General features: G+C 31.9%; 9 protein-coding genes across 14 annotated transcripts; 4 read left to right on the forward strand and 5 right to left on the reverse strand.

The window, feature by feature from the left end:
• Positions 1–13,033: 13,033 nt before the first annotated feature.
• On the reverse strand, positions 13,034–15,772 carry LOC148614789 (toll-like receptor 1). Of its 2 annotated transcripts, none has more exons than XM_088589160.1 (2): positions 15,696–15,772; positions 13,034–15,428 (listed from the first exon to the last, which is right to left on the reverse strand). In XM_088589160.1, the coding sequence occupies exon 2, from the start codon at positions 15,426–15,428 to the stop codon at positions 13,305–13,307; it is 2,124 nt and encodes a 707-aa protein (XP_088445286.1). In that variant the 5' UTR covers positions 15,696–15,772; the 3' UTR covers positions 13,034–13,304. The 2 variants fall into 2 exon arrangements, with proteins under 2 accessions (XP_088445286.1, XP_088445285.1); XM_088589159.1 differs by having other exon boundaries at positions 15,593–15,736.
• Positions 15,773–26,583: 10,811 nt separating this feature from the next.
• On the forward strand, positions 26,584–34,991 carry LOC148614790 (protein DGCR6-like). 2 transcript variants are annotated; one of them, XM_088589163.1, is made up of 5 exons: positions 26,584–26,625; positions 27,523–27,634; positions 27,817–27,977; positions 33,096–33,202; positions 33,854–34,991. In XM_088589163.1, exons 2-5 carry the CDS (start codon positions 27,540–27,542, stop codon positions 34,061–34,063), a joined length of 573 nt encoding a protein of 190 aa, XP_088445289.1. In that variant the 5' UTR covers positions 26,584–26,625; positions 27,523–27,539; the 3' UTR covers positions 34,064–34,991. The 2 variants fall into 2 exon arrangements, with proteins under 2 accessions (XP_088445289.1, XP_088445290.1); XM_088589164.1 differs by lacking the exon at positions 26,584–26,625 and adding an exon at positions 26,756–26,967.
• A 6,008-nt stretch (positions 34,992–40,999) lies between these two features.
• On the reverse strand, positions 41,000–48,139 carry LOC148614791 (uncharacterized protein C6orf118-like). Of its 2 annotated transcripts, none has more exons than XM_088589162.1 (8): positions 48,034–48,139; positions 45,245–45,994; positions 44,783–44,908; positions 44,195–44,382; positions 43,545–43,600; positions 42,712–42,902; positions 42,334–42,449; positions 41,000–41,672 (listed from the first exon to the last, which is right to left on the reverse strand). In XM_088589162.1, the coding sequence occupies exons 2-8, from the start codon at positions 45,983–45,985 to the stop codon at positions 41,567–41,569; spliced, it is 1,524 nt and encodes a 507-aa protein (XP_088445288.1). In that variant the 5' UTR covers positions 45,986–45,994; positions 48,034–48,139; the 3' UTR covers positions 41,000–41,566. The 2 variants fall into 2 exon arrangements, with proteins under 2 accessions (XP_088445288.1, XP_088445287.1); XM_088589161.1 differs by having other exon boundaries at positions 47,973–48,132.
• A 5,361-nt stretch (positions 48,140–53,500) lies between these two features.
• LOC148614792 (putative mitochondrial pyruvate carrier 1) lies at positions 53,501–65,530 on the reverse strand. Of its 3 annotated transcripts, XM_088589168.1 has the most exons (5): positions 63,973–65,369; positions 63,418–63,433; positions 62,043–62,123; positions 60,327–60,459; positions 53,501–57,468 (listed from the first exon to the last, which is right to left on the reverse strand). In XM_088589168.1, exons 3-5 carry the CDS (start codon positions 62,065–62,067, stop codon positions 57,264–57,266), a joined length of 363 nt encoding a protein of 120 aa, XP_088445294.1. In that variant the 5' UTR covers positions 62,068–62,123; positions 63,418–63,433; positions 63,973–65,369; the 3' UTR covers positions 53,501–57,263. The 3 variants fall into 3 exon arrangements, with proteins under 3 accessions (XP_088445294.1, XP_088445296.1, XP_088445295.1); XM_088589170.1 differs by lacking the exons at positions 63,418–63,433; positions 63,973–65,369 and adding an exon at positions 65,393–65,530; XM_088589169.1 differs by lacking the exons at positions 63,418–63,433; positions 63,973–65,369 and adding an exon at positions 62,760–62,923.
• A 166-nt stretch (positions 65,531–65,696) lies between these two features.
• Positions 65,697–78,182, forward strand: LOC148614793 (uncharacterized). Its single transcript, XM_088589166.1, has 11 exons — positions 65,697–65,824; positions 68,373–68,451; positions 69,311–69,515; positions 71,927–72,034; positions 72,560–72,679; positions 74,960–75,049; positions 75,587–75,632; positions 76,465–76,734; positions 77,271–77,440; positions 77,591–77,653; positions 78,005–78,182. Exons 1-11 carry the CDS (start codon positions 65,734–65,736, stop codon positions 78,113–78,115), a joined length of 1,353 nt encoding a protein of 450 aa, XP_088445292.1. The 5' UTR covers positions 65,697–65,733; the 3' UTR covers positions 78,116–78,182.
• Positions 78,183–81,113: 2,931 nt separating this feature from the next.
• On the reverse strand, positions 81,114–92,632 carry LOC148614794 (AFG1-like ATPase). The gene is made up of 13 exons (XM_088589165.1): positions 92,474–92,632; positions 89,940–90,154; positions 89,608–89,671; positions 88,155–88,256; positions 87,583–87,713; positions 87,096–87,195; positions 86,655–86,713; positions 85,728–85,810; positions 84,394–84,464; positions 83,735–83,835; positions 82,733–82,873; positions 82,134–82,250; positions 81,114–81,385 (listed from the first exon to the last, which is right to left on the reverse strand). Exons 1-13 carry the CDS (start codon positions 92,577–92,579, stop codon positions 81,251–81,253), a joined length of 1,425 nt encoding a protein of 474 aa, XP_088445291.1. The 5' UTR covers positions 92,580–92,632; the 3' UTR covers positions 81,114–81,250.
• A 261-nt stretch (positions 92,633–92,893) lies between these two features.
• Positions 92,894–103,234, forward strand: LOC148614795 (sorting nexin-12-like). The gene is made up of 4 exons (XM_088589167.1): positions 92,894–93,079; positions 97,432–97,527; positions 99,659–99,783; positions 101,863–103,234. Exons 1-4 carry the CDS (start codon positions 92,918–92,920, stop codon positions 101,966–101,968), a joined length of 489 nt encoding a protein of 162 aa, XP_088445293.1. The 5' UTR covers positions 92,894–92,917; the 3' UTR covers positions 101,969–103,234.
• A 3,163-nt stretch (positions 103,235–106,397) lies between these two features.
• On the forward strand, positions 106,398–112,869 carry LOC148614796 (tRNA-splicing ligase complex subunit ASW-like). The gene is made up of 4 exons (XM_088589171.1): positions 106,398–106,547; positions 108,499–108,698; positions 109,329–109,806; positions 110,689–112,869. Exons 1-4 carry the CDS (start codon positions 106,449–106,451, stop codon positions 110,752–110,754), a joined length of 843 nt encoding a protein of 280 aa, XP_088445297.1. The 5' UTR covers positions 106,398–106,448; the 3' UTR covers positions 110,755–112,869.
• Positions 112,870–113,568: 699 nt separating this feature from the next.
• Positions 113,569–131,574, reverse strand: LOC148614797 (WD repeat and coiled-coil-containing protein-like). The gene is made up of 16 exons (XM_088589172.1): positions 131,415–131,574; positions 130,136–130,253; positions 127,056–127,219; positions 126,432–126,546; positions 125,717–125,789; positions 125,044–125,111; positions 124,350–124,462; positions 123,172–123,266; positions 121,875–121,994; positions 120,741–120,848; positions 119,420–119,594; positions 117,727–118,301; positions 117,177–117,223; positions 116,624–116,676; positions 115,976–116,107; positions 113,569–114,139 (listed from the first exon to the last, which is right to left on the reverse strand). Exons 1-16 carry the CDS (start codon positions 131,467–131,469, stop codon positions 114,030–114,032), a joined length of 2,121 nt encoding a protein of 706 aa, XP_088445298.1. The 5' UTR covers positions 131,470–131,574; the 3' UTR covers positions 113,569–114,029.
• Positions 131,575–135,019: the final 3,445 nt, after the last annotated feature.

Raw genomic sequence — 135,019 nt, forward strand, 5'->3', positions numbered from 1 at the left:
GTAACAGAGTTCTGTAATTTGATTATCTGATGCATCCACTGGTTAAAAAGCAAGACATTTCATCCTAAAAGAGCATTATCAATTCTTTAGGGAAAGGAGATGGGTGGTTTAGCTTTTGTGAGGTCTGACATGCAAGGGATATATCAAAGTGATAACGAGCCTGTAATATAATTTTGCCAAATTTCCAATCAAATAAAACCACAATTTTTCGCTTGGATTTCTATATTGCTTTTCTTGAGTTTAATAATTCAAATTCAAAATCTTTTGTCCAATTGTTTGCCCTAAATTTCAAAACAGTTGAGGCTATAACCCCAAAAATCATTACCAACCTGTTTTGGTTTGAAACCTTGTATGATTTTATAAAGATCTAACAGCTAATATCCAAGTGAAAAACAAGGGTTTATGAAAGATGACGAAAACAGCGCTATACCATTATACGAACGCATTTCTTATGCAGTCATGTTGAATGTTGTTTGATCTAAATGGTCCACTTTGTAACTATAGCCACGTTCATTCACAGGTCAAAATAACCCACATATGTTCTTCCCACAAACCTTAATAAACTTAAATACAAAGTTTCAAAGTAGAATATTTTTATTTCATAAAAATCACATTAATGGCAAGAATAAAATCGAAAATGCAACACGTCCAACTTAAAGCAACATATTTTCACCATTATGATTACAGCATTCTGAAAAATTTTTCCCATTCAGAATCTGTCTTAATCGAACGGTTTTTGGGATAAATGGGAAAAACTCTGTTTGACCATTTGGTCTATTTAAGACTGTTGTGTGTACAAAACCTCAGGAACATATTAAAACAGAGTCGGTAGGACCTTTCTAATAGTTATAAAGGATACTACTTTAAGAAATAATTACTTGAGATAAGTACGAAAACCTCATCAAAATGGAAATACCTCCAACATGGACCAACAGAATTTCACACAAGTATTGATGGATTTTTTCAATCGGTTATGTTTTTTTTAAATAAAGGCGCAAACTAGTGTCAGACCTCTATGGTCTATTGCAGTTGCAACGGCCATATTTTAAGAGAAACCTTTGTGCATGATACCCAAGGGAAAGATCCTACTGAGCTTTCTTGTATTCTATCATATGTCATAGGGAAAAATTTAACGTCAACGACGACGAGTTCAAACGCCAAGTAATGTCAGTAGCTCACATGACCCTTTGGTTAAAGGTCACGACATTGTAATGCATGAAATGAATATCCCTAAATGTTTATAAAATGTTTACTTTGAATCATGCTTAAGTAACTTAATCATATTAGCTAATAATTTATCTTCATTTGTTCTGTATGTCTTAATTTGTTTTACTTGTATGAAATGAATGTGTACGTTGAAGTGTTATCTAGATAATTTGCCAATAAACCGCTTCTGATAAATAAGATTTCGCTTTGTAATTTGAATGCAGAGAGAGTGATAAAAATCAATGTATAAACTCCTATTTTGCAAAACTGAACAATACAGTTTGTCCACGCACATTGCCGTACAAATAGATTGGCTCCATGAAAATACAAATTTTGCATTATTTCGTAAAAAACAAATCTTTTTTAAAAACATCTGCTTTGAATAAAAGTGAGACAATGTCTGTAATTATTTCATATTTTGTCAATGTCACTGAAGTAGGCTTAAATTACATTAGCCTTCTCCCAGTATTTTCATAGAGCCCCTTCTATTGTGTGCTACACATTTAATAGGTGTAATGACTAAACATCTGTTTAAAGGCATTGGATGGCTAACTTTCGAGAAATAAATAAATTCCAAGTCAGTGAAGATCTCTGACAAGAATTATCGTTAAAGCTTTTTTTTCTTTTTTTTTTTTTTTTTGTTTTGTTTTGTTTTGTTTTGTTTTTGTTTGTTTTTGGGGTTTTTTTGTATTTTTGGGGGTTTTTTTGGGGGGAGGGGTTTCAAAATACCCCTAAACTCCTCGAAAGTGCAAGAGGAAGGATAAGAGGATTAAACTAGAAATCACAAAGTAATTGAACTGATAATTTATCACAATTATTCTGTTTAAAGACAGCATTTAAAATATTGTTTTGAAAATATATTGAGAAAAGAAATGGTCATTATTGAAAGAAAAACAATTGTAAATTTATTTTGATTCATTCGTGCGACATGATTTTGTTTGAATCGAAACTAACATATACTTGATAGACCTTTCCATTATTTCTGTCGGTTTTCCTCATACAGTTAATGAATTGAACTTTCTCTTCTGAATTAATAGCAGAAAGGTTTCCTCCAAGTTTTGCCCTTAAATAAATTACAAGTGCTGTTTGAAAGACGGATGGTGTTTTACCATAAGACTACGAATTACTTGTGTTTAAAATGGTTAAAACTTCTTCGTCTTCTCAGGGTCATTTGAATATTTTAAAACTAAGGAGGTCAGGACAGAGTTCAAGGGTTCTTTTGGATATTTTTGATATAATTGTGCATTATACATGGTAATTTAAAATATACTCCAAATGTTTATAAAGATACATAAATAAGTCGGTCTTAGTCTTTATGTCGACCATAAAGTTGATGTGCCCTAAATCGTTATGGTGAATGTTTAATAATAGTAAATAATAGTTTCTGGTAACACAAACATGTTTTGAATTATTATTTCATAACAGTACAAAAGTAAGTGTGCAAAACGTAAAAGAATTATTGAATGAATAAAAAAATTCATTATTTCTTTTTTTCAAAAATGCTAGTAACGTAACGTTACTAAATTATTGTTATTGAGGGAATGTTCAAAATTGTTCTTTTACTTTCAATATATGTAACATGTTTACATCCTGTTGATGACCTTCAACTCGTTACTTTAACAAACGATGCATTTTTAACGATTTGAGCGCACAATAAAAATAATAGTTTCGAGTTTTATATTTTTTAACAAGATGTCTTCTTCTAAGTTCGAATTTTTACACTGTATTGTTAAAACATATTATATTTTGAAATGGTAAAGATTTAAATGTACTCACTGGATCGTTTCTGATTTATTCAAAATAGTTTTTAAAAATGTATCTAGAACCACCAAACGTCACATTCACACCGTAGAACTTTGATACCTATTCAGACACATACAAAAATATTAAGTTAACATAATTTATTTTGTTTTATACGACGATTTCTGTTGTTTTTCTTTACAAATTATGTTTCGTAATTTTTTTTTCTGCTTCTTAGTGAATATGTCTATTTATAAAATCTTCTTTAAATTACTTTTTATTGTTTTACTTAAAAGAAAGTCAACATTTTTAACAAAATATTCTCTGATCAATTTCAGGCGCAATATTACAATTAGAAAAACATATTAAAATCATTTAAAAACGTTATTCACATAAAAATACGTTTGAGTACTCATGAATTATCTTAAATAAGGCAAATTTATTTTTGGTTCAAATGAATGCATATCGAATAATGTAAATTTATACAGATTTTTTGTTTTTGTTTTGTTTTGTTTTGTTTTTGCTTTTGTTTTTGTTGTTTTTCTTTTCTTTTTTTTTCTTTTTTTTTTGGCAACAATATTTTTAAACTTAGCAGTGTTGTAATTTCTTAGAAGATTTTTATCGTGTAATTAATGTAACTTAAATTCAATTTATGTTTATATAACAATTATAAAAGAAAATTTACTAAATGTAATGTGCATTTGTTTGTTTGTATTTTTGTATTTTTGTATTTGTTTTTGTTTTGTTTTTGTTTTGTTGTGTTTTTGTGTTTTTGTTGTTGTTTTTTTGTTGTTTGTTTTGTTTTGTTTCTTTTTTTGGTTTGATTAGCTTTGATGATTTGTAAAATTACTCGGTATAGTCTCTTATACTTTTAAAGGAACTCAAAACAGACCATACCTTGATAATTTCACTTGGCACAACTGTTACGTAAACTTACAAACAGGGTGTGCTTTATTCCACTGTCCATTATCCGTATTTGAATCACATAGACTAAAGCCCTTATTACACAAGAAATTGGCTATATTAGCAACCAATACGCCTTCATGATTAACAAGACCATTTGATAAACTACCAAGTATTGGGCAATCAGCTAGTTGATAAAATGAAATATCATCATAAAATTAACCTATTTTTCCATTGTAACAAATTTCAACTTCATTCAACTCCGTTAGAATTCATTGACCAACAAGAAATAAGGGTAACAACAAAATTAACAGACACCAATCCGATCCATAATCAAGTCAAGTCCAAAATAAATCCAGCAAAATTGATATAACACCACCGGAGCAGCTGGTACCGCAATGGTCCTGACTTGGTACGGGTATTTCAAACGAAATGGTGGGCCAATTCTAGGTTTTACAGCGCGCTAAATCTTCCTCTTCCACTTCGGCGTGAATATACCAATGGTGCTTAAATAGCATTTTCGTGCTATTGCGGCGCCATAATAGGTAAATCAGCATTTACAAAGAACAATTTACAAAAAAAAACAATCATTTTTCATTATTTTAGAAAAAAAATATAAAAATGATTTGGTAAGGACCATTTTAGGCGCATTTTCTCATACCCCTGATTCAGGAGTCTGTTACGCAGATATTTATGGCGTTCAAGGAAATCACAGTAATTAGTACTTGCTTTAGCATAGTGAATCACATGTGAAATACATATACCGTATGCAGGAGATGAGCGTATATTGCTGAACAAGTAAGGAAAATTTATAATATAAAAATAAAAGTCGTCTCATTTATCATAAATCTTATAACAGAGATGACCACTGTTGTCAAATTCGAGATGTAGGTCCAAAAAGATGCAGAACAAGCTTTTCCTTTAGACTTTTTTATCTTTAGCTCAGGTGGGATATATTGAAGGTTACTATTACCAATAGAAGGGTTGTTAATGGACAGTACATCATCAATATATCTGTATGTAAAGTTAAAGGATTTAGTATCTTTTATATTTTTATTGTTTACGAGATTCTGAAGAAATTCAGTCTCATATGAATATAAAAACAAATCGGCACTGAAATCAAAGCAGTGTTTTAGGGATAGTTTCTGTTGCACTGTTGCTAGACAGTTTTCAAGTCAAAATCAAGTCCAAGGTAATCAAAAAAGGAAAGGAAAACTATGACACGTTTTACAAAATAGTTAAAAAATAGACAATCCCAGCCTGTTTATTTTTTAATTTAGATTTAAAGAGAATTTAGAATTTAGATGTAGAGAACGAAACTCCCAAATGCCTTACATATATAAATAGTCTAAACAAAATTGAAACACATTTCGCACTTAAGTTCACAATTTGTATTCACTTGATCTCGAATGGGTCTTTTGAGTGTATGGATTTAATAACAGAAAAAATCGTATGTACACGTTGTTTATATTTTAAAAAAATTAGGTGATTCATTCATTTCAAAAATCCACTAAATTCACAGAAACAGAAAGGGATTACAAAGCTAATCTTATTAGAAGTTCATTCGGCTGTTGCACTTATGTGATAAAAATTATATAGAAATTGGCACTTTGCAAGACTTGTTATTCCTGATTTGGTTTGATTTGGTTTATTTCAGTAGCAGAAGGATGAATGTTTTTTTTTAATACAGATCTATTAACAGAATAGACAATATAGCACATGTAGACTGAAAAAAAACAACGTTTTTTATGGGTTTTTCTATACGCCATGAATCACTTCTGTCGCATCCTGTGTCTGAATCTTATATGGACTGGTAGAAACAAAAATATTGATCATTGAAAATGAGTGATGAGTCGAAATTTCATCCATGCTACAATGATATCGTAGTATTTATTGTCTTGTATCCGACAATCCAGTATTGACGGCATGAAAGGAAAATGTTCTAAAAAATAATAAATCAAGGTTTGCAAAAAATTTAAGTACCTGAATGTTTCCTTGTTTAAGTTTCTCTGATCCTTTCCCTTAAAAATAACAATGTAAGACAAAGGCACAAACTTTTTTTATTTACAAGTTTAACACAAGCAACTGAGAAGTAAAAAACTCATAAAATTTATTATATATATATACAGCTTTCTTTCAGAGTTAAGGGATTTCCAAACTTGAAGGAAAGAATATCTACAAAAAGTGTATTCCATGTAATTCTTAATTATCACCCTCACGGACTCTGTTAAATCTCAAGGTTCTTGACTAGAAACAACGCATGTGTAAATGTTCATTCTTTGACATAACAATATAGTAAAACACATTCATGCAAGCAAGCCTTCAAAATGAACAAAAGTAAAAATATCTTTTTAACTACCATTATACTGACTGCAAAACAGTTCCGATCGGTGAATGGTATGATGTTGTCGTCCGTATACACATGGTTTCAATAATTAAAAAAATCAGTGGCCATGGGTCGAAGGCCTATTGAAGCTAAAAATGACCCAGTAAACTTTTAGGATTTTGCAGTATTAAAATGCTAAAAGTTGGTCCATTAAAGAGTTATCAATGGTACCGAAATTCGAGCGGTAATCCAGAGAACACATTTCAGGGATAAGGAAGAATGGGCACACATAACCAGGAACTTTAATTAACCAAAACAACGCGTACAACGATTCAGAAGTAAATGCGCAACCCAGACTTAACTAAAAAGCTGGGATCTTGGACAAGGTGCACCGGAAGGATAATATATGGAATTCCTGTAAAAATGCTGAAGATGGCCGATTTGAAAACATATTCACGACCTCTTGGTTTTTGTATACTAACTAAAGTAATGATTCTACAAGGTTCCAACTTGGTGTTCATTATATTTATGGCCCCGTCCGTTTTTTTTTTTTTTTTTTTTTTTTGTCTAGAGGGGGCAAAACAAGTTGGCTAAAATGGTCAGCCCGTGGTAAAACAATGATAAAATGAAGTTTCCGTGATTTATTTCGATTCTAATAGGACAACAACGGTACCTTTTTTACATTTTCGCGACCTATTTTCGCTTTTTACCCTTTGACCTTACCGACGCTCTTCTAAAGTAACGCAAGTCACCTGATCGCAATTCTGTTTCCCGATTGGCAAAATACTGCTAACTTAGTGGTGTTCGGAAAAACTGTATCTAAAATTTGAAATTGCGTGCAATATGTAATTTTCTTGAAAGAAATGCAGAAACTTAGAAGTAAAAAAACAAAATTTTACTGCGTCGGCTATCTTTTTTTAAAGATAGTACTTGTTACAATTAAGGGAAGGGCGAATTAAGTGGATCAATGTTAAATCTGGCAATTGTCGTCTACCTTATAAGGTCGCAATGTTCACACATGGTCATGTACAATGTTCCATTCATGGTGATTGTTATTGTTTGGTTTCATACATAATGGCGCACGTGGCGCGTTGCGAATGCTATGCGGCACATGGCGTATGCTACGCGGCACGTGGCGAATACTACCGAGTATGTGTGTAAGTGATTTTTACGGAATATAACATATTTTTTCTGAAACATAACGTTTTATATTTTTATCAAGGAGGTAGACCTAGGGTAAAGGAAATAATTCTTGAAATTAGTGATATGTTTGTATTATTTTCAGTTTCACCAAAGCCTACCAAGCTTTCATTTGAAACAGAATGAAATCAGTCCAAGTTACTTTGATATTTACATATGATTGGTGTAAAATGCTTAATAACAACGTTCCAATTATTTGTAAGAGTTGTGTCCCTTACTTTAGGTCTGCCTCCTTAAATATGACTTTGGTGTTTATTCACACTACTGAAATGAATGAAAACAGCTGATACACATCAGAATGTTACGTGTTTACATGATTAAGGTGGGAAGTAATTTGCAGACACACACAAGCCACACCATATTCCATGCCCAATAAATCGCGTGCTGCTCATAGGGCAATCGAAAATCGACCACAGTTGTGGTCTCAAAGCCTTTTAAGGGCGTCATATTAGAATTAACAGTAGTACACCAAGCGTCATGAATTGTTGATAAATTTATTGCTACTTGCTGGAAGTGGAAGATGCTATTTAAAATGGGGTCACTGGCCTCTGTCGGTCTAAAAAGTGGGTAAAATGGATGTTTATTCAAATTGACATAGAAGACGAATTACTTACTCATTTACAATTATAATGATTTCATGCTGTCATTGTCCGGTGTAGGTAGATAACTTGGTTTTCAGACAACTTGAGTAGAGGTGGATTGATCTTTTTGAAACTATACCACATGGTGCCATACCACGAAAAGAAGCTGTGATTGATTTGAAAGTGATTGTCATTTGAACAGTTCAAAATTAGGGGCCAGAAACAACCAATTTGTTTTTGCATAAAATTAAGACTTTAACTTGACTATAAGTGAATGGTACTCTTTGAAACAATACCAGTCTGGGTCCACACTTGCCCCTCGGGCAACAACTGTTCGTGTCCACACTTGTATAGTAGTTAAAAAGTTACATCAGACATTTAAGAAACCACATGCTTTGTGAATTAATATTGAATGAGAAATTTGATTCAATATATCATACAAATAATGCATATTGCTAGTAGGGTACCAACAAGGACCTGAAAAGTGTTAAAAAAAACTCGAGTTTTCTCTTTAGTTGCAAGCTTCCAAACGTTCCCACAAAATCTTTTTGTGAGTTGCATCCCATAAGTCTATAAAATGTCATCTTGATTAAAAATACTGAAAATAAAATGTAATGTTTTTTTTTTCCTATATAAATGCCAGGTGTTACCTTATACTCCAGAGTCAAACCGCTAAAGGGGTATATTCGTTTTGACCAATATCCGGCCTTGTTATTAAAAGAAAATTTTGGCTTACTCACTTATTAATGTTCTTTTGAGTAATTTCTATTTTTAAAAATATTACTTAAAAGTTATACAAAACCTTTGACAAGCTGTTATGTCAATAACATGTCAAAATGACGTCACCAGTTACCGTTTCTATGCAGTTTACTATGATTTCACGTTAAACATTGACTCATCGACCAAGTTAATCACATAATTAATTCTGATTGATTATTGGGGTTTAAAGCCCGAGCAGCAATATTTCAGCTATGTTCAGGCGATGAACATGGAATGGATGATAGAATGAACATGAAATGATGATGATGATGATGATGATGATGATGAAAAGAACAAAAGGGATGGGACACAAGGATAATAGGGTCGACAAATTTTGATTGCCACTAGAAAAACGGAGGGATGGGTAGGGTCGGGCAATTTAGCCTCCTGTGGCGGAGCGCAAAGGTTCCTACTATAGAATACCACAGCAGGGTACGTGCGAGGAACGTGACATCCTTCCCAACACGGTGCACCACTATGGTTTACGGTCAAGTTTTCCGTATTATAGCGTGATAACCACAGCATGTTACACGCCAGGGGTACCCCATTCCACCACCTGGGGCACACAACCCAGTTGCTCTGTGGGCAGAGCGCCCTAGCCCCCGGCTAGGGTTATGAGCACTATCTAGTTGCCTTTTACGACAAGCTTAGCGCTGCTGCGAGCCAATTCTTTTGACATCCGGACCCGCACTGGACTCATTAATTCTGAAATTTGTGATTAAGTTTGTCGCTCATATATAAAAATACAGTTTTTATCATTTCAGTTCCATCAGGAAATCAAAGTACTGAAGGACTGAGTCAATGAAGGCCTTTATAGTTTGCTCTGTTCACATTTTAAATAATAAAAAAATGTATTGTACAATATTTAAATAGGGTATTCCCGTAGGTATGCCATTTAATGGTATTCATTTTCGAATAAATCGACAACTTCCTGTTTATCGAGGACCTTGTTTATTTTTTACTTTTAAATTATATTTGAAAGTTGAAATTTTCGTCGTACTTTTCTAAGCATCTACTCATCACAGCGGTTTGAAATTTTAATATATTCTTCCTGTAGTTATGCCATATAGTAAGGTCTATTTTTGAAAGTTTCTGTCTATCGAGGACTTTCTTTATTTTAACATTATATTTTGCGAGTTGAAATTTTCGCCCAATTACTCATCACAGTGGCTTGAAATTGTAACATGTTTTCCCCGCATTTATGCTTTATACTGGAATTCATTTTGGAAAAATTCGACAACAACTTCCTGTTTACCGAGAAGTTTTTATTTCTTTTGACTATATGGTAGGATCCTTTTTTGAACAAATAAAAAACTTCCTGTTTACCGAGGACTTTGTTTATTTTCCTTATATCGTGGTTGAAAGCGGGGGTAACACTAGTGAGCCATCGCTCACAGATTTCTTGTTGATATTTTTTTATTCTGTTAGATACAAAGCTTTTTTTTTCAAAAGATGGTTTATGAGCCAAGCAGTCAAGACACCTAGACAAAACAAATAGAAGAAAAATTACCCACAACTTTTTTTTACTCTTTTTTACAGACACATAGATTTGATGATGCACATTTATAAATATACATGTTAAAACAATCTCCCATTTTTTTTCTGTTTCACCAATTTCACTACAAAGCATTTGCTTCTGCTTATCATAGGATTGAACCATTTTTTTACATGTATTTCTAAAAGGCTTTAAAATTGGAGTTCTCACAAAGTCATATAAGTGCATTGTAGGCTTTCATAGCTAAACAACTGTTGAATCCTGTCAAAGCATGTGACTTTGCCTTTTTGTCTAATTACCATCAATATGAATTAATACAAAGAGACAAGAGCATCAACACCCAGCCAGTAGTAGGACATATTCTATCCGATTACCCACCGGTGGGTTATGTCAGTACTACAGTTACTGACAGAATCCCAATCAGGAGCAGCCCTAAGAGACTCAAAAGGGTATTCAAACAACTTATATCTTTCAGTACTTTTGGATTCCATACCCTCGATGGTTAAATCAGAAAAATTAGCCAGTCCCATTCTAATTAACTGCATTGGTGTGAACTATTCCAAATGAACATAAACTGAAGACTTTTGGTGAATAAATCTTGACCAACAAACTATGACAAGAACTAATATGTTACACATTTTTCATCGGGTTTTTGTTAATTGTTTTGTAGTTGCGTGCTATGATAAAAATAACAATAGGAATATAATTATGGAAACTGAGCTTGTTACAATGATTTTGAAACTGTTTACAAGTAACAATATGTAATAAAGAGCTGTGTGCAGCATGTTCGTTGGTACATATGTAGACATTTTTTTACAGAAGTTGACAATTATTTAGATGGTATATTATCAAACAAAACCTGTTATATTCATATATTCTGCATCATATTTCAATGATTTAACATTACATTTTCGCAGAAATAATGTTACGTTCCCGCATAAGAACGCGAAGGTACTAATTAATGTAGAAAAAAAACTTAAGATGAATTTTTTTTTCGCAACTCATGCAGGATTTATGAAGAAAGAATGGTGCCTACATTAGGGGATGCTTTTGTGTAGTTACCCACCTTTAAAAAATAATAGCAACTCTCTCCTTAACCTGACAACCCGGTAATATTCTTGTTCCACAGGTTTCTCTCAAATATATATATTTGGCGATCCTAGGGTCGCTTATGGTATTGACCTGCAGGGAACCAGTGATATTATTTTTCTCCTAAGATTACGTGAGAAATTACTACGCATGGGATTGTTGGCGACTGCTCGACTGTCACCACGTGATCAAACAGTCCGATGCAGGCCCGAGACCGCAATTAATTTTCATGTGCATTTCAATATACACATTTGAGCAGATTAAAAAAATTACACCGGCGCAAACCGAATAAAACTTCTCTGGCCTAAAGATATGTACAAACAGGATTTTATATATAAATTGTAGAAAATTTTACCATCATTTTCTGAAATTAATACATATAATTCGGAGATGGGGTTAACATGACAAATGAACTGAGTTAAAAGTCCTAAATTTTAACCTTCTTCCACTGAACCAAATCACAACTTTTAGTCAGAATTGATTAATGAAAAAAAATCCCATGTAATTTTAACCTATTTTCTACCAATTAGAGGCAAACTTCAGCAAATAAGTTTCCAGTAAAAATATGAAAAAATGTGGAAGGTACCTAGTACCATAGTTGGAACTATAGGGGAATTAATTGTGTTCTCGTACCTGCAACAAGTCGTAAAATACTGCGAACGTATTATACGGACTTCTAAATGAAACGAAAGACGCGGAATTTTTCTTGCATGCTGGTTTTGATAAACTATGGTTATTTTTAATCCTTTCCATTTCACGTTTCTATCTTTTCCATTGACTATTGTATGTGCCTAGGAACTTGACCGCGGATACTTGTGAGTGCTACTGAAAAAAATGATATCCGCTTAACGATGCAAGATTTCGCGTGATGCCAAGGTCAATTTCAGCCACTGTGGGCGGATTCAGGCGTGCCCCCCCCCCCCCCATTTTGCAAAAATTTGCAAAGCATGGGTTGTCAGAGGTAGATTTAGGTGGTTTTAGGATGAAATTTCAATGTCTCGCTAATTTTACCACAAAAGACATTTACATTGCACCCACTCTAGAGGAACATTTCAAAAGTTTAACATATAAAAAAACTTATGCGCCCCTCTCCTAATCTAAAATCCTGGATCCGCCCCTGGACATTTTTATTGATTTACATGTAATATTGTTAGAAAAATAAAGACAAAAACATACAGATAAGAAGCTCATATTGATGCTCAAAAGTGTTCGATGTTTGATATAGACAGAGATACAGACACATTTTCAAATATTATTTTTTTTCAAAACCTAGCAAGTCTGTTAAATCATCTTTTTTTTTCTTATTTTATTTTCAGCGCGGTTTGCAAAGAGAGATTTTCTAGCGTCTCGGTATTAAACTCTCGGAAGGTCTGCCTTGCGAGGACAACACTTGTCCTAAACAATAATGCAGCATACTTATTGTTCACTATTCTTCATGACAGTTATCTCTGGATTTACAACTAATTCCCCTAATTCGACTTTTGAAAGTTGAAGAGGATGAAAAATTTCATACAGACAAAACTTCTTTTTTCAAGCATTTACTACGATACTGCAACCAACTCCTATTATAAGCTACCTTTCGTTTTGTATCTAAGATAATACCCATATATGATATATATGTTCATCTTGTTCCTTAGATAATCGTGACAAATTTGAAATTAGCATAATGAAAAAGGTTGCAACACATGAAATTATGTTGAGAGAAAAGAAATACTAAAAAGATAAAGCTGTGACTATTGTCCTTTATAATAATTTATAAAAATGTAAATAAAATTTAATAAAAAGTTCTATCACTCAAAGACATTCAGATGACGACAGAGATTCTTCGTGTTCTCAAGCAATCCAGTTATCGACGTAATTAGAAAACTAACACTATTTCTTTTCTTCATTTTACACGATCTTATCAAACCTATCAAAATCTATCAAATCTATGATTTCAATGGTAGAACACACAAAAGACATGGTATTTTATTACCAAAAATATAAATTACCACGGACAGACATTCTAAACAGCTATCGGTGGATTGCTGAGTGGTCTTTTAATACTCTCAGCGACTGTTCTCCAGAAAAGATTTTCACCTACGCCTTTCACATAGCTCAAGTATGGTGTAGTTTTGATCATAGTTGTTATAGGCGAGGTCATGTGTTTAGAGTCAATCGTTTTTAACATAATGAGGATCAATGCATCCTTCCCTTGCTGTCGTCGTCTTTCTTGTACAAAATCAGTTTCCCACTGACTCCATTCATTCTCAGCAAAATCATTGCTCATTATAATGACGACTTTCCAACATTTTCCAAAGAACGTATCAATGTAGTCAGTTATCGCTTTCCCTGGTTCAAAATCTCGAAAACGTATACAGAAACGAATATCTTTGTTTTCTAGTTTTTGTAAGAACTCGGTGTGAACCCATGTACTGTCTGCGTCACAATACACAACAAAGGCGTCATACTCGAATTCTTCCCTGCTGTCAAGTCTAAGATATCCTTTGCGCTTTAGTTTTCTCAATCGCAACAAATATAACCAATTTCGTACATTAGCGTTGCATCTGTAGGCGCTGATTATAGCCAGGAAAACGATAACTATAAAAGAACCCAGTGTTATCGCCATCGTAATCAATGGATTCCAAGGTCTACAATTTTTTGTTGTAGGATTGTAATTGACCAAAAGTGTTCCCTGCATGTTGTCTGGGTATGTACATTTGTACCGAAAAGGGAAATTTTTCATAATTGGCCTGCTTTTATTTTTATCACGCAACCAGTCTCGAAACCACTTCATTTCACATGTGCAGGAAAATGGATTATTAGATAGGTCTAAAGTTTCCAAGTTCGTGAGAATTTGTAAAGGGATTGCTCCTTTCTGTAGCACTTTTATAGTGTTTCCTTCAATGTTCAGATGTTTCAACTTCGTCATATTCTCAAAAGTCCCATTCTCCAAGAAAGTGATGGCATTCCCTTGTAAAATTAGTGTTTCCAATGAAGTAAACATCTGTACAAATTCCACAGGGAGCTCATGCAGATTAGATGAAAGTAAATTCAAACTTTTTAAATTGCGTATAGGTATAAACATTTTCATCAGTAACATTGAAGATTTTGGGAGAAAACTATCGGTCAAATCTAAATGTTTTAATTTTGGCACGTGTTGAAAAATGTTTCCAATGTTAAATCGTTTGGTTTCAAACTTGAACCCATTCTCTCCCAAATTTAATTTTTGCAGAGATGGACTTCGAAATGCATTCTTCTTTATTCCATTTGGTTGGAGTATGTGTTTTATTTGGAGTTCTGTAACGCTTGGTAGTCCCACCAAAAAGTTTGAAGGTATGTAATGAAATCTGTTTTTATTCAGAATGAGACTTTTTAGAGACGGCAAGCACATAAAAGTTCTTTGTGAGATGTCAGACAGAGCATTTTCTCCCAAGTTCAATGTTCGTAATTTCGGAAAATAACTTGTGTGTGTTTCGTCACTTGAACTCTTGCAAAAGCTTGAAAGTCGGACAACATCGTTTTGTTCAATATTCAAATTATGTAGCTGGACTGTCCGGTTTATTTTAATTTCTATGAGTTTGTTGGCGCTAAGATTCAAATGAGTTAATTGGTGTAAACCAATAAGAGATTCGAATGAAAAATCGAGTAGTCGATTTCGAGACAGATCAACTATGCTCACATTCTGAGTTGCAGGAGTAAAAAACATGTTGTCTGGAACCGATTCCCATCCATTATCTAGGAAATAAACAGCATTCAAAGAAGACGTCATGGCACTCACGGCCTTTCGAATAACACCACTTGTCAAATTTTGTTCGTTTGAGATACCAAATGTTTTTAAGAATTTGAGATCGGTAAAGGAGTCTTCTTCAATATGGAGGATTTGATTTGAAGAGAACATAAGGGAACGCAAAGGAATTGCAGTCAAATTCGAAATAAAGTTTCTGGAAAGGATATGAAATGTATTGCGAGTAAAAACCACGTCTGTAATGTTTTTTGAAAACGCCGGAATATATCTAAGACCGGAACATTTTGCTGTACTTCCTTTACACTTACATTTATTACTAGTATTTAGATATGTTTTTCTTTTTGCATCTCCAAATTCAGTGGTCAGAAATACGACTACAATGACTATGGCGAAGCATCGCATCTGTAAAAGAAAACAATGAGACCGAATTATATTGTCTGAGTTAATTGCATCTGAAAATGTCTGTTAAGTCAACTATGACGTATACAAATTAGGGCTCCTAGAATTTGAAGTAAATTTGGAAATTCATATTAGTAATGAAATTCTATAATATAAAATTAACTTACTGTGATTTGGACTTTTGTTTGTGAGGCAGGCTAGGAAATGTGTAGCTTAAAATATATGCAGTTATATGTGCGTCTCGCTAAAAACCCTTTGATCTTAACTTACATTGGTAGATTGCGCGTGTGTTCTTTCGTTCAGAGACTTGAAATATTACATGAATTGGTAAAGCTGCATGACTATACGGAAATATGTTTAAAATCATTCTTCCGCATTTTTAAGTGGATATTGTATGATAGACTTCAGACAAGGACTTTGTACTGTATTTGATACTTTGATTTTATCACTTAATACTGGGCGCCGAATGGCATCTTTTTGTAATCAAAATCAATTTTGTGAAAACAAAATTGAATTCCGTCATAACAAAATCATTTTTGTCGTACAAAACTATGTTATACAGACTTGTTTTATAATCACTTCATTTTTGTAATGACACAATTCATTTTTGTGACGCCTCGTGCAGGTGCGGGTGTCAAAAGAATTGACCTGCAGCAGCGCTAAGCTTGTCATAAAAGGCGACTAAATAGTGCTCAGAACCTTAGCCGGGGGCTAGGGCGCTCTGCCCAAAGAGCAACTGGGATGTGTGCCCCAGGTGGTGGAATGGGGTATCCCTGGCGTGTTACATGCTGGGTTTGTCAGGCTATAATACAGAAAATCTGACCGCAAACCATCGTGGTGCACCGTGTTGGGAAAGATGCCACGTTCCTCGCACGTTAAAGAACCCTACTGTGGTATTCTCCCGGAGTAAGAACCATAGGGCCCTGCCACAGGAGGCTAAATTGCCCGACCCTACCCACCTCTCCCTATTTCCAGTGGCAATCAAAATTTGTCGACCCCATTGTCCTTTTGTCCCATCCCTTTTTCATTTCATCATCATTTCATGTTCATTTTATCATCAATTTCATGTTCATCGTTTGAATATAGCTGAAATATTGCTGCTCGGACGTTAAACCCCAACAAACAAACAAACAAACATTTTTGTAACGACAAAAATTCAATTTTGTCAAATAGGTATGCAAATATCAACTTATTTGCATAGAAAATTGACTTTTGTTACCTGATATGGAAATTGAATGACAAAATTGAAATTGTATGCAAAATAATAATAAATTTAATTAGCGTCATGTGATTTTGTAATTAAAATTAGTTTTTGTGGAAACAGAAGTGAAAATTTAACACAAAAATCAATTAGTTTACAGAATCCTTTGGGTATGCAAATGAATTCTCTCATCACGATTTTGTAAGGAGGCCTCTAATTGGATATGTAGTAAGCGCGGGTCTCGCAGGTGCTCGAAGTAATCGGAAACCTGCGTCTGTGAATCTTCGTAAGATCAGCACGATCTCATTATATTCTCAACACGATATTTCTACGTCCAACATGAACTCACTAAACGCTAAACACAATTAATCTTACTGCGCTCGACAAGATTTCACTACTTTCACCTCGATCTTACTACTTTCAACAAGATCTTACTATGCACAACACATTCTCACTACGCACAACGCGTTCTCACTACGCACAACACAATCTTGCTACGCACAACACAATCTTGCTACGCTCAACATGATCTCCCCACGCTCAATACGATCTCACTATGCTCAACACAATCTTACTACGCTCAACACAATCTTACTATGTTAAACAAATCTCGGGTTTAACGCCCGAGCAGCAATATTTCAGGCGATGAGAAGCCCATATTGATGCTCAAAAGTGTTCGATGTTTGATATAGACAGAGATACAGACACATTTTCAGATATTACTTTTTTCAAAACCTAGTAAGTCTAAATCATCTTTTTTTTTCTTATTTTATTCATCAGCCCGGTTTGCAAAGAGAGATTTTCTAGCGTCTCGGTATAAAGGGCATTCAAGTAAATAATGAATATCGTCTTCGAAGTATGACTACAATTAATATTAGTGAACTCTCGAAAAGTCTGCCTTGCGAGAGCAACATTTGTCCTAAACAATAATGCAGCATACTTATTGTTCACTATCCTTCATAACAGTTATCTCTGGATTTACAACTAATTCCCCTAATTCGACTTTTGAAAGCTGAAGAGGACAAAAAATTTCGTAGACAAATCTACGTTTTTCAAGCATTTACTACGATACTGCAACCAACTCCTATTACAAGCTACCTTTCGTTTTGTATCTAAGATAATACTCATATATAATATATATGTTCATCTTGTTCCTTAGATAATCGTGACAAATTTGAAATTAGCATAATGAAATAGGTTGCAACACATAAAAGTATGTTGAGAGAAAAGAAATACTAAAAAGATAAAGCTGTGGCTATTGTCCTTCATAGTATTTTATAAAAGATATATAACAAAAATTCAATTATGTCAAATAGGTATGCAAATATTAACTTATTTGTATAGAAAATTGACTTTTGTTACCTGATATGGAAATTAAATAATAGAATTCAATTTTATGAGACAAAATTGAAATTGTATGCAAAATAATGATTAGATTAGTTAGCATCCTGCGATTTTGTAATTAAAATTAGTTTTTGTGGAAACAGAAGTGAAAAGTTAACACAAAAGTTAATTTTGTATGCAAATTAGTTTACAGAATCCTTTAGACATGCAAATGAATTCTCTCATCACGATTTTGTAATGAGGCCTCTAATTAGATATATAGAAATAGCGGATCTCGCAGGTGCTTGAAGTAACCGGAAACCTGCGTCTGCGATATCCCCGGTTACTATATCCAATGAGAGACCTTCTTAGAAAATCCTTTTTTTTTATTTTGATTATTCTACGTCAACTTTTACATATTTACCACGACTTCACTACGCTCAACACGATCTCACTATGCACAACGAACCTTACTTTGCTCAATACAATCTAACAATTCTCAACACGATCACACAACGCTTAAATGGATCTCACTACGCACAACACGATCTTACTATGCCAAACACGTTTTAATACGCTCAAAGCAATCTCACTCTGCTCAACACGATCTCACTACAAAAAAAAAACACAATCTTAGGTACAACACGTCCACACTACAAGAACATACTCCGCTCACGCACAGCACGATCTCTTCACGGTCAATACGATCTCACTACGCACAGCACGATCTCACCATAGTCTACACGATCTCACTTCGCTCAACATTATCTCGATACAGTCAACACGATTCCACAAAGCTCAGTACGATGTAACTAGTTTGAAACCGATCTTAATTCGCTCAACACGATATTACTGTACTAAACACGACCTCGCTATACTCAACACAATGTTACTTGGCTGAACACGATTTTACAACGCTCAAAAGGATGTTACTGCGCTCAACACGATCTCACTATGGTTATTATGATCTCACTACGCTCAACACCATCTTACTGCGCTAAACTCGTTCTCACTACGCGTACGGTAAACATGGTCTCACTACGCTCAACACGATATTACTAGGCTGAACACGATCTCACAACGCTCCACGCGATCTTACTGCACTCAACATGATCTCGCTACGCTCAACACGTTCTCAATACGCTTAACACGATCAAGCTACGCTCAGTATGATCTTGCTACGCATAACAAGATATCACTAGGCCCAACAAGATCTTCTTGGGCTTAACACAATCATACTACGCTAAAAATAATTATTGCACACAACAATTTTACTATGATCAACACAATCTCATTGCACTCAACACAATCTTACTATCCTCAACACAATCTCACTACGGTCAACGCGATCTTGTTACGCTCAACACAATCTTACCACGGTCAACAGGATCTTACAAAGTTCAACACAATTTTTATACGTTTAACACGATTTTATCACGCACAACAAGATCTTACTATGTTCAACATGATTTCACTATGCTCAACACAATCTTACTATGTACAATAAATAAATTCTTTCTGCGTATGCAAAACACGATCTTTCAACGCTGAACACAATCTTACTACGATCAACACGATCTCACTCTCAACCCGATATAACTACATTAAATTTAATATGATTTAACTTTGCTCAGCACGATCTTACAACGCTCAACACGAAATTTCTACTCTCAAAATGATCTCACTGCGCCCAACACGATCTCATTATATTCTCAACACGACATTTCTACGTCCAACATGAACTCAATAAACGCTCAACACAATCTTACAAGATTTCACTACTTTCACCCCGATCTAACTATCAACAAGATCTTACTACGCACAACACATTCTCACTACGCACAACACGTTCTCTCTACGCACAACATATTTTCACTACACTCAACATGATCTCACCACGCTCAACACGATCTAACTACGCTCAAAACGATCTTTGCACAACAATGTATCACTTAGCTTAAATAGCACCATTAAAGCAGTGTAAGCATGTGCTTACAAATTATTGTTTTTAAAATTTTTGTTTTTGTTTTTGTTTTTGTTTTTGGCTTTTCACAACCTTGGCTAAATTTACTGTTTGTTTGTTTGTTTTTGTTTTTGTTTTTTGTTCTTGGTTTTTCACAACCTTGGCTAAATTTACATTTACATTAATATGCTTGTAACAATCACATCTGGAATTCATATTGATGACTATTAAAAATTCGATCATTTAAATGTAACTGTGATGTTTAAGTTCGAATTCTATAGATTCAAGATCGAGTTTTATTAGAGATCAGTTCAAATAAACAAGCGTCCGTGTGTTGATCTTGAACTCCATAAAACCTAAAAGGACGCCGCTAACGTTGACGTGACAAATATACGTCTGGGATACACACGCTTTAATCGATGATTTGTAATTAAAACATTATCGTCTTCAAGTTATTGTTGCATGTAAATTAAAATGAAGAGAAGTCATCCCTCTTCATCAGAACATACTTTGAGCAAAGAACAAGGTAAATTATCATAATGCTTTTCAAAACAACAAAACACTGCTTCCACAGATACAAAAAAGGGTTTATAGAACCTCAAGTTTTGTCGGAGCCAGATATGTCTGCTCGTCTTGCTCAATGTAGCGCTGAATGTGTAGACAATAGGCTAGGGTCGAAATCATTACAGCCAAAAAACTTTGATATTGCATCATACAAGGGGAAGGTTGACGACAAACAAAAGTTCTTTCTACTGAAAAATAAATGGGTTGTTTCCGATTCGTTTATGATTTCTCTTACAGAAATTCGGGGAGTGAAAAGGGATTTTAATCAAACATGGCTCGATAAACATTCTTGGTTGAGATATTCCGAGTCAGAAAATGCAGTGATTTGTTTGTATTGCGTTTTATTCTATAGTTCTGATAATGCTTTTGTAAGAACCCCTGTAATTGATTGGGCAAAGTTGACAACTTTGTTAAAGCGAACGACATTTGAGTCAAACTGGTCATGACAAGTGTATTGTAATGAGTGAAAAATTTATGAAAATTGTTGAAGGTAAAAGGAATGATGTTGTCTCAATGTTGAGTTGTTCATTTCAAAATAAAATATTAAGAAACAGGGCTATCTTGAAAAGTATTTTGAAGACTATTTGTGTGGAAAGCAGAACATTCCACTACGTGGTCATACCGAGATAAAAGTGATTTCATTGCTCTTATCAAATTTAGGGCAGAAAATGATAGGATTTTGTCTGACCATTTACAAAGCAGTCTCCCAAATGCTAGATATCTATCAAAGCAAATACAGAATGAGTTAATTCATATTTGTGGCCAACAGTTACGACGGCATATCGTCGATATAGTGTACTGTAATTCTCCAAACTGTTTTAGCATAATTTCAGATGAAACTACTGATGTTTCTACCGTCAACAAGGTTTCTTTATGCTTGCGTTATGTCGGTTCAATCAAAAAGTGTTGACAAGCAAAAACAAAACAAAAAATCAGAAAAAAAAAAGAAAAAAAAACGAGAAAAAAAGAAGAAAAATCATAGCTGGCTGTGATTCTTTTAACTTATACACCTGCCTCTAAACATTTAACAAGATTTAAAATGGATTGTCAAAGCTGTTACTTTAATGAAAAAATATTATTCGAATTTGAAAATTATGGTCAGCTTCTTGGGGTATATATCCTAAATTTTCGGCTACCCCGCTGCAACACGATCTCAATCGGAACATTCCATTCATTTGGCTTTGTTTGACAGGACAAGTGTCTTGAAATCCTCAGGTTTAAAGTACTAATGCTTGGTATTACTTGCGATCAGTTGGACATCACACACACACATAGAGTTGAATACTTGTCAAGTACCTTATACTGATTGCAAATTTTCAGGTCGGGCTTCTAACAGGAGATCCGTCTTCTGAATTTGTGAACCAACAAATAAAGGACTCATAAGATGTATATTCCAGCTATTTTTAAATATATGTATCCGTACTTTTCAGGAAAGAACCATAAAGATTATGGTAGAACTCAACAATAAAAGATAGTTGTAATATCAACCGGCAAACTTTAAATCATATCAATTCACTTGCGGAGCACTTTTTATAATTATAATGATTCCATGGAGGGCTCAAATTTATTAAAATTGGGTACGGGGGTACAGCTGGAGCGAGCTGGAAAACACACTCCTCTCCATATTTATAAATTTGTCCAGTAGGAAAATCCGTAAGAAAGGATATAAATAACAGTTTGTCTTAGCAATAAATTATACATTTAAATATTGGAATGCATTGTATGGCCAATGGATATAATACAGCTCAGAAATGACAACCCATTCACATAGGAAAATAGAAAATTTATTATCCAATTACACTCCTTGAGACGTTTAGGTTTCCCGCATGCAAGATACCTAAACGCGCGCTAAACGAACGTTTCTATCGTGCGTTGGAAAGAACGATCCTATCGTGCGTTTTTAAAAACGCACGATAAACGAACGCTCCCAGCATGCATTTAAACGCACCGACTTAGCGTACGTTGTTAGTGTCACATTCGATTGAACCGGGGCTGGTTACGAAAACCGAAATATTGATATTAGAATGTGAAGTTATCAAAGGCAATGTAGATATTAACATGTTCGAAAATGGTTGTTGTTTTAGGATTACAATCACAAATCTTTAAAAGATGCCGTTAATTTTGGAGGGAAAGCATTATTCGATACAAGAACGTCCATTTTCATATGTGGACGGGTAACATTAAGAAATGCTTGCTTCCCATTTCACCAATATATCCAAGTTGTTTCATGGCGTATTTTGATAAAACAAACTTTTTTGGAAAGAGCAGTCTGTGCTGCAGATGATGTCATATTTTTCATGACGTAATAATAAAATCAAAGCGTATTACAATATCACAAATATCTCCCCTTTGATGTGGACATTGTAAAAATGGAAAGAAATCGATTTGAAGACAAAATGTTAGACATTTTTTTAAGTTATGCGAACAGCTTTTTTTAATCGGGACTTATTAACTATATTGACAATTTATTACATAACCCCAATGAAAATATACATAAAATGTTTAATCCGTCTTTTTGTTAAAAGCCTTTTTGTCCGTATTTTAATTATGTCACAAATCTTAATTTTTTCGACGTTGGCCATTGGCTACATTCTTGCTTACGGTTGTAAAATATAACAATGAATAGTATTTTAACCAAAGTATATTCACGCTTAAAGGACTGTATAAATATTCAGAAAATCAAGTTTATTCTAAAAAATAATGAGTTTTATTGTCTAATAGTAGATAAACACGTACGTATGTTGTGATGTCACGTTGTCTTTTTCCCGACGTTTTCTACATGTTGCGTGCTATCCAGTTTTTATCAAAAGCTGTTTTCGTTAGCATTGAACTAATAACTACGAAATTTTGAATTTTACATGTATATATGCTGCAGATAGTATATTCTAAAAATTATGGTACTTGGTTGAACATGTATCTTAGTGCAGCATTTTGCCTGTGTCTAACCAAAATGTCACAACATCTAAAATGTGTATGTTTTATTTATTCACGCGTACACCATGCAAAATTCGAACGAATTGTTCAAAAAGGCAAGTGGTGTTGAGTCGATTTCTTCATATACTTAACAATGTATTCATCCTCCTCTATGGTTTTATCGAACAAAACACAAGAAAAATTGAGAAAATACAAGAAAGAGCTCTTCGTTTCATATTCGACGATTACACCACATCATGCGATAACCTTTTAATTGAATCTGCTATACCGTCTTTAAAAATCAGGAGTTTGAGAACCATGGCATTAGAAACTTACAAAATTCTAAACAAATCCAGCCCTCAGTTTCTCCACAATATTTTATCTTTTAAACCAAACTTGTATAATTTTAGATATAAGCTCACAGCTGATGTCCCAAGACCAAGGACAACAAGGTATGGTAAGAATAGCTTTAGCTACCAGGCAGCCACGATATGGAATTCCTTACCAAATGAAGCAAGGAATATTACATCTTTTGAAGATTTTAAAAAAATTATTTCTACATGGTGTTTTAATGAAAAATGTTCTTGTTTTTCATGTAGAACTAGTGAGCTGCCTGTTGGTTAGACCTATTTGTTACTGCTTTGCTGTGTTAAATATTTTATGCCTGAATATATGCTTTTACTTTTATATGTGCTTTTATATGTGCTCAATGTGATTGTGCTATGTTTTTATGTTCCCAATGTGTGTATTGTGTATGTGTGCATGTGCTTGCATTGCTTATTTGATTTCATGTTTTATGTGCTGCATGTAAATGTATGTCTTTTACCATGTCTATGAATGCCTGTTATTTGTTTTAAAATATCAGTCGGTTTAAGAGCTCTACTGAGCTCATGTTGATTGTTATATAGTACATATATCTGCCGACTTTAAATAAAATTCACTTACTTACTTACATTTCATTTTTTTTTCTTAAGCTTAACAAATGGGTTATATATATATATATGTAAAACGTTGTCTCACAAAAATGTCACAAAGCGCATTTTTGACGTTTCCAAAGTAACATTCTGTTTTGCGACGTTATACCCTGTTAACGTCAATTTTAAAACCAATACAAAGTTTTGAAAACATACAATACTAGATTAAATTATTACGACTGTAGACGTAATGAATAAAAAAATACGATTTTAGCGAATCTGATAAAATAATGAAAGAAATGATGAAAAGAAACAGGAAGAGAAAAGCCGCCCCCCCCCCCCCACACTTACACACTTTTTTTTGCGTGCACCCCTGTCTGTTCATATGTAATGATGTCCTAGTGAAATCGTGATCAGCGTGCCTGCATCAAAGTATTTTGAACACGCGCTTGCACATTCGCTAGTGAAATATTGTAAAATCAACGTATTTCATGATCATCTAATTATCTCTTGACAATTATTTTAGCTATAAGATATAATAAGCTGTACAAATATTGCAAAAAATTTTTTTTTTTCAAGTTTTTTTTCAAATTGGACCAAAAACAAGGCAAAAAAAAACCGATTTATTCTGGTGTGGCCTTTTTTTACCCCTTATAACTCGAAAACCGTAAGAGACATCCGAAAGCTGACTGAAAGGTGCAGGCAGAATTATTAATGAGGAATCCAATAAAGAATCCAGTGAAATTAAAAATTTCGAAATCGGACAAAAAAAAAAACATTTTTAGGCGTTGCCCAATTTGACCCCCTATTACTTATATTCTTCTCGAGTGGGTGCAATGTAGATATTTTTGTGGTAAAATTTGCGAGAAATTAAAGTTTAAACCTTAAACCGCCTAATTCTATCCCTTACAACCCATGCTTTGCAAAATTTAGGGTGGCGCACGCCTGCCACGCCCCCGCCTAAATCCGTCCCTGATACCACATATAAGTGCAAACCGAGTTTAACAATATTGAGTATTACGTGTTAGCACGAAAACGACAATTAAACCAAGTATAGGAACATTCAGCTGATGGTCAGCGTCACTCATATCCTGCAATTGATTGGCTAACAATGTGTTACGAAAGATTTTTTTTTTTTTGGGGGGGGGGTGTTAGTGGTTTATATCTAAAAAGACAGTCATATTATCTGCTCTAAGCCACGATATGCTAGCTTCATAACGCACGAAATGGAGGGTGTAACGGATAACGGAAAGTGCTATCATTTTCAACTTAATTGTTATAGATTTATTTAACTAGTTCAATAATTTAACTAATTAAATAAATTTAGTTAATTACAGGTAAAATTTAAGTCAAACTCGGACCGACACCGAAAAAATTCCGGAAATATACGAACTTCAATGTCTCGAACTCCCGATAACTCGAACACATTTCAATGGTCCCTTGGAGTTTGAGCTACCGAGGTTTGACTGTACTATTACATTGGCTATAATTTTGGTTAATTATTTTTCCCCTTTTACATTGGCTATACTTTTGGTTAATTATTTTTCCCCTTTTACATTGGCTATACTTTTGGTTAATTTATTCCATTTACACATTCACTAAAATTTTGGTTAATAATTTCATGTGTAAAGTTTTGGGCCTACAATTACACTTGCATCCTCCCAAGTCAGGGTTTTGAGTCCACCCTCGCTCCCTCAAACCCATGAACGATACCCGCTAAATATGAATGAGTGGTGTCAGGGGTTTGAGGGAGCGAGGGTGGACTCATAACCCTGATTTGGGAGGATGTTACACTTGTTAAATTCTAAAAGTTGACCGATTTAATTAAGAATTGGCTATATATGATTAAAATTTTGTCTATTGAAAAGTAACAAATTTTCCACGTGCAGATTGTTTATTGCGCGAAGTGCAATAAATAAAAGAAGCACATGGAAAATTCATGTTATTTTTCAATAGACAAATTTTTTATCATGGCCAATTTTCCTTTCCTCTTGGACTTGACTTTTTATGAGCAACTCTGCGGGTGTTTCTAGAAAAGCAGATGACAACACACCATATACAGGTGCACCTGCATGGTCCATGCTCCCAGTTTTTAGTGGAGTCTGATCATGAGTTGCTCGTTTACTTTTGTTACTCTGTATGTATTATTTCAGTTACTTTATGTTCTTTGTTGTATTTGTCTTTTTCCCATGTCTGGTCTTACTCCCTGATTTAATGCTTTTGACGAGAGGAAAACGTGATCACACCCTTTCCGACATTGGTAATATTTATTATACTTAAGTTTCAGGGAAGTTAACAATGAAGTTTCCGATTGTGCAAGAAGTAAATTAACATAAGCTCCATTTACATGCACAGATTTTACATATATGTGTAAATTGCACATGTGCAAATTTTTACACTTTTGTGAAATAAAGTTGCATTGATATGAGTTTTTGTAGTGTGTTTATTTTTTAAATTTTTAGTCAAGCAGCCAGTCAATATTTGGTCTTCCGTTGACGCATCCTAACAATGGATGGAAATCTTGCCTTTTAAACACGACTAAATATCAATTTTTTAGTATTTTTGAGTGATAATAACCAAATGTTAGAGTAAGAAGAGATTGACGTGGGCTTTTGACAGTTCATTTGTTTGATGGAGTCGTTTCTTGGGCCAGTCGAAGACTGGGTGTGGAAAACATTTATAAACATATGACCCTCAGTGGTGGATCCAGAGTGGGGTTGCTGGGGGTAAAATGTAAAATTTACTCAGAAAAAAAGGGGAATAATGTCCTACCACAACCTTTTCTGAGGAACCCCGGCTGGCACCCCTCCTTTTCAAAGAGTCTGGATCCGCTACTGACCCTTAATATTAAGTTTGTGTAGTTCTTGGTCCCTTTTGCTTCAAGATCATTCATTTATCCCAATATACGCATCTCTGTATTTAACATAACAACTGTCTGCCTCTCTTTTAAGTTAAACTACCTGGTTTTGTCAACCAATGCATGACTACTTACAATAAAATTGAAAATGGGGAAGGTTCGTAATTGAATATTGTAACTATGGACTTCGGACTAGTAAAAGTGAAGGAATGTTCAATTGATCGAACTTTCTCATCCTGAAATGCATGAAGTATCTGCCATGGGACGTAAAAACCACAATCAGTCACTTAATTTATTTCTAATGTTAGTACATCATCACATATAGTTAATCTAATAGATATTTTTTCTTTAAATTATTTAAGATTTAGATTAACCAGAGATGGCAGAAGAGGAACATGCCAGGAGAGAATTACAACAGAAACAGCATTATTTCCTACAGAGTGAACTACAGTCCATGGCTAGAGATCTACCTGGGTATTTTGCTTTACATGTGCATATGTAATGTTCTGTCAGCTTACAATAACATTTCTATTTTAAGAAAATGATTTAAGGGAAAAATGTTTTTTTTTTTCCATTAACTAAGATTTCTTGTGTAACTCCTTGTGTAATTCAAGTTTTCCAGTAATGATCCTGGTAATTGCATTCTTTATTTGTAGTAAATATCAACAAAGGCTACCTTATGACTTACTGTCAAGTTTAGCCAATGCTCTTCTAGATGGTACAGTTTTTGAGATAGTTAGAAGTTTACAAGAAGTGCAACATTTAGAAGAGAAGCATTTGTCTGCTCAGAGAATGAAAATGGTGAATGACCACAAAGGTAAACTATTGTGATTAATAGATATATCCCCTTTGGATAGTAGGTAAACCATTGTTTCCATGATTAAAAAGAAAATGTTTGCATTGTTCTGCATGCTACGACGTTGTACACGATATTGCGATATTCAGACTATTTATCTTTCAATTTAGAAATTCAATCTCACCAGGACTCTGCTTTTCGAGTATGTGATTTTTGAGAAACATTAAACTAATATATTTATGTTAATGGTTTATGCAAGAATTCTTCCAACATATTCTATTATATTTATAAAATGTAGTCTTAATATGCTACAAAACAGTCATTTTTGAAGAATAAGATGTTACATTAGAAAAATGGACCAAGCCGAAAAACGGGTGTATTTTTAAGTTTTTTCAATGGACCTCAACAAAATTTTGCCGGGAAAATCCTCAGACCTATATATTATGACATCATAATATTTGGGGCGTAAATTTCAAACGGAAAAAGATTTGACAAGATGAAGGCGGCCTGCTGGACGTGTAAGACAACAAAATTGTCGAAATTTTCAATGGATTGTTGAGAAACAACTTTAAATCATTAAGTTAATAAAAAAAAGGTAAGATTATGATATTATATCATAAAAAAGTTCAAATTCTCAAGTTTTCCTGTCAATGAATTCATGTGAAAATTGCATGTATGTTTAGAAAAGGCCAGAATACAGGAAATCTAGCAGATTTGTGCTGTGCCAGTAATCTTGCGGTTACTGACCTTATCGCAACATTTTCAATACATTTTACCCTGTTGTTTTCATGATAAAAATACACTATGGAGAGCAAGTTCGCTTATTCTAAATTTTAAGTGAACCAACGAAAAGCATTTCATATTTGCTTGTTATAAATAACTGCCAATTGTGCAAATCTAGCGGGATTTTCCACCTTGGAGATTTTAACGTTTTAATGTTAGATCACGCTTTATAGGCTATAGTTTCACAAGCACGCTACAGTGCATTGGCAAACCTATCTGTACACATTTATAAATGTATGTTATAAAAACATTTTTTAAGCAAAATAACAACAAACCCAAACAGTAGACATACATTCACCTAAGTAACAGCTTATCTTTTTATATATATATATGTATTATAATTAAATGATGAAAAATGCACTGCAATTGAAAACTGACAAATGAAAAAAAAAGTTACAAAAATATACGACAATAGACACAATATACTGTAGATAAAAAATGTGTATATGCAAATGTCGAGAGTACACAATCTAACCATATACATGTACTGTATTACTTCCAACTATAGAAATTAATTATAAAATTTAAAAATGTGGGGAAATGCAGCGATATATAACCACAGAGTTCAATTCTTAAAATTAAATGGGAAAAATGAAGAATTAGTCATATATACAAATATCAGTTTTTTTTTGGTTTTTTTTTGTTTTTTTTTTGTGTGTTTTTTTTTACTTAACGGAAGTCTGTTTCATTTCAGATATGGAATTCAAATCAAATGCTGAAAAAGCAAAGTTTTACAGAGATCAGAAAAAGAATAAAATTAGGTTACAAACACTAAAATACTGCCATTCAAACTTGTTGTGAATAAATGAAAGTCGAAGAAAGGTCACTAAGGGAAAAGATACGAAATTCGAGGTTAGGAAAAGGCAACAGAGAATAAAAGAAAAGGAAGCAAAACAGTAACAGGATTTGAAAAAAATTAAAAATAGAAATTATCAAAAGAATTACAAACTTTGACAGAATGAAAACAAAAATGATATCCAAGAAGAAAGTATATTTTCGACTTTATACGCATTTCCAAATTGTACTAGTCGTTTTTGTGCTCTGTTGCATTTGGAAGAGTCCTTGCCCAAGACACCAGATGAAAGAGCTACTGTTCATGTACTTATCAAGTAAATCTCCAGTTGCTGCAAATGTGAAAAAGAAAGAAAAAGAACAGCAGAATGTATTTTGAGTAATGTAAAAACATTTACTGGTGCAACAATCCTAAAACAAACAGATAAAGCACGGAAAACAATGAGTGTACTGACTGCATCAGTGGGGAAAATCTGCATAAAAGTAAGAAAAGTTTAGTGAAAAAGTTAGGAAAACCTGTGCGTAGGCTGACTGGTGGGCAGAGAATTCGGGAGCATGTATTCAAATCTGATAAATCATGCTTCAAATTGACCAAGCGAAAAACCAGGAATGATGCGATAAACGACGATGACAGGAAAACAGCATATAATTTTTTGGTATTACCTGAATCCTCAAGACCTTCTGGGCAACAAAAAAGATGTTAAGGGTATGAGAACTGGGCCGAAACAATATGTAAGTCATGCTATTTATCTTTTGGAAAAAATTCAAACTGAAATTTATCTTGACTTCCGCGCAACACATCAATATTTAAAAATGAGCCAGCGAACGTTTGAATAATGTAAACCTTTTTTTTTGTAATAAGTGCCAGATCGAAAGATAGAAATACCTGCTGCAGTCGGCAACATATTGAAGTCAGATTTTTATTTAAGCGATGCATGGATTTTAGAAAAAAAACACTACCAAACTGTAAGCGAGAATGAACGTCTGAAAAATTATGAGCATCTTAATGATTTAGTCGAGGATTTGCTTTGTCCAAAACATGATGGAAACATATTCCACCAAGCTGAATGTATTAATAGAACTTGTTTGGATTGTGGAGTACCAAAGGTAAAATTCTTACCACAAGAACTTGATACGTTAGAAAATGCGGAAGAGATTACCTGGAAAAGATATGAGTTTGTCTGTTTTGTTGTTAAAAGCGGAAAAACAGAAAAAATTACAGTTGGTAAGGAAAACAACAAAACCTGGTTACATGTGTGATTACTTTTAAGATCTGATTTATGCCTTCCCCTCGCATCAATTTCGCGCAACATGGCAAAATGACTAATCGAAACATCTATTTGAAAATTTTCCAATCGAACATGCAGTCTGCATTCATGATTTTTTGGAAAATTATCGTTGCAAAAATCTATCAGAAATTCAATCGACATGCTGTCTTAAAGTTTGACGAAATTGACAGTACAACAAATGAACCGAACATGGTATGTGAACAACTCTTGGTAATTTCGTCTGACCCCAGTCATGACCGATATTATACAATGTACTGTCAAGACAAAATTTCTGAATATTTTAAATCAATTTCAGCTAAAATTAAAGTTCTACATGATTTTACCGAGGGATGCTCAACATAGGACAAAAGTAGAAACTGTATGGGCGATGTTAGTCGCATCTCCAGTGACCTTGGTTATGAGAAAATAATAAGAAACTTTTATGAAGCGTCTCATGCAAAAGGGCCACAGGACATTGCAGGAGGGTTTTTATAAAACCGAGCCGATATGGCAATTTTGCAGGGAAATGTCATGATCCACAACTCAAAGGAATTTTTCAATTTTGTTGACAGTAAATTGAGGTTGCCACAATCAGGAATTTACAAACAGCAAGTCTTCCACTATGTTGAGACCATTCCTAGAGAAGGTTTACCAGACTATAAACCAGTACCACAAAATAGCAAAATACATCAAATTTCTTCTACAAGGTTGACGGAAAAACTAAACATTCGTTTGTTATCATGTTATGAATGTGAACTATGTATAAATGGGGAGTTTGAAAGTTGTGTGAATGAGAGTCAAATAGGAAAAGTCGAATTAATAGGAATGAAACTGACCAACAGACGAGGTGCTACAATTGAGGATGTGGATATAGAACAATGTATACCTTAGATTGATATGCAGGATCTACTGAAGAAAGATCGTGTTGTGGCCGCTTTCATCAACGACCCCAAGTTTCAATACTATATTTGAAGATTTCGGCTGGACCCATCTCTTTATCGGAGAATGTTGTTGATGATTGGGGTTGCAGTTTTCAGTGAGGCGCTGAAGTTGTAAAGGGTTATTATTATGATAGAGTGAGGACTTAACCTCATAAAATTTATGATAAATACAAACTTCTAAAATGAAAAAAGGCAATTGTTTATGTTGCAGCTGTAAAAGTTGTCTGCATAGAAATTAGCGCTTGTGATCAGATAACAATACCCAAGAGATTACATCTTGACATTTTGGATAGTCTCGATGATTTTTAATTTATGTTAATAAATCGGATAACAGTGTAATTATATGTAAATAATTATATTCAAGACACTTCCATTTGTTTTCTATATATAGTTTCAAAGTTTGAGGCCCACAACTTCCTAAATAATGATTAAGTCTGCATGAAATTTTGTATACTTGTTTATCTCCTGAATTTTCATATTTTTTCTCTCCCAGAAATTAAAACAAAACTGAACAAGATTCGACAACTCTTTCTTTTTATTGAAAATCAATATGATATCTGAATAGACGGAAATGCATGAATCTGATTATCAATGTCAAACAAAAACTCACACAAAAGGGGGGAATAAACGTTTGATTAAACTAAATCAAGGTATTTAAAACAAATAACCCAACAATACAAAGATCCTTATGTAAGGGACATTGCAAAAATAACCTCTATGGTCCTCTATGATACCGTCAGAAATGGTACGTTTTTGACATTACGTTGATAGACACCAATATCGTGCACAACGTCTATGGAGTTTTACTTCTGTGACATTTACAATTGTCTATCTAACTTTATTGTCACATGGAAAATCTCCAGAATTCTTGTGAAACTTAAACATTTTAAAGCTGATTTGGCAGCCCTTTGTATGATCTCTTTTTTCTCTTTAATTTTTTTAAATATTGCCGAATCTCAAGCATTAAAATCTTGAAAGTTTGACAGCACTGTATCTTGATCAATAAAACTATTTTGGCTTTTGTTATTACATATACATGTGTATTTGCCTGTTGTGCATTTCTGATTTGTACTCATCCTCCAATCATTAAAAGAGTAGTTCATTAGAATTTTTTTTTGCTTGATGTGAATCATTTTTTTATCATCTCATTGCAAAACCCTTATTTTGAGACAGTTCTTTATTTTGCTTAAATGGTTCTGACAGCACTAATAATGTTTGTCATCATCATCTTTCAACATTGTAAGTCTCTCTGAAACCTAATTGAATTCATGTGAATAATTTATTTATAAAAGACATAATTAAACTCATAGAAAAAGGTCAGTGCTCATAGCAAGAAAATTGTGGGTTTTTTACAGCTCAGAAATATGAATTACAGAAGAGACACAAAGAACTGATACAAGGCTGTCAAACTAAACCACACAACCTGCCTCTGGTGGAGACTCAGATAGAAAGAGAAAGAGAGGTGATTTTCAAGTTACATGAGCCAAGTTTTTTATTATTGAAATATTTGTGTTTTTCACTTTGTTTTGATCTTCTTTTATTATAGTTATATTGAGAGCTAATTACAGTAGCAAATTCTTGGTCACGCCAGTCCAATGATTGGCGAAGGTTACCTGAATAATACTGTATAATACCTGTACATGTAGTGAATTCACCTGAGGAATGCCGATTTATTTGAAATTGAAGATGTACATGCCAAAATAAATTCTGCCTAATGTGTTTAAGTAGGAAGTCGCTGCATATGTTTTGAATTCCTAATTGGTTAACTCTCATCCGAAAAAACTTTTGCACATACATTTTATTTATGAATGGTGTGTAAAACAAAGCAAAATTATGTTTGGTTCTGATTGTTAATGTATTTTGTTCTTTCATATTAACAGTTTTTTTTAACTTGAACTAAGTGGCACTAAAATATTTATCTTATTCTTAGATGTCTTTTCTCCAAACAAATTTACTATTTTAAACTGATAAGATGGAGTATGTTACCTTTTCTTCATACCAACTTGCAGAACCTTTTTTTTTATCTTAAAAGCCTCATCATTTTCTTTTTTCTGACATCTCAGTATGTGTTCTTTGAACATTATCCATTTATCTAGGATATTAATTTTGTTAGACAACAGACAGAAGATGTGATGAAGAAATGAAGAAGAAAGACATGAAAGTGATAATGGACTTAGACCAGAAAGTTATGGACCAACAAGTAATGCTCGAGCGAGCTGGGGTGCCAGGCTTCTTTGTCACAAATAACAAACAGGACATTAGATTACAGATGTATCTCCTGGAATTTATTAATCGTCTGAGATACATGGACTTACCCAGTTGATGTTGATTTAGTGGATAAGGACTTCTTAGGAACTTTTACCAGTACAATTTTTGGTTTCAAATTCTCATGTTTATAGATTTGGAAGCCATGAGATTTAACAATTGTCTGCTGAAGAAATACCAGTCTGATATTTTGGTATTGCTACATCAAGACTCCATGCCAAATCAATCTTGGTATTGATCTTATTAGCATGCCTTTCAATAATTCTCTTCTCGGGTCAGATTGGTCTTTCTTGTTATTTTGTTGTGAGATTGAGAAAGAAAAAAAACAAACACAAGTACTTTAACTTCATATGCTTAATTTTTTTAAAAATGCAATTCCTTACAGGAAATCCCTATTGTGATTCTGCTGTCTTCATTATGCATGAACACATTGTGCACAAATAATGGTAATTTGATCTTCAAAACTCAATTAGGTGTTTTCCAACAATACTTAAAATATACCTTTGGTGGCTACAATAGCTGCAGAAGGATTATAGACTTGAAGGGTGTTGTATGTTGGTAAAGTATATCTCAAGTCAAATCACCAACAATCAAAATGGTGTTATATACAGAACCAGGATCATGTTGATATTGTAAACTTTGTGATGCTGGCTAACCAAATTTTAAAAATTTTAATTTAAGGGAGATGCTACAATGTCACCAGCTTTTTAGGGGGTACTGTTTAAAAATAAAATTGAGTCTGCTAATAACTTTGTCAACTTTTTAGGTGGCAAATAACTAATAAATCTGATTGTCAATTTAAATGATGATTTCATATTTATGTACATGAATTGTTGTTAACATTATCATACATTTTTCAGATTTTTGTTGTTCTCAGTTGATAAATTATGTATAATCTTTGAACAGCTATAGATATTATTTAGATGGTTGAGATTATTTTTAATTAAAATGAAATGATATATACACAAATACTGATTGTTTACTATCGTGTTATACCTATACTTGATGAGTGGGAGTACATAATAGTCCTAATGTCAGTTATCTTGTTCACCAAATTTCAGAAATCACTTGACCAAATTTTAAATTAAAAGCTTTGCTAAGCACAGCACAATATAACCACAGTGGTCAATCCCTGAACAGTTGGGGCAAGTGTGGACAAAATATTAGTTTTTGACACACTTAAGTAGGAAGACTTACAATTTATTATGGACACATTGAATGGTTTGGCGAAAAATTTTAAATTAAAAACTTCCAAAATCGGACCAAAGTTTTAAAAGTCGATTTTTTTTAGTGTAGCCCATTTGACTCCTTATAACAGAAAACCATAAGAGATATCTGAAATCTGATTGATTAGTGCAGGCAGGGATTTTTATGAGGAATAAAAAAAAATTTGAATTGGACCAAAAATAAAAAAGTAGATTTTTTCAGTTGTGGCCCCTTTGACCCCTTGTTATTCGTAAACCTTAAGAGATATCTGAAATCTGATACAGAAACACAGGCAGGAATTTTATGAGGAATCTATTTAAAAAAATTTCGAAATCTGACCAAAAAATAACAATGTCGTTTTTAGCTTAGCTGGCTAAAAGGTCATGTGAGTTATTGTCATCACTAGGTGTCAGTCCATTGTCATCCTTTAACTTTTCAAATATCTTCTCCTCTGTAACTGCTATATAGAGTGTAACAAAACTTTGCATGAATATTCCTGGCAGTTGTCACTAAAAATAGACTATAGGGGTCAAATTGCAGAATTTTGGAAATAAATCAGTAAGAGTTGCATTTAGCTAACATCTGGCAGCAGGCAAAATGGTTCGGCATAATGAGGTAGACCTACACCAAAGTTTTCAGAAAGATCCATTGACAAATTAATGAGTTATGGGTCCTGAAATGAATTTTTTCTCCTCTGAAACTACTAGATGGATTGAAACAAAAGTTCACATGAATGTTATTTAGAACATTTTTAACAATTTGTGTGTTGGGATTTTAGATCTTGCAAAAAAAATGGTGGCTGTTACAAAAAACAAAGACCATAAAGGTCAAATTGTTCAGCATGATGGAATAGACTTTGTCAAAATTTTCAGAAAGATCCATTGATGAATGAATGAGTTATGGATCCTGAAATGAATTTTTTTTACCAAATTCTACATTTTCAACTTTGAAAATCTTCTTCTCTGAAACAACTGGATGGATTTAAACAAAACTTAGCATAAATGTTTTGTAGAAAATCTTTAACAATCTTTTCGTGGGGATTTATGACCTTGCGAAAAACATGGCTGCTGTTACTAATTAGAGAAAATAGAGGTCAAATTGCAGAATTTTGCACTTAACTCAAAAACAGTTGGATTTAGATAAAATCTGGCAGACAAATAAAATGTTCAACATGATGAGTTAGACATGCCAAAATTTTCAGAAAGATCTATTAACAGATGAATGAGTTATGGGTCCTGAAATGAATTTTTTTCCCACAATTTTTATATTTCCAATTTTAAAAATCATCTCTTCATAAACTACTGGATGGATTGTAACCAAACTTGGCATGAATGTACCTTAACAAACTATACCGGTATATGGGTATTTTTTATCAAAAACAATGGCCAATGTTACTAAAAATAGACCATAGGCATCAAATTGAAGATTTTTGGAAATAACTCGTAAACAAATTCTTACAGGGTAAAATTGATCAGCATTGTGAGACGCACCATTGCCAAAATTTTCTTAAACATCGATGTCAGAGTCATTGACCTTGAAGAGTTAAACAAGAGGCTCCCAGGAGCCTGAATCGCTAACCTGGTTAAATTTTGCTTTTCAAGGGCAATAAATTTAACACTTGTCATACAATTTTGACTCAAGAAGACTTTAGTAGGCAATTGACATAATGTAGCTAAATGTAAGTTTTGGAGATGTAATTTGCGAAAAAATACTGCTAACACCAATATTCTATTTTTAGTAACAGCGGCCATGTTTTTCAACGGATCAAAATCTCCACGATAATTCAATGCAGGATATCCCAAGGAACATTCATACCAAGTTTGGTTCCAATTGGTCTCGTAGTGTCATAGAAATAGAGTTTTGAAAAATTATTAATGACAATAACAAGGGATGCCAAGTGCTGGCAATAGCTCACATGGCCTTTGGTTAGGTGAGCTAAAAATAACCATGAGTGATTTATTTTATAATATGAAAGCCTTGGTAGATAACTAAGTTACTCTCTATTGATTAAATGATTCTTGTGACAATAGTACAGGCAGGTCAAGAGTCCAGCTTTAGAAAGCTAAAAAGACCAGATGAGTGATTCAAGCTCTAGAGCCTCTAGTTTTTTGGGTGAGGCCCATTTGACCCTGTATAAATAAAAAACCCTAAGAGATATCCAGAATCTGATTAATAAACTCAGGCACTGATTTTTATGAGGAATCTATTAAAAAAAAAGAATTTTTGAAATCGGACCAAAAAATAAAAAAAATTTGACCCCCCTAAAATGGTCCAAAACACTTAAAATCTGCTTGGTACCTTTATTTATAATTACCAGTATTAAATAAGAAACACAGTAAAAAAAGAATAATTAAAATCAGGAAAAAACAAACATTCTACATGGGTTTTAATAAAGCACTCATTTTTACCCTTTTTGGCCTTTTTTCTGAAAACAGTAGGACAACACAGTCCAAATGAAATAGGACTCTTCCTTTAGTGTTAAGTAAAATCATATCAAAATTGCAGAACAATTGGTCATCCACAACGAAAGTTACAGTACCTGAACCAATCCGTGCAACAAAAATTGCGATCGTTCATTGATCACCGATCAGTTTCCAGTCAGTCATTGATCCGTCAAACCGATCCATTTAACTAGTGATCACATAGCGGTCAATGTATTTTACTGTTTTTGTTGTTTGCTTTATTAATTTTACACATATTTACATAATGTAATAGATATAAACATTAATTTGTACTTTATTTTGCATTTCCTAAATTTAAAACAGATCTTGCGTCATTTTATATAACAAAACTGCGATCAGGTCGGTCACCGATCCTTCAACGATCAATCAGTCAACGGTCATCGATCCATCAAATCGTTGCGCGGATCAGTTCAAGGACTATATTGCATGAAAACAAAGTGTTCCAGAACCGACAACGACGACAATGACTGTGCCATTACATTATATCACCGCAAACAGGTCAGGTTTATTGCATTTATCCTTCAGGAGTTGTGGTCCACATGGAATACAAGAAAATCTATGACTACAAGACCCAACTTGTTCCAGTGAAAGCATGTTTTTTTTTCAACTGAGTTTTGATAGTTGCTATCATATTACCAGTCAAATTGTGAACTTCAGGTTTTCTAATTCTTACTGTATCTTAATATATCACCATTTGGCATCCAACACTGAGCAGATTTAATTCATATTTTGCCAGCAGTATCCTTTTTTTTATGTTTATGTCAATGATTTCGATAATATTACATAGAAAATTGGGATTAAATTACCATGTAAAAGCTATGAGAGATACAATGAAAGTATAATTGTTCGTGAGGGACCAATTTTGATGGATTTTATGGGTTTGTTTCCCAACAAAAAGGAAACTCCATTTGTTTGTATGACAGAGTTGTCAAATCAACGAATTCAAGAATCCAATAACTGATCATTTACCCCTAAACCATGAATATTGGTACCAACGAATAAAATTACTTTTACAGTATATGAAAATAAATGGACCATCCTTCATCAGCCCAACGAGCTTTATTACTGATGAAAGACAAAGATTGTCAATTTTCACTGTCATTAGCTTCCAATAATTGAGTGTCGATCTCTGTAAGAATGAGGCAGAGGGTAAAACATCGTATGAAAAAAAACGCCATTTTGAAAATGTAATTTTACTCTTTGCAACATCAAATTGAAGGCAATAGGATAGGATTTTCCATATCATGTTGCTAAATTAAGTTATAACTTCATTGAAATGCACTGAAAATGAACATTTCAAGAGTCAAAAATCTCATTTTTCTAACATTCTATTGAAAAATTTCTGAGCAAATCCAGTGATGCATAGATCAAAAAGTGTTCTTTTCAAATAGAGAAATCATCATGGAGTGAAACTATATTGTCAGAACAGTGGTTTTTTGACATGCATTTTTCCAATTTTTTCAAATTTTCAAAATTGGACCAAAAATTTAAAGTTTTTTTTTTTCAGGGTGTAGCCTTTGACTCATTATTACTTGAAACCGTTAGATATTTGAAATCTGATTAAAAATGCAAGCAGACAGTTAAAGATAAGTCATTTTGTTAAAGAATTTCAAAATAGGGTTTCAAAAGGTACTGATTGACATCTGACTCATATCTGTGAATGTGTTAGAACAAATAAAAAATATTGAAATATTGAAATATTGAAATATCTGCAATAATGCTAATGATAACACCTATTTTCCCATTGAGCCCCTTATTTCCCAAAGGGGTAGGGCAAAAACAACAAAAAATATAGGGCCCTTCACCATAATCCTTGGAATAATGTGTTGAAATGTAATTAGAGGCTTTAGAGAGCCTGAATTGATCACCTGGTCAAAAATAGTCTTTATAGCTTTTGAAAGCTGGACACTGACCTTACCGTACTATTGTCACAAGAATCATTTTATCAATATAGAGTATCTTAGTTATCCACCCAATTTTCATATTAAAAAATAAATCTCTGTCATTTTTTCTCTTCAAGGGCAATAACTCCAACATTGAGCAACAGAAATTTTCAGCATAGGTCGGTCTCAACATGCAGATAATTTTTTTCCCCCTAGAATATTAGGCTAAACCCTTTGGTTTTCAATTCATTTCAACAAGTTGTCAATTTTTATTAGTGGTGGCCTTGTTTTCAAAAGATGAAAAAATTATTAAGGATATCCTAACAAACATTCATGCAATGTTTTGTTACAATCCATCCATCCTACAAGTTTTCTTGGAGATTTAAAAAAAAACATTTCAGGACCCATAACTCAATCATTTGTCAACGGATCTTTCTGCATTTTCGTACATGTAGGTAATTCATGCCAGATTTTAGCTAAATCCAACTGTTTTTGAGTTATTTGCATAATTCTGAAATTTGTCCCCTATGGTTTATTTTTAGTAATGGTGGCCATGTTTTTCGCAAGATCATAAATCCCCACACACAGATTGTTAAACATGTTTGACATAACATTCATGCAAAGTTTTGTTTCTATCCATCCAGTAGTTATAGAGAAGAAGATTTTCAAAGTTGGAAATGTAAGATTCGGGGAAAAAAATATATTTAGGACCCATAATTCATTCATTCATCAATGAATCTTTCTGAAAAATTCGGCATAGGTCCATCCCATCATGCTGAACAAATTTACCTCCTACCAGATTTTAGTTTTGAGTTACTTGCGTAATTCTACAATTTGACCCCTATGGTAAATTTTTAGTAACTGCAGTCTCGTTTTTTGCCAGATCAGAAATCCCCACACAAGGATTGTTAAAAATTCCCTAAGAAACATTCATGCAAAGTTTGGTTACAATATGTGGAGTAGTTTCATAAGAGAAGATGTTTAAAAAGGTTTATCGATGACGACGGCCACATAGTGATGGCAATAGCTCACGTGGGCTTTTGGCTCAAATTTTTGTAAATACACTAAAGTTAACAGAAACCAATAACGACGATGACGGAATGAAAACATTATACAACCAAACTTTTGTTAGCGGCCTTACAAGAACTGATAATGTTCATTTCACCGATGTAAGTCTCAACTGGCATTAGTATAGAAGATCAAATTTTACTTTGGACTTTCTGAACTTCGATTTATGATTGAGTCTAAGATACATTTAGATAGAAACTAGATGAAGGTTCCTGCAAAAACTGGTCTATTTTTAAATAACAAATGTTAGAGTAAAAGTGAAAGTAGGCCTACAAAAGATTTCTAAGGTAAAAGTTGTAAGAATAGGAGTAAAACTAGACCAATAAGTACATGCAATCAAATCATTTCTCCTTAAGAAAATAAAAAAACCTGATCTGACTGAGAATGGCGACATGTTTTCATCATGTATTTATTGGATTGATTTTTTAATCATAAATCTGTTTTATAGGTTTATACAACAACAAACACAGATTTTTGTATGATCCTGATGTGTGAGGTACAATTATTCTCACATGACCAGTAATACTAAGATTTCAGTTAATATGTGACAAATCATAAACAAATAATAAACAATAACAATAAGAAGTAAAAGTAGAAGTTTTTGACAAAGTAATATTTCATCAGCAGATTGTCATAAGTGCTGTAAACATACAAAAACTGTAAGTAGACTAAAGACAGTACAAGGAACAATTAATAACCAATTCATAATCATATGTAAATGCTTTTTACCAATAAAATAGTTAAAGATCATTTGGTTAAAGACTGGCTTTGTAATTATAAAGTCATTCATCTTCATTATCTAACTTCACACTGTACATATTTTTTATCATGTAACATTTTTATGACAAATTCCCAGTCAACAACTAGTGTACTGTTGTAAGCACATACTAGCTCTATGCACACATGCACTATCTGGAACATATAGTTCAGTAACCATGGCAACTATGAAATGTACCAATTCCATTTACTTTCATCATCATCATCATCATCTTCATCACATGTTGAACCTGGCAAGCCTCTTCTAGAATTCACTTTCCTCCAAATTCGTCTAAAAGGGTTTGAAAGTAAGCATTATAATTTTGAAAGCAGACACCATTTGGAAAAGACTAATATAAAAAGGTTTTTTTTGCTTTAAGATATTATAGAGTTAAGCCACTACTAATAAGAAATTCAAACAAACTTTTATATTTCATGAGATATTGGAATTCATTTTTTTACCAAGTCAACAATAGTCTTCTTAAACCATTTATTTATTTTTTTTATGAAAGACAAAAATGGTAGCCCCCAACTTGATCTGAAATGCAAAAAGTTTAATATCTTCCTTCACCCCAGATTGAACACTTCAATATAACACTAGTTGTTGGTACATTAGCTATATTGTTAAATGTTTTTTGGATCTTAAAGACTGATAATTTTATTACTCACTGCAGCCCAGTTTAAATGGAAATTATTACTAGAAACAATGGATTTAGAGCCAATTGTCAATGTAAACAAGATATTTTGGGGGGAATTATAAATTTTGTTTACTTCACATTTAAAAGTTTTCAACAAATTCAAAACCAGAGCAAAAATTTAACTTAAATTATAATGAGAATTTCTAAAATATTTAACTACAGAAATAAATCCTATTGAAATAGCTTTTTTTATATTGGAAACAACAAAATTTTTACCCCACGAAAATAATTATACTACATTATTACATATCTTACCTAGCATCCCTTTCACTAGTATCAGCATCTTGGATAGCATCCTTCAGTTCACTTTCCATATCACCTATTGTTTTTTCCAGATACTCATTCTGTTTCAGTAATTTCTGTACTTCAATCTAGAAGGAAAGTAGTTAAGTCACTGACTTGAGGCAAGCAAAATTATTTACAAACATTTGAATGTATAAGTCATTTTTGTGACATTATATGAACATTAATATCAGATTATACAATAAACTTACTAGCGATTTAAAGAACATAAACTACATTTTTAGAAAAGAAACTGCAAAAAAAAAGAAAATCAGGAAGGAAGATAACTCTAAAATATTATTACATTAATTTTCATGAACTAGAATCATAACATTTTAGATAAAAACTTACCTCTGTTTCCTTTATACATTGTTCTAGATGTGAACAGACTGTCAGAGGTACATAATCAGCTCTGAGTTTGGTACGTAATTCTTGTAAATCATCTAATTTTTCTAAAATCTGAGATTTTACATGTTCAATCTCATCACACAGTTCTGGAGGTGGTTCTTCTCTGTATACACTTGTAATATTTTGTCTTGGTTCTACAATCATAACAGTAAACATTTGAATATGTGACTGTATTGAACAAAACAATAAATGCTTAAATGTGTTAAATTATGCTCCTTTAGAATGGAAGTGCTTACTATAAATTTGTAATATTTCATAGAAATGTATGATTCCATCATTAAATCAAATCACAATGGAGTGTTTATCTATCAACTATTTTTTTATGTGTGTAAATGATGAAGTCAACTATATATAACTAACAAAGACCTAAATGTGAATCTTTTCTTGTAATAGAAAATCTGATGTGAAAAAATCAATGTATGGGGAGCTAACTCACAAACCTATCAAAATGTTGTTGGCTTTTTAAAACAATCATCCAAATCTTTTATAATGGGAATTTGGACAAAAATGAAGTACATGTAAATTAAAAACACTTTTAATATATAGTGTAACAGATAAAAGATGAAGACATGCCACAAACATTTAAAAACTGTAATTGGGAAAGCATTTTTATTTTTTAAATAATTTTAAGCCTGTATGGAAAACTTTGACTCAGGAAAACAGTCCTATTTTTAGGTAATTTAAGGTAAATTGTACCACTGCACAGTAAGCATACTTATAGTTTTTGATTTTTTTAGAATAAAATGTTGTATTTAAAATTTTAAGTTTATACAAACCTGGTTCAGGCATATTCTCTAACCATACTTTTTCCTCTTCTAATTTTTTTCTCAGCCTGAAAATATGTAAATTGAAAAGTATATTTTTGTTTATGGCTGCTACAAAACAGATGTTAATTACATGAAATTTACATTAAAAGTCGTTTATGTGAATTTCATACAAAAACTTCTATGAATATCAAAATCAGGTTCATGTGATATTCACAGTGTTTTTCTGTGATTTTTGAGCGAAATAATTTCATGTAAAGTTCACTTAACATGAACTTCACCTGAAGAAAACCAGCTAGTGTAAAGTTTAGAAATAATTTCCAAAACTAAATAAATGAATTAAAACAGAAAAAAGTTTTTTTCTTATGTATAAAATTTAAAATTAGTTAACATTGTAGTGGATTCCTATTATTCACATACAAGTCCTAATTTTTTCTGACCTTAGAGAAAATATTGCCTATTTACTATCTAATGTTTTGAATTAAGAGAAATATTACATTTTTTGCTTTATACTATGGAAAGAAAGAATTTTTTAACACGTAAGGAAATGTTTTTGCAGCTTCATTTCCCTTAACAAGCAGCAATATGCTATTTGCAGGTATGTGATTAAGTGGAGTTTCTGTAAAAACAACTTCCACTGTTTATACTTTTCAATATTGTACCTTTCATTTTCTTCTAGAGAAGATGTGGCTTTTTCCTCTAAAGTGACAACTTTCTGTTTCGCATCACTTAAATCTTTAGGCCTAGAAGTCCCTCGATTAGTCATTTGTTGTACCTGGTCCCGTAACATCCTACTATTTTGAGGAGTTTGTTTATCTAATAGTTTAGAAATGTAATTGTCATATTCAGTCTGTAAAATAAAAAGTGACAATTTAAAATATGCATGTCCATAAAAAAAAACTAGCCAGAGTTAATGAGGGTTCATATCAAAGTGGACATTAACTGCAACAAATCGTTCATAAAATTACATTATTGTACATGTATCCTAAAGATGAAATATTATTATATTTGATATCGTCAAAGTTGAAATTTCATCTACAAATATACTTTACTAAGAGCCTTCATATCAACACCAGAATCTAAAATTAAAGTTACATATTTTTGTTAAGTCATGAAATACTTGTAATTTTCCCATTTTCCTTATATTTTTTTTCAAATTAAACTTCATTGAAACTAAATATGTATGGATGAAATAATATAAAACTGAATAATGTTACCACTAACTGATATCAATACTATATTTATTGTACCTTGACAGTTCGCAGAATATAGGCAAAAGTGGTTGATTCACACAGTAAATCTTCATAGACATTACTGTAAACTTGTAACTTGTGGAAGTTAGGTCCAGTATCATTTATATTTAAATTTTCTAAATCCTACAACAGATGATTGTAATACCATAATATAAACAAAAATTACTTACTGAATGTTTCAATTAAAACACTACTATATAATGTCTTACATCATGACATATTTATTGATTTTTTTTTTTTTTAAATTTGTTCTTTCAGAAATAGGTTTTGTCAATTTTCGGTTTCATTTTTCTTTCTCTTTTTTTTTTCTCAGCTAGTTTACTAGTACTATATTAACACAGGAACTTTTATCACAGGTAAAAAATAAAACACTTTTTTATTTCTTTGCAAAATCATGTCTTGAAAAGCATTCTCTAACTTAAACCGTTTTTACAACGTAATCCAATATTTTTAACTTACTTCTCGTAATTTCTTTTCCAAATGTTCAACAGCTTTGACTCCAGTTAACACATTCTGTTCTGAAGAATCTTGTTTCCTCAATATACCACTTTCAAATTGTTTCATTTTTGCAAACTGATCTTTCTTGGTAACTCCTGTATGATGTGAAGGCAAAAAAGTGTGTCTAAATGTTAAATATCCATCATGATCGAGTCTTTCTGTAAGTTCATCCATAACATCATAATCTTCAGGCATTTTTTTCTTACTAACTATACAAGGTGAAGCAAGTGGATGTGGAAGCATCATTTCCTCAGCTTTTAACTCCTCTACTAAAACTCCATCATTTAACTCACTATAAATAGACTTTCTTGACACTGGACTTATATCTTTCCTTGTTGAAACAGGCCTTGAATCTTGTCCATCTTTCAAATCTGACTTTTTTCTTAATGATTGTTTTTTATTTTGTACTGGAAGACTCCCTGAGGTGCCAACACTAAAATCATACAATACATTGAGAACATTTTTCATTCTTTTATTATCATGTTTACTTTTTCCTTGTATGTCAGATTTGGGTTGTGAAATAACCTTGGTATCCTTTCCAGCTGTCCATTTTGCACTGGCCCACTCTGAAGGTGGTTTATACAAGAGAGATTCATTTAGGTGACCTCCTGCAAACTGAGAAATATCATGTTTCTGTTTAACTTCAGTATCATTCAGCAAATTCCTCAGTTGTCTGTGAGATGTAAACTTGTAGGCTGACATTTTGTAACTCTGCAAGAGAAAACAGAATTCCGGCATTAAATTATAAAGTAAAGATCAATTAAGCTACTAGTGAAAGCTTTGAGAAGATAAACTCATGAATTCAAAGTACTAGTTTGATTCAATTTTTTTCATTAAACAATGCTTCTCTTGAAAAATTCCCTTGACATCAGTTTAATAATGAATGTTGTTAAAAGTTTCTGTTGTGTATAAATCATTTCAAATTAGTAACAATTAAATAAATCATCTGAACTTTAGCTTAAACAAGTGGCAAGCTTTCATAGACTCTACAGTACAGGAAAAAAAACAGTACTAGTACACATCAGGCATGTGACAGAGCGATCTTAGTATTACAACATAAGACTTTGTAGTTACACAACGTTGTATATTATAAAATATAAAATGTTGCACAACTACAACTCTAACTTATGTTACAGGACTAAGGCCGATAAAATAATACCAGTAGTCTTGTTTCCTGCTACATGCAGTAAAAAAAGAGTAGGTAGGTAGGGAAATTATTTTATTTTTCAATAACATTTTACACTGAGTTAATGGACTTTAATAGTGCTTGAGCCAAAATGGCCATAAAATGTTTAGGGTAGGCACAAAAAACTAGGGTAAGTAGGGCAGTAGGAAATAGACATATTATTTTTTTGGCCTAAGGAAGATCTTCACCAATGAGAGAAATGCAATCTTCAACTTGCAATACCAAAGTTTGTTGTAATGTATTCATAATTTACCAAAATTAATTTGGGTAAATATTTTGATCAGTTACATATGGGAGTAGTAGGTGAGCAACCATTTGTTTTATATTTAGGAAGAGGGCTAGAAATATATATAGAATAGGTGTGATGTATATGTCAAAGAGACAACACCACCATCAGTATGAAAATGTCAGCCTATGGCCACCCATTGGTTTTCAATGAACAATGCGGAAAGCCTTTTGAAAAAAGGTTTGAACTCAAGATTGTAAAAAAAATTATTAAAACTCAAAATCAGGGTAGATTGATTTACATAAGGTTCAGAACAATTAATACATAATTATTTATGATAAATAGGTTATATTTGCTTGGCATTTGGTGGATGACTATCTCAATGACGATCATACCACATCTCCTATTTTTATGTTATATGCAAATTTTTCCTATCACACAAGTACATGCAGTTGTCAGAAAGAGTGGTGTTATAGCAGGGGACATTACAAAAAAAATCATTTCCTCATTCTTAACAACTGTTATGTTGAAAATTAGTTAGATAAAAACTAAGCAAGCATGCCCTTAAAATCATAATGCAAAAGATTGCTCCCCACATAGTTCTGATATCTGATAAATCATCTGAAGAACTACATTTAGTAAATAACATTTAGGAGTGTAAGTAAACCTAAAATCTGATTTTGATTGGTAAGATGACAACAATTGATTTTGAGGTGGGGTGGAACATTTTAAAAATATTTTGAATCAGACATTTTTTAAAAAAGATATCTTGATCTTGAAGATGGGAGAAATAAATATTTTGATCTTTTCAAATCACTCTGACATATGCTTTTACATACCATGTAAATGAAAATGAATAACTTGATTAATGTATGTAAAACTAAAAAGGAAAACTAGATAAAGGACTACTAGCAAGGAGTAGTTATCACCAACCAGTTTTTAATTTCCTCTCCTGTGAAACAAGTTCATGCCCAAATTTTAAGACAAAATGTCTAACAGATTATTTATATTTTACTCTAAAAAAGAGCTATCATGTAACAATTTTCATTGAGGGTTGAAATTTTGATGAGCAAATTGGTGAGCATTGCTTGTCTTGAAAATGGTTAGATCTACTCTGTGACGAAAAAATAAAATTTTATTTATAGATGGATGCTCATTACAAAAAACATAACTTGATAAGATCTGTAGAGCTGTTATACCGACTGACCGACTCTATAAAAGACCATATTAATCTGTTGTTAATATAGTTATACGGTGAATTTTCAGTGCTGGTATACCTTATTCTATATCAAAAGAATGCACATTATTTAACTGTAAGTGAAAAATCATATCGAATACCAATGATAACTAATAATTCATTTAGAATGACAAATAAACATTATTTTTCTTTCTTTAATACGGAGGTCGCCATCTTGTTGAAAGTTGTTATGACAACAGAGAAGAGTTACACTAAGGGATATAACTCGGGTTAAATCAAAGTGCAGCAACTGGGTTGAAAATTTAATTGCGTTTGTAAAGCCTTTGGCAATGAGGGTAAACTTGATTGATGAACATAATAAAACTGTTGTAACAAGAAAGTTATTTTTCTAACGGTACGGAACTGGAGCTGCTTGGGAGTTTGTATGTAGTCTAGCACCATTTTTACTTTGGTATGTTCGATTTACATCTGATATCATCAATGGTTGACGGGATACAATTTAGCAATAACAAAAGTTATAATGATCGCAAATTTTACAGATTTCCTCTGATAATGGGCTTGGAAATGTTTGTTCGGTTTATTTTCTTCGGTTCATGATGTGGTATTTTTATGAGTTAGAGCCTTATAATATTATACCTGTTTTTTTTTTTTTTTTTTTTTTTTTTTGGGGGGGGGGAGGGGGTAGCAGTGGCGGACCGAGAGTGTTGACAACCCGGCCCATTTTTTTTTTTGTTTGAAAATTTGTCATTTTCATGTGTGAAATTGACCCCGTAAATAGCAAACAACGTCCTAGCACCCCATTTTCCCGAGGAACATTTTCAAAGAGTAATCAAGGGAACCAAGGTTCTAGCGGTAATCAAAGAGTAATCAAGGGAACCAAGGTCATAGAGGTAATAAAAAAAAGTATTTCAGGGACAAAGACCAGACATGGAAAACAGACACAAACACCAAAGAACACAAAGTAACTAAAATCATACATACAAAGTAACAAAAGCAAATGAGCAACTCGGACTCCACTAAAAACTGGGAGCATGGACCAGGTGCACGGGTAGGGTAAGCGTCCTCTGCATTTCTAGAAACACCTGCCGAGTTGCTCATAAAAAGTCAAGTCCGGGGTAGGCAAACGAGGAAAGGAAAACTACGACCCGCTGAATAAATCAGTTTTCATGGCACAGATGGATACAGCATAACGATCCACGAATTCATGATGACGACCATAAAACTTCTGTAGTGATGACTTCAATCTTGTAGCAACATAACCCTGTTCCAGAAGCCTACTTGTTAGAGTTCTAGCGCGATACAAAAAGTCTGGGTAGTTTCGGCAAGCTCTGGCATAACGTATGAGTTGTGATATGAACACTCCATACGCAGGTGCTGAAGGGATGTGGCCACAGATGAAAGGAAAGTTGACAATTTTGAATGAAAATGAAATGGTCAATAGTTTTCCTTTACCATCGATTTCTACGTGTAAGCTGAGTTCACAGTATCTGTAGTATCCTTTATCTCAATTTCTTTCGGGTAGCTGCGATGTATCAAATCCCCGAAATTAGGATTGTTTAAAGATAATATGACATCTATATAGCGGAAACTGAGATTAAAGGATCTAACTAAACGATACTCTTTCTTTCGGATCAGATCAGCTATAAAGTCAGCCTCATAAGAGTGAAGGAAAAGTCAGTAAGTAAAGGAGCACAATTTGTTCCCATTGGAATGCCGACCGTTTGTTGAAAAACACGTCCACCACACTGGACAGATGTGTTGTCAAAAGAATGTAATCCAGGGACAAAGACATGGAAAACAGACATGCACAACAAAGAACATAAAGTAACTAAAACAATACAAAGTAACATAAGCAAATGAGCAACTCGAACTCCACTAAAAACTGGGAGCATGGACCAGGTGCACCGATAGGGTAAGCGTCCAAAATGTCTGGATCCGCCCCAGGGTAACGTGTATTTTAAAAGAGATATTTTTGAGTGCCCTTTCAAAATTTGGTATTTGGGGGAGGGTGTATACTGCAAAATAATGGTATTTGGGGCAGAGTATTTTTATTTTCTTTGATCTAACCTACATATGGATAGAAATTAAGACTACTTCCCTGGATGAACTTTTTTCTTAAAGAAAATGCTAATTTCGTGCGAACGATAGCATATATAACTTTTATTTCAAAATCCATAACCATATGAGAAAAAAAAAACATTATATAGAAAGCAGTGATTTACCGAATGTCCCCAGTGTAATAAATTTCGATAATTCATACTGTGAAATAAATTCGGTAATTTCACTCTCGGACTTTCTCGCGCCAAATGTCACAACTTTGATATCGATCCACCAATCACAGAATTAAAAATTAATGGTGAAAATATCGATAAATTATGAAGAAAATCTATATAATAAATATGATAATCAATTGGTTATCGTGAATAAAAAAATGAACATTCGCGCCAAGAACCCATGGGGATGAAACTCGTTCAATCTAGGCGTTCTTCGGCACTCGTGATAATATTTTGGTTATTCACTCTTTCCAATTAAATATCATATTATTCCAGCATTATACTCGTATGTGGAAAATATGTCCCACATTTAAGTCTAAACTAACAGAAAATCTAGTGACTGACCATACTTTTTTTCAACGCGTGTCCATTATTGTATTTATATATTAATTTATCCACGACTCTTTAAAAAAGAACCAAACAAACAAAACTTCTCCATGTTCATGGACTGAGATAGTTCTTTTTTATCCCACCTCTTATTAACTCCATGATTTCCTACCCCTACAACGTAAGAGGTTGGAATTCCGTTCCTCCATACGCACAAGTCAGAAAATAGCTTGCCAGACAACCTCTAGCATTGCTGGAGTGCATTATTTCCAAGCAACCTTATATTTCCCATTCACGGATAAATTTGTCGCCAAAAAATTAAAAATTTTGTTTTTGTTCATTTTCATAGATCGTTGAAGATAACAACAGATTTTTTGTTATTATTTTTCTAAATTTTACGACACGAAGTAAAACCATCATGTAGCCCAATGTTTCAGCTTTTAATAGTATCAAGACTTACAGACTTAAAAGCAAAATATGCTTCTACCCTACAAAAAATGGCTTTACACGGCATAATTTTAATGTTAAAATCACCAAAGTATTAATCTTTCAGAAGAAAATGAACTTCTGTCTGTTTGGTTGTATCACAATATCAAAATATGGAACTTTAATTGGGCAGATGTGTTGAATGCGATGTGTTAAATATACTTTACCATAATCATGCTTTTCTTAAATATGGTATCTAAAAACACAATAGCGACCGGACGAAATAGAAGAAATACTATCCATTTTATAGTTATAATAATTGTATCCCAAAAAAAGAGAAAAAACTAAGCTCCAATGTATGAATTGAGCAGATGCATTGAATACATCTTATCTGAATTATAAATGTCCAAAGTTTGCGACGCAATAATTGGTAGAGTCTAATTGTTGCGATATTTTTATTAAAAAAATTTAAAAAATCCCATTTTAGAAGATTTTGATAAATTGTAATAATTAACTCCACATTTCATCAAAGAACCATAGAAAGCACCAAGGTACCAGGGTGTGGGTCCATACACTTTAAAAAGGAGGATGCAAGTCGGGGTTCCTCAGAAAAGGGGGATGTTTGGACAATATTTATCAATTGTCAACCCCTATACCCCCTTGATCCCCCACTGGATACCTATAATTTTTTTTACCGATGCTTCTCTTTTTGTAAAATGTCTAAAGATGTTCGAACGATTGAGTCATAAAATTTTCAATTTTTTTATCACTCTGGTGTACAAATACAGCTTGTGAATGTGCTTTGTGTTATGGATGGATGTACGTCTTAATATGTTGAGCATGTTTGTAAAGCTCTATAGAGCTTTGAGGATTACCATATAGAAGGGGGGCAGTTTTGGTCAGGGCAGAATAATTATTTTCGAAAAATTGCGAATCAGAAAATTTATTTTCAAATGCTATATGGCTAGATTATTTATTTTATTTAAAGTACATTAGAATATGGAAGCCAGTGAATTTATTATTTTATTTCCTAGATAGTGGAGACCAGAATATTTATTTCCAAATATGTCTAGGCCAAGATATTCAAGTACAAAAGCTGCCAGCCACCCAATCAGAATCAAATGATTGTCCCCTTATATTTATATTCAAAACACAAACTTTAAATAAAGTTTATTTGACCACTTGACACGACTTGTATAATAAAGAGCTGCGTGGAGCGCAGCCTGTTGAACTCCGTTCACTTGAGGCAAGTGTGGACACATGGACACTTTTAGATTTTGACACGCTTATGCATAGGGACTAACAATTCATTATGAACGAAACAACCTGATTGTCAAAATATATCACAAAATTTGAAATTCAATTAAAAGTTGAAAAGTGTTGCTTTGAAGGTGGTAATCAAAGACCTTTGCCTTTGATCCATGTAACTAGAAAAAAAACATAACAAGATGCGAATCCTCCTTGAAAAACGCGGGCAGAGATTTTAATAAGGAATACCAAGGAGTTAAATATCCGTAGGAAAACAATAAAAAAATAAAAATCGTACCAAGTATAACAAAAGACGACATTTTTTGGGGATCGGCCCTTTAAAAAACTAACACTATAGTGCCTTTTGCCATGTCCCTGGGAACGATGTGTTAAAATTTCAGAAGATGATCAGGCAAGTTTTACTCAAGTTATCGTAAATAAACTGAAGTTAACGGACGACAACGAGAACAACAACAAAGGCAGGGTGATGTTTTGCAGTTGTATAAAAACCTCTGGTGAGCTCACAGCATCAGGTGTTCCAAAAAGGACAGCAGTTCCCGCTTCTTTGCAAAGACGCCTGTCGTGCTGCTGTTGGAAGTGAAGTCTGGTCACAGTAGAAGAGTGCGTATGATGGATGGAGGTCGTTGATCATATTGGTAACAAGCACTATATATTGGTCAGTCATGTCATGGTGACGACCATAGAACTTTTGGAAAGATTGTATTGGTATTTCTGGGCCCTATCAGTTGAACATTGGTGAGTTGGTGGAAATTTCTGGTACGGGTAGAAGTTAATAAAATTAAAAGCAATAATGAAATATTTGTTAACATCTATTTATTTTCATCATTTTCTGAATCTTAATAGATATTATTGGTTTCGGTGATGCTATAGCGATTATCAGGTGTAAGCAAATAAGGAACATATAATAGGAATTTAAAGTAAATGTCATCCTTAGACTATAAATCCATTTCACAGCTCCAGAATACAATTTGGTCTCATTGCAACATTCTTATTTACACATTTCCATATGGTTTTTTTTCTGCTTTTATACATGGAATAAGTTTTCTTGGACAAACTTGAGAATAAAACTCACAAATTTGCCTACTCAATACATCTGCATAACCTTGACTTAATGGAAATCTCAGACTTTTATTATATGGAGATCTCAAAAATTTTACTTAATGGAGTTCTCAGGAATTTTACTAAATGGTGATCTCAGGAATGTAAAACAGCCCCAATCTTTTCACACTTCTGGAAACCTCTTATAACTCACTTCAGTTTAACACTCTGTTTTAAGGGCATTCTTCCAAAATCTAATAGGCAAAAAAATAAATAAAACCCAACAGTTTATTGATATCAATAATATACAAACAATTAAAAATATTTCTATAACAATAAAGTATACATGGTACCTCCTGTTACTGCTGTACTGTGTGTCACAAAATGTATACTGCTAACAATTTTTTGAAATTTCATATTAATTTTTTTTGCACAAAAAAAAATCTGGAAACAAGACTTTATTTCATATTCATAATCTTACAGCTATATTACTAGTTCTAAAGAAGCAACTACACAATATTTATGGGTCTAGTGTAAATGTTTATCCTAAGATTTTTTTACTCTGAACTTTTTATTTTGTACTATTGACCTTTTACAATAGTAAAACTAAATAAATGTTTTGACACTAATTTCATTTTCCTGCAAGTCTCACTGCCAAAACTCTCTCATCCTAGCTGCATAAAAATCAAATAGTTGTCCCATCGTTATAATACATCATCCTTGTGTTACATCAAAGATGTGCTGTGACAGGATTGTTAAAAAGTTCATGAATACAAATATCTCATATTGCCAAAATCATATACATTTTTGATTCAACAAATTAAACCATTTCTGATAAAAAATAAACTTGAATTCACAAACAATTTTAAAATAGGTATACAATTTGTGACTCACAGTAGATAGAAATATAAAATTTGTGAGGACTTGCATTATGAATCACTTGGAAAATCAATTCTAGGTCTATCTATCTATGATAAAAGTACACAGCAATTAATTGGGAATTAAATTTCTAGCCATTGATTTCACAAAGACTTTAAAAGTGTCACAACAAAGCAAGAACTTATTTGCTGCCTATAAAAAATACTCTTTGATACAATGCAGTCTTGAACGCAAGGCCTAAAACCTACAGTTGTGTAGCTAGTGTGAAAGTACTTTAATTTGTGGATACCAATTTCAAAGGATTAGGGAAGACACACAATTTCATGGATTCATGAATTTGTGGCATTGAGGTTTTCAGAATACACATCAATGGGAATCTCCTTTTAGTTGAGAACCAAATCATGTGGTCTGGCTCATCCACGAAAACTTTGAAAATTGGTAGCCCACGTACAATATTGCTTTCACAGTAATATGTATACATGTGTATCAGCATTTACATGTTTCATTCAGAAACCGAACATGTATAAACAACCTTTTTTCAATACTAATAGCATTCAGCATAACTGTTCTATTGTACACTTAGCATCAATAACCATCACAATGAAGATATTTCATATTAGAACATGAATTGTGACTGACCAAGTCATGGTCTGAGTTGTCTCCTTAATTTGAAAGCCGAAAATGATAAAAAAAACTTTTATTCAAATTTTGAATTTCATGAAAAAAAAACTTATCTATTCATTATACTGTTAAATGTGTCACACTACATCAAAAGAATAAGAAATTATATTTTCATTGGAGGAAAACACACAAAAATAAAGAAAACCAACAAAAAATGAGCATTTTTTTCCATGAAAGTGTAAACAAAAAAAGAAATATTGTAAATTTCTGCATAATATATTCTCAAGAATAAAGAGATCACACACATATGCAGAATGAATAACATTTTAAGACATTAGTATTGTTCCTTATGATAAAAAGTAATGTTTTAAGTCCATAACTTCATATGCCTTCAATATACTTAACACTTTACAAGTTCCAAAAAAGGTTTTCTAATTATAATGTTTGATTCTAATACTTATAAATATTCTATAACTTGCAACAAAATAACAAAAAAAAAAAAAAACGAAATTGGAAACAAAGACATACAATAAATTCAATTTTGTCATCAAATAAGTTGAAACAAACTTCATTACAATTCTGTAGTACATTTATATACTTGGGATTAGTCTAACTGCACACTACAACATTTGTAAGAACTTCTTATATCTGGAATATGTTGTTTCTTATAATTATATACTAAAAGCATATGATATGAACACATCTCTGATTGTGGAAGACGTAGTAAAATTCATGCATCTACCAGATAGTAATAAAGTCACGGAAAGGGAAAAAACATACTCTTACTCCTATAAACCAGTCTTCCAAATCAAAATAGAAAAATCCCTTTTACCAGAGAATAATCTCTTAAGATAAAAGTTTCTGGTTAATAGCATAATTTCTCTAAATACCAGACTTCACAATCAGCCAGAAGTCTGAGGATGGTAAAAATTTTGGTGGGTCAATAAACACACCACTTTCAAGCCAGTAATATCTATATAAAAAAATCTCAGAAATATAGTTTAGGGTCTTGATCAGAAATTTACTGTCACATGTGAAGACTGAAATACAAACCATTCAAATGCAAGATGTATATCTTAAGTTTAAATGATTCAACCTCCCTACTTTTTAAAAAAATTGTGCATGTGCATACTAAAATCAATTTGAATGCATAAACTTTGCAGATACATGTATTCCACAAAAAATTGACAATTATTAGAAATGTTCATACTTCATTCAATGCTTTATTCCTTAATGTTTTAATTCACTTATAATTTTTTTTATTTCTTTGGGATTTACAACATTTGAATAACTTAAATTTTTTATAAGATGCCAAGAAAATTTTTAATTTGCAAGAGATTCTTTCTTTACAATAGCAATTTGCGAGTAGCACTTAAAACATACAGTTGTACATATATATATTCAGAATACTTGTGAACAACAAACAGTTATGATTGTACTTAAATAACACTTCCACACATAAAAATAAAATAAAAATACCAGAGTCTGACTTCAAGCAAGAATTAACACATAAGCCATGTTAAGAAAAATTTCCCTGCAAGAAATAAATGCCTGTTTCGTTTGTACCCTGTCTGTTTTTTTATTTACAAGAGCATACTTATGCAAAACAGTGCCAACAAGGTTCAAGAGAGAAAAAAACAACACTGAAAGAGTACCATTCATTTCTACCATTCATTTCTATACTGTGTATGTCTTTTAACAGCTAACACAAGACATTGACGTCTATAGTCTAATCCTATTTTTCTCCTTTTAATTCCTTCCAACAAAAGTCATACATGAATCACCAATACATAAAAAGTCCCTACAAAACATCAAGTCTTAGTATAATTCAAGGAATAAAATGTTTGGCAGGGCACAGCTTGATATGACCACAGCGGTCGAACCATAAATTGTGGTCAAGTATGGACACATCATCAAAACTTGATGCAACTCTGAATTTGAGATTAAATGTTGGACACATGATACCACTTTGATTAAATGAAAGTGGCCCCTTTTTGTCCCTTAATTTCTAATTGTTTAAGTAACAACCCCAAACAAGAAGCCCAGGCTTCTTTTGGTAGATCCATTATCATCTACACTCAGATTGTTTACAGATGCCAGACAATGACGACAACAGCATGATACCATTATACAAATGATTTTTTTTGTGGTTATATAAAAACACATCTACAATTATACTGAATATCAAAAGCACACACTGCACCAAAACCTGTTGTAAATATGCAATTTGCTCAACATACAAGGGTATCATTAAAGTTCACTGTGTGGAATGTTCTACCAGTTGAATCAACAACTCAATATTCGAACTTGTGCTAAGAATGAAAGAAATCTATTTTAAAGTTTGATTATTTAGTCTCACATACTTATATCTTTAGGTAACATACACTTTTGAATATGGAAAGTAGTCAAATGATGCCTTTTACAAAGTTTAAAGTATTAGTAGACCACACATAATGCTTAATATATTTTTAATTTCTTCTGATGATATGCATAAAAATCTTGTAAACCATGCAGAAAAATCCAGTGCATACACTAGTCTACATAGATTTAGGATCTATATGTGGTTTAGGCTCTTGTGGCAGATGGTATTTCTTATCAAACTGTCTAGCTTCTTCCTTTGCCTCAGTTGGAGAGGGATGATCGAGAGGTTTTATGTCTGGGTACCTCTCAGGATGGTGTGCTACCTCATCAACAACTACTTCTATGTGATGTTTCTTTCTGTCTGACTCTGGTGTCAAGTAGCTAAAAGTAAAATAAAACCTTAAATGTATAAGAAGTTTCTTTTTTTTTTTGCCTGTTTTTCCAACCTATATACCTAATTACCAATTTGCTTTGTTCATTATTATTAAGGTGAAAAAAACTTCATTTTCTATTAGTTATTGAACACGGCATTGAAGGCACTAATACTCTCAAAGAATAACCTAATCTATATTCAAGTGTTCAGCAGCTGTTGCATACCTTCTCCACTCTGCATAGTTAAGTAACATTTTTAGGAAGTTTTTTATTTCACTATAGTTTTTCTAGTTGGACTTTTAATTATACAAGAGTACATTTATGACCACATTAACAACTTACTGTTTCAAAAGAGTTCCATTTATTAAGAGATAAAAACACTTTGTGAACCAGCTTATTTTCAAATACTTTTTACATTCATATATTAAAAGTGTAGTACAAAACTGTGAAGGCTATTCCAGGAAAAAATGTCTAGGGAGTTGGACAGCATCTTTTAAAAATTGCATGGATGAGTGTATTTCAAAGCATACGTAGTAATACTTTGTTATGAACATTTAAATGCTATAGGTGGTGGGGTATCCAACACTCCTATACACTTTTCCTGGAATAACCCTGCCATATATTTGTTATAGTAATTAATCTGCACATTCTAGAATTTTTATTTCCAGTCATGAGCATGAAAGGTGAGGAACAGTTATTTCTTCTGTTTCACTTTTCCTATGGCAAGCAGAAAACTTGAATTTCCAAAATAATTTAAGTTCCAACAGCAGATATTGGACTTTAAATAATACCAGTGCAAGAACCTAGTGGAACCTAAAATAATCAACAATCCAAGACTGCCGTTATAGGCCATTATTCATTTTTGAACGGCAACATAATTTATATTTGAGTAAAGGATTGTCAGGAGATTGCCATTATATAGACATAAAAGTATCCATGCACTGAGCCTGTTTCTGGTCATATATTGAAGTATTAAAAGAAACAGCTATTCTTAGAATTCAGGTTTATAAATATAAAGACAAAGGTGATACATACAAGTTAAAAACTTTAAAGTTCACTTTTATTTATTAAGAAACAGTTATGGACCACAAATTGTCATTTGATTGTATAAAAAAGCATTTACGTAAACCATGATTTCTATTTGTTTAACTTATCAGGATAAACTATCATACCGAAAATGGCTAAACATCTGCTAATGTTTAAAAAAAAAATTTTAAATTGAAACACTGTTATTTTTTTAATAAAATTTACTAGTTCAAAAAAAAATATGGAACCTTAAGTGATATCCCACCATGTAATGGCGGAAAAAAGGGGGTGGCAAAATGTTCAAAAGGATTTAATTTGAAACTACATTATGAATTTTGCTGAGAAGTGAACTTAACCTGTATTTTATGGTACAAAACAAATGCTCAAAGTTTTGAAAACATTCACATATCAGTTCTCAAGTTATCATTTTGAAAGTATTGGGGGCAGACAAACAGAGGTCATCACATGATACCTAACCACTTCATGGTACAAAACAAATGTAAACTTGCTCTTACCAAAGCTCCGTGCAGGTCCGGGTGTTAAAAGAATAGGCCTGCAGCAGCGCTAAGCTTGTCGTAAAAGGCGACTAAATAGTGCTCAGAAACCTAGCTGGGGGCTAGGCGCTCTGCCCACAGAGCAACTGGGATGTGTGCCCCAGGTGGTGGAATGGGGTACCCCTGGCATGTTACATGCTGGGGTTGTCAGGCTATAATACGGAAAACCTGACCGCAAACCATAGTGGTGCACCGTGTTGGGAAAGATGCCACGTTCCTCGCACGTTAAAGAACCCTGCTGTGGTATTCGATAGGAGTAGGAACCTTTGCGCTCCGCCACAGGAGGCTAAATTGCCCGACCTTACCCATCCCCCTTTTTCCAGTGGCAATCAAAATTTGTCGACCCTATTATCCTTGTGACCTATCCTTTTTTTTTTTCATTTCATGTTCATTTTATCATCCATTTCATGTTCATTGTCTGAATATAGCTGAAATATTGCTGCTCGGACGTTAAACCCCAACAAACAAAACAAACAAACAGCTCTTACCAAAAATCAATTCAATATCTAAAGAGGTTTAGAAAAAAGACCAGCAAACTTTTTTTTCCTAGATGGACAGAATGGCAACCAAAGGTAAAACTATATACTGTGATAGGTATATGTACTCTGCATTGACATCTCCATGAAAACTACATCAAATTACAAATATATCAGAAACACAGAGTGAGCTAATAATTTTTCAGCAGAGTTACAGAAATCATGCCTTTTACATTTATATTTCAGTGTCACTATTGCTCTAAATGTACATGTAAAAATTTAGACTGCTTGATATACAGTACCTGTTCAGTAAAGATGGAGCACTGAACCAAAGAAAATGTAGATTTTACAATTAAGATATACACATAAAAAAAAGAAAAGAACCCCAGGAAAATTTGAGTCAAGACATTTTTACAGTAAGTTTCCCCATCAAAAATGTCCTTAAAACTTTTCTTTATATACCACAAGTTTCTTCATTAAAGAATGGAAACAACAGAGTTGCTTGTGATCTAAAAAAGAGAGTGGGAGATATGGTAAATGTATTAATTTTCATGAATATTATCTATAGAACATATCTATGGGTAATAGATTTTGAAAGATGATGAGTGTTTCATGGTCTAGAGTGAATATTAGTGATTAGTATTTGTCACCCTTAAAATGCAGAAAATTTAAAATAACAAAATGCCAAAATGTTACACACAGCAACAGGGGTCTCAATCTAGTAAATGGAATGCAAGGATTGATTCTACACTTTGTCATTTAACTCAAGTTTCATTGTATACATATATTACTGTAATTCAACACATCTTACTAGTAATTGATGAATCTTCCACCCTGAGTGACTTGAGCTGCAAAGTTTGTAATATGGCAGGCAAACAGAAGCATATTCCTAGGTTGTACTCTTATGGCAAATCTCATGAAAAGTGATGAATATATTGCCAAAGCTAAAAAGAAAAAAAAAACAAGAGGGTCATTCTTCTAACTGAAATGTTTTATTGGAGTTAATTCATGAATAAATATGTGCATGCATCATGAACATGTGTAATACATTTACCAGTAATGAAACATGATCTAAAAACTAGATCTTGCACCTCTAACTCAGTGTTTATAAAGTTGCTATTTACTAACACTCTAATGCAAATACTGCAAAGAAAATAACTTTACTATACTAAAAACAGAGGGCTGCTCTGAAGTGTATGATATGCTTGTCCATCACTTTTTGTTGTTAAAGTCCTATAACTCTGAAAGGAAAACTGAACAACTAACAAAAGAACTTCCTTCCATGAATACAATTACTGTACCAAAGACAGGGCATCTAATGGGACTTTAAACAATACCCTACCATGTATTGAACAATTTTTGGGTTAAAAACAACCTAAAATGGTCATGACTTTTGTGTAAAGAATCTGATAAAACAGATCTTTATCTGTATTTTACAATCCTTAATAACTATAAAAAGTTTGAAAAAGATCCTTCAATATCTTCTTCAGTTATCTGGAAACTGTTTAGGAACAGCAACTTTTCAGATGGTACTACAAATGTATTAATTTTTGTGGTGTACTAATTTTTGCAGTTGCCTCAAGAACGCAAAAAATAGTACCCGCAAAAATATATTCACATTGCCAAGACTGTTATAAACTTGGTTTCAACAATTTTGAATAGAAACATCATTTTGTGTAAGGGTCGTATCATTCAATGCAATCAAGTATGAATTTATACCAAGACTATTATAAAAACATACAATGTATACTGTAAAAGCATGTGGGTTATAATTTCTAAATTCATTATCTTGTTTACATAATGATTTGTATCAATGGCCATAGAATACCTGTCACATCAAAGAATAGAAATAAATACTATGCAAACATTCAATTCACAAAAAGAACAAATTGTAAGTGTCAAACACACACTACAGGTAATCACCAATAAAAGGTTACCATTAAATACACACGCTGAGAACTGTCAATAAAAAGTTAATCTGTAAACAAGCAATTAAAGTGTCAAAAGTTATCCTACAATTAGCTACGGATTGGGCAATTAAGTGAGTTCTTTTTAGTTTCAGATAAGAATATATACACTGTTAGATTAAAGTGGCCGTAGGAAACAAAATACTAAATATGTGGACTTGTCAATTTGTTAATTTTGTAATAACAGTCGCCATTAATTTATTGAAATATTAATGGTAAAATATCAGAACAAAAGAGGAATATTACACTGCCGAGACGATCGAAAAACTTTATTTTCATCAACCTTGAAAACTGAAAAAATTAATACCCACAAACATGTTGACTTTTCAGAAAACGTGATAATGAGCCGACGCTCACAGTTTACAGTATCATATAACACACCATAAATTTATGTGCCTGGATACAAAAATGAATTCAAATCCCTAAATGGGTTTTCTACATGAAGACAGACAGAATGTGGTATAGCAAAATATGCCTGCTAAAAGATAAAAGTGCACGTATATAAATTTAAATAAACACATGTTAAAAACAATATAAAAGAATAAATAAAAGACATTTACCACAAGTCATCTTTCCACTTATCATTTCAGGATCTTTCTTTAAGTCGGCCAAAGCTGCCAGTGGAAGGCCCCAGTTTGCAACTGAATATAAAAATAAACGATAAGCAAAATCATACAATACATTTGAGATACATTATCAATCATGATTATTAAATGACTATATTTTAACATATACTTTTTTGTCTAGACTAATTTCAATATTTGAAGGGGCGTCTTACATATCATCCTACATATTGTAGTGCAGATGCACATTTATAAAGATAATTATGCTGTGACATACATTATATATTACAGAAAGTACATGTTCTGGTTAAATTATTCATAAATTAACATGAATCATTAAAGCCACTGTATGTTACATGTCAATGTTGATTGTGTTGCTTTGTCACATGGTCCATGCTCCCAGTTTTTAGTGGAGTCCCAGTTACTCATTTGCTTTTGTTACTTTGTATGTATTATTTTAGTTACTTTATGTTCTTTGTTGTGTATGTCTGTTTTCCATGTCTGGTCTTTGACTCTAGATTACATTCTTTTGATTACCACTAGAACCTTGGCTCCCTTGATTACTCTTTAACTGTTTTTATGTATTGTATTTTGTTTTTTCATATCTAGTTTCTATTAGAGTTAATTCTTTTACAATTTTTATCAAATGGTTGAACTTCACTATACCCGAATTTCAGAAATGCACAGAATAGACCATTTTTACTAAAGACTTACACAGACTGTGAACAACACAAGACAGTCCTCAACATTAGCCAAAATCAGCCTCGGGCTAGTACAGTTTAAATGTCCGTAGCCCGTCCAGGCTAGTCAGATTCGAGTTGTGAAGGTGTAAGATTAAAGTGTTTCAATGACCTACAGTATGTTGTTGTGTTTACATTCTGTCCGAAATATAATTACAAAGTTATGACAATGTCACTATTGTTTATTTTTGTCATTATTTACTTTCGCGACCTTTTGTCCTTTCGTGTCAAATCATTCGAGTTAAACCTGACGAAATCTGAAAACCGGGCGTTAATTAAAATCAGCAATATGCCGCAACGTTTATTTTGTTATAGTTACTATAAAAAATGATGATTAAAAGTAAAACTAAATAAAAACTAATTGATTTATATAATAAAATCTTTCACAAATACTTGTAGGACAACATAATATTTAGTTGTCAAATTAAAATTACCGTGGTTCTTATTTTGATTTAAGGGTCGTTGTTGTCTGTCGATAGTTTTCGGTATTGATAAATTCTTTATTTTTTTTTCTGAATTTTTCGAGCTATTAGTTTTGAGTTCGGGCTACCAAAAATTCAAACTTGCTAGCCCAAAGGGCTACTGGACAAAAATTTGAAGGCAAGGACTGCAAGATTCTATATAAAACTTACCAGGTCCCCAAAAATGCTGCAATGAATAAAAGCGAAGTAAGTTTATTTAAAACAAAAATAAAAAAAGAACAACTGTACATGTTAATTTTAATAAAACAATACATATCCTAGCTTACAATGTACTGCAAATACACCGGAGTGCACAGAAACTAAATAACAACAAACAATTTGTGTATTCGGGTAATGTAAAGTTTTCACCAAAAACATCATACTTTTATATACTTTAATGATTTTCTATGATTTAATGTTTTTTGGTATACATGGATGTGGTCATATTGTGATATTGTGACTTACAAGCACTTATTTTAAAATCTATCGAATGCATTTTCAGTTATGTCCAAATAACTGTAAAAAATACATGCATCACTTTTCCAGAATGATAACCTGTAACAGGTTTTTTTTTACTTTATAAATTCAACAACATAATAATTCATATAAGAGAGCAATGTTATTAAAGAAATAAAGGTGTAATTTCTAAACAAAGCAAAATCTTTTTCAGGTAAAAGTGTAATCAATTTATTCAATTTCACAAATAAATGTGTTAAAAATACTTACAGTGCTGTTATTAAATTCAGCCAATGAAATCCAAAAAGCAGCAAAAGTATGAAATGAAAAAAATATGGTCTTATTCAATATTTTTTTAGCAATGAGGCTATGGCAAACAGGAATATTTTTAAGTCTGGCTTTTAATACGTAAATGGTATTGATCCAAGACTACTATACAGCTCATTATAAAATGAAACTTTTTTTCAACTTCAGGTTTTATGTAATAAGTAGTGGGGTAAGTGCTCTAGAATTTCAGAAATTTCAATTTTCCATAGCTATCTTACAACTTTTTTCAACATTGCATCCTTCATAATTTTCTTAATGAGTATACATGTGTAAAGTGTTGATATTTTCACACTTAAAATAGGAAACAGCACATAGTGAAATAACTTTTCCCAGACCAAATCTTTGTTGCCTCAGTCAGATAAGAGGAAGTTAAACAGTATGCAAGATTGTTGGCAGATAATATATAATGTTCAAAAATACATGCATGATGACATCACCACAAATAATCATTAATTCGCACTTTAATAAGTAACAAAACTGTTTAGCAAAAAAAATTCTTTTCAAAACCATGTTACTGAAATTTTAATGTTTTGTTGTACCTTATCACTGACATTCTTTCACCTCAAAAAAAAGTTTTATTTAGAGTTTGTGGAATATATAGATGATGATAATGTACTCTACAACTGTATTGATATTTCCCTGCCAATTGCACAGGTAACTGATTATATAAGGGAATACCTCTAATTAATTCACTAGAAAATGATGAGATTAAAAATTAAAACCAGAACATGATTTGAATGTTACCACTTTCAATTTCATTACTGTTTACCAGATCTGACATGACAAATTAATTCCAGGAATTTTCTTTAAAAACTTTAAAGTTTTAAAGTTTCAAGCCTTAACAGTTGCCAAGCCCTGGTCAATGCTCATAGTTATGATTTTTTCATGATAATAAGTGAAGTTATAATGACTTATTTTTAGTTTTTTACTTGTTTTATGCTATTTAAAATTTGTCTCAGTCTCATTTTTGACTAATATTAGTTAAACAGTTGTTACCAATGTCACTTTTAGTCCTTTTAACAGTTTTAATTTTAAAATATAAAGAAAGATATATCGAGAATAGGTATGGTCTTTTTTTTTACTGTCCTGACTTAAACCAAGTTAAGCTAGTAGTATAACGGATGCAATAATGCCAATTAAGCTAATTTGGTGGCATTTTCCTTTGACCTATTATTTTTTTTGCCTCCGGCCTATCAAACTTTTGACAAATTTCGCGCAATTGAAACTTGACAGATGTATTAAACCTGTAGTGTAAGGGTTGCAGTTAAAATTGAAACAGGATGCCTAACGTTTGACTTTGAGTGGACTGCATTTCATTTCATGATGTCATGTAGAATTTATAGAAGATTTATCAGGCATTAACCTCATAAAATATTTTGACCATGGCAAACTAGCCATTCTGGCAGATTGGGTTGATCTTGTGCTGATCAGAAGGTCACTGAATTGTAAGTTCGAGTCGATCAAACTGCAGCGGTGTCAAAGAGATGTTTAGAATCAGATTGGCGAACATTGATTTTTAAGCGCATTTGAGATTTTTAATCTCTAAAAGGAATGTTTTCACATTATTGAAATATTAATACGTAGACTGTAATATTTTTACATTTATTTTAACAAATTATTTTTTTGCCAAAATTGATACATATTAGACAATATAAACATAATCAATTAAAAATAGTATAGAGACTATAAACCTTAAAGAAAAAAATGGCCGCTGCCATGCAAATGCAAAACCAAAATGCACAATTTATGTCCCCTCCTTTGACTGCACAGGAAAGAGCAAACCGATCAGTATTTGGTAAAACTTCTTAGAAATCCCAAATTCGTTCTTGCGTCTAAGTAGGCCGTGCCCATTTACTTTGCACATATCTCATCCTACCTCTTCCCAGCTGTGGCCTGTGCTCCTTAAATTAATAACTTAAATATAAGTCTGAAAAGATCTCAGTGGCATCTCTTTTTTAATCTGACATTTGGCGACCAAGGAAAATTACAAATTAGCCTCCGAAAACAGCATAATATTTTGAACTGTCTGTAGTAATTTTGTAAATACTTAAGTTATAACTTAATGAATAATATGAGGAAGGTGAAACCTTAAGTAATTTAAGTTACATGCTCCTGCAGTCCTGGCCCTGTGCAGGTCTGGATGTTAAAAGAATAGGCCTGCAGCCGTGCCTAGCTTGTAAAAAGGCAACAAGAGTGCTCAGAACCCTACCCCCAGAGCAACTGGGTTGTGTGTCCCAGGTGTTAGGATGGGGTACCCCTGGCATGTTATATGCTGGTGTTGTCAGGCTATAATACGGAAAACCTGACTGCCAACCATAGTGGTGCATCGTTTGGGGGAAGATGCCACGTTCCTTCCACATTAAAGAACCCTGCTGTGGTATTCGATAGGAATAAGAACCTTTGCGCTCCGCCAGAGGAGTCTAAATTGCCCTACCCTACCTATCCCTCCCTTTTTCTAGTGGCAATCAAAATATGTCAACCCAATTATCCTTGTGTCCCATCCCTTTTTCATTTCATCATTATCATTTCATGTTCATTTTATCATCCATTTCATGTTCATTGCCTGAATATAGCTGAAATATTGCTGCTCGGGCATTAAACCCCAATAATCAATCAATCATTTAATGTCTTGAAGATACCTGTACATATGAATTCTTTCATATTTTTTTTTCAGCCCTGTTATTATACAAAATACAAATGATTTTATAAAACTTCCAAACTGATAAAATTTGATGTGATATACAGTTTTTATTGTCCTTATGCATTCTATTGTCATGATCTGAAATATGTATGGACCGAAATGTCTGGCTTTGGTTCAGGAATTAAGGGCCAATAAGGGGCCAGAACCAAGTATTTTCATGATATCTGGAAATAACTTGAGTAAATGTGAATGGATCTCTGAAATTGTACCACAAGGTGTCATAACACAAAGGAACTGCTAGGGTGTGATTTTAGGGGTTGTGACTAGCAAGGTTTAGGAAAAAGTGGTCAAGAATAGGCATTTTCCTGATATCTGGACAATGACTTGACTATAAGTTACCACATGGTCCCAATCTAAAAAAGGAAGGCTAACATGTAGATTGATTTTAGGTTTTATGACATGAACAGTTTAAGAATGAGAGGCCAAATTAAAGGGCCAGAAACAAGCAGTTTCTTGATGTTAGGACAAAACTTGAGTAAATATAAATGGATAGCTTTTAGATTTGACCACATTGTGTCAATCCACAAATATAAAGTGAGATTGAATTTGGAGGTTGTGACTTGAATCTTTTAAGAGTGAGGGCCCAAAAAGGAGCCAGAAAAGAACATTTTCCTGATGTCTGCAGAAAAACTTTAGATCTTGAAATTATACTATAAGGTACCATACCATAAGAGGAAGACAAGGATTTATTTTAGGGTCAGGGATGATTTTTTTTCAGGCTTTTTAGTGGAATTCTGCTATTTCAAATCCAGATTTTACTGTTACAATTCTTTTTTTACTGTATATTTACTTCCAATTTTGTCAATTTCCGCTTTGTTTTTAGACCTCGTAAAATAATCCCAGTAAGGTATGTGACTTGTACTGATTAGGAATTGGGGGCCAAAAAGACGCCACATCATTCCTGGTCAATATCTTGTGTTAAAAATTTAATCTCAATCCTAATTCAGAGCTTCTTCAATTAAGCTTGAACGATGTGTCCTTTCTTGTTGGAATTGAAACGTGTTCAAATTTGTATCAGTTAAGTATGTGTTAATTACATGTACATTATAATACATTTGTCCATGAGATAAAGTACAAGTATTTGGTTGGAATTACACAACACACAAATTGCTCTATATTTAGGTCTTACTCAATATAGTTGCATATTAACTGTCAATTGATTTTAAACATGTTTATCTTTTTAGGTGAAGTTAGGTAAGCACATTGTAACATGTTAAAAAAGTTCATTAAAGTAAATATAAGAGATATTATACTAGTATAATTATTGTATACTATTTGGTGACTGTGAGAAGTTTAATGATTATTTTCTACAACCAGCTGAGTAACTAACAAATTTATATAAATAAGAAAGATTCAATGTAATAGTTTTTGAGGACTTGCATTCATTATTCACCGTTTTATTACTAGCTATAATTTCATAGGTAAAATTAGGGGAATTGGGAGGGTGGTCTTAGCCTGTCTCTTATAAAATTGAAAATTTTTCAAAGCATTATACACTTTATGTCAAAACCTGAAATGAAATTAGCATTAAAGCCTATGGGAAGTGGAATTAGTGGTTCTAGGCGAAAGGACATATAGTATAGGAAATTAGGGTTTAGGATATTTTTCCTTAATATTTTACTACATGTGTATATAATTTCAGTTGGTAATATTCCTTATGAAGCAACAGAGGAAAAGCTAAAGGAGATATTTCAGCAAGCAGGACCTGTCGTTAGCTTCAGGTATTGAATATTTTCTAAACTTAATGTCAATAGTCATATTACTGGTTTAGGAGGTTAACATTGGTAATCAACTTGACAAGATTTCTTATGGCAATTTATATATGCAAGTTATAAAAGTAATGTTATGTACATATACAGTAGTTAAAATAATACTGTAAAGTGGGAAATTTCCTTAATCTTAATGGTCAAAATAAAAATGTAATGAAACTTTCTTGGTTTATGACAACCTAGCAAGTTTTCTTATGAGTTTAATAAAAGGTTCATGGTAAAATATAAAAATACTGATTTAATGGGCCTAAGGAAATGCACTTAAGAAATGGATTGTTTAAGACATGTCGACTATCCAGAGTTCACATTTTGGTGCACCAGAAAAAAGAAAAAAACCTGATATTGTCTTGCACTTTAGGGCTTGCTATAAAGCCATTTTATAATTTCCTTGTTGTCTTAAGACCAACAGAAGTCGTAATGGCCATACAATAATTATTGCAACATCAACTAACAGCAATGTACGTAGAATGATGTATTGTGAACTTGATTACAGATTAAATATATAATTGTATTATTTAGTTAAGTTTGTGTGTCATAAACATAACTGCTAGGTCTAAGTGAATAGGAATTCATTCATAATTGATGGAAAAAGAAGAAACAATACCAACATTTCAGTTGTTTAATGAAATGTGATTCTTTGTTCTTTTTATTAAAATGATAATGAACTTTGGTCTTTAATTTGGCATGGAAGTGTTTTTTTTATTAACACCAAGCAAGTTAGTTGTTTGACCCCATTATTTAAGGTGTGTTTTCTTCTCTTGGCAAACCACTTTATACAGTATGTATAATGTATTGATGATTTTCTTTGTAGGTTAGTATATGACAGAGAGACTGGGAAGCCAAAAGGATATGGATTTTGTGAATACCAAGACATTGAAACTGCACAGAGTTCTATGAGAAATCTGAACAATTATGATTTCAATGGAAGACCATTACGAGTGGGTGTGGCAGCTGGAGAACAGAATAGAGATGAGCTTAAAGGAATGCAGCATGCTCTTGGTGGACCACTGATGGAGGTGTGATAGTATATAGGAGTCATTTTACAGCCATAATAATAACTTGATCTCTTAATTAGACAGATAACTTTTATGTTGTTTTTCAATGAGTTATATATTTATCCTTGTCTGTTAAACAGACACCTTGACCTTTTAATTCATATCACAGTAGTAAGTCTTTACATGTATTGTGTTAGTGCTGTTCCAGCAAAACATACATGGGACCCGGGGATGGCATTTTAAAAAAAATATATATATTTGGTTGTGGGTTGGTGGAAAATGCATTTATGGCACGGTACTGGGCTTGGAAATTCGCTACTGTGAGTGGTTGTTGGGAAAGTGAAGGAACATTATGTTGAAAGTTTTTTTTTATTTTCTCGAAATGGTCAAAAATGAATCCCTGTCATTGTATAAACCTTTAGTATAGTTGAGTTATGCGCTTTTGTTGCCGGAAGTTCGCGTTATTTTTACAGGTGTTCCACCCGGAAATCACCCCATGTTTGTTTTGACATTATTCTTCTGGTATTTTTGGGGTTTTGCTGTGAAGCAATGGTGCGACCCAAGACGCCTGAACATCAGAAAAAGATGTCAACTTCAGTCGTTTGTTGATGTGGTTCATAAGTGTTCCTTGTCTCTTGATTTTTATGTAGATTAGACGGTTGGTTTTCCCGTTTGGATAAATTTACACTAGAAATTTTTGGAGACCTTTATAGCTTATTTTTCAGTGTGATCCAAGGCTCCATGTTGAAGATCGTACTTAAGACTTATTATTATGGTTTATATTTTAAATAAATTGTGACTTGGATGGAGAGTTGTCTCATTGGCACTCATACCACATCTTATATTTATTCAGTGTGTCTAAATTATCATCAAAGCAACTCTTTCACACTTAAACTTCTTTTGAAACTGAATTTGAACAGTTGTTAAATCACTATGTAGTCATTGCATATTGGGAAACAAGACACTTCGGCACCAGGACATTTCGGCATTAGATTGTTAGACAATTTGGCATCGATATTTATTTTTTTAATAAAACTAGTTTAAAAATGAACAAATACGTTGACTTTTTCATTTGCTTTATGTGTGATTATACAGACTTTTTCATGAAAATTACCTCTATGATTAAGAATTGCAATGTGCATTGACAATAAATATATTCATATTTTAATATAACTTTTTTTAAAGTAATCTAAGATTACGTGAAAAGTTCGATGTTATTTTCTTATCTTTTATGGCAAATAAAATGACCCTAAAATGTTTCATATTATATAAAACAAATACTAAAGCTAATGATTGACCAAAACAAACAATATTCTTATTTTACTTACTATCATCCTATACACATACATTTAGCAAACAACTTATGTAACTATGTATCTTGCTGTCAAAACAATTGGATTGTGTTCACTTCTCACTTGAATATATACAAATCAAATCAGTTTCATGAAGCTTAAGACAATGCAAGACACATTTACATGGTATTTACTGTGCTGTAGACAACATACTATTTTTTTTCTGCATTGGGTGCCGAATTGTCTTGGTACTGAAATGTCTTAATAGATGCTGAAATGTCCCGGTGTCGAAGTGTCTAGAATTCTGCATATTGATATCAAGAATAACCCAAAACTTCAAAATGATAGGGTATGGGCTATGGAGTGAATGTGTAGGTGACAAAAACACCAAATTATCAAAGAAAAGGGCTTTTACTTCTGTTCTTCATCTTAGAAATTGTAAGAGATTCTACAACAATGGACAAAATTTCCATACCCTTAAACAAGATAGCCCCAGTGTGCAAATGAGCAGAATTTAATAAACATCAATATAACTTTATACTTTCTTGTTCCTCACCTGCACAGAGTGCATGCAAACTTGAGTAATGCTTAAATAAAGCAGATTTCCCGCTGAAAGTGCTAGGTATACAATTTGAGAAGTTTTCTTGAAATCATTGATCCCCGATAAAACAAATGGATTTTAGGAAACTTCACACAATTTTCAAGTGCCTTCCTCCTGTCCGATGTATGTTTTACTGGGACAGCCCTTACTTACCATTATGTATACTTTTTGTAACAGTTTGTTTAATGTCATTTAAGTTTTTCTAATATTTTGTCTTTCACAAAAAAAAAAAACACAGATGGAAAGATACTGCTCAAAAGGCACTGATCATTATAATACATATGCATACAAAAAGTACCTTCAGTCTGTAGTATCAAACAAAACAAATAAGTAAAATCAGACGTGGACCCAGTCACACCCTCACATCTCTTTGTGTAAGCCTTGAACTAGAACGTGTTTTTTTCTGTGGTATTTAAAGTAAGATAATTGGTTGTACTATTTTTTTTTTCAAGCATCTAATGTACACAAGGAGTAATTGAAAACAAATAAAAATTCATCATTGGTTATGTTCTAATTTTATAACTTTTTTTCCTCTTAAGAGTCCTTATGGAGATCCAGTAGAAACAGAGAAAGCCCCTGAAGCTATATCTAAGGCAGTAGCCAGTCTCCCACCAGAGCAGATGTTTGAATTGATGAAACAAATGAAGGTAAAGATTATTATCAATTGCTTGTCTGAACATATTTTTTTTCTTTTTATGGTATTTGATAGAAAAATGAGGGATTTCATGCTTTCAAAAAAATACATTCCTGTCTATTCATGTTTACACAATGCACAATAACCAAATGATGTTTTAAAGGATTATCCTGATTATCAAGTGGTATTAATAGTTAATGGAAGACACTTATTGTTTGTTTTCATTTATTTTTCAATTTTTAGTGTCAGAGTAATTGTTCTTTGAATGCCAAAAAACAAAGTAGGGACACATCTTTTCATTAGTTATATACAATTTAGAGCACTTTTAATTTTATTGTAATTAAAATATTTAAAGTTTCAATCAGTAACATTAAGTTTATCAATGGTGTTGTATATTGGCATGCAACCATGGGTGCAGGCATTGTCAAGTATTAATCTTTTCATCAATTTTCAACAGTTGTCTTTAATAATTTCTCACATTGTGTTTTGTTTTCTAAAGAACAGTTTTTTAATGCCGAACTTTCGTTTTCTATTCCAGATGTGTATACAAAACAACCCTACGGAAGCACGTAACATGTTACTTCAGAATCCACAGCTAGCTTACGCCTTGTTACAGGCACAGATTGTCATGAAGATTGTTGATCCACAAGTTGCCATGGTAAACTCTTTAATGTTAGGATTATTGTCATTCTTTTGGTCTAAGGAAAACCATAGGTAAACTGTATGGCATAATTTGTTTTTGTTTTGGTGTCAGTGCATTACTTAATGGCTTATCACTGATCATTCCATCGTTAAGAAAATGTAGTAATATTTAGATACACAAAAAGAGATATAAAGAAACTGGCAATACAACACACATCATGATTGAGAATTCTCTTCTTAAGGAAAAAATCACCAATACAAAGAACATTATGCTTTTTTATTCTGGATTTTATTGTTAAAACTCTCTTGTGCATTCAACACTTATGATCCCAGATTCAACAGAGAAAAATTATTTCTGCTACTTGTACTATTTCACATGTCATACTTTTTCCTACATGTATCATGGTTTTCATAAGACCGAAAAAAAATTGCTGTTGTATATTGGTATGACACTATCATTGTTGTCGTCTGTAGACACTTGGTCTTTGTGTTATAACTTGATTTTTATTTGGTTTCTCTTGTTAAAATTAAAAAAAAAAACAGTTTCAAACCACATAAGGGAGGTTGTTATTGATTTTTGGGGTTAATAGTCCCAACTGTTTTAGAATTAAAGGCCAAAAAGGGGCTCAAAACAAGTAATTCATAAAATTCAACTATAAAACTTTAGTAAAAGCATAGGAATGTCAATGATATTGTTTCATAATAATCTATACCACATTAGTTAGAATTGGATTGATTTTGAAGGTAAAGAATTGAACTTTACAGAAATTAGGGACAAGAACATGCATTTTCCTAATGTCAAGATAATAACTTGTTTATTTTTGGTCTGATTTTGAGAAAAAAAAATATTGATTCCATATGAAAATCTCTATTTTTTATTTTTGGTCTTATTTAAAAAAGAAATTGTATTGGATTCTTTATGAAAATGTCTGCCTGCATTTGTCAATCAGATTTCAAATGTCTCTTACTATTTTCAAGACATTAGGGGTTGAATGGGCCACACCCTGAATAATTGACTTATATTTTTGGTCTGATTTGAAAAAAAGATTTTTTGGATTCCTTGAAAATCCCTGACAGCATTTGTCAATCAAATTTCAGATATCTCAATAAAAAATCAACATTTACATTTTTGGTCTGATTTTGGGAAATTTTTAATTGAATTTCAAATTTTGTATTATATTATGGTTTGACCACTGTGGTTGTATTATATGCTGCACTTGACAAAGCTCTTTATTCAGTTGGTCATAGTATTTTTATGCAACTGCATATATATGTATGTTTATTTTGGCCATCACTGTGTCATAGCAGTAGACAATTTTTGCTATTTTTCATTAGCCACATTAAAAAGGGAATTATTGTTTTTGTGTATACTTGCTGTACTGTAAACCACGAAATATACGAGGCAGATTTATTGTTATTTTTGCACCAAGATCGGTAATCCCGAAAATTAAACTGTCCCTAATATTTTTTCTAAGAACATTATTATACAATTTAATGAACAATTGTGAATTTAAAACTGTGCGAAAGCAAAATGATGACAGAAGTCATATAATAAAAGATGACACGAAAATTTCCTGGTTTTCAGTGTACTAAAAAGTTACTTGAATCACTTTCAGAGATTATTCTAAGCATTCTATGTACATTGTATGAAGCATTGGTTGAAAAAAGAAATTAGACCAAAATGAAGTTTCCACTTATGCCTTTATCAGAAAGACTCCACTCTTAAAGTCGTAATAGAGAAAATAAAATTCTGCATTCCAGAACATTTTTCTTAAACTCAAAGAAACGAGATTGTTTTGGACCAGAATTGTTTAATTTTTATGTAATCTAAGCTGGAACTCTTCAGTATTGGAGGTCACAGTTTTATTTAATAGTGTGAATGCGATTTTATTTGTTTTCTCTGTTTTTAAGCAAGAAAATAGAACATTTTATTGAAAAATAAATTCTGTAAATGCTTGGATAGTCTATCTTGATATTTCTTTCCCCCATATTTTGGAAATTACACTCCCAATAACAACTACCAGTAACTATTTTACTTTCAAAATTATAACCAACAATTTCTTTTGCCACTGTGTGGCAACCAGTACACAATTGGTCATTTTGTGTAGCATTTGGTGACATGGTGATCGTTTAGCGCTAACATAGCATCAGAAGTGATGGTGTACCTCTTTAGGATTTTTCAGGTCTAGGACCTAAAAAAGTTAACAGATTTCTTCAAGCCGTAAATGTCTTCCCATGTTCAAGAATTGATATTTTACAGAACAAATATGGGGATATTTTGTCCATTGTATTATAGGCTATGTTACATAGAGACCAAACCCAGATTCCTCCAGCTTCATCAACTGCTAGTACAGCTAATACAAACAATCAAGCCAGTGTTTCTCAGGTAAAATGTTCTTAGATTTTGAATCAGATAATACTCCTCCAGCTTCATCAACTGCTGGTACAGCTAATACAAACAATCAAGCCAGTGTTTCTCAGGTAAAATGTTCTTAGATTTTGCATCAGATAATACTCCTCCAGCTTCATCAACTGCTGGTACAGCTAATACAAACAATCAAGCCAGTGTTTCTCAGGTAAAATGTTCTTAGATTTTGCATCAGATAATACTCCTCCAGCTTCATCAACTGCTGGTACAGCTATTACAAACAATCAAGCCAGTGTAACTCAGGTAAAATGTTCTTAGATTTTGCATCAGATAATACTTCATAAAATATTATGTTTTTCCTATTCACTGTTGTTTTGTTAGAGAATAGTTAGTACCTTTTTGTATTATACTATGAATAGCTCTTTTTAATCTTAAAAGGTAAAAATAGAATCTTGACGAAATAACATCTTCATATAATATATTTGTATGATAAGTGCCAAAAATGGCTCATTTGGAATTACGGTCTTGATAAAATTTATGTATTTTATTTTCTAGCAAGCCACAGCTGGTGGACTGTTGAATCAAATGGGATTGATGACAGGTACACGAAATTTGTTTTGGGTTCAGTGATCCTTTCGTGGAGTCATGTTCTCTTTATTTTAGTGATTTTATGTTTGACGTTATCAGAAAGTATTAGGTAACTTCAAAATAAAACAAATAAGTGAAATACACATCTTTTGACTCTTTCCAAGCTGATTGTTGGCTAACCTCTATTAACAAGTAGACTACTATTCTAGTGAAGTTCTTGTCTAAATCAAAGCAATGAATTTAACTGAATGTTTTTAAATCTGAAGGAGAAGGATATGATAAAGAGGACAGTTTGAACGTTTCAAGCTTTAGACAATTACATTAGTGGCTAGTTCAGCAATTTGAGAAAAAATGTGTTGGATCCATTTGAAATTTGGTGTACTATAAATGACATTTTTTTGTATAAAATATTTTAGAATTGTATAACTTAAGTGTAAGTTTTCATTAGAATTAGGCAAAATAGAAAAAATAAGAAATATGCAAGTCAAAACCATACTGATCTGACAATATAATTTCACTCAAGGAGCTTTCTCTATTTAAGACCATTATTTGATTTCTGCATCACTGGAATTGCTCAGAAATTTTTCAATAAAATGTTTGAAAAATTAGGTTTTTGAAGAGTTTTATGCCCTTGAAATGTTCATTTTCAGTGCAATTCAATGAAATAATAACAAAATTTAGGAAAATGATACAGTAAATCCTTGATCCTGATGGTGCAAATAGTCAAATTAAACTTTCAAAAATAGTTCTTAATGTTATAAGGAACTTTCCAACTAAAAGTACATATTTGTTGAAAGTTAAATGAAATAGAAAGACGTTTTGATTTTTTATGTATATTTGTTCAGGCATCAGACCACAGACCTCAGTACCACAGAGTATGGGACAACAAATACCCCCTTCATCTATGACAGGGATGAACCCACAGAACCCTATGGCTTCAATGGCTGGTGTAGTCCCACAGGCATCAATGGCTGGTCCTAATGTATCCATGTCAGGGTTAAACCCACAAGCTCCAATGGCAGGCATGAATCCAAGGATGGGGATGCAAGGAGGTATTCCAGGATTACAACCACAACAAGATCTGATTGCTGGTGGACCCTTGAGACCAATGATGGGTAAAAAAAATGATATAAAGAAGTTTTTCTGCAGCTTGTTGCTTATTTAATACAAATAAAAGGAAACCATAAAAATCAATTAATTTTGCCCTCTCTGTCCATACCACATTAGTAAGCATTAAAATTTGCTGCACAATATTTTGTGATACTTTGTGGGTAGGTAGTACATGATATGTAGTTGTGCATTTAAATAGGACTTTATTATTCACGGAAGTTTTTGGGAGTTATACTACTTTCAACTTTGGAATAGGTGATACTTACTTTAATTAACCTTGATTGAATTTTAAACAAAACAAAAAAACAGGAATGAATATCATCAACACACAGAGAACTCAGAAGCCATCTGTCAGGTTGCCTATTTGAATTTCCTCAGATGTGTCCAGTAAACATTTTGTAAACAAATATACTCTTGGGAGAAAATATTCAAATCACAGAAACAGTGAGCTATAAAAATAAAGCATATATAGTTTTACTTATTAGCATGTTAAAAATTGTTGATTTTTACTTTGAAATGATGCTACATGTTTTATTTAAAGGAGGTCCTGGTGGTCCTTTGGGTAATATGGCAAGACCTATGAGACCTGGAGGTCCAGACCTTAGACAACCTGATCCAAGAATGATGCCAGGAGCACCAAGGGCACCTGGCATGTCAGTACCTCCTCGACCGGGAGGTGCACCATCAGCTGGAGCTTTAAATAGTCTATTGGTATGTATTTCTGACAGAAAAAAATATTTACAATTTATTGCTTTTTATAACACATAAAACTAACCCTAAAAAATCTTATCAAATTTAACATAGTCAGGCAACATGGTATCGTGTTCCTATCATTCTATGATAAACTATAATTTGTTTCAGGGAGCTGGTGCTTTACCTAATCTTGGTTCTGGAGGTCAGATATCTGCACAAGACCAAGAAAAGGTTTGTAATGCAGTGATTATATATAACTGTTAAATTATCTTTTTCCTGAGCATGTGATATATGGTATTTTACATTATCACATACGGAGTTGAAATACCACAATGTTATAAAAGCATACTTTTCTGTACATTATTTGTCCTTACGCAAAAACTGCTTTTGAACAAAGATGACATGTTAGTGCCTTGGGGGAAATAGATTAATATATGGCCACTTGCATATTGCCCTTGTTAGTGGCTCTCTGTTGATATCATACATGTGACCTATATCAAGGTATTGGATACTATGGCTATGTACATGTATAAAAATCTATAAAAGGTTCCACCTTCAAATTTAACTGCACTTTTTTTTCAGGCCGCTCTTATCATGCAAGTTTTGCAGTTGACAGAACAACAGATTGCCATGTTACCAGCAGACCAACAACAGAGTATCAGGATCCTAAAAGAACAGATTTCAAAAAGTTAGCCCTGGACATTTTAATTCATTGTTGTCATTGTGTATATATGTGTCATAAAATGGGGAGATGTTTAAATCGTGTGTGTTTTGTTGAATAAGCCTTGAACTTAAACCCATTCATCACTAATACATTTGTGGGGAGTTGGGGTATATAAGAATCAGGTTGTCTGACTGTGTTTTTTTATCTGTTTGTATAGCCAACTCCTCCTTTACCAATTCAGGGATATTGATATGGATGGAGCGTAGGATATCTTATATGTAGAATGTTAGACCAGTACTATGAATGGCTAAAAAACATTCTGACAGAAGTGAAAAACTTGTCGATACAGAAGTAAAAACTTTGACCAGTGCCGAAAATCTTCTTTATCTAAATACAATTTTATATTTATTTTTTTATTTGTTATGCTCTCGAAGGGATATTAATGTTTGTATTATCAACTGGGTTCTATTACCTGTATACTATATGGCCATAAAAGACATTAATGTCCAGTTTCAAGGCAGTTTGTACTTATGGCAGCTTCATTGCATATACTTTGTAAATGAAATGGAGAACCACACCAATCTTGGAAATTATTCGCTAGCTTTGGTGATGAAATACAAATTAAATCATAGCCTTTTCCAACATAAGAATGGCTAAAACAGCCTACCCTGATATTTTTTAAAATGACATAATTACCCATAACTCTTTGACACTTAAAAATTGCAAAACAATAATGAAACAAAAACGTAAAAAAAGATTCCATTAAAAGTGAATGAAAGTGAAACATCTTGAAACCAAATGAATAAAAACGAATTAGAATCTTAAAATAATTAAATTGAAACAGAATGAAATGAAAGGAAATGAAATAAATCTTGAAAGATGTTTTGAAATTTATAGTTATCACAATTTTACCTATGCCAGAGACAATTCGACCCAAATACATTTCAGACCATAGCAATCCGGACAACTCAATACATCAGAAGAAAAAAACAGAAATGAAAATGAAAGTTTGTATGAATTTATGTTTCTTCAGAAGCATTTCAGGTTTTAACTGTCTCATATTTATAATTTGGGAATTATTGGCTGTGTAGCAATATATTAAGCTTCCCAGAAGAAAGGGGCAAGTCTCATAGTTTGAGGGCACACATTGAGCTACGTCATATTAAAAATTTAGAGGAAAGTTGGGCATCATATATTGATGTGCATAAGAGAATACTGTTATTGTCAGTCACCTCAAAAAGAAGATCAACATATTCTTTAAGATTTTTAACACTGATCAAGGATTGAATTTCAGGATTTTTTTCCACTAGCTAAATTTAGCAAGTACTGAAAATTTTTTTTGGGGTTATTTCTTGACTTTACCAACATGACATAACATAACACACAAGTGGAAATAACTTCTACTAGCAAAATTGAATTTCAACTTGCAATTAACAAGTATTTCAATCACTGCTGATGTCTAATTGAAGCGGCTGGTATACTATACTCACAGGGACTAGTTTTGTTCAGTTTTCAAAGGGGATATATTTAATTAAGAAGTCTGTTGAGATAATGGTAGTATTATTTGGTGAGTTTATTTACTACACTAGTTGGATGTTTCGAATTCTGTAAAGTTAATTGTGTTTAAACTTTACTTTGAATATTTTCTTATAGAAACCAAATAAAGACACTGTCAAATACAAGCCATACACAAAATATTGTTCAAATCCATCAATATTTACTTGAAGTCATTGCATAAACATTTTTTTTAAATCTTGAAATCTATATTTGTTCAACAAAAAGAATTATATTTCTGAAAACCCTACTTCAAAATATTGCAAAATACAAACCACAAGGCAGCAAAAATTCAAATCCATCTGTGTTTACTATCACTATATCCCTTTAATGCTATTGTTTAGTTCATCATTAAGTTGAAGAAGCTCCAAAAAAATGTGAAAACTAATGTGGCTGCAAATTGTCTCCTGGAAACCTGTCATATTTAAGTCTATGATGGCTGTTGTACATTGTTTTGGTGGGACTGCCGGCGCTTCTTAGCATAACATTGATTCCCATATTACTTTATGTGACTTTGATTTTGGGGACGAAAAAGTGATTGTGATAGATGTAAAATGGGAGAGAAATACATAACATAGACACAGGACGTACTATGGAAACAGATAAGTGCTACCTGAGATATGTTGTTAAGTGCTGAAGTAGTTATTAGGTAGCACTCCAGATAAGAATCATGCAAAATGTGATATATGGTTGGAAATCCTACATATTTTTATGTTTGATATTTTGTTTAAAATGTTATACTTAACATAAATTAACTTGTGGCTTTTTATATAACCCTTGTTCTTAGGAGATAAACTGAATGCATAATAGAATTCAAAAATAAGGGAGATAATCCTGTAAATGACACTGAAATACAATAGAAACTGTTTAATTTTTAATGTGGATTATCTCCTAAAGCAGAGAGATTGGCATGAATAATTATACATTTCATCATATAGACCTATAAAGCAACTAAACATAAAAAAATAAAAGTGTGTAGCCTTTTTTTGGTTTGTATCACATTTTACAGACTTTGCATGATTCTTACAAAGACTACTGACCATTTTCTTGTGTAAGTTTACAGAATCACTATAATAAATCATATTTCAAAAAGATTCAGCATTTACAGTATTTTGTTGTGAGCAAATTAAACCATTCTGTTCAACCCTGAATTTTGAATTTAAACATTTTATTGTCAAAGACAATTGGATTAGACACAAGTTGTACAACTTATCGATGGCTTCTCCTAATATATACATTTGAATGATACATACTTATGACATTTACAATAAATAGTATTAATATTATTTATTATTTATGAAGTTACTATAGAGACAAACAAATATGTAGTGACCCATAAACATAGATGCATGCACTGGGGATTTAGCATGAATAAAATTAGACATTGATATCGAAAAATATTTACTCAAATTGATTGTATTATGTATCAACCCTGATTCAAGTTCACAAAAAAGACAATGAATAAAAGCATACTGATTTTTTTATTCCTTTTATTTATAAAACCCATCTAACTAATGTCTTTTAAAAATCTTAACAAAGATAAAACCGGGTGTTCCTATATATATGTATTGCATTCTATAAATATTAAGTTTTCCTAATGTACAATATCATCAAGATATTTTAGAGGGGTCTCTGTGTAACCAGTACTCCTCAGTTCTCATTTCAGTTAGCCTAGATATTGTCCTTTCAAATGCAAATAACTCTTCCTCTCCTGTGAATATACTGGCTTGGGATAAATCAGATTTCTGGAATAGGAATGTAAACATTGCTAAAAAAAATACCATCAATAAAAATGACTGCAGAGATAAATAAAGTGTTTAATATTAATATTAATCAGGATATTTAAACCTTTAACTTGTTCATTTTACATGTTTCATTGATATAATGTATTTTAATATGGTAGATAGTAAAATGTCGGTGTACAATATTTTTCAAAAAATATGTTTTACATTGAACACACAATAAGCCTGTCCACTTTAGAGTATATTTTAAAAAAACAGTTAACATCAAGGAATACAATTGGTCTTTCCATGATTAAATGACCATTACTTGATAAACTGCCATCATTAATTAAATAGACTACTGAGAAAGAGAATTATACTTTTCATCAGACCCGTATTCAACTAATAACCTAATAACAGAAAGTTCAAATCTTCTTGTCCATTTTTCTTTTTTTTTTTTTTTTTTTTGAACTCAAATAACATTTGATTTTGTTGATTATGAACCGCTATATTGTTATATCCCTCATGTCTCGACAAACAGGATCATGTGAGACTTCCTATTATATACACCACCCTGTTTTAAAAGTTTAAACAATCATTTCCTGGCTGAAAGCGTTACTTTTGACAGAACTTTTTTAAGCCACTCACGTTTCAAAGCATCTACATATATAGGACAAACTACAACTTTTAGGCTTTTGAGAAAATGATCTCTCACAGTAAGTAGTTTTCCCCTTGAATACTAAATATTATATTGGCATGACCTAAAATGTACCTCTTCTATCTTAAGGTCATCCATCAACATTCTATTGTCTTCATACTGTCCCTGACTTATGGCACTGGATACAAACAGAAGTTTAGCCTCTGCCTCAGCAGTACATACCAACCTCACCTACAACAAATTATGAAATATTTGTTTATATCATTCTAAAACAGGAAAACAGACAAATCATTTAGAGAAGTCATGGTTATACAAAAAGACATTCAAAGATTAAAAAATGAAATAAATAATAGGAAAAAAATACACAAAGAAAACAATTTTATCACTGAACTTAACTACCAGTAACTTACAAGGAAAAAAAATAAAGCTGATCAAGTGATTACAGCAGATTACACTGTATTTGCTATTTTTCTAGTGAAAAGAGTAAGTGGACAGATTTGTTTAAGTGGCTCTTGAAATATCATCCAAAAACTAAAAGTGTGATGGACAGACAAATGAACAAACATAAGGATTGATTTGTTGTGGTATAAAATACCAGTTTTCTCAATTCCTAAAATAGGCTTCTGGATTGTAAAAAGAATAAAAATGACAGAAAAAAACATTGAGTCCAATATACCCCCAGTAAGTGAATGCAGGAGAAAAGTACAATTTACCTGGTTGTCATAAAATGTGTCTATAAGTGTAATAAACCGCCGTGCTTCAGACTTTTGTCTAATTGTCATCTGAGGTATATCACGTAAAATCACTGTGTGAAATTCTTTACTTATTTCTAAATAATCACTAGCACCCAAAGGCTGAAAACAAAAGAAAGAAAACATGACTTCTAACAGTATCATTTAATAGAAATTTTTAATCTCAAATAGAAAATAGCCCCGTGCAGGTCTGGGTGCTAAAAGAATAGGCCTTCAGCAGCACTAAGCTTGTCATAAAAGGCGACTAAATAGTGCTCAGAACCCTAGCTGGGGGCTAGGGCGCTCTGCCCACAGAGCAACTGGGATGTGTGCCCCAGGTGGTGGAATTGGGTACCCCTGGCGTGTTACATGCTGGGGTTGTCAGGCTATAATACGGAAAACCTGACCGCAAACCATAGTGGTGCACTGTGTTGGGAAAGATGCCACGTTCCTCGCACGTTAAAGAACCCTACTGTGGTATTCTCCCAGAGTAGGAACCATAGGGCTCCGCCACAGGAGGATAAATTGCCCGACCCTACCCACCTCTCCCTATTTCCAGTGGCAATCAAAACTTGTTGACCCCATTGTCCTTGTGTCCCATCCCTTTTTCATTTCATCATCATTTCATGTTCATTTTATCATCAATTTCATGTTCATTGTCTGAATATAGCTGAAATATTGCTGCTCGGACGTTAAACCCCAACAAACAAACAAACAAAACAAATAGAAAATAACCATTTTACATTAAAAAAAAAAGACGTTATTTATACTAAAATGCTAGCACCTTGACCGGATGTACACTTACGTCAAAATCTTTACCAGTTTGGTTTCATAGGTTGCAAAAGTTAAAGCTCTAATATCTTTCTATTTTTTTTTTTTTTATCACACAAATTTCACTTTTACTTTCTGATTCATTTCATGTATCCAATTCATGATGAAGATGTTATTCTTCTTTTGCATTTTTTTATATTGTTTAAAATTTACCTTTTCACACATGTCTGCAAATGTTGTATCCAAAAGACCGCCACAAGTTCTAGGTAAATGTAATTGTCTTCCAAAAACTTCTAAAACTTTAGGTCTTTCAACTAACAAACGTGAAACAAATGTCAAAGTATTAACATTAAAATCATACATCATAATTTAAACTGTTTGTATAAATACAACACTACATGATTATCAATCAGGAGTGTCTTTTTTTTTGTCGGGAGGGAGTAATTTGCACAGAGACTAATGTAAACCAACTATTTCATCTAATTGCAAACAAAATCATTGACTTTTTCTTATATCATAATAAACAATTGTAAAAACACAAGATAGGCCTGTCCTTTCTTTCATTTACATGTTTGTCAAAGTGGAAAAATAAGCAAACAATGAAAAATAAAATTTCCTACCTTGTTGACTAGCGTTGCACAAAGAATTTATCAAAATAATATTTTAATATGTCACGATGTATTGATTAGACCATCAGCAATGTACCATAATAAATCTGTCAAAACTCTCTTATCTTCAGATTTATGGTGCTATGAAGATTTTTGAGCTTCATTGTAAGAACTTATAAATGTTTTCAGTTTTTCTTTTTTCTACAAATGTAAATAGTTTGTCTTAACTTATTAAAGAATAATATCATGTTTATGTAGACCTACCATCATCTTCTAAAGCAGCTATTTCATGGAAGATTTCATCGACTTGATCATCAATGTTACCATCACTTAACCTAATGTATCAAAAGAATAAGTACCGGTACTATATAATAAGTATTATATACTGTTATGATGAACTAAACATTTCATTATACAATACTATATAATATTATTATATTTTACAATCATCTTTGCAGACATGATAACGGCTTCCTGATTTCTTACATGTATGTACCTCTTGCCTACCTCATAGTACTGCTATACAGGATGTAGAAATTTTCACTAGAAATGAACACTACTCATAACAAATCTGTAAGTCTGTTACTACTAGTAATTTATATAAAGAAGTGGGCATGAGTTTAAGATCTCCCAAATTTCCAAATATACCTCTGTGCAGGAGATTACATATTTTGATTCTTATTGTATTATTTTAAAGATTCTGTAACATTTATGTTTGGTGCTATTAAAAATATATTTGCAACCTTAAGAAAATAATTTCATTTAATTCTGCAAACTTACTTCTTAAAAATTAATATGAAATACAGAAACCTTTGCAGACAATTTTACACCTGAGATACTGTTGATATTCAAGAAAACAAAGGAAAGGAATTACCGTGGTATATTTTATCTAAATTCCAAACAGTGATCTCCTTTGTAACAAGATTGAAAAGGCTCCCAGGAGATCGAATTGCTCACCTGCTTAAATTTTTGCCTTTCAAGGATAATAACTATGACAGAGATGTCCAACAATTTTGACTTACAAAGACTTTGGTAGGACTTATCATAAGGATCATTTCATCAATTGAAACTTTCTTTCTATTACAATTTTCAAGATATAGGCTGAATACTGCTAAAACATCAGTTTTTGCCTTTCAAGGGCAATAACTCTCACAAAGAGTTGTCCGACAACTTTGATCTTCGCTGAATTTTGTAAGCCTTATCATAAGGATCAATTCGACATTTGAAAGTTTCAATCTATCAAGATATTGGGTGAAAACTGCAAAAAACATAATTTTTCGCCTTTCAAGGACAATAACTCTAACAAGGAGTTGTCTGACAACTTTGATACAATGCAGACTTTTGTAGGCCTTATAATAAGGATCTTTTTGGCAATTGAAAGAATTTGGTTTAACCTAACAGTTTTGGAGATATATTTAAAAAAACTTCTGACTGACCCTTTTGTTCTATTTTTAGTAACTGCCATGTTTTTCAACATTTCAAAAATCCCCATATCACATCTATGCAAAATTTTAAAAAATTGTAAACAATGACAGGTGTCAAGTGATGGCAATATCTCACATCCCTTTTGCCAGCACAGCTCATAAAAAGTAACTTACAGGAAATAAACCTTTCCTGAAGAAGGCAGTGTTTCTAGTCTGTAGTCAACATCAGAATTTAAACACACAGTTTCACATCTTTTCTGAAAAATTATTCAAAGAACATCATTTACTTTAAATAAAGGTGTGTAATATAAAAAAAACTTACTTGCCCAACACCATCAAAGATAGATTTCCCAGACGAGATTGTATCATATTGTGATTATGAAATCCAAGTTAACACTACAGATCTTAATAAACATTCCAATCAGATAAAGTATAACATTCAATGCTTCATAAAAATAAACAAAAAATCAATGGAGCCAGTAAGATGAACAAGTAAAGAAGTATACAAGTATATTTCTAGGTAAAGCACATCTAATACTAATGCATAAAAATGCATGTCAGAGGTAATTTGTATCTGACACCGTTAAACAATTGGGTTTGAAACAAGTATGGGGTAACAAAAAATCTAAGCCTTCCATATTCATAACCTTCGTTATTGTTATTTCAGTGATAGTGGAATTATATCTGAAGAATTAACAATGTAACTCGTCTCATCTCAGTGATTCCTTTGTGACTAGTAAAGTCATCCAATGAAAATGACAAGGTACACTAAACATTTCCAAATGAGTTAAAAAAAAAAACAGACGTTGTCACATATAATAGTATTAAAGTATTATTTCAACGAATCACAATTATTCACATTTTTCTTAGAAATATACAAGGTGCATTGTACCAGTGTTATTTCTTGTACATATGTTATAAATTGAAAACCACAAAAACGGTTTGGTTGACAGAAAAATATTTTGATGTATCATATTACTATATATTAAGCATCACAAATACAATTTTGCTTAATCTTACCATCAACACTGTTTTCATTGTTTAAATATTATACAGGTAAATTTGAACATTCTGTGACAAAAATTATTTGTAATTTCTTACCTTAAGTTTTTCAATGAAAGGTACAAAGTTTCCTCTTTGTAAACCATTTTTATATAAATCTGAAACAAAAGCCATATCACGATCAATTCACTCTATGTCAAGTTTTGAACATATAAAAAGGTCAATACTGATATGAAAAATAGTTTTTACTTCACAAAAATGAAAATGATAAACAGAACAGTCAATTTATGTATGAAATGCTGTATTGTAAACAGACAAATGTGTTCAAAAGGACCAACTTAGTACCGGTAATTGTTATCAGTAATTACTTTTAAATTAAAAAAGTACAAATACAGTGAAACCTGTCTAAACTGAACCATTTACCATACAGAAAACAATGCCTTTATTACATATGCAAAAACAAAGTTATTCTAATGAAATATGTGTCAGATAATAAATATTGCAATTAAACAATGATATTGCCAAGAGTATAGTTATTACCATCAGGTGGTCTATTTGAGGTAGCTACTACTACAACACCACTCTGAAAAAGGTTGCTGAATAAACTCTTCATTATCACAGAGTCTGCAATATCTGTCACCTGAAATAATGATATATATAACATATCTTTCTTAATCAAATGTTATACTAACAAGCCATACATAGATCTGAATTCTACACTTCTAGAATGATGTACCTGTGTAAAGTCGTACTAAGTATAAAATATTTGCTATTATTTATTGCATCAGCAATACATGAATATTTGTGATAAATTACAATGTCATCACATACATGTACATCTACATGTACTAGCACCATTTTTTAAAAAGAATATTTACCTTAATTCAATGGTAAAGTATATTCTCTACAATTTATGACAACATCCAATGAAATAAAACATTACTGAATTAATATTCAAGTTATGTGTAAGTATGATGTATTGAAATCTCGGTTAGTTTTCAGTTTTATTTCCTATTACTTCACTTACTTGAAATTCATCAAAACACAAAAGCCAAGCTTCATCACTGATTTCCTTGGCTACAGGGGCTATAGGGTCAAATGACTGTGTTTTCTTTACATTATACTGCCTAGGTATTGTCTGTTTAATTGCATGAATACCTAAAGTAAGATTAAAACAAATTGTTAAGCTCACTAAATACAAAAAATATCCAGTTTTTTCTCAGTCCACAAAAAGCACCATTTAGGGCCAGAAGGTTTGAATATTTTATAATAAAGTTTAAAGTACATTACTTAAAACAGGAGCCTAAAATTTGGTAATTTATTCGTGTCTAAAGTGTTTCCCTCAACATTTAAAATAAAACATGAGATTCTTTGTTATTATACTAGTTATATGTAAGGTACACGGTTTTAAAAATCTGACAAGATTTGAATTAATTTACCAAGATAATGAGTTAGTCACCTTTGCTATGTTTCAATCTCTTTTAATAGCATTTTTTAACAAATGCATGTATATACAAACACTTTGCACACAAATGGAATGTTAAAAAAGTCTGTGTATATAACTTTAATATCAAGGAGGCATTTCTAAACTATACCTACGTTTATGAACATCCAACATGAATTTATGGAAATGTACTCTTCTTTTCTTCTTAACCTTGCAATGCTGATGAAACATGTCCATTAGCATTGTCTTACCACAACCTGAAATTTATAACAGATATACAAAGGTTCTATTATATGCAGAAAACAGACATCACTTCTACTGCCATGTAAGTGTACTGAAAAGTTTGTAAACATACATATCAGACTGAAAGTTTCCAGGAAGTCTGCTGTCACAGATATTTTTTTTTTGTACAAGGTTTAATACCTGATTAATGTAGACAAATAAAGGATGTCAATAGGACTAATATCTAATATAACCATGATCATTATTATACATGTACATTGTTTATATAAAACAAGAGGCTCCCAGGAGCCTGAATTGCTCACCTGGTTCAATTTTGTCTTTCAAGGGCAGTAAATTTAAGAAGAATTTCTATCATAGTTTTCAAGATATTACCTGAAAACTGTAAAAAAAAAACCTTTTTCATTTTACCCTTTTCAAGGGCAATAACTCTTACAAGGAATCATCTGACAAGTTTTATCCCTGAAAGTTCCAAGTGGTCAAGTAGTGTCAGAGGAGAAGATTTTTGAAAGAAATAACATAAAAAATAGCAAAAATTGATGAAAAAGGACAACTACTCCAAACATGGTTTAACAGATTACAATGAAAATTTGACCACAGACAGATCACATCATGCTGAACACTTTTAAAGTCAGAAACTAGCTAAACCTAACAGTTTTGGAGATATATGCAAAAAAACTACTGTCTGACCCCTATGTTCTATTTTTAGTAATGGTGGCCATGTTTTTCAACAGATAGAAAATCCCCACATCAGTTCTATGCAGCATACCCCAAGGAACATTCATATCAAGTTTGGTTCAAATTGGTCATGTAGTGTCAGAGGAGAAGATTTTTGAAAGAAATAACATAAAAAATGGCAAAAAAAAGGGTAATAACTCCAACATGGCCGAACAGATGAAAATGAAAATTTAACCATAGATAGATCTCATCATGCTGAACACTTTCACTCCATCAGAATTTAGCTAAACCTAACGGTTTTGGAGATATATGCAAAAAAACTACTGTTTGACCCCTATGTTCTATTTTTAGTAATGGCAGCCATGTTTTTCAACAGAAAAAAATACCTACATCTGTTCTATGTAGGATACCCCAAGGAACATAAATACAAAATTTTGTTCTAATTGGTCATGTAGTGTCAGAGAAGAGTTTTGAAAAATTGTTAATGACGACGACGGACAACAGACGACGACAACGGACAGGTGAGCTAAAATTGCAGTGGTTTTTTTTTCCATATGGAAAACATTTGTAATAGATGTGTCACACTGTATTGTTTTCTTTTTTTCTCTTTGATTTCCTTTGTTATTTTGTTACTTTTCATTTTAACCATAGGAGAAAAACATTTAACCTTACAGAAAGTGTTTTACTCACCAACACGACCATGTAAATAAAGTCCTTTTGGTCCTTTAGTTTCTGGTTTCTTTATCAGACCAATCTTAAAAAACATAAAAATATCAAAAATTATAATTCTTAGTGCTCAATATATCTGTTAACTCAATCTGAGCTTCAAATGAAGAAAAAAATTTCAGGAATTTTTTCAAATAAATAACTGAAATGTGGAGTAAATGTCACAATGCCAACTTCATGTATACATGCAAACAATGTTTGCCATTGGTTGTGGCAAACACAGGACTCAGTCATAAATGCCAAATTCATCAATCATTATGAAGATATGAGGGGACAATAATAATGAACAAAATTACCTTACTAAATAAGCTCTCTGAAGGTGGTTGATAATTTTCCAAAGTTCTATGCAAGTCGTCCAACCTTTTAACAATACTGAGTTGGTATTCATCAAATCTTAACTCTCCTGACTCTACTTTGGTGTTATATACTCCCAAAGGACTGATGATGTCTGAAGTTGACTGTATTTGGAAGCTACTATCATTAGCTGATGCAGAAGCTACATTCCCAGTTCCTAAATACATTAAGATGACAAATGTACTTTAAAAGGATAAGGTCATTGTTGGTAAAGATTTAACTGATGAACAGAAGTGAGGGTAAACAGCAATAAACTGTGAATCTTCCATCAGGAAAGTTACCAGCAGAGTAATGTAGGAATGAACTAAAAATATTAATAAACCAATTAGAATCATTGAAGAAGTAAACTCATATTAGTGATTATTATTAATCTTTTTAGAAACATAACTTTTATTGCACTAAAATTGCCGATAACAATAACCTTGCCAATCACATTGTTCATTGATGAGGCACCCAGCAAATATTACTTGATTATCATAAAAATTACATTGCCTAATTTATTGTAAGTTGCATTTGCATGTGGAAATGTACAATTTTCTTAGTAAAACTAGAGATGCATGAAATGGAGTCATATAAATTGTAATGAGTAAAACAGTATGGTACTATTATAGAAAACATGTCTATATACTGAAAACATATTAAGTTTCACAGTTGCTAATTTTCAAGGATCCTGTCAAGTGAATATATTTACCAGAAGTTATTTTCACAGTTTCAAAAAATGATAAGCATTATGTAGCGTTAAAAATCTATTCCATGGGCATGTGTACTTTTTTCTTGCTTTCCATCCACAGCAAAAATAGATAAGTTTACAAGTCTGGTAAAGTTAATCATACCTATTACTTTTTGTCTATACATTTTCCTAATTTTTCTAAAAGATTAGCCTTAAGGAACATACATTAAACTTTCAATATAAAGCATAGGGGTCACTTGAGACAACTGCGCATTAATCTAATTTTACATAGATTCTGAAAGGAATTTTGACTTTAAACAAAACTGGTATATACCTACGTAGAATTTATGGGAAAATTGTATAGATTCTTTCATATCATATCTCAAGAAGAAAATTCGTGGTCAATGACCTTTTTTTCTCTTAATATTCAAAAAACTAAAATTCCACCTACACTCCTATAGAAGGTTTTTTTTTTTATTAATTTTATCATATACTGTTATACATCAATTTTTTAATTTTTTTTTAGTCATTTCAAACACAATTTACTCATTGAAAATACATACTTTTGTATGATTTAATAGATAGACAGAAAAGAATGCTTTACCATATGATGTAGGCATGATGTGCCTTAAAGTTAAACACTACTTGCTAATTGAAAATACAGATGACAGAAAAGAACACTCTATGTAATACAAGTAATTATGATCATTAAGCTGTGAATCTGTGTTGAAAGTTCAAACAATCAGTTCCTACCTGCATATGTCATTTGAAATGACTCATTTCCAACAGAACTGTTTTAATCCATTCATGTTTCAGAGTACCTATATACATGTACATATACAGTATGTCACTGACACTCCATACCTATCAGCATCATTGTAAATGTGATCTGTCAAAACAATTTATAACTATTGTTCCCCTTCAACACAATGTACAATGAGAGAACTGATATTATTATTTTTTTCTACTTTACAATCCATACTTTTCAAACCATACATGTACATATCAAAAGGTTTGTGAATCTGATTGTAATTACTATAGCCCTGTTTATTATAATATTAATATACAGGTCTTTGTAATTACATGCATATAAGCTAATGATCTCATTTTAATTAGTACAAGTAAACAGGGATCGATTTTCCCATTTTTAAACACTTGCTAAAAAAACAAGTGCTGATTTTTTCTACTTGCTAAAATAAATTGTCATTTGCTAATTTTTTTAATATGCAATTAAACAATTTAAACATCTAAAATACAATAAACAACTATTCGTTAGAGTTTCCATTTGTTTACATTAATAAGAAATGCCGTTATTTGTTGATCCTTGTAGGCATGATAAATATTAATCTTAGGTAGTAAGCAAGCATTTCCAGTAAAAATTCAATCCCTGTTATATGCAATTTACAGAGGTTTTTAATCTAAAGTTTGTGCCTCAGCAAGAAGACAACCAATCAAAATTAATTAACTTTCAAAGAGGATATAATTATTTGTACCAAACCTTGCCCATTTTAGCCTTAAGCTTCAGGCCTTCATGGGATTGTGTTTAGTTCTAAGAGTATGACAAAAAAAACCTCTCATTTTATGTTAATCGTTCATGTTTTCATTTGATAGGCACATTTTGACTATAAACAAAAAAAAATGAAAATATCCGATGGAAACACGAAAGATAAACATAAAATGTGTGGTTTTATGTTTTTGTCTAGAACAAGGCTTGTAGTTGTGTTATATAAAGGGGCCTATAAGGCTACATAAAAAGTGAGTTTTAATCATAAACATCAATTAACCTTAGTCAGTTTTTTACTTCACCTGCACTATAAAAACAAGAACAGTTGTATTGTATCAGAATTTTTCTAAAACAGAAGACATTTTTAGCGAAATAAACGTTGTTCTTCATTCGAACAACTTTCTGCATCTGTCAAAGTCAGAGATGATATGTGTACTTGTAGAAACGTCATGAAAATTTGAGTACTTTGACTAAAATTTAGGCCGACTGAGGAAATGATATTATTTCCGGAAAGCAATTTTTATGTTCTTCGTCAAATATTCCTACTCTAAAGACTTCCAACTAACTCAAAATACTGCTTCAATGCTAATAAAAAGATATTGACGATCATTTCGAATGACAATTTTTTTTAAAAAAATCGAAAAAATAATGGGCCAAGAATACTGGAACGATCGGTTGAAAGAACCGGAAGGTATAATTCAGAAATTACGTCATCATTTTTTGTGATGTAGGAGTACCTGTACACAATGTCCACTTCTCAATCAGCAACTGCTCGAATTCAACCAAAGAAACAGACACTTGAAGATGCATATTCACCTCCCGCAAACTTCCTTGAAATTGACATAGCAGATCCACAAACCCATGGTGTTGGGAAAAAGCGATACACTGATTATGAAGTTAGAATGACGGTAAACATGATTTTAACTTTCAGGAACATGGAAAAATCCATAACATTTACAAATGTAGTCGTGATTCAAAGCAACCTTACACACGTTACAGCTTTTCTTTCGTCTACGGTACACACTTTATGGTACAGTTTTGACAACCATTAAAGGAATTCATTTAAGTAGACCTATCATCCTATGATTCTGTTCAAAATGTGATGCAGCCTTTCAGGTGCAATTTAAGTTTAACACAGCCACAAGCCCACGGCTCAGGCACAGGCTCTTCAGTATGAATGAGGATTAAGGGGAGGTTGGAAGTTTATTTTCTCTTGTACTTCCTTGTATAAAATAATAAATTTACTGGCTGAGACTTGCTGACTTAATATGTACCATGAGAACTCAAATCCACTATAACTAATACTTATAGTCGGCGTCACATAAATAACATACTGTTAAAATTTGAATAAAAATATTTTCTACGACTTTATTGACACCTACCGTCGTTTAAATTGTCTTAAATGACTTGCTCATTCGTTTAGCCAAACGGCTTCTCCCTAAACATTGAATCGTTAAATTCCGGTCAGATTTTAATTCTAGGTGCCAATATTTACATTGTAAAAAGTCGGCCATGATTACAGTGATCGGGTTGCTAGGAGATGTTGTTTACGTTTAAATGGTTTGTCCAAAAACCGAAGAACCCAGAATGCACTTCGGCGTTATTTCGGATATCTCGGATTTATTTTACGCGAACAACGTACAATACCGAGAAGTTGATCAAGCAGACGATTGTCACCGCAGTTCGACGGGAACTTACGAACTTCGTTTGTAAACAAATCGTCCCGTAAAAACCAACATGGCGGATATTAGTATGGGATTTTCCCGTAAGGATTTGTTACGCATGATTTAAGCTAATAAGCGACTTGTTTTTGAGAAGCTGTTTGGCTAAACGAATGAGCAAGTCATTTAAGACAATTTAAACGACGGTTGGTGTCAATAAAGTCGTAGAAAATATTTTTATTCAAATTTTAACAGTATGTTATTTATGTGACGCCGAGTATAGTAGGTGTTGCTTTACCATACATGTACCATCTGTGCAAGATTCATAAAAATAGTGAAGGACATTACAACGGGGTGAGGGTCGAATGAGAATTTTTGTTTTGGAAATGCAATTTATTAATATTTCAGCATCAAGTGCAGGGTTCTCAAAGAGTGCCGGTGATTTTGCCATCTACTTTGTTGCTAAAAAAAATAAATTGAAAAAAAATGTATGGTTTTTTCACGTTTCATATATAAAAAATTGCATCAGAAACCTTTGTGGTGTTTATTGTAATGCAGATTAGTTTCCTTGATAACTTTTTTTTTTTGTCGTGATCAGCAGTACGAATAAACAAACTTTAATCGTTGTTAATTCGGCGCTTTTGTAATGGACATGATCCTTTTTTTTCTAACGCAGTACTGATTCTGTATTAGGATTCTGTATGTGGGAAGTTTTAGAATCAATTAAGCGCTTGGTTCAGGCCTGAGGGTCATCAGTGGTGCCACCTACTTTTAATTTTCTTCCACCTACTTTAAAACTTATTGAGAACCCTGCAAACGAAATCAATATTTTTATTTGAAAATCTGCCTTGTTAAATAATGGGGGATTTTTTTGTCAATGAATAAGTAAAAATGTTTTTTCCAAAATCCCAGTCCCATCCCCCTTTTCTCCTCGCTTTTAAAATGGTTGATAACATACTATTACTTTGACATACATTACAATTTTTAACCCTTAAGGGCATCGTCAGTAACATCCTTCTCAGTTTTAGTAGGTCAGTACAGTTTGTACAGATAGTGGAAATATTACAGTTCTCCGTGGATGATGGGAATATTTTACACATATCATGTGACATAAATAAAGTTCAGATACAACTGCAGTTGCAAATTCCAAAAAGGGAAGTGATTGCCTTTCCTATTGTAGAAAAGCTAAGCATCGATTTGGTTAATACAATCAAAGTTATATTTTTTCCAAGGCGGGTTAGGTTCTTGACAACAGGAACAGCAGTGATACACGTACATACATCCATGTTTTTTCCAAACGTTATAAAAACAAATCATATTCACTTTTTTTAATAAGTAAAAAAAATAGAAAAGTTGAATTTTTTTTTTTTTTAACATAACCTTAACCTATATATTTTTATTTGTTTGATTTAAGGAAGCGATGAATTTTCTATGTAAGGACAGTCACTTTTTGTTACTTCCGGGATATGACTATTTTTTCATTAGTATACTGGGGAGCCTTAAGGGAAATTAAGATAGTAGAGCTAACACTAGTACTCACATTTACTTGACTGTCTCCTTAATTTTTATGTATTTTTCTCAGTGAATTAATACATTCTAGCACACATCTTGACTGTCTTTTTTGCACATGAAACAACTAAGTTTTGAAAGTTCATCAACAGAGAATTTTACAATACATGTAACAAGCCGCAAGTTTTCGACTGAACTATTTATAAACTTGAATGCAGTGGTTCAGCTTAAGTTCTGTGGGTTCAGAACTTTTGTCCAAAAGATTACATGTAGATACATGTTTGGCTGGCAGGCTGGGGCCGACTAGGCCATGAAGATAAGAGCATTGCACTTGCATCATTATCCTTACTGATCTGACCAACAATTGTACACTCGTTAATTGATATAACCTCATTGTGATTTTAATCTGCCATTAAAGGAGACGGGCAAAAAATTTAATTTTTGATCTATTACACCTTCTATACTGTATATGATAAAAACACCCCTTGAAGTCAAAATGGCCGATGACTCCAGCCATACAAATTTTAATTAGCCATATGTGACCATTTTACAACATTGGTTCTCAGTTCACTGATCTGGTGGTTGAAATGCATAGGACTTCTGCTGTTGTTGCATGATTTCTACAATTGAGAGTGAAAATATTTAAAGGTTTGGTTTGCTAGTGAGTATATATTTACAGTGGTCTCAATTTCAACCACTTGGAGAAGACCATGATTAATACTGTCAGGTATATTAAACTGTTACATGTATGCAGGAATTAGACTATCGACAGTGAGATGATACCACTTCTCTTCTTACATAGAAATATTTCATAATGTTCTGTCATGTAAGAACTACTTACATAAAGTGAATTAAATTCACATTTTAAAATATCGTGAACTGTTTTGATCTCAATCTTCAATGAAAATATTGATTTCATCATTTTTTTTTTTACAATATGTAACTCCTGGCAAGTGTACGAGTACTTAGGATTTGTGTGTAAGTTTAATATATACTTGTTAATTTTTCTTGGATTTTGAGGATTTTATTTGATAACCTTTAAGGGTCTTGGCTTAAGCTTCTTTTCAGAGAAAAAACAATACAGTCAGTATTTTAGCTGTATCCTCCTGTTCAACTGTTCAAGTCCTAAAAAATAATGTGCAAAAGATGTGGATTCATCGCAGGGATGTATGCCTAATGAAAAGGAAAAGCTGATAGAAAATGAAAAGAACTTCAAGTCTTCTAACTTGTAATATACTTTTGTAATTACTGTTGGAGGACTCCAAAGGAAGAGAATCAAAATTATGGGTTTAACATGATAAACTTGTAAGCGCAACTCCTCCTGAACCCCTCAAGGGTTTATAGGAAGGTTAGGTATCGTAAGTACATGTGCAAGAAGGAATGTAATTATTGTTGGATGATGCCAAAAGGGGATATTTCAACAAGTGTTTTACATTTATTCCATTTGAAGCAGGGGGATCCCCCCCTTTTCTTTGTGATTTTGCTCACAGTATTTCTAGTAGGAGTGGTGGAATTAAATAATCCAGACTTGATTTGGACATATTATTCTTTGGTCCATTTTTTCATGAGCTAATTTTCTGATTTTTGTTGTTATGCCATTAAGGACAAGTCAGCATTGTTTATAAAGAAGTAGGATTACTGCAGGACAAGTTTTTCAAAAATGTCATTCCCCATTAACCCTTTTATATGATTAAGGATTTGAATCATTAAATGATAAAAGTTGTGGATTTAACATGTCCTTGCTTATTTTGTTGAATTGTTTCATGAATGTTTTTGATAATAGTGTAATTGAGAATCAATGATGTTGCATTGCTATTCTTAATTCCTATTGAAATGTGTGTGTCAAGTTAAATGTTAGGTTGCAGTGAAAGCTAAAATGAAAATTAACTTTTCAACAATTGATATACATGTAAGTTTCCGAAACTTACATGTAACAAGTCATTCTGGGAATTCAAGTTTTCTACTTGGCAAATGGAAAGTGGAACAGAAGAAATATCTGTCCCTAACCAAAATTTTACTTGCTCTGGCTGATTTGATTCTGAGAACAGTGTTGACTAGAACATTATAATATCTTTTCTTCAACCTTACAGACTAATTTACCTGTGTTTAAAGTGAAAGAATCAAGTGTAAGAAGAAGATACAGTGATTTTGAATGGTTACGAAATGAACTGGAAAGAGACAGTAAGGTATAAATAATGAACTTAAATTAATCATTTTGTTGGTGGTAATTATAATAGACGTTTTACCAATATCCAAGTAAAAGATTCCTAAGATCAACCTGTGTTTTTAATCAATTAATCTAAGCTGTCTTAGAAATGAGGAATTTAAATTTTTTATAATCTTAGTTTGAAACCCTAATGATATTTTGTTGAATACAAATAATTTTAGATCATCTGCCCTATCTGCCCTTGTCTTGATAACTAAAGCTTATGGTTCTTGTATGGAATGGCTAGTAGATGAGGGGTGAACTACCATAATGATTTTACTAAGCTTCATAAGAAGTCTAAAAAGAAACTTCAACACCAGAGTTTATTATATGACAAATGGCAATGTGGTAAATAAGTTTTATAGTTCTTACCTGGAATCCTAAATTTTATGAATGTCAGTCTGTAGCTATTTCAAGTCCAGTTGGAAAACAAATTTCCTACTCCTGTATATAGTTTTGATTTACAAATCAAAACATGTATGCCAAACATAACACACTTCATGTTGACACAGGACATTAATTTTCTAATTTTAAAAGCTCATTAGAGTTTGTTCTATTTGTTTAATGATGCAATGGTTTATCAAATTTGGGCCAGAATGTGAATAATTAAAAATCCACTATAAAAAATTCTTTCATTTAATATTCATTGTGTGTCAGCATAGACCTGTAAATCAAGAGATTGGCAACTAACTGAAATCTCGCATTAACATGTGGTGAGAAACAAGATTTTGTCCTTACTTAATCGACAATGACAACTTGACTTTAAATTATCATAACTAAAGTATTGTGAATATTGAAATAAAACCTTCAGTTTGCCATTCTACAATATATTCATGTTCACAACCCATTTTTGTTTCTAACAAAAGAAACCAAAAAAAGTACGGAAAACAAGTTACCCACCCTAATTTTACAAAAATGAAAAAAAAATTAAAATTTAATTCATAATTTTCACATTAACCTATCATAACTTTTTTGTTTTGAAGATAATTGAATAAAATCGTTTCCCATTTTTACATCTTCTGAGTTTCAATTTATTTCAGATCATTTCATCAAAAGGGGAAAAATAGTTTAATAAATAAGTGGAAAGGTCAGGGAATCTTGTTTCCTGTCACATGATAATTTTATCAATAAAATGCTTAATTAACAAGTTTATTATCTCTTTAATTATAGGTCTCTGGTGTCAGAATCTAATGCTCATTGCTGTGTCAAAAATTTAATCAGGCCAAAAAAAAAATGTTTACTTTACCTGTACCAACCCTATTTTATCCTGCTAGAGCCTGATTTTTTTATCAGTAAATTGCATCCCAGTTATATATTTGAAAATGGCAATTTCTGGGTCTGCAAGAATTTTTTTTTGCCTCACAATAGAAAATTAAAGATCTATGTATCAAGCATGAATGTGTCTGCAGCTGTTTCAGTACTTGATTTCAGTCCTTTAAAATGAAAAAAAAAAGATAACATTGTTGTACTTGTAAGTTAGTCAATTGTGGTGGTACTTAATATTAGCAAGTTGAAATGAAAAACTGCTTTCTGAAGTGCTTAAAAGTTGAAAAAAAATACTACTATAATGGTCTGTCAAGCAAAAATGAAAGTTTGTTCACATGTTGACCAAGAAGTTATTATGTTACTGCACAGATGTCTAAGTATGATACTTTAGTACAATGTATATTTAAGTATGATATTAAAGAACTATTTAAGTATGGGTCTTAAAAAAAGATCAGGCATTGGTTGTTTCATCATATCTCAAGATAATCAATAAAATTGTTAAAATACATTTCATACATTCTAAAAACAACTCTTCCTTTGTTCATATCCATGGATTTGCTTTATATACCTTCACATATTTTTTACTAGTCATAGTGTTAAAGTTCTGATACAGGAATTTTTTCTGTATTTAATAGAGCATTACCAAGTTTTTAGTGTTAATATCTTGATAACCAACCTTCATTTGCACTCTTATCGTTGAGTAAAGTCTATACATGGCCTACTGAAGGATTTCCAATAAAAAAAATTGAGTTTAAGACAAGCATGACTTACTTGTCATAAGCTTCTGCCTAGTTTTAAGGCAGAACTGTACCTTAGTATAATGTATATTTTGATTCTCTTTTCAGATTGTTGTACCTCCACTGCCTGGTAAAGCACTGAAAAGACAATTACCATTTAGGGGAGATGATGGAATCTTTGAAGATGACTTTATAGAAGATAGAAGAAAAGGACTTGAACAATTCATAAACAAGTAATGACACAGTATTTATTGAGCCATATTCTGATACATGAACTTTAATAGTAATGAAAAGAAATGAATGGTCATTCTGTCATAAAAAAATATATATATATATAAAACATTTTGCCATCTTTGACAACATTTGTAGATAATCATGTATTTTCCTTTTGAGGGTCTTTTTAGCTCACCTGTGCCAAAGGGCCACATGAGCTATTGCCATCACTATGTGTGTGTTGTCATCTGTTAACTTTTTTCAATAGTCTTCTCCTCTGAAACTACCAGACAGATTGTAACAAAACTTAGTATGAATGTTATGTATAGCATTTTTAAAATTTTATGGGTAGGTATTTTTGATCCCTCAAAAATCATGGTCACCATTACTAAAAATAGACCATGGGGTTTAAATGAAGAATTATGCAAATAACTGAAAAAACAGTTAAGTCTAAATAGCTAAAATCTTGCTGGGTTTAAATTGTTCAGTATGATGGAGTTGACCTATGTAGAAATTTTTAGAAATATCCATTTACGAATGAATGAGTTGTGGGTCCTAAAATGGCTTTTTTCCCAAATTTTACATTTCCTTCTTATGAAATCTTTTCCTCTGAAACTAGTGGATGGCTTTAAACAAAATATAGCATGAATGTTCCGTACAACATCAAACATCTCTAACCATCTGTGTGATTGGATTTTTTATCTTGCAAAAAACAAGGCTGTCATTACTAAAATTAGACCATAGTGGTCAAATTGCAGAATTATGCAAATAATTCAAATACTTGGGTGTAGCTTAAATCTTGCAGAGATAAATTGTTCAGCATGATGAGTTTCCAAATTTTCAGAAAGATCTGATGAATAAGTTGTGGGTCCTGAAATAGATTTTCCCCATATTTAACATTTCAAACTCTCCTGAAAATCTCTCTGAGACTTCTACTAGGATGGATTGTAATAAATATGGCATGAATTTTTGTTAGGAAATCTTCAACAATCTGTGTTTGAAGATTTTTGATATGCTAAAAAATGGTTTCCGTAACTAAATAACCAATGGCTTAATCAAATTTTCAGCAGTAAAATTGATCAGTATGGTGAGACATATCAGTGCTAAAATTTTGATAAAGATCTGTTGATCAATGTTGGAGTTATTGCCCTTGAAGTGTCAAAAATGACTACGAGAGATTTGTTTGAAATGAAAAATGGGTGGATAACAAAGATGCTCTCTATTGATTAAATGATTCTTAATGACAATAGTAAGGTCTAGAGGCCAGCTTTAGAAAGCTTAAAAGTCTATTTTTGACCAGGTGAGTGATTCAGGCTCTCTAGAGTCTCTAGTTTGGTTACAGCATTATTTTGACTATCTATCACATTATTTTATCAAGACTGATGCTGATAAACTTAATGTTATAATTTCCTGCAACTTCCAAATTTCTCTCTACATTATTAAAACTTTGATAACTTTCCCCTAAACTAAGTTTGATAGGGTACAAAAATGTATACAGGAATCACCCTCTGTCTGTACATCTTTCAAAAAAAAATTTAATGGAAGTTTAGATACCACATGTAGATGTGTATAAATGAAGAATAAGATAAGTCCAATTTTCCTCAACTGCGTAATGAATTTTGGTGCTATTTTTTGGTAGGTTAGGCATTATATGTAGATTTGCATGAAAGCAGATTATACTTTCCAGATTCATGCAATAGAAGACAATCCAACATATGGGTTTTACATGTTGAATTATTTGAAAGCACAAATTGTTTTTAACTACTCAATGATTTTTGATGAAATTTGATAAGAAGTTTAGGCATCATGTGTAGATATCCATGAATGAAGATGTCAGGTCACTCACTTATCCAACATAAAGGTTTAAAATTAGTTAATCTTTATTTGTGAACTTGCTGACAGTATTTCTAGTTGCACTTACATGTTTATTGAGGATATGCACTATTTCCTAAAATTTGAGTCCAGAAGATGATAGTAGACAGATTTATAAAGTTCAAATAAGAAAAAATAAGTTAAATGTTCTTTTGTTGAAGGTATTATTAAAGATTGTATAATTCATAAAATTTAATACAATGCTCTCTTTTTGTTACTTTTTTCAGAGTGGCTGGTCACCCATTAGCGCAGAATGAAAAATGTCTTCATATGTTTTTGATAGAACCTGTGATTGATAAAAACTATGTTCCTGGAAAAATCAGAACAACATGAGACCACCAAGTGACCAAACTTATTGTTGTCAACACTTGTGTACGATTTTATTCTGTTTTAGAAACTTAGACTTCTGTATATGTATTGTAATCATGAATGTATATCAAAAGCATTTTATTTTCATGATGAAATACAAATGTACATGTGCTATGAATGAAAACAGAGAGATGAAGAGAGCAGAGCTATAGTTTATTTGTAAAAGTGTTTACACAATTTATTTCAATGATTTTATATTATATAGAAGCACTGTAGTGACGAGTGATTCTGTTTACAATTTTACATCTTTAATCATACACTTAATGGACATTTAATTTGATTATAAAATCAAGAAATGCCAGTATGTCTCATTGATATTCATTATAGTAAATTAATAAGGTAAACAGATAAGTATGATTTTGAGTTGATTTTATTTATAGTTCTTAGTGTATGGTTAAAGAGGTTAAGTTATAAATTGTCTTTCTGAGGACAGTCATACTCCTAGTTAGAACAATGATTTTAAATTATACTTGTGCAATTTATTTGATCTATTTTCTATACATTTTTACTGTGTTAAATCTCCATGTCTTTGTAGTGTAGATTTTGTTGAACTCAAAATTCATTTAGCCTCATAAACAAATATATAAGCATATGAGAAAATAGTTACTCTGTTTAAATCGAACTTTTTTCTGAATCCTCAACATATGTTTTACAAATTTAAGTAAAAAATTATACTTATTAAAGTTGCACTCTAAAACATATACTTACAAAAGATATTTTGTATATAGGAAGTTTCATTAATTTTAAAATTGAAATTTTGTCTAGTGCTAACATTCCATTCATCATGTTTGAGAGTTTATCTTATATATAAGCACCTGATATTTTTATTTAACCACTCTGCCTTGCCTTAGAAATTGAGATAAGTTCAATTACATGTATTTAAAAGCATGTGTACTATCCATGGAAATGTATAACATTTTATTTTAGCATAAACATATATAACATTGTATTTTGTTAATCTCTGCTTTCAGTTTTAAATCTTCTAGATCACTTAGGAGTATTAACTTTGAACATTAAAATTTAAAGACATGTAAATGTTCATTTTTTTAGGATAAGTACAATGTTTTAAAGTGTTACAAAGATTGAGAGAAAAGGTTAATTTTTCTAGACAACTTGTCAGTATTGGTAATGTGTCATTTTACAGTGCATCAGTAAATATTATAAACAAGTACACCCTATTGCTGTGTTTGCTTTTTTTATCAGAAATACTTAAATAAACATTAGTTTTTAGTTAGAATATTGATAGCTGCCTAGGGATGATCTGTCTTTTGATACTAGTTAGTTGTTTGTCTATCCAGTATATATTGGTTCATTATGATACCCCCACATTAAAGCAGAGTAGTATATAGTGATCAAGAGAACTGTCCTGCTGTCCATTTATTCGTCACACTTTTGTATCCTTTACTCCTTCAAAATAATGTGATTGATTCTATGAAACTTTTGATTGATTGATTGATTGTTGGGGTTTAACGTCCGAGCAGCAATATTTCAGCTATATTCAGACGAATGAAACTTTTGAGGAATGATAACTACATGAAAGTAATGCCACTGTGTACCTGCTAGTTTGATTTTGATCTGATTAAATTTGGTTTTCTAGTAGCATAACATGGTATTTTCCATTGACTTAAATAGGTTGAAAGGTTACCCTACCCCTTAAGTATCGGTAATCTTCCTGAACTACTTGGTGGTATTTGTGACAAATCATGCACATGATAAAACAATGAGTTAAGGCTATTGTGTAAACATCTCTCTATAAACTTTGAAAGAGTAGAAAAGGGTTATTTCCATAACTCAATCTGGTTTTAAAATAAGCTATCCACAATTGATCAAATGGTACATTAACAAACTGGAAATTTAAATATAAATTTCTGATTGAGCAATCAAAAACTTATGCTGTATAGTTAACAACAAAAACAAAACTTATAACAAGATGTGCATCTATTACTTTACAGAAAAGAAAATCTACCAGCTATCCCAAATGATATAAAAGTTTTGTTGGTAAATGGATTGTATATAGTATCTAATTTCAAGTAGTTTAAGATAAACTCTCCTATTCACTCTGATAGGGTAGTACTTCAACTTCATCTTAACTACTTAATTTTTGCATTGATAAAAACCTTTCAGAGGATAATTATGGCATTGTGCACCTGTTCGTTTTTTAGCTCACTTGGCCATTTTTTAAAACACTTCTCTGACACTACTTGACCAAGTTGAACCAAACTTGGTATGCATGTCCTTTTGGGTATCCTGCATAGAACTGATGTGGGGATTTTTGATCTGTCGAAAAACATGGCCCCCCTTACTAAATATAGAACATAGGGGTCAGACAGTAGTTTTTCGCATATATCTCCAAAACCGTTGGGTTTAGCTAAATTCTGACTGGGTTAAAGTGTTCAGCATGATGAGATATATCTGTGGTCAAATTTTCATTTTAATCCATTAAGCCATGTTGGAGTTATTGCCCTTTTGCATCATTTGTTTTAGCTCACCTAGCCAAAGGCCATGTGAGCTATTGCCATCATTGGGCATCCGTCGTCCTCATCATCCATTGTCGTGAACAATTGTACAAAACTCTTCTCCTCTGAAACTACTAGTCTGATTATTACCAAACTTGGTATAAATGTTCCTTGGGGTATCCTGCATAAGATTGATATGGGGATTTTTGATCTGTTGAAAAACATGGCCACCGTTACTAAAAGTAGAACATAAGGGTCAGACAGTAGTTTTTGGCATAGATCTCCAAAACCAATAGGTTTAGCAAAAATTTTGACAGGTAAAAGTGTTTAGCATGATGAGATCTATCTGTGGTCAGATTTTCATTTTAATCTGTTAAGCCATGTTGGAGTTATTGCCCTTTTTCAAAATTTTTTGCTATTTTTTATGTTATTTTTTTTCAAAAATCTTCTCTCTGACACTACATGACCAATTTGAACCAAACTTGGTGTGATTGTTCCTTGGGGTATCCTGCATAGAACTGATATGATGATTTTTCAGCTAATATCTTGAAAACTATGATAGGAATTCTTCTTAAATTTACTGCCCTTGAAAGACAAAATTGAATCAGGTGAGCAATTCAGGCACTGGGAGCCTCGTGCTTTGTTTCTATTTTATGGTTGTTGGGTCTTTTTTTATCCTCGCATTAAGTTTGTCATTGACTGAATTGTGGTACTCATTCCTTACCATAAACAAGTATTAATGTTTTTGTGTTTTTGATATTTGATAGTTTGGCTTTTAGTATTTAAAGTTATGGGTTTATAATTGAAATTCTCAAAACTATATGTGAACACACATAACATAGGAGCATTGGTATTAAATCTTTTTGTGAACAATACTTACAGTAATTCCAGCTATGGTTAGTCTTGAGTACTAAGGACCAAAAATTTTACTTTGAGTGTAATGTTTGGCTTTCAGTTGTTAGATTTGGGGAAAAAATTAACCATCATTTATGAAATACTGAAAAATGTGATGACATATATATATATTTAGGTAATGTAAAGATGGATTGAAAACTCAAGTTTGATATAGGTGTCAATATTTTATATGTCATACGATATTTTTAAAAATGCCTGGTTGAATTTACTTCAAATGTTAAGTACTTGTAGTTTGTTATAGTTGTTTCAAGGTTTATATACTTTTGGGTGATATTTCACCAGAGTTAACACTTTTAAAAAAGGGTGTTTTTTACATAGCACCCTTTCTTGAGAATGCTACATTTAAAAAAAAATATATTTGCTACAAACTTGCCAGTAACAAAATTATTAGTTATGATGATTTCAAGGTCTGTACACTTTGAAGGGAAATCGAGAATTATTGAACTTTTTCCCCTCTAAAGAAAACAGCAAATGTTCAGAGTGTAAATTAAATAAAAAACTTTTTGCATAAAACAAACTAATACACAATAGCAGGTGTAATTTTAGCTGAGCTATGGATCTATCAACCTAAGGTCAAATTTCAAATAAGAAAGGTATGACCAGTAATGGTAGTTCCTGATATTAACAATCAATAAAAAAAATCAAAGGCTTTGGTCATATTTATGGCTGCATGCTCCCTAATTTGTTGCAGATCTATGAGAATGTAAATAGACACTATGATTTGATGGTGGATTCATAGGTGATGGACCCGGCATACATCCCTGCTAAAATTGAGGAACTTTGTGCATGAAATTTAGATTGCTACCCCTAAAAAATGTTGCTTCACTTGGCCGTTTATTTATGCTCTCTCCCAACCCGAAATCCTGGATTCAGAAAAAAAAATTAGTCAGTTTTAACACATAGAACACCCTTATAATAACAAATATACTTAAAAAAAAACCTTCACCAACGTTGATGTCTGCCTTATATATTTTCAAATTTATTGACGGTTTTCAGCTATATTTTACTAGTTTCATTCGGGTGTGCATGGGCTTTACCCTTAGCGGACTGGATAACGTCAGACGCATATAAACATGGAGGACAGCGTGGAAGATCAAGAGACAGAACCTTCTTTTAATTTGCTTTATCCGGAGCTCATGTCAGTTACAGAACTTATATCAATTCTTGAACAAGTATGTACATGATTTTAGCAGTGATGGACCTCCCATCAAATTTAATAAAAACAGTAACTCTTACTGAACGAATGATGCAATTTTAAGCAACATGGCTAGATCGCCCTACAGTTTTACTCTTATTTATTTCATTAATTTTGGGAATACATCATAATTTGTCACTCAATATCAAACAAGGCCTTAGTCCTGTTAGTACATAAATGTAAGTGAAACAGGAAGAATTACATGGTAAATAAGTACATAAATGTAAGTGAAACAGGAAGAATTACATGGTAAATACATATTGCCACCTCGATGAAGATTATAGTTTGGATAATAAAAAATGCAAATGGTACCTGTAAGAGGTTGACAAAAGGCAAAGAAGACAGATTAAAAGCTATGACTATTGAAAGGAAAAATTAATATCACTGTGACTTAGCAGAAGGGAACATATTGCTAAATTTATTTACCCCAGTCTGTCCGATACTAGGGATACATGACTTATCAGGCTGTATGTCCTCTTCAAAAGTGATCCAGCTAAAACTTAAAAAACTTATATATGCTTTATACACATATTAAGAAGCCACTGGCCTTAAGTTGCATGATTTACTAGGTTCCATTTTGATCAATATCAAGTTCAAATCATTTATCATTTATTATTTTTGCCTAGTTTGATTACATTGTAGGTTATTTTCATCACTAGGAGCCTGCAAAGGACATTCCAAATATTAAAAAAATTATCGTTTCAAAATTTCCATGTTCAGCGATTTTATTATAATCCCTTCAACCAGACGTACATGTAGCTTTTGTGAAAACTTCAGAGTACATTTTAGTTGAATGTTCTAATCAACTAACATAGATGTCTTTGAAATGTTTTGTCTAGGTGGCATTTTTCTATTTCAAGAGCTTAATTCAGTAGGTTGTGAGGTAGTGTTTTGCTTTGAGAAAAGGTTCTCAAGTATCAGTATGATGAATTTTTAGGAAGATTTTTATATGTTTAAGAGCAAGCTTGTTCATTCATGGAGAAGTGCATAGCCAAAGGATTTTGATTTTTTCAGATATTCTAAAAAAAGTAGAAATATTTGGTCGGAGCAGTAATTCTATAGGGGTCATGACTTGTCCTGCTATCTCCAACAATTTGGAGATACATCTTTGTAATTTTGTAGGATTTTTATCCAAAAATGGATATATGTATGTGTGCAGGATCAAAAGATTTTGTTATTTGTAAGACATTCCTAAAATAAGAAATAGGTTTACTTGGTAAATTTAGTGTTCCATAAAGGTTCATGGTTTGTTGTTACGATATTTTCAATTTTCCATATATGTCCTATTTTTGGTAAGGGACATTATAATACATGTGTGGGGACATCAGCTGTTACACACTGATACCGACAAAGTTACTATCATAGATCTACAAGATTTTTTTGTAAATGCATGGTACTTATATCATGTGTAGTTCAGGGGCATTGCTTTTTTTTTGTTTCATATCCAGAATGCTACATAACAAGTAAAATCACAACTTCTATTGTATTTGTTTGCAGTTTTCTTTAGCTGTTGTTTACAAAGTTAAAATAACATCAATTTACTTGTCATGAAAAGAGTGGGAATGCTGATTATAATCAATAAAAAGCTAGTCACTATCTTGTTATCTGTAATACTTTACATGTGCAATTTATTCTATAATTTTCAAGATGAGTCAGAAGACTAATACTAATTGTTGTGTGCAGGCCTTTGTGTCAATTTACAAATCAATACACTTAACTTATATTAAATCTACTATTACTTTGAAGGCCAACTTTTGAATAGAACTTTTCCCTACTTGCATATTATAAAATTTAATTTGTCAGTGGCTTAGGACTAAAAGAGGCTATCAGTGAAGGCTGATTATTTATGACTGGTTTGCAGAAAATGTTTTAGAATAAGTTTATCTTTAATTTACATATTAATATGTACATGTAATTAATATTTTTAGAGATACATTCAAAATGAAGACTTGAAATCTTTGTCTAAGGAAGGACTGATAGAACTGTATTACAGTTATGTTCTACCACTTCCTCAAAGAAAGTATAGGATGAATCGTAGAGGTAGAGAGATGACCAAGAAACAAATCATTATGGCTAAGAAAAGAAAGATTGAAAGAGATAAAAGTGATGATTCTGAACCTCCTTTGAAGTAAGTTTGTTCCATTCACTATTGTGTAATGAAGCAACTGTTCATTCTTAACTATAGAACAGTAAGGAAGTCAGTAATTTCGAATATGTTTCCAGAAGTTAAATGTTTTCTGATAGGATAAAACACCTATCACAATGTTAACTTCTCCTTGTCTTCAGTATATCAAGATTAGGCCCTGATTACTATATTAAAGAGTGACTAATACTTTATCTTAATTTTCAAATTTGCTCTGTTTCTTTGTGCACACTTGAAAATGTTACATTACACAAGTTATTAAGTGTGCATTTCAATCATATGACTGGGGTTAAATCTTCATAGACTGTACAAATATTAGTGACTTATGAAATGAATTTTCTTCATAATCCACAGTAATATCAAGATACACCTGTTGGATCAGCTTCTCTTAAATTTGATTCAGAAGAATATTTCTCAAAGCATTATACATGTCATTTAATAGTTATTTTCTTTGAAAGTTACAAAAATAAACAAATGAAAATTACTGGTATATCGGGCATCAATGTAATATTTAAACATCTTTTTTTTCAATTGGAGCTTAAATGCTTGAAGAGAATAATGCAGACACACAAATCAGAATAACATTACTGTTATAGTCTTTTTTTCTTTTTTTAGAAAATCAGGGCTTGTTTCATCTTTCAACATTTCAACTGGCACTGGGGACAGGATTAAACCTCCTCCTTCCTGTATTGATTTCTCAAAAAAGAAAATTTTCTTGACTTCTAAAACAAAACCGGTACAAAGCTTATCAGGTCAATTAGCCGATACTTATCTAAATAGTGATAATAAAGAAACCCAAAACTCAGATACTGTAAGGAGGAATATTGTTAAAATTACGTTAAATTCAAGTTCATCAGAAAACTCTATGGAAACAAACAGTGTGAAACCAAAGAAAATTAAACTGAATTCAGGTCAGAAGAGTCCATCTGATGCATCAAAGAAACTAAACATGAATTCACCAACATCTCCAAACAAAGTTACTAATTTTCAGACTACTGTTAATCTAATTAATAAACATATTGGAGGGAAGACTGAGGGCATTAGTGAAAAATCAGGAAAGAAACATTCTGAAACAAATCCTGGAGCTTCAGTGGTAAGTTGCAATGAAGGCATGAGGTTATGTAGGGCAAAACAAAATATATTGTAGTATTTATTGAGGCTGTTTGGTTTTAATAATTGAACTTCAGTAAAAAATTAATAGGACAAATTGAACAATTTTAAATAACTTGCCCTTAAAGGCAAACATAAAAGACACGTGAAGCTGTAAAAATACATTCATAATTCAAATATTACCTGATAGTTACAGTAATAGGATAGGAACACCTCTTCCTCTTACATGTACTGGTAAGAAAAACAAAATTATAGTTTGCATCTTATGAAGACATAACAACATACAGTTTGAAGATTAAGCACACTGATTTCAGATTGTATACATGTATACAGAAATTTCTTAAACTTAGTTGCAGAACTCTTTCTTTTTATGAAGTATTTTTGTACTGTTCTTATTTTACTATGTAATTACTGTTTACTTTGTTTTCTGATTCATCTTTTTGTGGGCTAGTTTCAAAACCATATCATGTTAAGAAGTAAAAATAATTATTAGTTGTGCATTGTATTTTATTGTGGACAAAACTATTGCATGATATAACTTTGCCAACATAGGTGTCTAACCATATTTACAGAGTTGATAATACAGTGCTTTATAGTATACACAATGAAGAAAAATCACTTACTGTGAAAGTACTTTAATTTGTGGATACCAATTTTCTTGAATCAGTGAAGAAACACATGTTCTTCGATTCTTGAATTCGTGGTTTTGAAGTTCTCAGTATACACATCAATAGGAATCTACTCTGCGTTTGGCACCAAATTTTGTGGTTTGACCTACCCATGAAAAACACAAATATTGGTACCCCACGAACAATAGTACTTTCACAGTATATATTTTATTCATAAACTTGTCTTATGTTTGCAGACTGAAACTGAAGGCAATGATTCTCCAAAGAAAAAGGCCAAGCTTAAAAAGATCTTCTGGCCGTGATAAAATGATGACTTCATGGAGAAAGAGAGAAAAATATTTCTCTGTGAGGCCAAAATGAGATGTCGGCACACAGTTATCCAACCAAACCTATTTTTTTGCTATGACCATAGTTCACAAAATCCAATTTACTCTGCTGTAAGTTGTCAGGAAATGCCCAAAGTCATCAAAATCAAACGAGCTCAGAAATCAATTACTGAACTTTGTTATTGAGTTTAACTCCAACAATCATGTTTTTTTGTATACATTTTGTATTTGATATGCCACTATCATAATTAAATGAAAACTTTTAAACAGTACAATGTATATTTAAAATGGAGAGAGGACAAACCTGAATTTTAAAAGAGATGTAACCACAGACAGACATATTTTGGTCTCATTACACATGAAAAAATGCAACATATATTTTCATACGTAATGGAAACATATATTGGGAACCAGTAATATGTTATTATTCACATGTAAAATACATTGACATTGACAATTTTTTTTGTGTGCATTTGTGTACTGTCAAACATGTCTGATCAACCACTTGCAGTCTGTGATAACCCTGTCTTAAAAGACCAGGAATAAATTAATTTTGTAATGAATTCTATTTAAAATCAACCTTTGTATAAAGACCACCTGTCTTATGATAATATGATTTTACTGTCATTAAAGACACGTATAACTAAATGTTTTTATTGAATTTTTTTTTTTTCAATAGTTTTTCATACAATTTTCATGTTGGTCTAAATATAAGAAGATTTATGTTGCAATTTTTCCTGCGTTGAAGATAAGATTTAGATACCCTCTTGTGTTCCACTGTCCAATGTGTTGAAACGTGTATTAAATTTCTTTGATCTGATGCAGAATTGGAAGGCTCAGGTTGAAATTAATATGGCAGTCTAAAAATTGATATGTTCATAGTGCATTTTATGTGTTTTGTTTGGATCTCTGAAATGCTAAATGTAGGAGCTGACTATGCAAGGGAAGGCCAGAAAAATCTAGCTTACTTTTTATACAACCGCTATTTTTTGCAGTCGTATATTGGTATGGCACTGTTATCATCCATAGACACTTGTTTTTTGTATAATAATTTGTGTATTAGATGGTTCATCTTTATATTTTAACGGTTCCAAACTGCAAAAGAAAGGTTGGTATTGAATTTGGTGGTTATGGACCAAACAATTTTAGAAGTGGGACCAAAAAAGGGCTTAAAACAAGCATTTAATAGAATTTTACTATATATAAACTTTAGTAAATGCATGGGAAAGTCTGTGATATTGTTCTACAATATTCTGGACTACAATGGTCAGACTTGGATTGATGTTGGGGATAAATAATTTAAATTTTCAGAAATAAGGGGCTGGAAACATTCGTTTTCCTGATGTTCAGACAATACCTTGATTATTGGTTAAGGAATCTCTTCAAAATTGTATTGCAAGGTGCCATTCCTCCAAAAGAAGTTTGGGTTTAGACTTGATCCTTGTAGGAATACAGGACCAAAAAGGGGCTTTTTATTTTCCTTATGTCTGTATAATAACTTAAGGTGAATTGATGTGTCCATACTTGCCCAAACTGTTCAGGGTTTGACCTCTGTACTTGTGTCAAGCTGTGCCCTGCAAAGCATTTTACTTAGTTATTGCTTACTGTTTTATTTGTTAGTGTTGGAAGAGAGTTAGAAAAAAACTGTCTTAGGTTTAGCTAAATTCAGACATGGGGGTAAAAGTGTTCAGCATGATGAGATCTATCTCTGGCAAAATTTTGGTTTTAATCCGTTAAGCCATGTTGGAGTTATTGCCCTTTTTCAACGATTTTTGCTATTTTTAATGTTATTTCTTTCAAAAATCTTCTCCACATGAAAATTTTCACTTATGAAATGTTTATTTGCTGGAAGAATTTATAATATAAAGCAATTAACTTCTGGTCAGAATATTTCATTTTATATACAATTTATTTACAGTAATACAATGGTATTGTCATGTTTTTATTTACCACAAGATTGAAACATGTTAAATGTTGTAAGCCGATTGTTTCATAGAAATAATGTATGTAGTGTCTGTCAGAGTGAATGCAATTGTTAGATAAATTTTGTTGGAATATTTAAAGCTATATTTAAATAAAGGTTCAACTTGTTTTGTTAGTTATTTAAAATAAAATGGGGCTGTTGATTTCGTCAGTTTTATTTTAGATCACTGAGACTGGAGGATCTATTTTCATCATTTAGTCATTGTCTTTGTAAAACTTTTAAATCCTCTACATTTACTGTTTTTTGACATAAGCACCTGCGGAGTTCAGTATCTCCTTTTAAGTTAGAGTTGTTGACTGCTGCAGAGATAAACAAGACTGCATTTTAATTTTATTTAATCAATGGACCAAGTTCTGGTTTGCACATTCTCGAGTTACTGTTTTGAAAAAGACATTGCAACTTCGACCTTTCAACAACTGTTTTGAAAAGATAGGTTTCCAAATGGCAAATTACCTATTATGGTTAAATTCATTAAAGTGTATTTATTTTAGTGTCTTTACAAGGATGATAGAATTACTTGGGTCACCTTTGAAGAGCCAATTGTTTATTCCTTGGTTCTCAGGACCTCTATATCATCACATTTTAGGGTGCCTCTTTACCAACTGTTATGGCCTTATCAATAAAATAAAAACAAAAATCCTCCTTTAATATCATTTTTTTCTGTCTATAAACAATGTAATTGTCTTTTTGGGGCAATAACCAGGAAAAAATAAATGCCTTCCATGAAAAAAAGGCCTATGAAGTAAGACATTAACTTGGAATGGCTTAATCTTGAAATGGAATAATTATTGAAGGTAAGTCACATAACAGTTTTATATAAAATCCTTTATTAAAAGCATTGGAATGTAAGAAACAACAATCAAGCTTACATAATATGCTTCTCAAGTATCATTCATTAAGAAATGTATCACATTTCAGCTCAAGTTAACAATCACATCACACATCATCAATTAAATGCTGGATTCTAAATATACATTTACAATAAAAAAAAAAAACTAACAAATTAAACAAGTCATTAAAAAGAAACAGTACTGACATGAACACATTTGGTATTAAGTATTCAGATCTAAAATGCATGAGAAACTGCTACTAAACATAAGATTTCAAGTATAAGCAAGATTAAAGTTTCCAACCCACATTTATTTTACATAACTAATAGAAAAAAAATCACAGAAATATATAAAACCATACACATTGTTAAAGGTTTATTAAGGAAAAACCCTGAAGCAGACCTTTCTGTAACTGATACATGCAGATTTATCTCCCCTTATTGATTTTCCTTCACTGTCTTCCCAGTAATCAGAATAGTTGATGCCGGTTTAAATCTAATTGGAATGTATCCATCAATGTTACTACTAACTACACAAGGTTCCTCATCTACAATATATTAAAATTCATACGTTTTATATTAGAATAATTATTTGACACTTGAGCATATTTCTAACATTTGAACTCAATTTGACTTATCTCAATACATGAAAACAAATAAAAGTGCTATTTTAGTAACAGAAAACTGTGTCTTTATCAATAAGCTTATTTGTTTATGTCCATACAAACACATGGTTTTTTATTTGTTTTTGCACAGTTATAGTCATTTCTTCCGCTCTAAGCCAGTTACTAAAAATGTATGTGACTTTTTAACCACCCAGTGGTGATTAAATTTCTGTACGAAGTTGCGTGTCCTTTTAAATTTTTTTTTTATAATTTTAAACAAATTTCATGGGAGAAATCAGTTTTCCTTCAAACATTCTTGATTCTCCAATCCCTATCGTAAAATGAAGATTTTATCATGCTCGCTAAAACTCTTAATTTTTCCATTTTGACTTGAGAAATAATTTTAGCACTCATTACCGAAGGAAAATCTTTATGTTCAGCAAAATAACATGTACAATGAACAGGATCATTAACATAATGAATTATATATTTATAGATGTCATATACCAGAAACATATTTATCATAATTATCACATAAAACTTTGTTTTATTTTTATGATCCATATTATCGAAAACATTCCAAACAACTGATAGTGTCAATTCTTGATCATTTTTTAACCATTTTTATTTAACTTTTTTATTACTATTTAGTCTAATATGACATGTTACAAAGCTCTTTAAACCACAGCCATGATAAAACAGTGATAAACATATGACCAACATTGTAGACTTATTTCCAACATCATAGATAAATTTAACCTGACACACTACTGACATCACAACAGATTTGCTCCAAAACAGGACCCGAGGTGCAACACATACTCTGCCTCTTTTCAAATATATGTAGAAAAATAATTCTATTAGAATCGAAATAAATCACAGAAGTTCCATTTTATCAATGTTTTACCATAAGCTGGTAATTTATACTGATATTTAAAATAATGTGACTTTAATGGCCAGCCAGTGGTAAAACAATAATTAAATCGCCAGCCAGTGGTAAAACAATAATTAAATGGAGTTACCATGATTGGTTTTAAAAAAAAAAATGAAAAAAAAAAAAAACAATTTCCTTTAACCATTTATTTTGTTGAAATAATCTTGTCCTATGCTTTAGTAAACACTGCATCTGTATTTTTTCATAGGAATATTTCATGTATGTCCTTACTCACTTCATGATCAAATAAATACGTATTTTTACTTAGCCATAAGAATCTTCAATGCATTGTCAGTACTGACATGACCAAAAAATCGTGAAATTTAAATGTTTATATGTACTTATTGGTAGTTCTGAATATAGCAGTTTACATCAGTTGTAAAATATGTACAATATACTAAATCTTATACAAACATATAGTTCGAACCTGCCAACTGACACATTTGGGCAGAAACAACCACCAAAATGACTTTTCACCCATTATTAGTATTGATTGACTATTTTTATCCACTACTTTCATCATCTCAGCAAAATGACCCACCATGGAACAAAATTTTGCTTTATGTCATAGTAAATGTCACTCACGAAATCAACATAACATGCTATTTTTAGAAACGTGTTAAACATAAACAAGTGGCTTTTAGTTCACATTGACCTTGTCTAGGACAAAGGAAGTGATCAACATCATTTGCTGACTATATAACTGCTCTAGTTAATTAAAGAATACATGATCAGGCTACAGACATCTCACTTGTCATGATCCACTATAGGACAAAGGATGATGACAACTACAGCACTTTTTTGAAGTTGGCAGGAATGATACTTTAAGTAATTACCATACTAACCAATAAATATTTCCAAGGTGTCAAGATCAAATGCTCTTTTAACAGTATCATATTGAAGTCTTCCATTATCAAGCAGGAAACTTTTCTGTTTAGTCTCCATCCCAGCTACCCTGCACTCTAACTGGACTTTTTCTGTACATTGCAAATGAATTGATTGTATTGAAGTATGTAATTTAAAATTTAAAAGAAAGTGCTTCATAAGCCTTTGAAGGCTGGCTGACAATGTAGAATATATTAATGTAACAAAATGTAAACTCAGACTGCACTATAATAAATAATAATACATGTATATAGATCATAAGTTATAAAAAAAATTATAAAGTCTACATTGCTAGTTTTAGTTTCCATAATAATCCAGCTCCATGTTTTGTACAATAACCAAAGTGGTGCTTCCAAAACAATTGCTGCTGTCTCTTTGATATGTATTATCATTCTAATCTTGCCTACTACATTGGACATAACAAGAAGTATCGTACCAGTTTTTACTAAGGCAGCAACTATTTTATTTTTATCTTTGGCTAGGATAAAATTTCAAAAAGAATAGTCCATAATTCATATAGAGATTTAACCCTAGCAGAACTATATAAAATGGTTGCTGCCTTAACCATAAAAACTATATCAAATGGTTTCTGATTTAGTAACACCTACCTGGTTTATCTTGGCACTGGTATTTTGTTATGATTGTTGATTCTTTTATTAGGCTAAAATGTATTAAGGAAATTTTCTGATATTAAGTGTACAACTCATTGATACCAAATGAAAAAATACTTGTTCCACAGAACACAGTAATATAAACAAGAAGTATTTTGAGGAAATAATGCTAAAAAATCAGTGCAATATAGTGAAAATACAACTATTACATAAAAAATGAAAAAAAAATGTACAGTTATAACTCATGCAGCAGTGGTAAAAATATGGATTTTTAATTAATACAGCTTAAAATGTTTAAAAAGCTTTAACACAATATATGTCTTTCATAATACTTGTATTAAGTTTATTTATAGAAATAAGGTGAGCAAGCTTAAAAAAAAGAATACCCCACTTCAAATTGGCATAAATCATGTTTATTTAAGATTATCACCCTTAGCAATTATCTTCCTTTGTGCACAACATGTTTGCCAACTACCGGGTATTCCCCAAAAAATAATGTGTATAATTAAGCTGGCTTCTCAATTTAAGCTTTTAAAGAAACAATACTCACTCTGTAAGGTGCTGGACTCTCAGTTTAAGTTCATCAATTCTGTGATTCTGAAATATTTGTACCATATGAGATTAAGGTACTCCACTATAAAATTACTATATATGATCTTAAAAAAATACTTTTAACTTTTAATTTCCTAGTTGAAGTCATTACCAAAGTGTAATAATAGCTTGTTATACAGTTTTGTGTACCATTAATGAAAGTACTTAAAGTACATTTTTTTCTATAATTAACACTTAACTGTATCACAGACTACATATATTAACAAATTAATTGCCCCAACATACATTTATGCAAATTATCAAGTAATGTAATGCATTTTTGTACGAACTACATGTATTTTGTGAATGTACATAGATTTTGTTAGATAATACATATACAAAATTGTCCTTATTTAGATTGGTTAAGTATTCCAAATGCCTGACAAGTAAAACTGGTTTCCATACCTCTGTAAATTCTGAACTTCATTGTCAAAAGACAAATTTCATATTTTTCAGTTTACATACCAAGAGATTTTTAAAACTCTTAACCACCACTGAAATCTACATACCAGTTTATCAATATCTAACTGCATTTTTTCAACTTTGGTTTCATTTGGAATAAATGTTGTCATTGAAATTCCAGATGTTGCCATGGATACTGCTGAATCATCAAGGTCATGTGATTTAGCAATAACCTGAACTTTTGATTCTAAGTTTTCTTCATTAGACTTAATTACATGATCTTCTATTGAATCCCGGAAAGCCTGTTCTAAATTGTTCTGAAAGCATGGTGGCTTTTGTGAAAAGTCTGTTTTTTCTATTTCAATGTCACCTTCAGACTGTCCTGACAGGTCTTCAATCAAAGGTTTTCTGTCTTGTCCACTCAGATGTCCAATAACTATGTCTCTAGGTGAAGATTCAGAAGAGTCTGATTCTGAAAAGTCTCTCATTTCAGTGACAGTTTCTTGTCTTTTCACTGATAAATCTTGATTGTAATTGTGTTTTGTAGTTTCACTAGAACCATTTTCTTGACAATGTCCATTCAGCTTGACTATTCCATTTTTGCTATCTTTGGTCATTTCTGAGATAGGACTTATTCTAGTCTCTTTGATATCTTTGATGGAACTTTTAAGATTTTGTTCATCTACAAGAAAAATGGATACAGGGGAGTTATTTAGGAATTAACAATCTAAATAAGTTTCACTTTGGGCAGGGTGGAGGGGTATACTAAACACATTATGATTCAAAGTTAAAGAAATTTTTCGTGGATCGTTATGGTGTATCCATCTGCACCATGAAAACCGATTTATTCAACAGGTCATAGTTTTCCTTTCCTCATTTTCCTACCCCAAACTTGACTTTTTATTAGCAACTCGGCGGGTGTTTCTAGAAAAGCAGAGGACACTTACCCTACCAATGCACCTGGTCCATGCTCCCAGTGTTTAGCGGAGTCCGAGTTGCTCATTTGCTTTTGTTACTTTGTATGTATGATTTTAGTTACTTTATGTTCTTTATTGTGTATGTCTGTTTTCCATGTCTGGTTTTTGTCCCTGGATTACATTTTTTCAATTACCGCTATAACCTTGGTTCCCTTGATTACTCTTTCAAAAGTTGGTAATGTGTTTTAATGTTTTAACAAAGGACTCAGACTTTATTTTATTTTCATGTACTTTTAATTGTGTAATATTATTTCGACCGAGGTCAGTTTTAAAAGGGGAGGACTGTGAATCAGGCCAAAGTACCTTTATAGCACTGCCACATTTTTTTTTTGCACCTGTCCCAAGTTAGGAATTTCTGGCCTCTGTATGTCATATTTCATTTTCACTTTCAAATTACTTTACGTTACTGGAGTACATAGTGGCAACTATTTTACTGTACTTGTGTATAATGTTCTTTTGGAGCCAGCTGCAGCCTGTTCAGTGGTGTGAGGATTTCATCGTCCTTCATTGAAGACCCATGGGTGGTCTTGAGGTGACATTTTTCATCCCCATGGGGTTGATGTCTCTTTGACATATTCACCATATCTATTCTCTATATATATCTCTTATATCTAGACCAGTAGCAGAGAAAACTTGGGAGACCAATGTTAAATTATTTTTGCTGTTTTTGCTTTTTGTTTTTATGTATTTATTCACTGAATTAAAATTGAATGCACTCATTTCAGTATGTGGACCTTCTAGGATGATAGACCAAAAACACATAGGTTTAAAATAAACCTGAAGTTTAAACATATTTCAGTTATGATTTTAAACAGTATTGTACCAATGACAAATGGATAAAACTTCAGCTTGATTTCCATAGCAGACCCTGATCTAGAAGACAGAAAGGCAGAATCTGAGCTAGCTCTTTTACCAACTGTAACCAGTATACCATTCTGTTTTATACGGGGAGGTAATAACTGTGAGATTCCTTTTGGTCTTTCCTGTTTGTCCAGTTTCTACAATACAAATTTAAGGAATTTTGATTTATTTAGTATAGTGGGAATTGCCTGGTATTAATATTCATAGGGTGCAAACTTTCATAATTTTTTTTTGGTGCTAAAACAACATATAAAATTTCAGACATAATGTTTACATAGATTGTCTCTATAAAAATCATTTTGTTATGTATTCAACAGCAATGAAGCCTATATCAAAAACACAATCTGATTGATATCTATTGCTTCTATTTGAACTTTATTAATAATACTGTGAAAGTACTTTAATTTCGTGGAACCAATTTTCATGGATTAGGGAAGAAACACAAGTTTGTGGATTCTTTAATTAGTGTTTTTGATATTTTCAGTATACACATGAAAGTAAATCTCCTTATCATTGGGAACCAAATTTCGTGATTTGGCCTTCCCACAAAAACCAGGAAAATTGGTACCCTACAAACAAAAGTACTTTCACAGCATATAAATAATTTTTAGTCTCAAAATATTGCTAAATAGAACCTTTAAAATGAACAAGTAAATGAGAAAAATGTTTTTATTTGTTGACATTGAATTCCAGATATTATTCATTAAAATTCATTACATGAATCCGCAGTGAATGTAATTGTTAAGAAAAAAATTCATAATTACTATTTTTTGTTTCATTTAAAATAGATCATCTGCAATAGTAAAGACATGTCAATTGCTAACTGGCTAGATAGTTTTCTCTATCAGGCCAGTTTGCCAAGCTTAACATAACCAGCAAGTGAAGAACACAGGAATTTATACAAATCACCAGTACATGATAAACAAATTAAAAAGTCATAGCATCACAATTTTGCAAAACCTTAAATATTTGAAACCATGAATTAATGTACATGTATATTCTAAATAAACAATTACGATTCATAATAAACTGAATGCCTTTGTAATAATCTTCTTTAGTTTTAAGACTCTGACTTTGTGAAATATGTCTACTAAATAAGGTTATTTTATTTAACTGGCATTCGTAGGTTGTGTATTTACTTCTCATCATATCTAGTGGTATTTCTGCATATGTAATTGGTATATCTAGATTAATGTAATCACTCTGATTGGTATATCTAGATTAATGTAATCACTCTGATTGGTATATCTAGATTACTGTAATCACTCTGTTGTAAAACTTACAATTTCTGTAGTTTTGATCAAGTTTGAGGAAACATTGCCATCCTCAAAGGCAAATACTTGCAATAAACTTTGTGTGTTGCTGCCCACTACTACACATTGACTGTTTGGCTGAAATAAAATCATCACTGGAAAACTATTTTTATTTCATTCATTATAACTGGTGCAATTTGTGGGGTTTTTGATATGTGGCCGGAGGACACTGAAGCCCCTCTAACTTACCTATCATTTTCACACAGAAAACAATCAATCATACTGGAATTTATGACTAAATCAATTTTTTTGGGGTTTTCTTTCAGTTTCATATCTATCCAATAAATGTGGAGAAATTTAAATGTCTAAACATTAAAATCAGATTTTATTTTTCACATCAGATAGTTTTTTTATTATTATATATGCTTAATTAACTTTTGTTTTCATTTCTATTGAAATTTCAATTATATTACTTAAGATATTTAGTGGAGAATCTTTTCCAGGTATCTTGCAAGTTTGAAAAGAAAAATGTAACTTCATTGATAAAATCATGTTCATTATGAAATGGAACCCTTATCTTTATTTTGTTTTATATATGTAAGTGGCAGAAAAATTACTCTAATTTCAAATTATTTGTAGGGGGAGATAACTGTTGCAAAAATGTTTTATAGAAATGTGAATGTAATTGGAAATTTATCTTTTTTATGCATGTATAAAAAAGACAAAGTGAGTTGACCGATTATTTTCCTTTTACAATCCAAAATTTAAAAAAAAAAATTATAAGGAATTCTATACACCAGTTTATTGTAATTGATTGAGAAGTATGGAAATTCTCCTTATAATCTGTATAAAATATTTTACAAAATTGCTAATATCAAGGCTCAATCATTTTGATATCAAATTAAATCATTTATGTTTCTAAATTCTTAAATTTGCTCATCTAACATCACCTCTAAGAAAAACTTGGAAAACCTATGGTACTATCTACCTTAAAATAAATTGCATTACATCAATACATTTGTATTACAACAGATAAATATCTAGCTGCTGAGGTTTGCCACAAGTATATCAAAATATTCTTTAACAAATCACTGTAATTTTAGCTATATAACTGTAACTATAGATCACTAGTCAGAAAAAAGTGAGAAAACACGACCAACATACCAAATAAAGTAACAGTTCAGGGCACAGTACACCTTTTACACCAGTTACTGACACTTGATTTGGACACTTGACATTACTAAGGTCTACGGTAATCAACTGGGTAGAAGATTCTATTTCATCCTACAAAAAAAAGAAATGTTTCGTCAGAATAGTTCCATTTCTTTGGATTTCCATTATTATACTTTTGAGCAAGCTCAAATACAAACAGAAAATCTAACAGTAGGAACATGGATGTCCCTCAAATTGTCTGATGGGTAATCAGGATGTTTTTTTAACAGTAACTAAAGAGTGAACTCAGTACAACAATCTTGTAAACATTGCATACCATATTTTTAATTCATACCCACTTAATTTTTTTTTAACTTCTAGCTGACAATAAATTCAGAGAAAGAAGGGCGAAAGTAAAACTGAATGTTTTTCAGGCCTAAAAGCATGCCCATCTTTAATTAAGTCAATTTTCAATTTGAGTCTATATTTTTCAGGAATTGGAGAAACTTGATCTGATCTTAAATATTTTTCAGTTCTCAGTTCTCAGATGTCAAGAAATACATACATAAAATGGTCTTTTTCAAAACAACCTCATCCTTTTTCAGGTGGGAAAATATGCATCATTTTTTTTTAAACTGGAATTGGAAATTCAGAATACCCATACAAAACATTGAATTTGTAGTTAAACTCATTAATTTCATAAAGATTGTCAAGAAAAAGACAAGTCAAATAGACTGAATAAGTGTAATTTTGAACAGAAAAACCATATCCTATCCTTTGAGAACCAATTGGGAAATAATCTATCATATTTTGGATTATTACTGAGTCATATTTTGTACAACTTTCATCATGGGAAACTGCCTTATTGCGGAGATAATTTAAAGCAAACAATATCACTGATCATAAATGTGGTGAACCCACTTCATTTTGTAATGCTGTTTCTTTTCTGATGTCAATATAATTGCAATTAAAACATGAAAGTAAGGTATTCATGCTAATGACTGAGCACAAGAAGAATCACCTCTGTACCAAATACAACATATGATCTAGCTAAAAACTACATCCCCAAGGAAAGTTGATATGTGGTGTAAACTAAGTAGAAAGGACACTTAAAGGTCTACAAAGTCAAAGAAAGTACTGTTAGTACTAGTGGGTCTATCATGATATACTGTTTAACCTGTTTTTTTTTAACTAATGTTTATCACTTTCTGGCTAATTACCAGTATTTGATAAACTGAAAAAAAATATTCACAAAATATATTTACATTCTCTTTAGGAAATAGAGAAACAATCTGACACTCCTTTATACCTGTGGATTTCTTGGTAAGTTGAGCAAAGTATCTGTTATTGACTTCTTAGGAGAAATTATCTCCCCCTGTTCATGTTCTTTTAGTCCTTCTAATTCTAGATAGAAATAAATAAAAGTTTTAGCAAAAGCAGAACTGCCATAGAACATTATAGCACTGTTACAATATGGAGATCCAGTGCATGATTAATCTCTTCATTAGTGACTTGTCAATTAGCTTTAAACATGATATTTATCGATAGATCTACTTGTAATACAACATTTAGTTTCAGTGTAATTTATGGACATATCTCTAATTCTTTGGCTGCTCTACAATTAACTTTTTTTTTGTTTCCCCTCACAGATTCTTAGGAAATTGCTATACAGAAGAATTAATTATAAATCATGAGATGGGAAAAATATCTGGTCACTGTTGATGGTAACCCACATACAAAATCACAAAAATAGTCAGAACACAATTTGTTATATTAAACTGAGCAACAAAAAAAAACAAACAAACAGGATCTTAACTAGAAATATGGTAAGCGAGCTCACGAAAAAATACCCAGACATCACTTGGACTTAAATAAATAACACCTTTTGCCTTGCAGACTTCTAAAAGTATTTACATTCCTCCATGCACATCTATACAGACTACCAAATCTTCTTGTAAAATGCCTGAACTAGTTCAGGTCTGCTAATAAGATTATAAATATTAAATTATTATGACAGATAATAAATATCTTTCTCTATGCACATTCACATGCAATGCCTAACCCTCATATAAAGTTTCATCGAAATCTGTCAAGCAGTTTATGTAGAGATGAGAATATGTAAAATTCTTGAATAAGAATGCCTTCCCTTGAAAAGATTCTATGATATTTATACAAAAAATGTATTTTATGTACCTGGTGTTAATAAATAAACAAATAAGCATATTAAAGTTTTCTACAGCTTTGAAAATGCAAACTTAAATTTAATTTTGCTTCCTACACTGAGGAAACAAGATAATAAACTTATGAAATCCAGATTAGCACTGCAATAATATTTGATACTCAAATGTATTTATGACATTATCATACATCTGTACATAGATATCAATAATGTTATTCATTCTTTTACACAAAAACTGTCCATAACCACTACTCATACATTTATCTTGTCCAAAGAAACAACAAATTATATAAACATAAGACTTTTACCTGGTACTATAAAGCTGTCCTTTACTTTACACAAACTCTCAAGAGGAAGTTCTGCAGCACATAAAACTATTGAGTCTGACAGAGGAATAACAGAATTTACACATCCTGAAAGACTGCAAAATAAGAACATTGCATGTATTAAAATTTCACATGACATAAAATACCCTATAGCAGGAAATATTTGCAGGGTGCTTATAGCGGTCTGTCTAAAAACGCCAAAATAAATTCCAAGAAAATTTTATTCTGAGCTTACATACTTAGAGCACAACTTAGCAAAATCAGCCAAAATTAGAATCACCAAAATTTCTGGCATACTTTTTTGCATCAAAATTGCCAAATTTTACACAAACCAAAATAATCTGCTATACCGTATGTCATATTAATCATGAAGATTATTTCATATTACTTATCAAATGAATTTACGTTATTTGAGTTGAACTTCAATAATTGCCAAATCAAAGGCTAGAATGTTTCAGGTGGCTATCAGTACAAAATTAAAAGGAGTATGTTGGTCCTTCAATTAATAATTCATAACTAGTCAATGGTATGTCATGGCTGGCCAAGTGGCTGTAGAATTATTGGTAAAAAATATGCTTCCCTGAAGTTGCACAAGAAGCCAATCAATGGCCCAGATGGAATGGATTTTTCCATATGACAAACCTACATGCGTATTTGTTTATTTTTCCCTTCTTACCTTGGTATCTTCCATAGAACTGCAGAATAATCATTTACTGATTCATTTATGTTTGACCATGTGTAAACCTACAATTGAGAAGAAAAATTAAATCAAGATGTTAATAACAGCATTGCTACAGCAAACTATTTTTTAACATGATGCCATGGTTGGAGTGTGGAGAAACAGACTTCCAGACTCCTAGGTAGAACCAAATGGGTACTCAAGCACTGCTAGAGGTTGACCAGCAAGCTTTTTTCTGACATGGTGCCATGGTTGGAGAATGGAGGAATAGACTTCCAGAATCTTTAAGTTGTAGTAGATGTTACTCCAGCAATGCTAGAGGCTGGCTGGCAAGCTAATTCCTGACATAGTGCCATGGTTGGAGATTTGAGGAACAGCTTTTTTAACTCTTACCTAGTAGAAGTAGCAGTGGGTTAAGCTTCAATTAAAAAAATGTTTGGTGACATCATGTTTAAGGGTCAAGTACTAGTACAATTTTCCACTCTGATATCAGAGAAGAATAGTAGTACAAATAACTAGATCAAACAGTATTTAACAATTGTTCAAATATAATTCTATTATTTCATAATACTTGAGAGATCCTGATGTATCAATGTATTGCCTGGACAGTAGTACATGTTCTGATTAACATATTATAATTCTGCCACATTTTTCTGACATAAAATGTTACCATTAAGTTAGCTTCATGAGATATCACCAGTTTATTGCCATCTTTTGTCCAAGTTCCACACTTGATTTTGCCACTAAAATGTACAGTATATAAGGTGATAAAATAAAGACATATGACTGTTCCCCCTTTTTTTCTGTATTAAAACCAGAAAACACAAAAAAATGAAAAAGAGCTACATCAATGAAGACAAACTGTGTACCCCCCCCCCAAAAAAAAGACATTTTTTGAGTAATGGTAAAACATGTTGACGGGTGGACTGTGAATCTCTAATATTGGTATTAATACAAAAATGTATGACCAATCTATGTCAACAAAATATCTGTCCATCAAAACTGTTAGAGGCAAGTGTATAAAGTTTGTACAAACAATATCTGAACTTTGCATGAAACAAATAAAATTTATAGTTCATTGCATTTCATTTCTTTAATCATTTTATAAATTCAAAACTTTTAATTCTAATTCACCAACATTTTATTATCAAGATGATGATAAATTTCAAAAGTCTGTCAAGTAACTATACTAAAATTTGAGGGAACTTCAACCAATAAAGTTGTCAGAAAATCGGAAACCAGTCGTGTTAAACATATGAACTAAATATCCAACCTAGATGTGAAATTGTTGAAAAATCTTGACAAATGATTGAGATGTGCTGATAACTGTAAAGTTTACAAAAGCAGTCTCCTTTGATTTGTAGGAATTTATGACAACTTTTTACCTTTCAATCGGAGGGAATGCTAAGCTTCCCTTATTTTCTGTATGGCTGTAGAAGAAACTACATTGCTGTTTAGATAATACACATAAAATATCTCTTCCTGGATTCCACAAACAACCTAAAATTCAAATAAAAACATCGTAGTGTAAGCCATAAAATTTACCTGCTCAAAATATTTTTTTAAAAGTGATGTCTTTCTATGAAAAGTGTTGCTTTGAGAGATTTACCTTTTCACAAATATCAAAATGAAGTATTATCAGTAAGAACTATAAACATGATTGAATTATTTCTTAGAGCTAGAGAAAGACTTTTAGTAAGTCTTAAGTGTTCTTACTCCTGACTTGACTTGAAGCTGCCTAAATGCGTAACTCCTACAAAATTTGTAGAATCAAAATGGTGGTGTAGTATGCACATCTACACTTCATAACAGTGCATCATGCAATGTACAATATATGTAAGTAATCAATGCAGCAGTTTCAGAGGGGACCTATCTACAAGGAGCTGTTGATAAACAGATGGACCAATACCATTACCATTACAGCTTCACTGTGGGAACAAAAACTCAACCTGGTATCACTAAGAGTTAAAGTAGCTTAAAGGTTGTAATCATAATTAATACACAAATACCTTGTGGTATAGGTTGCACATTCAGTTTTCTAACTTGTTTAAAGCTGAGTTTAGGTACCAATCCACTGACTTTCCATATAGACACATGTTCACCGTGTACAACACTCAGATAACACATAGTTTCTCCAACATTACTGCTCCAGTGTACAGATAGTACTGAATGCCTACAAAAAAGTCCAACATTACTTTTTTCACACTTGTAGAGCATTACCAGAATGTGATTTAAACAAACAGATTCACTTATGAACTATGACCCTTCAACAGAGAGCCAATTCATGGTCAAACAAGACAGGCGGTCTTTGTATGTACATGTAGTTAAATTTTTCATAGAATGCACTACATTGGGGTATTTTAGTTGTTGTCATTTATGCAGGTTGTTTACTAGGACAAGTTTGACAGTATACTTAACCCAAAACAACTCTATATTTGTGAATGCAGAGTTATTGCCATTTGTAGGACAGTTATCCTTTATTACAACTGAGTGAATAAGACAACAATAGGGCATTAATGGTATATTTAGTACAGCTCTGCCTAAAAACCAGACTGGAGCTTATAAAGGGTGATTCATGCATTTCTTGTTCCCAAATATTTTTTTATTAAAAATCCTTAAGTAGGCCCACAGAAACTGTATTTGGAAATATAAGTTCAAATAAAAGTAGTTCACTGGAGTTAATTAAAGTTTATAAAAATTTGGTTCTACTACAGAAATGGTACAGGAAAATTTCCCACCAGAATTTTTACACCATAACCTGTCAAAAATTATTTCAAGATATATAGGAGATCTTAAATATTTTTTTATTTAAAATCCTTTAATAGGCCTCATAGAAACTGTATTCAAAAATAAAAGTACAAATGAAAGCTGACCACTGGAGATATTAACCCTTATATTTTGGTTATGTTCTACTACAGAAAAAGTACAGGAAAACTTCACGCCAGAATTTGTACACTATAACCAGTCAAACATATTTCACAATAAGTAGCAGATCCAAGGACATGAACATAGGAAGAGTTGTTTTAGGACCTAACAAATGTATTTATACAGTTTCATTGATTATCTTAAGATATGATGAATCACACTCTACCTGGTTTTTAGGCAGAACAATACTTAAAAGTGATACACCGCCACATGAAGGTAGAAAAAGGGAGATTGCAAAATGTTCAAATGACCATACTAAAAAATTGCTGAAAACAGAACTTATCCTATATTTATGGTATTAAACAACCGTGCAAAGTTTAAAAAAAATGATATATTCTCAAGTTCTCATCTGGAAACAAATGGGAGACTGACAGATAAATAGATGGAAAAAGGTCGGACGGACATGCAATTTTTTCTGAGGGTATCACAACACCTTGCCACTTCATGTGGCTGGGTATAAAAAACACTTTAAATTCATACTTTCTTTAATATTGTTGACCTATATGTGAATTTGAGAACCCAACTAAATATGTGATAATGATATGTTACATGTATGTCTCAAAAATCAATGATTAAAAAAAAGAAAATCCCAATTCTTTTATAACTGCACTAGCGGTGGGTTTATTGATTGATAAAAAAAACTGTACATACTATATGCGTGTGTCAATTTTATCAAAAGGATAATGATACCACAACATAAAAAACCATAAGTTTTCAGGATGTTACACTACATCCTATGATCAGGAAATAGATTGTATCTCCTAAAACAATATAAAGGGCTATAATACTGCTATCTATATGTTCAATATGAATCATATAAGAGTGTTTCATACACACAGACAAACTATATCGTAATAAGTAAATGAAAATTTAGAAGAAAATTAAACATCAGCTAATATGAGATTGTTTAATTGTTATTTAACATTTCATGGAGAATTATTGACTAAAGTATGACAAGACAACTGGTGAATATCTATTTGAACATAAAAATTATCTAATCACATGCATTTTGAATGCTTAACCAAAAGAGACATCTTTTAGCTTGCATTGACAGCAATGGTAGTCCTCCAAAAAGATCATGGGGTTTTGCAATGAAAATGATTTAACAGATCCAGAAAATGGTGCCTAGCCATTATGGTACCATCTAACTATATTTAAAAGATATAGATAACCAAGAAATTTTTGGGGCACAGAGTCAATTCTGGAGGTAAAAAAACCTCTGGAGACTGAGAACAAATATGCATGCTGTGTATCAAAATTTAAAAAAAAAAAAAGCCCAATAAACTACAGCAGAGGTGCAATTCCTGTACATAACTGACAGAATCATTGCTAGAATTTTATTGGATTCTAGTGTTCTGAAATGTTTGTAGAAAACAGAAGAGCCAAAACACAGAGAGAACAAGAAAGTGTTTTTTATTTCAAAATTTTGTTATTTTGACACATCACATACTAGATTTTAGTATAATTTTATACAAGTATCTACATGTATTTCCTCTTTATTTCAATCTATATTTGCAATATTATCTAGATATTTCATCTATAAAAGTATACTAACAACATCTGGCATCCTTTTTATGTTTACATCATATTAGCATTAAATACAGCAAAACCATATTTTCACAAAATGTATCTCACTTGATTATGTAAAATTATTCCTAGAAGTAAAACTAGAAAAAATTGAGCAAAGCTTAATAGGTGATACCCTGCCCTCCCCCACAATGAACTACAATGTAATAGGAAACCCCAAAAGTCACTCAGATGGAGAAAAAAATAGGATGCACAAAAATAGCATCATATGATAAGGACTTTGTAAAAAAAATAATTTAAATTCCATTCAGTGATTTCAGAGGAGTTGGATATTTGGACTGGGAACAGAAGGATAGACAGACAGGATGATCACTATGGGGCCATAAAAACAGAAATATTCTATGCTGCAGTTTAGGTAATCTGTACTACTGATAAAATTAATTACACAATGTGATACATGAAGGAAATGTTTTCAAGGATTCTTTGGCCATTATCTCATGTCCTCCCCTATATCTCTAACATTAATGATATCATACAATATTGTGAATAAAAGATATATATATATATATATTTATCATTTCTAATTTTCTTTTTGTATAAAAATATACGTGTATGCACTTAAAGTAAATACACTTACTGAAATTCTCCAAGTTTAAGTGGTTCATTGTTTTCCACTTGATCATTGTGGATATGTATCCTCTCTAACAAAATACTTTTACCATTGGTCCATACAAAACCATGTTGTGGGTGAATAGCTATAATATAAACAGAGTAGACAAACAATTTGTACTTTATGCATACATTGTACAAACATGATTTAAAAATTGCTTAATTGTATTATTAGTCTAACAAAGACAGTACTATAGTTCATGGGGTACCAATTTTCATGGTTTTCGTGGGTAGGCCAAACCATGGAATTTGGTTTCCAACGAAAAGGAAAATCCCAATGATGTCTATACTGAAAACCTCAAAACCATGAGTTTAAGAATCCTCAAACTTGTGTTTCTTCCCTAATCCACAAATTTAAGTATTATCACAGTAGACAATATAGAGAAAAAATAGTTGAATATAAAAAAATATAACTTTTTTCATGTAAATTGATTTTGTTCCTTACTAAAAAAGAACAAAAAATGTGTCCATGCACGTGGAAGCCCCCTGAAGTTTAAGGTACTAACAAATAAGTGCATGATGGGGATGAACAATGCATTAAGTCGATAAAACTCTGTACCATTTTATTATAAATTCTTGGCAGATGGACAGACAGGTGTATATAAATCTGACATTAATCAAAAGAAGGGTGTATAAAATCATAGCTCAATAGTTAAATCAATACATTTTTTCTAGCCTAGAACTAACAATGTCATGGCTGTAACCAGAGGGGGGTGCCATGGGTGCAAGTGCACTCTCTTTTTCTTAAAATATTTGAAATTCATAGAGAAAATTAAGTTGGGTGTGCAACTACTTTGAAGGATTAAACTGTATACAAGTGCATCCTTTCAAAACACTGAATGTAGATACAAGCTTTCAATTGCAAATAATTATGATGAAGAACCTCAACATACACCCAACCTCCAAAAAATAGAGTGAGTCAGGACCATTTCAGAAGGACCTACAATATTGTTTTCATTCCCTCAGATTAATTTTTTCAAGGTTTATATCATCAAAAAACAAAAACAAAAACACAGTAAAACAGGTATAGAATGTACTAATTAAGGAGTGGGAAAATTAGTTCTTTTAATAATGATCTTAACTTCTACATATCACACTTGGTTCAGAAATAAGCTGTCAGCATCTCCCCCTACCTAAATACCTGGAACAACACCTGCCAGTTATTGAAGATTTTTAAAACCTATTTAAACTTAAATTTGCCTTTACTTTGAACAGCATTAAAGATATTAACATTGTCATTCTAATACCTTGCCATAACAGGTTTTCATTCTGTCCTCTAACATTTATTCTCCCTAAATCCATCTTATTTCTTGATTAAAACATTAATACACTGCAATATTTCCCTGTTCACAAGTTCACATGTTACAGTAATGTTTTGGTTCAGCCACTGTATCTACCTCCTGGAAGAAGAGTTTTGGTGGGAAATTTCAAAATGAACAAAGGGGGATAACAATGAAAAGATAACCTAGATAACAATTTAAAAAATACTTTAAAAAATATTTGGATATATCTCTGATTTTCTGGGGAGGGGTAGCTTATAAATTTTTTTTGAAAAAAAAATGTTTGTTTCCAAATTTTGCAAACTTAGTTTGCAAGGGTGTAAAAATGGAGTTAAAAGTGTTATAAATATTTCGAAGTTTCATAAAATGAATTTTGGAATTTTTAAGACAAGATGTCCTCAGCATGAATGGTTTCAAAGAAAAAGTATTCTTCACAATTCTTATTAACAAGAAGACAGTACTTCAGCTGTGTCGTATCATATTCATATATACTTCAAGGCAAACAAAACTTATTAAAAAAAAGAACTGATCTGGTGAAACACAACAAATGCACAGGTGTATATTAAGATCAAATATGAAATGAAAAGGCAGGACAATGATGACTATGGTTAAAAAATCCAGAATGAACAATTGTGTAAAATATTAAAAGCAGGATACAATTCAGAAGGAAAAAAATCAGGATCTAAAAAAGATCCAAGGACAGGCTAGAGTTGTTATATTTGTGTAATTGTTACTGGTTAGTGAAATCAAATCAGTTCAGATTAGCTTATCATTTCATGATAAGCATGGTAGTTATGCCACACCCCACCTGCTCGTGCATATTCATTATTTTGAATTGTAGAGGCATGTGCAGTCTGGGAGATATAAAAAAGAATTGATATAAATTTTAGGAAGACTTGGTTAGATATTTTTTTTTAAGAATTTTACAAGATATATTGAAAAGTGATTTTTTTAATGTCAAAACAGGTGCTATATGTTAGTGGAATACTGTATACTATGTAGCCACTTGTATACTTATATATAGTGAATAATAGAATAATATAGCTATATCTTGTGTTTACTTTTTATTTAAACTGCAAATATTTAATTGGATTTCGGTATGTGCAGTACGAACCTAAAAGAGTAAAAAATAAGTAGTCAGGTACATCAGAAATTGTTCTGAAAAAAAATTCCATAGAATCCTCAAATGGTTCTTCCCTAATAATAAAATATGTTGTGTAGTGTGCTTAATTATGCTGCTTTTACATATAACTGCATTCAATTCGAATTATTCAATTCCAATTGAGTCAATGCACATTGAAAACAGGGATAACATTCACACATATTTTGAATTTGCATCAATGGCTATTTGAACCTACCAACAGTTTCCAAAGAATGTTTTAATTATATAGGAGGGTTTTTTATAAAGCTTTGTAACTTGCACAATGGGTATAAATCAATTCGCTTTGTGTTCACACTTTAAAACTTAAAATTTGCATTGGATTGGTGAATAGTTTGCTTTTGCAGAAATTGTCCATTTACATATCATTTGAATGAGAGATATTGACTTTGCATTATTGAAAATGTATCCAGAAGTGAATTCAACAACACGGGCATTATTTCATTTCCACTGGAAATTTGTTTTACATGTGAACACATAACTGGATTTGAATGGGAATGTAATGCACTTTACTTGACAGTGCGAATGCACCAACAGTTTCCAAAGAATTTTTAAAAAAGCGCAAGATATAGGGGTGGTTTTTTTCATCCAAACTCATAAAGTGCAATTTTGGACTACAAAACATATTTAGCCAGGGATAGGCATGATACAAACAAAATTAATGCACAATGTACAAACATCTTTGAGATTTACATTGAAGATCAGTGATTTCTTCCACAATTCCTAACCTTGCACTAATGGACAAAGATGTCATTAAGAGATGAAGTGCAAATAACATTTAAATTTATATCCTGTGTAAAATATTTTCCATATATTTTTACTTTTCATTGATGAACAATTTATTTTCATACCCGAAATACAGATGATTAGTTATCCAAGTTTCTTAGAGAGTTTTTCTTTGACAGTAATTGAGGGATTTGGTTTTTGTTGGGTTAAAACATTCATAATGATAAGAGGTTTTTTTTTAATCTAAATTATTTTCCAGATTTTTTTTATAAGTTAGTACAATGTATCAAATTAGTAACATTTAAGCATTAAATTTTATCTTGAATTTTTTTCAATCAATAATATTCAACTGGCCAATTATATATTTGTTAATACATGTATGAAATTGTATCCATGTTTGTTTTGTTGTTCTTTAATGTCTAAACATCAACCCTAATAGACCTTTTTTTTAACCCTTTTTTGCTATTTAAAATCAAATATATTATGAAAGTAAAGTAATTAACTTATTCCAACATGTGTGAGAGCATCATGGGCTTACATCCTATAGGTAGCCAAAAAGAAAACTGTTGTTCTTACAGAAGCTTTGTACCCTACACGGTGGCTACTAAATTATAAATCCAAACAGATATTTTTAACTAGACTATTTTCTTTTATCATGAACAACACTCAAAAACACTATGGATTTAATCCTGATGTCTAAAAATACAACCTAGATGAGTACATTGTTGAATTTATATCTTATAGTAATTTTCTGTCAAAAGAGGCTGGAAAAAAAGTAACAAACCAAAACATTACATGAGTACAAACTGAATCATAGAGAACTCAAATTAACAATGATATATACACCCAGCTTTAGTATTTGCCACTTACTGGAGAAATGCAAAAACTTGTAATGAAATCAGGACCTCACTTATCATTAACAAGTTTTTTTAAGGAAATACTAGACAACAACATGAAACCAAGTCAATAATGAATTCACAGATATATTATGTTCACACATTGCTCTATATATATATACAAGTACTGAATAAATGAATACAAGTATTCAGTTATCATTCAAACTTAAACATACGCAAATGGATTTTTTCAAAAATAGACAAAAAATCTATGCCTTTTTTCCAGATTTCAAAAAAGAGGTCATTAAAGTGTACATACTCAGTATTTGGACCCCAAATTTGATTTGTCTGTTTTGAAATGATATTTTAATGATGTGTATACATATAAAACTACATACTAAGAAGTGATTCTTTTTTTACTGTTCACGATGCTGTCTTTGTGACAAAAATTAAAGTAGTAATCTTTCTCTTGTTCTTTTATTTCTCTATTATTTCTATGTTTAACCTGTTGTAGAAAAATAAATCTACACAAATTTACGTGCTTGTTATAAAATGCTGATGGTTGATTTTGACTGCTGACATGACATAACATTATATTCAATTCAAATTTAAGTTAAGTGATTTATATTTATGATTACAAAGAGCATTTTTCAGAACAGTTTTCAATGATATTTTACTGTTGTTGATGTTTCATTTTCATTTTGCTATAAAAGAAAAAAAAAACAAGAAAATAACACTTAAGACGTCTGAAAAGGAGGATATCCAAGGGTACCTAAATGTTTTTTTCCCTGTTTTTCATTTTTTTTTATGTCTGTGGAGATCTTTTTTAAAAATTAAAACTAACAGAATCT

The sequence above is a fragment of the Perna viridis genome, chromosome 6 (assembly GCF_037379345.1).
Source record: "Perna viridis isolate PV_CMFRI_1.1 ecotype Kerala chromosome 6, ASM3737934v1, whole genome shotgun sequence".
Taxonomy (NCBI): domain Eukaryota; kingdom Metazoa; phylum Mollusca; class Bivalvia; order Mytilida; family Mytilidae; genus Perna; species Perna viridis.

Bases quoted from the DNA above. Each gene is read 5' to 3' on its own strand.
- LOC148614789 (XM_088589160.1), bottom strand. From the start codon at position 15,428: ATGCGATGCTTCGCCATAGTCATTGTAGTCGTATTTCTGACCACTGAA.
- LOC148614790 (XM_088589163.1), top strand. From the start codon at position 27,540: ATGGCAGAAGAGGAACATGCCAGGAGAGAATTACAACAGAAACAGCAT. The intron at 27,635-27,816 runs GTATTTTGCTTT...CTTTATTTGTAG, and splicing joins ATGGCTAGAGATCTACCTGG to TAAATATCAACAAAGGCTAC. The intron at 33,203-33,853 runs GTGATTTTCAAG...TAATTTTGTTAG, and splicing joins AGATAGAAAGAGAAAGAGAG to ACAACAGACAGAAGATGTGA.
- LOC148614791 (XM_088589162.1), bottom strand. From the start codon at position 45,985: ATGTCAGCCTACAAGTTTACATCTCACAGACAACTGAGGAATTTGCTG. The intron at 43,601-44,194 runs GTACAATATTGA...ACATATTTTCAG, and splicing joins TCTCTAGAAGAAAATGAAAG to GCTGAGAAAAAAATTAGAAG. The intron at 42,450-42,711 runs GTAAGTTTTTAT...CTTTCCTTCTAG, and splicing joins AATGTATAAAGGAAACAGAG to ATTGAAGTACAGAAATTACT.
- LOC148614792 (XM_088589170.1), bottom strand. From the start codon at position 62,067: ATGATAAGTGGAAAGATGACTTGTG. The intron at 60,460-62,042 runs GTAAATGTCTTT...TTTTCTTTTTAG, and splicing joins AAGTGGAAAGATGACTTGTG to CTTTGGCAATATATTCATCA. The intron at 57,469-60,326 runs GTAAGATGTGTT...TTTTACTTTTAG, and splicing joins GGAAGATTCATCAATTACTA to CTACTTGACACCAGAGTCAG.
- LOC148614793 (XM_088589166.1), top strand. From the start codon at position 65,734: ATGGCCGCTGCCATGCAAATGCAAAACCAAAATGCACAATTTATGTCC. The intron at 77,441-77,590 runs GTATGTATTTCT...AATTTGTTTCAG, and splicing joins GAGCTTTAAATAGTCTATTG to GGAGCTGGTGCTTTACCTAA. The intron at 77,654-78,004 runs GTTTGTAATGCA...CTTTTTTTTCAG, and splicing joins CTGCACAAGACCAAGAAAAG to GCCGCTCTTATCATGCAAGT.
- LOC148614794 (XM_088589165.1), bottom strand. From the start codon at position 92,579: ATGCAGAAAGTTGTTCGAATGAAGAACAACGTTTATTTCGCTAAAAAT. The intron at 90,155-92,473 runs GTGAAGTAAAAA...TAATGTATTTAG, and splicing joins TTCTTGTTTTTATAGTGCAG to GAACTGGGAATGTAGCTTCT. The intron at 87,714-88,154 runs GTAGGTATAGTT...ATCTTACTTTAG, and splicing joins CATGTTGGATGTTCATAAAC to GTATTCATGCAATTAAACAG.
- LOC148614795 (XM_088589167.1), top strand. From the start codon at position 92,918: ATGTCCACTTCTCAATCAGCAACTGCTCGAATTCAACCAAAGAAACAG. The intron at 93,080-97,431 runs GTAAACATGATT...TCAACCTTACAG, and splicing joins ATTATGAAGTTAGAATGACG to ACTAATTTACCTGTGTTTAA. The intron at 99,784-101,862 runs GTAATGACACAG...TACTTTTTTCAG, and splicing joins CTTGAACAATTCATAAACAA to AGTGGCTGGTCACCCATTAG.
- LOC148614796 (XM_088589171.1), top strand. From the start codon at position 106,449: ATGGAGGACAGCGTGGAAGATCAAGAGACAGAACCTTCTTTTAATTTG. The intron at 106,548-108,498 runs GTATGTACATGA...TAATATTTTTAG, and splicing joins TTATATCAATTCTTGAACAA to AGATACATTCAAAATGAAGA. The intron at 109,807-110,688 runs GTAAGTTGCAAT...TTATGTTTGCAG, and splicing joins CAAATCCTGGAGCTTCAGTG to ACTGAAACTGAAGGCAATGA.
- LOC148614797 (XM_088589172.1), bottom strand. From the start codon at position 131,469: ATGGATTTAGGGAGAATAAATGTTAGAGGACAGAATGAAAACCTGTTA. The intron at 118,302-119,419 runs GTACAATACTGT...TTTTTCTTGTAG, and splicing joins GTTTTATCCATTTGTCATTG to ATGAACAAAATCTTAAAAGT. The intron at 116,108-116,623 runs GTAGGTGTTACT...TGCAATGTACAG, and splicing joins CCAGTGCCAAGATAAACCAG to AAAAAGTCCAGTTAGAGTGC.